This window comes from Brachyistius frenatus, unplaced genomic scaffold (assembly GCF_029030835.1).
Source record: "Brachyistius frenatus isolate BFR_SWC_R1_liver_20210118 unplaced genomic scaffold, ASM2903083v1 Contig_14, whole genome shotgun sequence".
Taxonomy (NCBI): Eukaryota; Metazoa; Chordata; class Actinopteri; family Embiotocidae; genus Brachyistius; species Brachyistius frenatus.
The window spans coordinates 2107444-2222957 of NW_027210613.1; the positions used below are offsets into that span (position 1 = coordinate 2107444).

Below are 115514 nucleotides of genomic sequence, written 5' to 3' on the forward strand. Positions count from 1 at the left end.
ATATGTCCCACATTGTCCCACGCAAACATACTCTTTGCCCCACATTTGCTTTGTTGGGATCTGGTCACCCTATGTTCATGATCCCCACATGGTGAACTTCTCAGGTCTCTCATCTAAATCTTAATTCATTCCAATACTCAGAGACCAAATACCTGCAAAACTAAAGGCATGTCTTTGAGCGTTAACTGTGTTATATATTAGCACGTAAACACTCTGATTTAGCCTGGTAAGCATTATACAGCACATGCTTAACATGCTATCAGTCTGTAAGCATGCAGATGTCAGTGTTTCACACTAGGTTACGGTGCCTATAAGTAAAACCTCACAGGGCGCATGCTCAGAAGTTTAAAACATTTTGTTTATATTCGATGGAAGTTGTCTGGATAACTGCTCTTGGCTCAGTATAGAACAGTTAGTTTGTGTATCCAGTTAAACATACCATTTTGTCATGCTGTAAATTACACTTCATTTGAAACTGAATCAACTCAACGCACACTGGAAATGGGCAGCACTGCTTATGTTTCAAAAGTGCACCAAGTGCATTTGGGACACGAAAGGCATCACTCCAATGATTTAATGTTTGGAACATCTGAGAAGCTATTTGTTGACTGTTAAAACCACACTGTCTCAACAGTTCCTGAAATCAACAACGCAACATTAGCCACTGGTAACTCGGGCCCAACAGATGTGTCCAACACTGAGCTTCGCTGGAGGAGGGAAAGAATCCTAATTTTTTTCACTGGATGGAAAAATGTCGGAATTAATTTGTTTTGTAAAAAGGCAAATTCCCTTTGCAGTGTGGTTCGCCGGGTTGGTTCTGCCTGTGTGAGAAACGAAGGGGTAAATTATACTTTCACACATGTTTTAATTCAGGCTCTTTCCATTAGGACCTCTTAGATTGAGAGGAAATTGTTCACTAGAAAAATAAAGCTCTGGCCATCTGCCTTCTTTCAACTTTCTGCATCGAGTAATCTTGAAGTTTCTTGAGGGCCGTTCCTGGACCATGTGTTCTGTAAAAAGTCAACTAAAGTGATTTCCAGTATTTACATGATAAAGTCGATTTTCCAGAGAGATGCTGCATTGCAAGCTTTCCATAATGATTACAGTGTTCTGCATCTCTCACACACACCCACACCTTTCCTCCCACACAGGCTCTCTTTGAGGGGGATGCCTGACACGGGTCCCTGCAGAGCTGAAAGATCACAGGACAAAAGTTGAGGGCAGCCTGCGAGAAAGAATGAGCAGAAAGGATTTTATCAGGGAGAAAAAGAAAAGACTCCCCATGCAGATTAATAAAATAACCCCAAGGTTCTTCTATGCACACCATGATCTGCACACCATCCAACTCCCTCACCAGAAATACCACAATAGCACACACACACAAAATACCTGAGGTTTGCCCCACCTGTTGCCGGGCAACAACTGATGGGAAAATAAGCTGGTGTTGCTCCAATGATTAAAATTTCCAGGGTAACTGTTTGATCCCCACTACGCTGTCATTGTCTCTCCACAGCTTCATAAGAAACCCAACACTGGGGTAACGAGAGAGGGAAGAGAATATATAAACTTTCTCACTCTTGTCAAGAGGTTGCTGGCTTTGCTCACTGACTTTTCCTCTAATTTTTGTTTCACTCAAGTGAACTCAGGACTTGTTTTTACTCCCACCAACCCTCCTGTCATGCAAGTCACTTTGACAATTCACTGGGTAGTCACGATTTTCAAAGGGAAGCTAAAGAGAAGCGGAAATTCATCAATTGAGGTACCGACACTCAAACACAGAAAGCTGTGGCCTTTTTTAAAAGCCCCATGCTCAGTTTATTTAAAGTGTAAGCTGTCAAAGTGGAGAGGGAAGCGGAGACACCATCTCGGAAGGAATGTGTAGTTAATGCCACGCTCACGGTCAAATTAGTCAGGCCTGTTGTGGGGGAATCCTCCTGGGGTCAGTAGCATGGTAAAGCACAACACACACGTACAAAATCAGCACACCACATGAAGAGGGCATTTACACAAATACACATTCATAAAGAGAAAAGAGAGGACACACACACGTCCTGGGAATGCTGTACTAATAGAACACCACGATGAACAGCATGGTTAGCGCAGTCGGCATCCACAAAGACTGCTTCAGGAAACACACTTTAAAGGAATAGGTCAACCTTTGACTATTCACTTTTTTGCTGATACTTAAAAGACCCTCATGTACAATAAAAAATTAAGCTACAGTGAGCATTAGCACAGTTTAAATTAAAGCCTGGAAACAGGAAAATAATGAGCCTGGCTCTGTCAGAAAGGTAACAATACACATTTAAAAACAGCACTGCCTGGCAACCTCACAATGATGACAACACCCTAGGAAGTAACTTTTCAGAGCCAAGAAATAGTCAGGCACATAATCTTCCTTTAACTCTTTGTTTTTGTACCTCAATTTTCGTACAGATTTATGACCCCAAACACAATGTCGTAGGTGTATTTTATTACCTTTGGACCGAGCCATGGTAGCTTTTAGTCATTATTCAAAGTTAAACTAATCATCTCCTGGCTCCCGCTTCAAATTGTACCAATATGTGAATGGTGTCAAACTTCTCATCTAACTCTAACAAAGCAGAACACAAGAGATTGTGTTGTTTGAAGGGTGTTTTGCTTTTTTTCCTTATCTGAGGGAAATACGGTTCAGGATGAGGAATCAATGCTAATTTGTCTCTTTTCACATCACACACACACACACACACACACACACACACACACACACACACACACACACACACACACACACACACACACACACACACAGTCCCCTTCTCTTTTAACCTTCTCTATACAAAACTCTGACCTGCTTTCCCTCTGTGTGTACAGCTGACAGCCCTTGCTCACAGTGATTATCTGTCCTTGACTATCTTCTCAATCCCTCTTACTATGAAATGATCCCCTCAATCAGCCCGACACACACACACACACACACACACTAATGCAGCCACACACACATTTACGATATGGTTCCTCCACCTTCCGCCCACCAACACACGCACCTGTCTTATCGTTGTTTATATTCATCTAATCCTCCTTGTCTGTGTGTATAATAGAATTTCAAGAATCTATACTTATTTTATTCGAACTTCTAGATCCTGTACGTGTGTGTGTGTGTGTGTGTGTGTGTGTGTGTGTGTGTGTGTGTGTGTGTGTGTGTGTGTGTGTGTGTGTGTGTGTGTGTGTGTGTGTGTGTGTGTGTGTGTGTGTGTGTGTGTGTGTGTGTGTGTGTGTGTGTGTGTGATCATGCATGTCTATTTTCATAACATTGTCCACCCTGTGTCACTGTCTCTCTCTGCTCGCTTCATGCTGAGAGAATGCACGGCATAGCCGCTGGGATATTTGCAGCTTTAATAGATGCAACGTCAGAAAAACCTTCTTATAACACCACAGTCTGAGCCACTATGTTTTCACTGACCCGGGTGAGCCGCGTGCTATCAATTGCTGTCCACACTGAGCCCAGCCTAATTCATAAGCTGATGACAGGACAGTGGATCAACATTGTCACTGTCATCTGGGAATTTTATGAGTCATAGGCCGGGGGAATGAACAGTTTGGAGATCATAGGCATGAGCTTTGCGGTGTCACTGCTCTGATGCGGCTGAGGATTAGGAGCATGATTGTCTTGATGAGGTGGAGGTAAAGAGATTTGTGCAATGTCATCTGGGTATAACAAAGCAGATATCTGGTTAACTGACGGATAGGTCTATTTGTAGCTAAAATTTGAGAATGATCGGTGCAATTAGCTTCTGATTCACTTTAAAGTCAAGCTTCTGAGGGCCCGGCAATCCCCTGACAGGTGTGTAATCAAAATTTGTACACTAAAATGGGTGAAACAACAACAAAACTTAGGTCAAATTTATTGGTAAACCAACTGTATGATGGCTTCACTTCAACAAAAGAAACAAAGTTCACAAGGATTCAAGGAAACAGATATTTCCCTGAGGAGGAGGAACCATGACAAAGCTAAAACACAAGTGGTTTATGGACATATATTTGCCTTGTGGGCAAGCTAATCGAAATGGATGGTAGTTAGTCTTGTTGTTTAATGGATGTGTAAATAAATAACTACTCTTGCTCCAACGTCCCCAAAAAACAGTAACACAAGAACCTTTTATGTCTTTTCAAAACTTTAAATGAAGCTTAACATGCAGCATGCAATTTTGTGTGGTTTTTTTTTTTTCCTGAAATTTTTTACTTTATTTGGCGCTGACAGGAAATGGGATGAGAGACAAAAGGGAAGACGGGCAACAAAGATCCCCAGACTGACTCAGCATGGACCACTGGGACACCTTTTAATTTGCATTTTTAACAATTGACCCACCCATTTCATGGCATGTAAAATTTGTACATTTAACATACTGAAATCAAATAAGAATGTCAGGTCAAAAAAAAAATTAATTATTGTATAAGACTGTACTCAACCCCTTTTGACTGAGGCAGCAGTTCCACCCAGTGTCAGTATATTGTGTTCAGGCTTGTGTCCATATTATGAAACAACTTTCAAAAAATAGTAGTTGAGTATTCAAAAACTCTTTTAACAGACTGACAGCATGTTAACATTCATTTGTGTCAGAAAGTATGATGGCTCTCATTCTCCCTGAGAACATGGCCTAAATTAGATAAGCTAAAATAGGACTTGATGTGGCATTAAAAAAAATAATAAAAAACTTGTAGTGCGCATCCATCCTTGGTCAGGAGGGTTTATGCACCTGCCCGACTTCATTTACAGGTGTCGACTGATTCTCTCACTGGACGGTCACAGGGACTGACCAAGTGACCTTAACCTTCCGCACCCCAGTGCCACATACACTCCCACACACACACCCAAACACGCACATGCTCCTACCCCCAGGGGACGGCGGGTCCGGTTCAGACTGGGACACAAAGACAAGCATTATTCCTCTATATCCCTTACACCAAGCCACCAGGAGTGAGGAGAGGGAGAAGAGAGATTTCATCATTTTTTTACAACATTTTATCACAATATTTTCCATTTTTCTTTCCAATTTTTTACAGATACACACGGGGTTACATGTGATATTACATTTCATAATCTGACACACTTTACAGAGGTATTCCAGGGCAGATTTTTCAGCTACAAATCTATTATAAATTTTATGTTTGTGTTTTAGAGTCACTGTAGTGCATCAAAATGCATAAATATTCGTGGCAAAGTTTGTATTCAGGAGTCTGCCCCAGCGGAGGTGAAAGGGTTTAAAACAATGCATCAATCTCTGTTATGTCTCACTGTCTTGCTGCTGAGTTAGTACAGGGCAAACAGGGAAGTATTCCAATAAAGAAAGAGCCCACACTTTGTTTGCATTGCTCTCCTCGGCACAGTGACTGATGGAAGACCAGAAGCCACAAGGAGGAAAAGCATTGGACTTGTGCATACTGTTCCCCCTAAACATCAACATACTAGTTAGACAAATGAGCCCCCCCCCCCTCCTTCCTATGCTCTGCTCTGGTCTGCTCTCCACAGGCTACAGTTCACAAAACCTGGAGGGACATTTACAAGAATTTTATCACCAGAATGTCTAAACCTGTTTTAACTGCATCTGTATTGTAAGGATCCGCTGACAGATGTAGCAATGACTGAATTTATATTTTCTTGATGTGAAATACTTTCAGTGCAAAATAGGTCCTGAATGTTTCCATGTGATTTTTAAGATATCTGTTTTCACATTTTTACTGGCTATTTTTTGTCTTGAATGATCATCTACATTAAAAATATATCACATTTGGACTCATGAGAGAAAAGGTCAAATGCTCCAGTTCCCATAACTTACTGATACCCAAGCTTGTCCTCATGAAAATATGTGCCTCAAGCTTTTATGGAACTAACTCCCTCTAGAGGTAACATGAGGAAGTGCTGCTGCTTCTTCTGGGCATTTTTCTCCCCTAGCACACACCACAAACCACCTTTGCCAGACAATTAATGAAAACAATGATCACACAGGAATTGATTAGACCACTGTGTAGCAATCCCCTCATCTGATATAAGATGGGCTACCTGGTGCATGAAATCTTACTTTCTGGTACAGTCGTGCATCTGTAGGTGCATTTTTGCAGATCAGACTCAAATTCCTAGTTTAAAACAAATATAACACACTGCAGACTTGTTGGACTGGACTGGCTTTAGAAAGTCACATCTGTGTGGAGGAAAATAGTCAAAGGATATATGAAGGTAAAAAATGACATCGTGAAGCTCTTTTTTTCCTTTCAGCACTGATGCAATTTGGCTAATTTGAATTGTGTCCAGATAGCCTATATCCAAAATCATCTTTAATAACTAATGTGGAGAGGGGACACTTCTGTCAGCTTCAGAGATTTATTTACAAATAACAATAATTCTACTTCAATTTTAAATGGAAAAATAAATGGTCTTAGTTTGAAAAGAAATGTTGGGTGGAAATAGTCCATTAATTTCGACCTCTTACATACATGACGAGCATTCAAAGCGCCATTCGTGCAGTCCAAACAGGAATGATAGAGAAGCTACAGTAGACATTTTTAAACCCTTGTTGAAACAACTTCAGTATGTCTTTCTCTCTGACGCGGGGGGCATGCCCTCTAAATAAACTTTGGAGCTCATAGACAGAGAGAGAGAGAGAGAGAGAGAGAGAGAGAGAGAGAGAGAGAGAGAGAGAGAGAGAGAGAGAGAGAGAGAGAGAGAGAGAGCTGAAGTCATCAGCGGGCCGGCAGGAGGGGAGTGAATGGGTCCTGCACGCAAAGCAGAAAAGCGCTGAAACTGCGGAGATTTACTTTGGTTTAGTTGCAGCTCAGTTCCAGCAAGCAGGAGGAGGTGTGCGTTTGACAACACGACCTACGAAGCACTCAACTTAGAAACTGATTTGTGATTACTGGCGTTGATCCTGTGGTGACTTTTACTTTTTTTTGCTTCAGCTGATGCTGAGATGAAGCCGAGACCTTCAGCGCGCCTGGCACATTAGCGTATCCACACACACCGGGACGCACGGCGCATCTCCACTCAGAGACGGTGAGAGGGAGGGGAAGGTCTTTTTGGAGTTCTACAACATGGATTTAATATCCCAAAGTTGTTGAGAGGCACGTTCATCCTCAATCAATTATTCTATTCATCTTTTTGAGCCACACTAATGTTTGATTCTGCTTTCCTCCTGCGCGCAACGGATGAGAGTCAAGCTTTTTGGTGTTTGTTTGTGTTTTGGAGGGAATGTTCATTACCACAGCAAGGATAACGGATCCCTGACTCAGTCCGGTTTTCTTGGCACATATGTGGACCCTATCCAGGATGTTAAAGTGTAAGCGGCCCAGGCATCATTGGGCCACTGTGCACAACCATCACCACATATCACCACATAGCTGGGGGTCCCGTTGTGTCTAGGAATAATCCACTCCAGCCTCTGCCTCCGTCTGGAGGAAGAAAACGGAATCTTATCCAAGAAGTGTTTTGGTGAACATTGACATTGGCTTTACGAGTCTCATCTCTGGGCTACTATGCAATTACAACTGATCTCCTTTGTTTTGATCATCTTGCACTGCATGGATTACACTGGTTGTCAGCAGCACGGCAGCTCCAGGCACCGGCAACATAAACGTGAGTAATTACGCTCTTAGCAGAGCTTTTATCTAATTTTATCTTCGTTCAATTTAATTTATTTTATTTAACATCTATTGACCTGTTTTACTCACAAAGGCGTGAGGTCACAAAGGACTTCAGCCAATAACTTTCTAATATTCATTATTCTTTTTTACATTGTCTAAATTAATGAGTGGTGACCGGCACATTATTTGGGCTATGTAGTAAACTGGTTGACTTGTAGGTCACCAAACAATCTTAAACATGCGGGCATCAATGTTCCACTGATGTAAATCTGTTTGGATATGACCAAATAAATTGCAGGTTATGTTTGATGTGTCTTTTTCTGATTTATGATTTAAAACGAGAGCAACACTACACGAATGAGGTTATAAAGTCACTGTAGTGACAGATTGAAAAGAAAATAGGCCAAATTAAGATATAGATTATTATTAACAACTTCCACAAGCACAAATCTACTTTTTTGCTTTTGTGGGATTATGAATTTTAGTTATTTCATTTGCTTAATTAATGTGACAAAGGGGGGATTTGTTCTTGGATTTATTTTTGCAGATTCCAACGTTTGCTTTGACTGTATGGCCCACTCAAATATGCACCCATTTCAACGTTAATATTGCACTTTTGATGCGTTTTCTTTTAACCTTAATTGGATGAACTAATTGTAGTCACACCTGAAGCCTGCAGCCGCAGTTCTGCGCGCTGAGTCTCCTGGTTCCCGTCGCTCTCTAGCGTCAGCGCAGCAGACTTCAGGCTCATAGTGCGCTGCGCAGCTACCAGCGCTGATCAGTATTCAAATGAATATTCACGCTTCAGTGTCCATATTTGGTGATGTAACGGGCCTGTTGAATTTATTTCCTTATATTGCAACATTTTGTAATTTATGGGGGAACGGTTCTGGAGATATTGGCCCGCATCGCATATAAAGGTGGGTTATGATGTGCCAGTCACAAATTGAACTCAGATTTATAATTGCAAATCATGTTTAGCATATAACTGTTTAAAATCTAAGTAAATGCAGAATTGACAGCTGGCTCCATCAAACTCCAGAGACCTTCCATTCTGAGTGTGCTGGTATTTCATCTCCCATATATCTCCCTGAGCTCCAACATTATGTCTCATCTCCTGGGCTATGAGCAGCCTTTTTCCATGACACAATGAAATAAGTATCAATAAAGTATATTTTTCTGCTCTTCCTACCCACACTTTATCACTGAGGGTCTCCAGATGTGCTCTGTAACTAACTCTGTCAGAGAAGACCAGTGATAACTGGAATATTCTATCTATTACTTGCCAGCGTGGCCGAAAAATGTCTGTGATCTACAATAATAGACCTTCAGAATGATGTTTTTATCCCTGCCACCTGGGAGTGAAGCTTCTCACGTCCTTTTTATGTTTAATTGCAGAGCTCAGATGTTCTCTGGACAGTTTTGCTGTCAAATTTACCTCCTGCATCCAATGAGTTGATTCTTTTTACTTGAATATGTTTGTAGTTGTATAATATTTTCATCAAGATGCACAGATTCTCTCTTTCAATGTTTATTTCCCCATAAACATTATTAAGGAGCCCCTCAACACAGTCAGAGAGGTGAAAGCAGGAAGGTCTACTGAGAATGTTCTTGTACTTGGTTACTTAAATTTTGCCCCAAGACTGAAAATGGCATATAGATGCTGCTTTTTGTGAATTTAGATATACGTTTTAAAGTCAGTATTAGTTTGCTCTTGTGCAGGATGATATTCTAAAATGTGTATTTGAGACTGAAAAAGCCTCTAAACTATATCCACATGCTGAAACTTGATGTGCTTCAGTTGCACAGATGGGATGGCAGCAGTAAAGCATTATTTCATGTCTGTGTACGGTGAGGAGTAGCCTAACCATTAATTGATGGGTTCTTCTAAGAATCCAAACTTCCGCCAAGGAAGCAGATATCTAACACTTCCTGAGATATCAGGGAGGATGGAGGGATTAGTTGGTGAGGGGGTGAAAGAGTACAGACTTGAGAGGGAAACAAGGGGGAAAGAGTGAGAGGGGAGTCAATGACCATTCGGTTAAAAGGCCAAAATTACCGTGCAGAGACAGAAGCCAAGCTCCGGGCTTCCTGCCTGATGATGCATCCAAATATGAAGGCCTGGTGTTAACAGTGGCAATTACATATACATATTATATACCATTGTATATGTATGAACACATTTCAGCTTTATGAAAGATGACGATGGGTGGATTTAGCCTTTGATATATATATACAATATATATAAGATATATATATAATAGTATATATATATATATATATATAATATAATATATAATATATAATACAATATATATAAGATACAATACATAGGGCATGTGCATTGTAATGGCAGGGAAGTCAGGTGATGGAACCTTAAAGAGGACTGTGTTTGACACTTTAGGTATTTTTTATTTCCATTTTACTAATACTTTGTCCTGTTTTCCATGAACCCTCCTTGATTTGTGTGTGTGTAATTGTGTTTATTTCATATGTGACTTTGTTGGTATGTTATGCAAGATACCACTGTCCAACTGAGGTTTTGTTTGTGCCAAATTCCTGCGTTTTAAGGTTTCTGTGAATCAGGGCAGCTTGGCAGGAACACATGTGGGCAAATGGACAACAGTTGTGAAGATTTCAAACAAAGTATCCATGATCTATGTAAACTGGCAGCTAAACGCTGAGCTGATAAAGGTGGCCAACGTAAACCACTGGCATGAAATGCCAAAGCTGGAGAGGATTCTTTGGATGCTTACGGGGCTTACTTTTAATTTACCTTCCGTGGGACTATACTGCAACATTTTCAAAACAACACCTTTTGGAACATTGCACCAATGCAGAATGGGAAAATATAATCAATATGGGATGCCTCACATGGTTATTAACTTTATACCAACTATGTCATGGGTGTCACTCCTTCTATGGATGAATATGTGGCTGTCACATGCCTATCCCTAAGGTTATTTTCTTCAACATCACAGCCTTATACCACTTTCAAGTTTAAACTAAAGCATCGAAATTTTCAACACAAGTGTGTTAAACCAATTTCTTCATAAAGACCGTAATTCTGTAGCAATGCATTAAGACGATAAATTAAAAACACCCTCTCTGAACCACTCAACACCACAAAACTCGTTCCTATCCCTATTTGTTACTCCTCTTTGTGCACAAACAGCAATCAGATACCAAAAAGGTATATGATATGCAAACTTTTCCAAGAAGCCATATTTCTACAAGATGTTAATAGCACTCTGTTTATCTATCTGTGTATGTATCTATCGTGTCATTAAGTTAAACAGGCTATCATGTTCATACAAACTCTCTGTAACTTGGGGGACATTAAAATTGTCTGTGACAAAGCTCTCAACAACTGAACAATTAAAATGATTATAACCTACAACCTGGGCTTTCATCCTTGGAAGACAAAGTCTGGTGAATCAAGCCTACAAATTGGTGTAGAGTCGGTGATGAAATCCGTACTGGTAAATATATCAGCATTAATTAAGCACTGCAGTACCTATGCACATGAACAGGGTTATAAACATGGAAGAAATTGCTGTCATTGGCACGGAGCTATCAGTTAAAACACTTTGACTGTAAGTGGCTTACCTTACATGATTTTCTAATGTGGCACTTATGCATGTGATTAATTCATAATACAGACTTGGACCTCATGCTTTAACATGCTGTTCTGAACTTTACTTTGTTAACTATTTCTATACTTATAACATTCTCTCCAGCTACAGTAAGCCTCATAAACAAGGTCCGGGGCATTTACTTGTTTACCCTCATTGACAGTACACGTCAAATTAACATTAAATCTATAATCCTATTCATGTCAACCCATCACATCTCACACAGCACCTTGCAATAACACAATTATTAGTGTTCTTTGTATTATTACACTTACACATTATAATCCTTATACTGTACATTTGCACTCGTGCACATTTTTTGCATTATTTCTGTATCGTACTACTTTATATACCCCGTATGGTTTTGTGTTAAACTAATATATACATCCTGCAGTACATCAAAAGTGGGATATAATGCTAAAGTTCTGATGTTGGTACTGTAGACAGAAGACACAATAGTACCAGAGAACAAAGATGAAATAGTATACATCCACTACCCTGACAGATGCTCTCAAGTTCCACTGTCTGAAATGTCTAAACCCTGATGGCCTCTATATTCTGTGTTTAATGTGGACGATAGCTATCAGCCCGGTCCTGTTTTGTGATCCTCATTCAAATCAACAAAAATCATATCTGATGAAATTAGATAGAATATACCAATGCACTCTGCACAATGCACAAAAAAGATTCATGCTATTGGACAAATTCTAAAAACAGGTTTCAAAATTTTGACGTCAGGTTTTGAATGCTGGTTGTGAGTTTGACCAATACAAGACTAATCAGAAATGGTCATAACCTAGAAAGGCTGAGACTGTGTATGACAGGCTTTTAATTTGAAACGAGTGCTTTTAAATTGAAACAGTTACTGGAAGTCACGCAGCATCCAGCCGATCAGTGGTGTAATTCTGATCTCTTGCTCAGTCAGTGACACTCATTTGTTTGCATGGCTGTCCCTGTTGTTGCTGGGAGTTGTGTAATGAAAACATTAGAAGTTTTAGCATGATATATTGGATCATCTTTAGGCAGCAAAATAAAGTGGAACCTTCAATGAATAAACGATAGACATGTTGCTATGGATAGGAAGAGACTTTTTTTTTTTTTTTTTAAGTGAGAGAAGCAAATGATTTAAAGAATGTTTGGATTCTTTCCAAGGTGTCCAACCCTGAACTGATCAAATGCCGGGATCTCTTCAAAATACCTGGACAAATTATGCATTGAGATAAACACAACCTATATAATATAATATTTTTATATCATACCTCATGTGAAACACTTCCCACTGCTCCTGTCAACAGAGAACTCTGGTGTGAGCTCAGGGTGCCAGCAGGGTGGCTGTCTGACCTGCTCGGACTACAATGGCTGTCTGTCCTGCAAGCCGCGCTTCTTCATGCATCTGGAGAGGATTGGGATGAAGCAGATCGGGGTGTGCATGACTTCCTGTCCTCCAGGCTTCTATGGCACCCGCTCCCCAGAACGAAACACCTGTACAAGTGAGTCATAATGAGTTACAAACTGGATTTGAATTGAAGAATGATAACAGAATATTCATGAAAATATTTTATCCATTGCATGTTTCCAATGAAAACAACACATCACAATTTAAAGCAATAAAAGTCAGTAGGAGTGACATAAGCAACCAGACCTCTATGTAGTTAATTGAAAGGATGGGCAAAAGATTCAGCGCGATGCTGTCTGATTGCAAACACTGTGTTAACACTGTGTTTTACTCACACGTGACAAGCATAAGCACACAGAGTCTAGCTGGCTCAAGACACTGTCCAAATAGGTCCACCCTCCATCACCTTTACAAGCAGCAGTTTCAAAACCAGCCTATGAATTTTGGCAGTACATGTGTCAAAGGAGACACTGAAACACTCAAATAATTGAAAAACGTACTACTAGTTGTTACCCTGTACATTTCCTTTCGCTGGCATTAAATTACATCAAATGTTGCTTTACTTAAATTAATTTATCACAAGTCACCCTGGAAAACATCAATGTGCCTGCAGTTGTCTATATCGTATTCCCAGTCAGACATGCACACATGAACACACACACACACTGACACGCTGTATATTTAATGCGCGGGAAACACACGATAACTTGTACAGTTTAAATAAACGCTGGCGGTGGGTCTGTAATTCTCTGTCAGAGTGCAGGTCGGAGTGCGACTCCTGCTTCAACAAGAACTTCTGCACGCGCTGCCGAACAGGATTCTACCTTCACCTGGGCAAGTGCCAGGAGAACTGCCCCGAGGGCCTGGTCCGCAGCGATGCACAGAGGGAGTGTGTTCCCAGTGAGTGCTCTCAGTTCACACTAATCACAGACAGGGAGAAAAAATGGTGTTCGCCCTTTATTTAACTCTATCAACCTTGCATTATTGGTGTAAAAAAATTGATAAACTCATATGCAAAACTGTGTTTTTGTGTCTGCAGATTGCCCTGCAGAGTGTGAGTCATGTGTGAACAGTGAAACATGTACACGGTGCCGGCCAGGCCTTTACCAGCTCAGTGGGGGGTGCCACCATGTCTGTCCAGAGGACTATGAGCCCAATGACAAACTCATGGAGTGCACACCGCAAGGTCAGTCCATGTGTCATAAAAGATAACTGCTAAAGATGCATGTCCTGTTGGTAGGGGGGTGGTTTTGGCCTTGGATACAGAATGGCTGCAACTGGCAAACCAGCTTGAAGTCAAGAGTAATCCCATTTCAAACTTTAGAAAATATTTCAATTCAATTTTATTTATGTAGTGCCAAAACCATAGACCTTTAAGGGCACTGAAAATAATAAGGCTAAGATCTTACAATATTATAGCGAGAAACCCAACAATTCAGCAATTCCCACATGAGCAGCATTTTGCACCATTGAGGAGGAAAAACTCACTTTTAACACAAAGAAACCTCTAGCCAACAGGTCTCAGAAGTGGGCGGACATTTACCTTGATTAGTAGTGAGGGGGGAGCGGAGAGAGAAAAAAACAGAATAGCAAAACAAAAAAACAATAGACACTGGATGTGTTGGTGGGGCCAGTAACTGTAGATCAGAAATATTTAACTGTGGAGCCAGAGATACCTGCAGAAAGGTACAGGAAGAGATAGAATAGAAAGAGAGAAGACACAATACACAGTCCTTTCAATGCCGCGTTTTGGATCAGGTAGAGGCTTTTCAGGGAGTTATTGTGAGATCTTGAAAACAGGGAACTACAAATTTGAACTAACAAATGCATGGACTAGTTTATGAGCATCAGTCTAAGACAGGGTGTTCCTAGTTTTGACAACGTTGCGCAAGTGAAAGAGGGCAGTCCAAGAGACTGGCTTCATGAATGTCTTTAAGACATGCTTAAATTGACCTCTCCTGTTTCATCTTGCTTTATAGATAAATATAGCTGGGTGTCATTTGCATAGCAATGGACATTCATGCAGTGCTTCCAAATAATACTGCCAAAGAGAGGCATGTACAACCTGAAAAGGATTGGTCCTAGTACATAACCCTGTGGAACTACATGCCCTATTTGTGTGTGTGTGTGTGTGTGTGTGTGTGTGTGTGTGTGTGTGTGTGTGTGTGTGTGTGTGTGTGTGTGTGTGTGTGTGTGTGTGTGTGTGTGTGTGTGTGTGTGTGTGTGTGTGTGTGTGTGTGTGTGTGTGTGTGTGTGTGTGTGTGTGTGTGGAAGAGTCATCAATGACATGAAGAAATTGGAATCTGATGAACATGATCCAAACCATCCTAATGCAGTTTCTTTAACCCCACTGACATGTTCCAGTCCTTGTAGTGAAATGTTGTGATCTGTCACATCAAATGCAGCACTAAGATCTACCAGGACAGGTAAAGGTGCAAGTCCATTGTCTGAGGCAATGAGAATCTTCACTTCTGCCTCTCCATATTTCCCCTGTCAGTGCACTGCGAGGTGGGGGAGTGGAGCGAGTGGAGTCCCTGCTCTAGGTCCGGGAGAACCTGTGGTTTCAAGCGGGGCCAGGAGACCCGCACAAGACTAGTCCTGCAGTACCCATCGCCCTTTGGCAAACCCTGCCCTGAGATCTCCGAGATCAAAGAGTGCCTTGTCAAAAGGAGAAAATGTCCAGGTAAAGAAATCCAAAGAGTGTCAGTTTTTCTGTGTCCCAAGCATGTGTCAGATCCAGACTTAAGATTCCTTTGATTTAGTATATGAGCGTAAAATGTAAAAAGCAGAACTATCAAAATGAGTGAATACTATACGTTGTAGTTGTAATCGCTACAGGCCCATCATGCTCACTACCAACATTGTAATTGTGACACATGGCAGGATTTCAGCTCTCTATTAATTCCAGCCCGTGCTGCTCCAGTTTGTACAACCAGATTTAGTCATTCTTCCGTTCATGACTACGGCTGTTTACTCAGAGGACTGTCATTGTGGCTAGAGTGAAGACAGAGGGGGGAGCACACATGTATGATGTTGCAATGGGTATGTTGTGTGTTTTCCCACGAGACCTCTTTGGATTTTAAACAGTAAAACTGCTTTCTCTTCCTAGTAAACAGGGAATAATGTGATCATTTCTAATGAATAGAGTGAAAACTGCTTTCAGACGGGCTTGCTGTGGTGCATTTACAATTGTCTTGTGTTATGTGTGTACTGCATATGTGTGGTTACTGAGGTGGATGGCGGCTACAGCTGGTTGTTTTTTTCGCCTAGGCTCTGTAGTGTTAAATGACAGATTGCAGACAGGGTAGAAGGCTGAGATCCAGCCCCTTGGGGCCTCACACTTACAGAACAAACACTGTGTGTGTGTGTGTGTGTGTGTGTGTGTGTGTGTGTGTGTGTGTGTGTGTGTGTGTGTGTGTGTGTGTGTGTGTGTGTGTGTGTGTGTGTGTGTGTGTGTGTGTGTGTGTGTGTGTGTGTGTGTGTGTGTGTGTGTGTGTGTGTGTGATGCAGCAAAAAAGCAGTTGACTCTGGAGCAGAAACAGCCAGCTCAACATCAACATCCTCCCCCTGGGAGGCACGCGGCGACCAGGGGATCAGTATTGGTTTATCCCCACAGCTGCCAATACACACACAAAAACTCTCTCACACACACACACACACACACACACACACACACACACACACACACACACACACACACACACACACACACACACACACACACACACACACACACACAAATCAACACATGCACACACAATTCCAGATACAGATACACCCTCTCCCTTTCAAACAAGTCACGAATGCACAAATTCACACTTGCACACCAAACAGACATGTATGCATGTAGATCTACACACACATACCAACTTTGACTCACTAAAATAACTACACAGCCGCTGCTCGTGGTGGTAATTTGTGAAGAGAGTCAACTGGGTTGACGTGATCTGTAAGGCAGACTGTGAAATGTGCCCTCTGTCACCCTGGCTATCTCTCTCTCTCTCACCCACTTTTTATCTGTATCTCTCTACTGATCCATTCTCCCATCCTCATCGCCTCACACACACACACACACACACACACACACACACACACACACACACACACACACACACACACACACACACACACTAAAGAAAACATAGACCCCCATATAAGCTCCCTGTGGCGCTCCCCGTCAGTCGGGTCGGGGCTGAGACTTTAGTGTAGAGTCGACAGCTCTGTTGATCTAGCCAGAGCCTGCTGAAAGGGTACAGAGAGAAGGGAAGTGAAAGAAAGAAAGAAAGAAAGAAAGAAAGAAAGAAAGAAAGAAAGAAAGAAAGAAAGAAAGAAAGAAAGAAAGAAAGAAAGAAAGAAAGAAAGAAAGAAAGAAAGAAAGAAAGAAAGAAAGAAAGAAAGGAAGGAAGAAAAGATGTGTGTAGACACAGTACAGACTCTTCTTATCGACTTTACCCCTTTGTGTGATTACCCAGTTGCCCCAGCTCCAAGAGAATCCCCGGTGAATGGGAGCTAATTATCTGCATCGGCGCATCCTCTCCTCACTGTTTACGTTCTGCACACGCTAGGGGGTCAGTGGTCCGACCTCAGAGAGCCCCCAGTAATCCTCCAACAGCCCTCCGACACTGATACATCCTTCTCCTTGTCCTCTTCCTCACCTCCTCTTTTGCACTTTCTCCTTTTGCCTTGTACTCCCCATCCGTCCTGCCTCTCCTCTTCCTGTTCCTCTGTTTAGTACACTGCTTTACTCTTCCGCATAAGCACAATGAGTTTCTGACTCCATTCTTTTTCACCTGCCTGTGTTTTGGTTCAGTTTTATACTTTTGTACTTTGCAAGCTAAATATGTATGTATGTGACTGCAGATATGCCTGTCCTAATGCATTCATAACTATTTTATTTTTAAAGGAGGAGTACATTTTAGGAAATACATTTTTACTAACATGCCTGTTAATTAAATATAAAGCGTTATCCAGGAGGTAAATTACCTTAAACACTGGAAGCTGAGAGAAAAGTATGTCTTCTGTCTGTCAGAACATTTAAGGATCTGAAATTAACCTTTTATTAGTCCGATGTTCTGTACAAAAACATGAACATTTCAAGTTGTAGTTCTGGGAAGCTACGTGATACAAGACACTTTTTGTTGCTGGTAGCTAATAATTGCCTTTCATAAGCTACATATTTAATGTGCAAGCAATAGATTGGTACTGATCATCTCATCATCAAGAAAGACAATCCCAAACTGTCAACACATCTTTTAATGGCAGTGTCCAGTTCTACAGAACCATTTCAACATCACCAATTCCAGTTGGTCCTGACTAACGTCTGAACAATGTTTTTAATTAAACATATCGCATCTGCAAAGTTGTAAAACTAAAGGAAACAGACATATTTTGTCTTAGCATCTGCTCTGTTCTTCTGTTATCAACAGCTAGATTGTGAATGTTTACATACACATCCACATTCACTGCCTTCTCTCTCAAGTTAATGCCGGCTAATTTGTCCTTCCATCGACCTGCCGTTCACCTCTCTATCTCTGAAGCCGGATATACCATGTGCCCTCTGCAAGTCTTAGCCGCCTTTAATTCCCACACACACACACACACACACACACACACACACACACACACACACACACACACACACACACACACACACACACACACACACACACACACACACACACACACACACACACACACCTATCACACACAGAGAAACATGCAGTTAAGAAACTAGCAGCAACCAGTCACTGAGGGTGGATTGTTACACACACACCCACAGCCCCCCTCATGACATCCTGGCAGCCATGCGGCAGGCATTCCACTTTTGGGACAGCCCATAGCCTTTAATCCCGGCCTGGCTCCCGCCAAAAGCTCCCCGGACGACAGAACGCCTGCCACAGAGGATGTGCCACCATAAAACACACACCCTCACTGCCCTCCTGCTCTCTCATTTTGTCGCTGTCTGTCTGCTATTCTCACCTTGTTCTTCAGTTCATTTCATACTCTCTCTGGATTGTGTTTCACCCTCTTTCTCTTTCCATGTCTCTTTCACTATGCTTGCTCGCTCATTGTGCCAGCACACACACACACACACACACACACACACACACACACACACACACACACACACACACACACACACACACACACACACACACACACACACACACACACGAACAGTGAGTGTGGTGTCCCATTCAGTAAAGCCCCTCTCTGTGCTCTCGGTACGGTCCTTTGTGAATGTGCTGTAACAGATTTCTAGAAGTTACATTACAGCTACGGACAATTCAATTCAGCAGCTCGACACTGGTGGCTGAGTTTACACACTGCACATGCAGGGATTTCAGGGGAATAACATGGGATGAGAGGGATAACACATTTCTGCACACATCCCTGCTCACTAAACAGAGATTATAAGAAATTTGTACAGACGACAAACATTTGTCATCTGTGTACCAAATGTGTCAATAATTGTACAATTCGAGAGCAGTTACAGACGAGGCTTGTATTCAATCAAGATTTACTATAATTTGACACAAATGTCTATTTTTTTTTAGTTGTGTTGGTCATAATAAATCTTTTACAGCACATGCAGCCTTGGAACAAATGCTGAACTCTGGAGTGGAACGTGAAGTGTTGGCTATAGTCTGCAACTGCGAAGAACAGACGCACATCATGTAACAGGACTGACAGGTTGAAGAGTGACCTCAGAGATTTACAGTTGCTCTCTTACAGTACACCTTTCTCTTTTATTTTTGTTCTCACTTTCATGAGAAATACAGAGTGCTCATGGACACCGTGTTTAATAAATGTTTCTGTTGCTGCACAGCTGTGGCAGTTACATCAACTGAAAAAGAAATAGGGATGTTCGGTGCTATTTTGCTGAGAATTAGATGAAAAAAGTGAAGTCACATCTGTTAATTAGTTAGCTTAGCTTAGCATAAAAACTGGAAATGGTTGGAATCAGGAAGCCTGGCTGAGCTGACTGTCGCTCACAGCTTCAGTTTTCTTTGCTGTGAATACAGTCTAGGAACTCGGCTCTGATTAGTGTTTGCACAGCCACTCTGAAGCGGGCCAATCAGCGACCCATGTCAGGGGTTAACTGCGTTTGTCCCGCCCCTCTTTCACTATGATTGGACGGCTGGTGACAGTGAGGAGCGCAACCTTAATATTTTTCAACATTCAATGACCAGAAAAAAACGCTGAACGTTCAGCGCTCAGTGCAGAATAAACGCTCACCACCTCGTCAAGCTGCTTGTGTTCATTAAAACAATTTAATAAATATGCTGTGCTCAGTGTCGGGAGGTTTCGGCGTATGCTGTGCCCAGTAGGATGGAAAAACTGCAAACAATTCCCTGTGGAGGGTGAGCAGACTCATATTCACGCAGTGAAATATAGTCTGGTTCCCACCGGGTTATTAAACCTCACTAAATTTACTTAAAACAAACACTAACGACAATTATAGTTCTACATACAGTAGAGACCCCAGTAAATCACTTCATCCAGCAGCCGATTGCTGCAGCAATCAGAAATAGAAACAGAAACAGTTACAGCATCCAAACTATGGTAATAGCCAGACTAGCTGTATTTTTGCTTATCAGACAGACATGGTACCATCTTTTCATCTAAGTGAAGAAAGCTATTCCCCCCATGGACTCAGGTTCCTCTTTATGACATCACAGGATGATTTTCATGTGTTGTACCTGAAGGCAACCGCTCGCTCTCTGTAAGTCTTGATGATATTCGTCATGAAAACCTGACTTTTGGGAATGTGCTAAATGTCTGCTGAAAATGTTCCAAAACCTCGAAAGATGTCTCGTTCGAGGAACATTACGCACATGTCAACACATAGTTTACAAAAAGCCCATCAGAAACTGTTCCATCTAACAAAAGTCAGGTTGGTTTGATAAACACTCTGCTAATCATCTCAACACTGGCATGGATTAGGTTTCTCCTGTGGCTTGACAAAAGCACCGGGGCTACAGTATGACTAATCCACTGAACTTGTAAATAGTTATGGTGTCAGGACAGAGAAAACAATGAGAGCGAAGGGGACTTCCTGTGTTTATAGAGGACGGGGGGCATACCCCGAATGAGTCAGTGCACCAGATTATTCCAGCCAGCCATCCATCCATGAAACCACATCTCTCCACTATCATTGACTCGATTCTTTTTTTAACTTGCTTTTCATTATCTTTTTTTTTTCATTATAAGTAAACCATGTAAACACTGCGATGTCCACATTGTGCATGTCTTGTCCTTCTATTCTTTCTAGCAGATTAAACACAGCAGGCAGGGAGAGCTGCATATCACTCGGCTAAAATGTGTGGGTCAGACTTGGTCCCTGGTCCAAACTGGGACCTGCCTTGATTGATGACCAGAGGGGGAGACGAAGAGCGTAGGGGGGCTAACATGAAGCGGACAGGACAGAGACAGAGATCTCTCTCTCTCCCTGTGTCTGTGCCTACTGCCTACTTCAGCAGTTTCACAATCCCCAGCCGGCCAGCCAACAGCCAAGCAGGCCGTGCTGCTCCGTTCCACTCACACATGAGCAGCGGCAGTGCAACAACAGGAAAGGGCCTCCTCTGCTCTCACTTGCAGGTCCTGTCTCCAACCTCCCTGAGGGTGGATCTTGTTATTATCATTAATAACTGCGGCTCGAACAGAGATAAGCCTTCAGCATTCCGAAACTCTCGGTTTTGTTTATGAGATGGTGTTGCAAGAACAGATAAATTGGGGGTTTATTTAAAGGCTTTCTATTTTGGACAAAGGTCTCCTCGTCACAGGGAGAGGATTGCAACAGCTGATAGGCTGACCGCTGCTGTCTGTGATCAAAGACTGACACCTAGTGGTGAACGTTGCGTATTGCGGGCGAAAATTGCACCCTGCGGGCTACTTTAGTTTCTGAAATTTAATTCAACAAACTTTAAGACTGACCACCATACTGTATATCATGTTGTTAGACTGACATTTTCAGTGGCACACAACACAAAGCCATTGGTCGTTTTTGACATGCAGACTGACCTTTTGGGCACTTTTTTGTGGCTACATTAATTGAATTTTGACCAAAATTGTTATTTTATTCAACCTTCAGCTTTCTTTATTGAAAATACTGATTTGCAGTGTAAATAGTGAAAACAAGTTGTAACATTCATGCAATAATGATATTAATAAATTGGTTTTAATTTTCTTGATTTCCAGGAGGACGGAGGAAGAGTGAGCGCATAGAGCGGAGGAATCGCAACAACCGCAAAGACAAGGAGAACCAGGAGGGCCGACGGGAGAGGAAGAGGGACAGAGTGCGAGAGAGGGAGAGAGACACAGGAGAACGAGAGGACTCTGATAACAGGAACAAAACCGAGCACAGGCACCGCCGAGGCCACGACACGGAGCCCGTCTCCCCTGAGGACAGCCTTGTACAGTAGTACTCGGGACAGACAAAGTCCAACAGCTCCCCACCTTCCTCCTCTTATCTTCCCATCCTTCCTCCTCCAAAACCCTCACCCACTGTTCTCCTCCCCCACAACCCCTCTGTGCAGGGGTGTTGCTGCTACCTGTATGATTTGAATATACTGTTTATGCACAAGCAGGATGGGGCACATTCAGCCACAAGGCTTGGGCCACTATTGACTTTAAAAAGTCTTCTTTTCTACCCTGTAGTCTCCTTCACTTCCACCGCTGAGAGAGTGTCTCCTCTGAAAAGTGCCGGAGACACTGCTGAGACTGCTGATGGGACTGAGGAACAGTGAGAACTGTCTGTGACTGTGTGGAGGACTGTCAGACGGACGGACAGAGAGGCATTATGTGCTTGTTGATATGGTTATTTAATGGGGCTCTGGTACAAACATTGCGCATCTTGGTTTTTGAATGTAGATTTTGCAGCATTATGTAGAACAATTGTTTCTTATTGTTGTTCCTGTTCTTTTAGATCTCTTTGTTTGCTGCAGAATTTGTCGAGAAAAATTAATAGTTTTTGCTTTTACCATCTTGTGACATCTTGAGAATCAGTTGACAGATGTGGGGGGGGGACCTGTAGGCTGTGAATTAAAGCAGTATGGTGGAAAACTGAAAACATGTTCTGTACGTCTCAGACAAAAGCTAATTTTATCCAGAAAAGTGATCGATCTAATCTACCACTGGCTTTATATTGTGTAAATGGATTCTGTGCTCTCAATAAAGCGCCTTGACAAGGAACCAAAACCACCTGTATGTCAAATAAAACTATAATGGGTTTGTACCTGCGTCTGATGATTTGTTATCTGACTTCGATCTTGTGCAATCAAAGGTGAACTAAGTGCATTGTGCAGCTATCGACTGCAGCTTCAAAGGTCGCCGTGCTTTCACAAGGTTGAATAATGGTAATAGAAAGTTACATCCACCTGAACACTTGTTTTAGATACTGACAGTCCACCTCAGTATCACTCAAGTTACTTTGACAATAGCTGAGCATATACTTGTGTGTTGTCAATAGCAGGAACGTTTGTCTATTACTTTTTCTATAACTACTCTCCATCTGCAGCTTGTTCCTGTGCACATCGTGAATCATTAAACATGTGGATTATATAAATCTAACTACCTGCAGTCATTATTATTCAAGTCAAGTGGATTCGTTTTTGCAGAGAAGTTCCCTTTAACGTTAAAAAGCAGCAGTGACAGCTAGTATCATGTAGCTCAAACTTCAAAGCGAGATATTTTCATGTTGAATCTATTCGAGTATCTAATTGTCAAATATTAGGTTGAGCACATTTTTGAACAAACCATGAACTATTTTGCTGCTTAGAAACAACCGTTAGGATTGTGAAGACCATGAACATTTTAGTTAACGACTGTCACGCACTGCAATTATTTGTCTTTTCCTGGTCATTTAATGCCGCTATTATAGGATAAGCCTAATCATAGTTTAATACATGCGCCTTGTAAAGAGCCATGTATTGCCAGAGGTGTTTGGCTTTGAAACGTTATCTTTAATGTTCCTATCACCAGGTGCTGATTAAAACGTGGTCGGTTGAATTTTAGAAGTTAAGCTCCACAAGATAAAGAGCTGTTGGCACAAATTCTCCACTCATTTGCTATTAAACCTTATCAGAAGAAGGTGGCACATTAAGATGACCTCATCAAAAGAGCACCGGTCAAATCTCAAATTGCAGAAACTGATGTGAAAATAGTGACGGAAATATGACATTTCTGTTAGTTTCTTCCAGCTGTTTTTATAGACACGAATGACTGCGAGAACTTTTAACAATTATGCTCAAATAAGGTGATTACGTAATAATTGTGACAGGCCTACGATCCATATTCGGCATGAGGAATGAAGGATGATCAAATTCATCTGGATACACCAGTATAATTTCATGAGAATCGTCTAAACAGGTGGTCAACCTTTCAGTACACCTCTAAGCCCTTTTTTTTTTTTTTTGTACCACAAAAACAAGGAATAAAGAAACATTTTAAAGCTAAATTGTTTATTGTTGGAGTGAAGATTTTACTTATCAGTAACATTGAGTTTCAGCATCAACAGGCATGATGACAGTATTTCCTCTTTGATCATTCAGCAGAGAAATCCCCACATATACAGACTGTACATGAAAATATGAAATTCTGAATAAATTTAACATTTGCTAAATATAGATAAATCACAGTACAATATGTACACAAATCATAAGTGCGAGATAAAAAGCCATGTCTGTAAAGAATAAAGGAAATTTGTCCAGGTCTAAATCAGGATTTCTCAGTCAAGATGACCCGACTGCTAAAACAGAAATGAAAGAGGAAACACCGTGACAGATCTCGAGATACACCCGGACGCCTTTTAGTTAAGTTAAGACGAGAACAAATGATCAATCACAGCTGCTGTTTGTTTTGGACTAACTTAAAGCTTTCTGTTCACTTCATCTTGGCCACAAAATCTTCACCATTCTTGATAGAAGACTTCAGCTCGTCCATAGCACCAGCGACCAGCTTCTCCTCGAAGGCGGACAGCTTGCCCAGCCCCAGGTTCTTCTCGATGCCGGTCTTCCCCAGGAGCAGAGGTGTGGAGAAGTACTTGCACTCCGTCTCCTCGGACCTGACGTAGGCGCACTCCACCACGCCTTCCTTCCCATTCATGGCGTCCAGGACGGAGAAGGCGAAGCGGGCTCCGGCGTAGGCCATGGAGAGGGTCGCAGATCCGGCTCCAGCCTTGGCCTTCACCACCTCTGTGCCAGCCTCCTGGATCCGACCGGTCAGGGCGGCCAGCTGGTCAGCGGGGAACTCAACTTTAGGTGTGCACTGGGAGATGAGCGGGATGATGGTCTTCCCAGCGTGACCTCCGATGACCGGCACGTTGACACGAGCTGGGTCGAGACCTTTGAGCTCCGCCACGAAGGTGTTTGCTCTGACAATGTCCAAGGTGGTGACGCCAAACACTCTGTTGGGGTTGTACACGCCGTGCTTCTTCATGACCTCTGACGTAATAGGGATGGTGGAGTTGACGGGGTTAGCGATGATGCAGATCATCGCCTCGGGGCAGTTGCGGGCGCAGGCGTCGGCCAAGATGGCTACGATGGTAGCGTTGGTGTTGAAAAGGTCATCGCGGGTCATGCCGGGTTTTCTGGGCACACCGGCGGGGATAACCACGACGTCGCAGCCCTGCAGACAGGCGTCGAGCTGGTCGGGGCCCATGTGGCCGGTCACTTGGGCCCTCGTCTCGATGTGGCTGAGGTCCGCGGCCACCCCGGGTGTGTGGTTGATATCATACAGGGAGAGGTGGCTCACCAGGGGGCTGTTCTTCAGGAGCAGGGACAGCGGCTGGCCTATGCCGCCTGAAGCTCCGAGCACCGCCACCTTGGAGTTGCTCTGCGACGAGGTGGACAGTCTCCGGGCGAGACTGACGGTAGGTCTCACTGCGCGGGTCAACATGTTTCCTTTCTGTTCCTTCTTTTCTATATTTAGTGAAAACAGAAGAATCCTACGAGCCCGTCTTCCTCCGTGACACCAACGTCCTTTAGCCACGAGCGAACAGGAAGACTCCGCAACTGTCATGCGCAAAAAAAAAAAAAAAAGTCGTGCGATCTGACGTCGGATGACGTCAGCACGCACGTTACGTCGTTTTTTTCATTTTCTTTTTTTTTTATTTTTATCTCGGCTTCTCTTTTTTTTCTCGGAGGAAAACAAAGCCAGTTAACGGTGGAAGTCGGGAAATTAGCATCGGGAACGGACTCCTGTCACCGGATCTGTAACAGTAAACCGGGTCCGCACCGCCAGCTCTAACGGTACGGCACGTGACGCGGGCGTCGCGTTGTTGTTGTTTAATCGAGATAAAATGTCTCTCCGTAACTGTTTGTGTCGCCCTGCTAAAACGAGCTAGCGCCGTCAAATGAACTCCGTCTACTTGCTGGAGTCGGACTGCTGCTCTCAGCTCAGCTCACCACAACAGGCTTCATTGTTGTGAAGGTTATGAAATCGCTCTGCGTTAACGGTTTTGACTTTTCTTCCTGCCCGCCGGCTGCTGCGTATTCACCGTTAAAGCTGAACGAGTCCGCCTGTCAAACCGTTTCAGTGTTAACGTCACGTTTTACTTTTTGTTAAAACGTCAGATGTGTTCACGAATCAATCCCACCGTGAAGACGGCTCGGTTGAACGAGCAGACTGACCGTCGTCGGACTAACAGTGCAGCTCTTTGTTCAACACAAGTCACCTCTTACATTTCACCCATAACTAATACATCTGATCCGTAATGACGTCACACCTCGTTGGACGTCTTACGTCACAATTGCGCTTCCTGTCAGGATCGTCTGAGACGAAACACATTTTCACCAACTGCTCTCTCTCTCTCTCTGTTGTTGTTGTTGTTGTTGTTTGTTTCTTTCTTTCGGCAGTGGCAAGTTTGAAGGTCCGACAGCTCTCCTCATGATACATCAGCTTTAAGGCTACTTCGAGTAAGTATCAGGTGGTTCCTGTGTGAGGGGACAGTTTTATTTCACCTAATGTGACAAAAAAAACAACGTGTATTGAGTGTGAAGTGTCATCACTCCAGCTGTGAATTTTTTTTTGTTCTATTCAGCTGTAAGGAACAATAATAATGTTCAAAATGGATCCAGTGCATGTTTAACTATACAAAAAAAACGTTAGTTTTTGCCCACTTGATATCATTTTATTTGTGTCGTGTAATTGAGTTTTCACCGTTCTCAGATCCATTTACTGGTGAAAATTCATTTGGTTTCAATTAAAGAGTCATATTCATGCAGGTTTCTTTATTTAGCATGAGCAAAAACTAGACATTAAATACATTTGTTTTATTTATCTGTAATCTGTTTTTTTTTGTTTTTTTTTTTTAGGCCTCTATTTGGGGGAAAACAATATTTTTGATCATTTTATCATCTGTAGCCTCCAGACGGGTCAAAGTGACCTGAACAGTATGTCTGTAATACAAACGTAGGGTTGTTGAACATATTAAACACTTAGTCGTTTACCTTTTGCGTGTTCATTACTCGAATTAATCCCAGCAGAAAACATGTCACGCACCAAACATTATTACAAATATTTCCTGTATTTTTAAACTTTGAACATTTTACCACAACATAACAGGAGGCTTAATTTATTAAGTTTGTGTCTGGTTGAAAGTTGTGTTCATTTACCGAGAAGTAGCAGCCACAAACTGGACACATCAATGTAAATGTAAAATGTTCTCCTTACTGTTGTCCCTTTTCTTCAATGCTTTTAAGGATGGCTAGTTGCGGAGAGGTAGACCACTCTGTGAACTCGCTTCCATCCAGTAAGAAAGGCAGCAACGCTGGTGGTGGAAGCGGGAACAGTGCAGAATCATCATGCTCCGGCTCCAGCAACTCGTCCCCGGGCCTGTCTGTACCAGAGTGCGCCATCTGTCTGCAGACCTGCGTCCACCCGGTCCAACTGCCCTGCCACCACGTCTTCTGTTTCCTGTGTGTGAAGGGAGCATCCTGGCAGAGCAAGAGATGTGCTCTCTGCAGACAGGAAGTACCGGATGACTTCCTGGAGAGGCCCACACTTCTGTCACCGGAGGAGCTGAAAGCGTCGGCGGGAGGTCGGGGCGGGGCAGCGAGCGACCACGCTTGGTATTATGAGGGCCGTAACGGTTGGTGGCAGTACGACGAGCGAACGAGCCGCGAGCTGGAGGACGCTTTTTCCAAAGGCAAGAAGACGGCGGAAATGCTGATTGCCGGGTTTTTGTATGTAGCCGACTTGGAGAACATGGTGCAGTACAGGCGCAACGAGCACGGGCGCAGACGCAAGATGAAGAGGGACGTTTTGGATATTCCCAAGAAAGGAGTGGCGGGACTGCGTTTGGACGCTGAGGGTGTGACGGGGGCCGTTGGGGCAGCAAGCAGAGAAAACTCTGCTGACGGGGCTGATACCACAGTAGCAGGTGCACAGCAGCAACCGGCAACCGGTATCTCTTCCACTGTTACAGCCCCCTTGGCTACCGCCAGGCCTCCCACTTCCCTCGGGGGTCAGCCCCGCCCCAGTACTAGCCCCTCTGTGGAGGACGCGCTCTCCCAGCTGCAAATCAGCCCCAGGCCCACACCTTCCCACGAGCGGTCCGAGGCTGGCGAAGGAGAGGAAGAAGACGAGGAGGAGGAGGAGGCCTCACCTTCCAGGTCCTCTGACCCTCACACCTCCGTGGACGAGTCTGGCTCCGGAGACTGGAGCGATGACGAGGAGGATGAAGAAGAGGAAGGGGGAGACGGAGAGCGCGTGGAGCCCTGGGAGGACAGGCCACGGAGGCAAAGACTGAACCCAGAGGACAGAGTCCCTCCTCGTGCAGAGTCCGCCTCTCCCTCGTCCAGTAGCAGTGGGAGGTCCAGAATGCCCGATGGCCAGTGTACAGTGACTGAGGTGTGACTTGATCACGAATACCATCATCACCAAATGGCTCGGTTCCATTTCATTAATTCATTCCTCACTTTATGCTGTTGTTCACTCGATTACAGATCAGATGTGGGTGGATTGCTTGATGAGGGAGAAACGAGGCACTACACATTCAACAAACATATTTTCCTCCATGTTCGCTGCCTCTTTTTTGGTTCACAATGATCTGGATGTATCCGTTAGATTTGTTTGTCCGTCTCATCCTACATGTACTCGGTCGGCAGAAGTTTGTTTTGATGTTCTGTAACTGAGCGTTCTCGTACTGAGAGAGGAGGCACGGCTCGGCAAACAGTCAGATGGATAATCAATGTTGTTGTGAGCCACAAAATCTCACCGCCTTTTATTCGGAACATCATGTGAGGGAGGCGCAGCAGATTTATTGCGTTCGGCCGTCATCAGTCTGCTCACTTTCAGTTGCGGGCGTATCGAGTCTGTTCTTTTTAAATTCCAATTAAGTGGGAAAAAGCAACTTATTAACCTGCTTCCGATTAACCAAGCTAATCTTGTGTTTACATGTATTATCTAGTACCCAGAGGGCTTCTGGGAGTCCCGGTCAGATTTGCGACTCGCAGTGAAAGGAGGCATAAATGGGGATGTTGCTCCTGGAAATGGATCGGAGTCATTACTGTGAACGGCTGCATTCTAATCGTCTTCACTTTAACTCTCTCAGCTAACATAGCGCGCAGAAATCGACTTATTAGAGCTCCAGTCGTGTGACTACTCTCACAGAGAACTTAATCCTTGAGAACTTGTTCCCGACCTCCTCCCTACTTAAATGATTACCTTCAGATTGAACTGATTATGAAGCCTTTCCTTCAAATTTCTCAAACTGTAGAGTCAGGAAGTCTTTCATTTCAGAGCCGGTTGTGGTTTGAAGAAAATCGTCAAGTTGTTTATCCAGATGAAGAAAGGAAACCGACGACGACCTTGAGATGTTTGGGTGTTTACATTTCACACTTAATAATTAACTACATAGTAACTTAATTCAGGAGCCCACGGGATATCTGGCTACCTACTTAGATTTGTCTTTGACTTGATTTCAATTAACCTGCAGTTTTCTGAAACTCTGAATTCTGTCGAGATTTAAAAAAAAAAAAAAAATCCTGTTTGAATGTGCGTAATAGAAATACATATCAGATATATTTTAACTTTTCCCAGCCTTTAAGCATTGGCATTTTAATGTGAAATATCAGTGTTTTCCCTTTAAAGGTGTTGAGGCCCCTGTAGCCTGACTAAACTATTCTCAATTGGTGTGTTTCTAAAGTTTAGTGGTTTGTGCATGTTTGAAGAGAGAGTTATTTAAACACTACTAGCTGGCAGGAAGCAGAGAATTGATGTTTTTTGGGTTAAGTTTAAGTAAATGTTTTTATTTTGTGTTTGTTTGTGTGTTTCTTACGGTTGTAAATCCTCTTATGTGATGTCTGAGGGAGTAAGAGAACAAGAACATGCCATTGATATTGGCCATCCTGCAGAAATTTCAACTTGTGTTATTTTTGTATTTCTTACATGCCGACATCATGAGCCCAGTTTTAGATTTTCCATTCTGAAGAATAAAGTTTGTGTAACAGCTTTTGCTTGGCAACTTTGTTTGTCATATGGTTTGTAATTTAAGAATAAACTGTCATTTCATCATCCTACAGGGATATTTTTGTGCTTTTCTTTCAATAGTTTGGTGATTTTTGGCTTCTTGTTTTACTGGTACGACGCATGTCAGCTTGGTTTTCTATCTTGAGTGTCACATTATGCAGCACAATCAATGGGCCCCATTTTAAGAAAGCTTTTACCTCCTTTCTCCACCAAGTGTTTACGACTTTCCTTCATTCACCTGGTAGGTGTTCGGTATTCCGACGACAGCAGGTATTAACACTCCAGCTGGGTGTCGAGCCAGGAAACATGACCTCTGGACGGGGAACCGGAGATAAAGGTCTGGCGTCCTCCAGGGATCCGTCCCGTTCTCGCCAGCTCAGTCTGTGCACATTTGTGCTTCAGTAATGCTTCATTTGCCGTTTGGAGTAATATGCAACGCAATATTCAGGATGTTTATTTCAACTGTTATTAACTGTAATTTAACCAGTGCCTCGGCACCTTTCAAGCTTACTGATGCAGAGATTAGCACTATTGAGCCAAGTAGTTCAAATCAGTTAGATAATGCTCACGCTTACAACCGAGAATCTCCCAGTACAACAGAAACGAAGAGAGGGCTGATAAAGGCCATGATGACATCATGAGCACTGATGAGCTGAACTAACCTACAGAGGCAGGTAACAGAGGAAAGCAGCGTTTCCGTCAGTCCAGCAGACAGATGCTGATGCCTCATCATGCTCGTTATATATCATCAGTTTCTGTCTTCCTCAGCTCGGCTCAGCCTGCAATGATCTCCTCATTACTATAAATCACATTGTCAAGGGAACCGGAAGAAAGACTGTGTTCGTTTGTTTGATGGGGACAGAAGGGATTTAGAAGAATATAAAACCAGAATACTGAGCTCCTACATCATTTTCACTGTTATAATTGTATTAAGGAGGTAAATCGAAAAGAGAAGAGATACAGAGAGAGGGAGAGGGCAGCGAAGAAAGCCCCGCCCCCTTTACCTGGTGGAGTTTCTACATTGTGTTTCTGCTATGATTACACAGTACAAATGTGATCACAGATCATTTCCCCGTATACATACGTATCGCGTCAAAAATAGGCGTCGGGTTTATTTTATAAATGAGGCGACGCACACGCAAGGCGTCAGACGCAGCAGAGTAGTGCGTCTCAACGGGCAGTGTGGATGCCTCCCCTCATTTATAAAATAGACCCGACGCCTATTTCGGGGATTTCTTTGCTGCACTCTCTCCTCCTTCTCTGTGTCGGTGTGAGTACTTGTGTGTGTGTGTCTGTGTCTCACCTCAGAGCGAGGGTAGATATAAACCACCTGCCTGCTGTTTGGTTACAACTCGTCACTTGCTGGGCCTCAAAACTTCTATATTAATGGTCATTATCAAAGAGAAACTCACTGATTCAATGGGCGGACCTGCAGCCGCACAAAACAAAACAAACCAAGCCGCAGCTGACGCGTGCGTCCGAGATAACGAACGCGTGTTCCCGGCCTTGCTAGGTTATTTATGTTTGGAGTTACTGGCCAGGGCCTGCAGGTTAGCCGGTCCGCCCCACACCGTGCCAAACACATCCTTCTCAGTCCTCAGAGCCTCCGACAGAGGGAGTTCTCTTCCTGACAGCACGACCTTCTTCACAGCCTGGATCACCGGGGAAGGTCCTTTTGTGTAGCGGTTCAGCCAGTTTTCAGCCTGCTGTAGGAAAGCGTCCGCACCTTCTGCTTCCTGGTTGGCCTCCAGGACTCCATCTGCCAGTCCAATGTGAAGGCCGACTTCGGGGTCCACCTTCACAGCACCGCCGAGCAGCTTCAGTGCATTCTGGCTTCCAACAACGCGGACAAGTCGTGCGGCGCCGCCCCATCCAGGGACCAGACCCATGTGTTTATGGACAAACTGGATCACACTGCCTGAGGCCATCAGCCTATGGGAGGATGACGGACACATGCTCGATTACTTTTAGATCAAATGCAGTGATATAAAAGAGATCCTCTGGAGTTTTCCGTCTTTTATTCACTAATGTAAAAACATCACCTGAAATCACAGGCGGTGGTGAGCTCTGCGCCTCCTCCCAATGCTCTCCCCTCCACCAGAGCAACAGAGATGAGAGGCAGCCTGCATTGAGAAAACTGCTCTGTCAGCATACTGTGGTGTACATTACATAACGCCTTAACTCCTTCAAGATCATTATCGCTACTGCTGCCTCTGTAGTTTGCAAAAATACCAAGTGTAGAGGAAACCGAGAGCCCTCACTTACCTGAGCAGCCTGGTCAGAGCGTTCTGCATGAACATACACATTTTCATCCCATCCTACAAGACAAGAGAGGCATCATTTAGATGTCTTTGGTAAACCCACACTGAGAATAAAGAAAGGTTGAGGGGTGCAAGCAGACTCATACATACAGTTCATCCGGAAAGTATTGACAGCGCTTCACTTTTTCCATATTTTGTTATGTTACAGCTTTATTCCAAAATGTTTTAAATTAATTTTTTCCCTCAACATTCTACACACAATACCTCATAATGATAACGTAAAAAAAGTTTGTTTAAAACTTTTGCAAATCTATTAAAAATAAAGAACGAAAATATAACACGTACATAAGTATTCACAGCCTTTGCTCAATACTTTGTTGAAGCACTTTTGACAGCAATTACAGCCTCAAGTCTTTTTGAGTATGATGCTACAAGCTTGGCACCTATTTCTGGGCAGTTTCTCCCATTCTTCTTTGCAGGACCTCTCAAGCTCCATCAGGTTGGATGGGGAGAGTCAGTGCACAGCCATTTTCAGATCTCTCCAGAGATGTTCAATGGGGTTCAAGTCTGGGCTCTGGCTGGGACACTCAAGGACATTCACAGAGTTGTCCTGAAGCCATTCCTTTGTTATCTTGGCTGTGTGCTTCGGGTCGTTGTCCTGTTGGAAGATGAACCTTCACCCCAGTCTGAGGTCCAGAGTGCTCTGGAGCAGGTTTTCATCAACGATGTCTCTGTACATTGCTGCATTCATCTTTCCCTCCATCCTGACTAGTCTCCCAGTTACTGCTGCTGAAAAACATCCCCACAGCATGATGCTGCCACCACCATGCTTCACTGTAGGGATGGTATTGGCCAGGTGATGAGCGGTGCCTGGTTTCCTCCAGACATGACGCTTGGCATTCAGGCCAAAGAGTTCAATCTTTGTTTCATCAGACCAGAGAATTTAGTTTCTCATGATCTGAGAGTCCTTCAGGTGCCTTTTAGTAAACTCCAGGTGGGCTGTCATGTTCCTTTTACTGAGGAGTGGCTTCCGTCTGGCCACTCTACCATACAGGCCTGCTTCGTGGAATGCTGCAGAGATGGTTGTCCTTCTGGAAGGTTCTCCTCTCTTCACAGAACAACACTGGAGCTCTGTCAGAGTGACCATCGGGTTCTTGGTCACCTCCCTGACTAAGGCCCTTCTCCCCCGATTGCTCAGATTGGCCGGGCGGCCGACTCTAGGAAGAGTCCTGGTGGTTCCAAACTTCTTCCATTTACGGATGATGGAGGCCACTGTGCTCATTGGGACCTTCAATGCTGCGGACATTTGTCTGTACCCTTCCCCAGATCTGTGCCTCAATACGATCCTGTCTCAGAGGTCTACAGACAATTCTTTGGACTTCATGGCTTAGTTTGTGCTCTGACATGCACCGTCAACTGTGGACCCCTATATGGACGGTGTGTGTCTTTCCAAATCATGTCCAATCAACTGAATTTACCACAGTGGACTCCAATCAAGTTGTAGAAACATCTCAAGGATGATCAGTGGAAACAGGATGAACCTGAGCTCAATTTTGAGTGTCATGGCAAAGACTGTGAATACTTATGTACGTGATTTTTTTTGTTTTTTATTTTTAATAGATTTGCAAAAAATTCAAAAAAGCTTTTTTCACATTATCATTATGGGGTATTGTGTGTAGAATTTTGAGGGGAAAAAAATGAATTAATCCATTTTGGAATAAGGCTGTAACATAACAAAATGTGGAAAAAGTGAAGCGCTGTGAATACTTTCCGGATGCACTGCGTGTACTGTCGATACACACAGTAAAAGATAAACCGTAAAGAATTTCTCTACTTTCCTACCTGTGGGTTCGATATTGCCCGCACAGCGTTCAGGTCTGATCCAGAGCAGAACGTTTCAGCAGCACCCTGAACGATGAGGCCTTTGCCATCTGTCCAGTCCTCCAGCTGAGACACTCTCTCCTCCAGATCCACCATCATACTCCCTGGCAGGAAGGACAAACCCCAAAAAATGTTGCTGAGTTGCAATATAATTTATGCTGTGCAAAATCTGAAGTAGTCAGCCTTGAAATATTCAGTGCTAAACCTACAGTCACTTTACCAGAGAAAGCATTCATGCGAGAGGGGTTGTTGATTGTCAGCACAGCTACACCAGAGTCCTGTTTCAGGAGATCAACAGAGCCTCCAGGAAAGGCCTGCAGCTTCTCTCTGATCTCCTCCTGGTTGAAGCCATGGATGCTGGAGTAAACACAGCCGCTGCTCTGTCTCTGCAGCAGCCTAGGAGGAACAACATTTACACAACATGTGGATGTCTTTTGTCTTTAAACTCTGTTGGCGTTTACTGATCAAACATGTGCTTTAAAGCTAAATGACACTTAAATTAGGCTGAACGTGCACTCAATATTATTAATACCTGATGAGTATGCAAGTGTCATTCCATTTTAAGTCATAATTATTAAACCTTTGTCCAACATTGCTGATTGTTAATCTCTTACTCATATGTAAGGCTACCAAAATTTACCAACCAGACAGAAGGAATTATTTAATTTCATATTTACAAGACACTTCCAGTTCCAAAAGACACAGTTGGCAGCATCAGCCATTCATCTATCCATTACTAATACCCGCTTATCCTTTAGAGGGTCCCTGAGGAGAATAGTAATCTCTGTCTGAATTTGAACTCCATAGAGAATCTTTCTATTTAAATAGATTTACAGAAATCAGTGGCAGCACAGAAACCAAAAAATATCCCTGAGCTGGACTTTCAGAACATGAAGAAAAGGCTGAAGCTCCTGTAAAAAACAGAATAATTTACTGGAGGTCATAAAGGTGTTGAGGGTTGAATAATTCAGATTTGTTAATTTTGCTTATGTTTAGTACAATAAGTCACTTAACATCATGCTTTCAAAAATCATTTAAATGTCTTTTATTATAAACTTTAATGCGAGTTTACCATCGTTAAGTTGATACAATTTCATTACATTTCATTCCCATCACTACAAAGTCTTTCAGGTTAAGTGGTCTGAATAACATTGATAACAATTCTATGTGTAATTGCAGTACGAAGAAATGGTATATATAACCGTCTGTTGTGCAAACCTGTGTCTGGAAACTAATGCCTGCCGTCACAAACAGGAGGATGAATGCTTTTAATACACACTTTCACCTCTCTGTAAATCAGCCTGAGGGATGTCTCATACGGAGCCAAACAAACAAACAAACAAACAAACGGGCAACATAAAAATCTACCATCACCAACCTTGACTCACTGTTGTCATGATACAGAATCAGGAGTTATTATTTTAAAGGCCGATCATTTTCCCAAGTGTCTGCGGCACCCCGACTAAATGCATTCGTTTGTGATTTGTGAACAAATAACGTGCGTTTAACTTCTTAGACTGGATGTTCCTTTATTTACTGTCTCCAGCAGGGTGATAAATAACTGGCTGGACTCCATTACCTGGCCCAGGTTCCACAGCGGCTGCTGCTCCTCACGAGCTGTCGCCTCAGTGCACAGAGGACCATCCTGCTGCTGCGGGGAGATGGAGATGGAGATGGAGAAGGAGATGGAGATGGAGAAGAAGAAGGAGAAGGAGATGGAGAAGGAGAAGGAGATGGAGATGGCGATGGAGATGGAGAAGGAGATGGAGAAGGAGAAGGAGATGGAGATGGAGAAGGAGAAGGAGATGGAGATGGAGAAGGAGAAGGAGATGGAGAAGGAGATGGAGATGGAGAAGGAGATGGAGAAGGAGATGGAGATGGAGAAGGAGATGGAGATGGAGAAGGAGATGGAGATGGAGAAGGAGAAGGAGAAGGAGATGGAGATGGAGAAGGAGATGGAGATGGAGAAGGAGATGGAGATGGAGGGAGGAAATATTGAGTTTTACCGCGACTTAATACAATTACCACAGAAACATCACGGAGGGATGTTAACATTTGCCCAGATGCTCTGCTGAAAAGAACAGAAGCTATTGTTTCTTTAGCATGTTGAGCAAGTTCCTTTCATTTTTATTCACGCAGCAAAAGGTCCTGAAGTGTTTAGTCAGTTATGTGACAGGTCACAGGTGTAATTGATAACATTCAAAACAGGTGCGCTCCAATTAGCTGAGCTCATCCCAGGTATTAGTATCATTGATGGAACTGAACCATCATTCATTAAATGTGTTTCACCTTTCTGACTTCAACTTGTCTACTTTGAGTAATTAAAAACAGCTGTGTGGCTCTCAACAGCCTCTGGTGAAGAAGGGCTTTTAAAGGGGCTTTAAAGGAAGCTCTGTGAAAATAGGAGAGCAGCACCTCAACATATCATTTCATTACTACCACAGGGACATTAAACCGCAGAGTTTAGTTGTATTAGCTCTAAACATAAAAGGATGTTATTTTGGATGCTGCCATTTAATTAACAAAAATAACAGCACCGCAAAAGACTGTTAAAGGCCTGACAAATTATATCAGATACTTCTTTCCAATTTAGCCAGTCTACTGTGCTGCTATAAATTCACTTTAATGTAAAACAGTCATCATTTATATCTGTATCCTTCCTAGTTGAAACCATTGCAATATATATATACACACACACACACACACACACACACACATAAACCGTTAACATTTCTGAATTAAAAATGCCGCAATGATTTTACAACCTTTTATTTTCAAGTAAACAACTAAAAATGTGGAAGCTGAATGTGATGAATACAAAGTCTAAGCGTCCCTTTCCAGCTTTAACACGTACGCATCCCACCAGCAGTGGAGGGAAGTCATATATTTCGTGAAACATTTTAATATTCCACCGTAATAATCGCCAACCATTTAATAATAAAAAAAAAAAATGAAGGCACCAACCTTGCTTAAAGACAGTCGGGTGGTGTTACTGTGAAATGTGCCCCCCTGGAAACCAGAGCTCGGCGGAAATAGTTAGTAAAATGTCTTTTGGCAGCTGCACAAATGTAGTTCTTCAACCCCCCCACAGGGGGGCGGTATAACACTGCTACGCCAAGCAAATATAATTTGGCATTCACTTGTAAACTATCACCGAGATATCCAAAAGATTTTTTTTTAAATACCCATACGCTGTGCGATACAGGGCTGATACGGGGTGAGATTCCTGTTGTGCAACCTACAAGGAGTAATTTATTGACCAACATGAACTGTAATATCATTCATTATAGGCCTATGTTGTGCACTGCACAGAGATCTGCTCTTTGTCAGTCTGTAAACACAGCATACTGAGGAACTGGCTCTGCAGACATGTCCTTATTCAGTAGTATTGACAGAGGGCTTTAAATATCATCTTCGAGTTACATTACAGTGTAGCCACAGCCAGTTGGCAGTTATCTTACCATAACCTATTGTCAGCTGAAGTTATCAAAACTGGAGTGTTTTTTTGGTGGTAAAACACCATAATAACATGTTGTGTTAGATTCGAGCCCCTAAAAAAAAAAACTACCTTTGCTTGACACTTATGAGCTGCCTGAATTTAATGTTAATATGTCAACATCTTGTCAAACTACTCATCTGAGGTTTGGTTTTATATATGGCCAAGACATTGAAGCAAAACCATAAACACTTTCAAATGACAGTGATAAACATAATATAAAAACATACTAAATATGGAGTTTGGAATAATAACAGGGTTGAGGTTAAGATTAGGCTTCCTGTCTCCTTAGCTTGAATACAATGTGGTACAGAGCCACCAGTACAAGACCAAGGCAAAATAAAGTAACTTGTGTTATTGGGTAGTGGGTGTGTTCTTGTTTTGCACCTTTGAGGATCCGTCCACTCCAGCTCCTCACAGAAACATGAAATATCATACAAAGAGGTGACACCTTTCTGAGGGGTGTAAAAAGTGTGAAATGCTCTGGGATCACAGTACTATGCAAACACAGATGTAAACTGCAGTTGACCTACAGGCACGTCTTTAAGACAATTCAGCACACTAACTTGAGCTGGGTAAAACTCAAGCCTATAAAAAGTGGGGTTTGTAACGCTTTGTACAGCGGTAGCTGAATATAAAAGAGACAAAGAGTTCAGACAGGGGAGTTAGAAACGAGGGCCTTTACACCGTGAAACAAACAGACGTAAACAAGCAAGAATGAGAGGATGATATAAATACCAAGAGATGGCTCAGGAAAAGAAGGGAAAATGTGTCAGGAACAGAGTGAGGTTGAGACACTTCCTGTCCCGTGGTCTGATCTATGGCTACTGGGAGCATAAATCCTTCACTTCTATCCACACATTCTCCACCGCTATTCACAGGCCCAAGCATCTCTGTGAGAAAAAAAACAGAAGAGGAGCCAAAATTGTCTTTCTATTTCTCCTGGATTACTGAGACTGAATCAAAGGCTTGCAACAAATTGTAGTCACATAATTGAACAATGATGTCCTTCATGACTGCAGTGCAAACAAACATAAAAGGTCATCAACAAGGATACACTGCACTGTGTCCAAGACTGCAACCGAGTCAACTCTGTTTAAAAGTGCACACCTCTACGGTCTATTTAAAAGTGGGGAAGGAATTCAGAAAGGTTGACGGGGAGGAACTCTTCCCAGGCCGGCATTCCAGACACGCTGACTCTCTGTCTTGCTCTGTACAGTACACTGAGCTCGGGCAGCTACAGCCTGTCCATAAATATCATTCTGTGAAGTGCAGCACCTGGAGGACACTGTGGCTTTGTGGAATCTGCATGCACAGTAGTCTCATATAAGTTAATGTAAGCAGTTGTTAGGTGTGAGATGGACTCCTCCTTCATGCACTGAAATTTTGAAACCATTTTTCTGACTGTCTGTCCACTTCCATACATCATCTGCACAGCACCTTTCAGCCTGCTTTATTATCCATCCAGATATCAATGACGCAGCCGCAGACTGATAATGGAGGCCTGTCTGAAATTACAGCCTGGCTAATGGGAGTCAGAGAGAGATAGATACACATTTCACACGTTGTCTATAGGCATGCACAAGTGCTGTTGCACGTATGCCTGTGTGTGTTTCAGTATGTGAGTGTGTGCGTGTGCTGTATGTGGCCTCTAAACTGATGCATCAGTGCTGATCGATATGCAGCTGTCCGGGGCACCACAGGATGTCAGGGAATGCACTGGAGCCAGCATGGCTTTATAACAAACGCACCGAGATAAGAAAACACACACCGATGACTGCGCTAACACACACACACACACACACACACACACACACACACACACACACACACACACACACACACACACACACACACACACACACACACACACACACACACACACACACACACACACACACACACACACACACACACACACACACACAGATCAGATCAGATCAGATCAGATCAGTGCCAGGAAGGGTCCATTTCAAAGCTAGAATAATGGCATGTTGGCAGGTGCCAGAGGCTCTCAGGGGGCCCGGAGGTTTCCTGTGAGGAGTTCAGTGGGGCTGCAGGGCAGAGAGCCAGGAGACACTGCAGGGCCAGTCGACACTTTTCAATGGAGGCACAAATGGGGATGTGGCAACTTAAAATGCTACTGAAACCACGGGCAGACATAATGCAGCCATTTACTGTAATATGGATCGTACATTTGAAACCAGCTCTCAACTGTGAAAACATACCGAAAGCAGTATGTATTCAAACTACTTTCTTAATAACTCATATATCTTGTAACCCTAATCTCTAATGGTAAAAGAGGGAAATATTTTTGCAGAGACAATGTTCCATGCATTGCAGTGGACTTGAGGCATGATGACCAAGAACCTCATTGCGGGTCAATCCGGCTTTACCATGCATACTGCCGTGCTTCTCTCTTTCAAAAGTTACAGCTGTGGACACACAGAGACCTGCTTGCCAAAATGTATCTTGTACACTGCTGACAACTAAATTGTAACTTGTTTTTGACCTACAAACTGAAGTAAGTGTACCCTTATAGTAATTTCTTCTCTGTGTATGTACAAACTTACCTCTTAAATGTACAAATGAATAATTTTGGCTTGTATTTGGCCTCAGGGACATCCCTCTTTAGAGTCCAATTTATAGGTTGCCACCATAGAGGAGAACTAGTTTCATTGGTACCGCTTTTTCAGGTCCAGGTGAGTATTCTGGAACAAAAAAGAAAACGGTATGTCATTGAGAAATTCTGGGAACATATTTGATTTCAGTGTACATAAATTACCTGTATTTATTTGCATGTGAAAAACTCTTATTGAACCAGAATTATTAGGATTCCTATGCAGCACAGTGAGTGAACTGTACCGATGCTTGTGCAGCAATCTGATTAGTTCCTTGTCTCTAGCAAGACTCAAACCCTCTGCATACACATAGTTTTCAAACAGAGTTCAGTTTTCCAGGAAAGCTCATACTACGTAACTTAAAATCTTAAGTCATAATACAGAAAACATTTTCTGCAACAAGTCGGAGGTGATATTAAATTGTTCCGACACAGTTGACATCACAAATAAACACAATAATAGCCCAAGTCTTTTCCCAGTAACAATTGGCACACTAATTAATAGACTGTAGCCGCTGTCTACACTTGGTGACAATCATTTTATGTATCTGCAGTCACCCTGTGCTGTTTGCATGACAGAATACAGATTATTCCCTAAATTCTTTCCAGTGTTGTGATTTTAAGCAGCATTGCAGATGAAGACGGTCAGCACTGCTAATATAATGGTTTCAGCATCTGGAGGCCTCCAGACTTGAGCAGAGGCCAGTCCTGGGAATCTACGCTCCTGCCCAGCCTTGAAACAGGAAAACAGGGTGACACAGCCAACACAGCGCTCCAGCAGGCTGGGCATCATCAGGAGAGAATGACAATATTTATATTTATATCATCGCAGGGATAGGATTTCTGGCACCACAACATTGTTGCACCTGTTATTTCAGTCAGCCTATGGGTGCCAGGTTTCAGGGTGAGGGGTTAGGTGTCCGTCCTTCTCAGGGCCGCGTGTGTGCTTGGCGGTGTGTCCCTTCACATGCTCATGTAAGTGAATGAGCGTATATGAGTGAGTGTGAAGCTACAAATCTGATTCATTTGCCAGACAGTGCAGTAAAATTCAGAAATGATACAAGTGTTTTTTTTATGTTTAAGATCAAGTAAAAAAAATAAATAAAATGATGCTCATTACCTCATCTGATGTAAACAAAATCATATTCAGGAAAAGAAAAGTATAAAACATTTACAGCAGAATTCAAACATACGTTACAAAAACCTACAAAAGCACAGACACACACATACTATCCCAGAGACAGACGATTCCTCTGCTGCCGTCACGCAGCTCTGCAGCCATCACTCAGAAGAAGAGATCACGGTGTCACCGAAGATGACAGCCAGCAAGATTGAACCGAGACGAGCCAGACAGTCATTTAGTTCGGGTGCTTCATCTCGGAGTTCAACGGTCACATAAATATTTATGTGCAAAGTTTCATTGATGTTCACAACTTATGATATTATTGCTTTACTGTAAGGCTAAGGATCGAGGATGTCCGGCAACAAGGCTTGGCAACTGAACAGTGGAAAGGTCGGCTTAGCTTGTAGTCTGGGGGCTAAATTACTGACAAGTATAATCACAAAGCCCCACTCAACTTCTGATATTCTACTTTATAACAACACTATCTTAATAATGTCTATTGCTGCTTTCACAAATTGGTTTAAGCTTCCCAGAACCAGTTTTAGTGTAATCCAAATGTAGGTACTCTGGCACGTGATGTGAAAAGAGAAGAGAAAGCATTAAGTCCTTATATTTATTACACAAAATTAACAGCAAAGGCATCACCTTCATTATGATTCACCACTTTGACCCGAAAAAAAAAAAAAAACATAAAAGTAATGTCCTGATATGTGTCTAATCAGATTTAGTAAAAGTACAAAAAGGGCTTTTCTATATCTTTCATAAGCATCATTGAGTATGTTATGCAAAAAGAAGGCTCTCATAGATGAGGTTAAATGTACATTTTGTTTGGAAAACATCCACAGTGGGTGGACAGAGAAAATTAATGTCATTACAAACAAATGAATGTATATTTCAAATCAGGAAACCGCATAAGCCTTTGGTACAAAGTTATTTAAAAAAAGAAAAAAAAGGAACTCGCATTTTAATCTGTTGATATCAAGTAAATGTTGTTTCTGCTTGATGAAAAAACGTAAAGCCAAACATGAGTTTAAAACAAAATGTTTGTCACAGGCAAGGTACAGTCCAGGCGTGTAGGTCATATTCAAGAAGGCAGGAAAGCGACGCTGCGTCATTCAGCACACAGAGTGATGCTGCAGGACTCTTTGCTTCGCTGTCTTTGTCTCTGTATTCGACATGATGCTGCAAATTGTGCATGGAACATCATACTTTGTGCAAGAAGCATTTAAACATGTTGCACAAAATAATACCAAATAAAGTACATCATCATTCTGCATATCACTTGTTCTGAAAGTCTGAAATGCAGTGAATAGATCAGAGGGAGCAGTGAGGGGTCTGTTGTTGGTAGATCTGCAAGGCTACACTAGTCAAAGCTAGAATCCAGACCTGAGCGTAGGATATGTTTTCAGGCGGTTGGCATGAACGAATGACACGTTGGCTGTGCTCATTCCTCGGAGAGTGATGCTTTCACTGTCCTCGGATGCTATGCATGATGCCTGGCCAGGTCATCAGTGAACTGCTGAATAAGTGAAGCTTCAGATCCTTTACTTGCCTTTCTTGGTCAGTGAAGCTCCACTGGATGCCACATACATTCTAACAGTGAGTCGATGAACTCACAACTAAAGCACTTCAGAGTCTCTAGTGGTGGAGAAGCAGTCTGGGTTTGGTATATACAACAGTAAAAAGAGGGAAAAGAAAAAGGAAGTTTGAGAGTTCGGAGGTTTTCACTGAAGGCATCTGGTTGGCTCAAACGCACGGTGAGATGGAGATCAAATGATGACTGTCTCTATGTGAAAGGCGTGTGAGTAGGTTAAGGAGGAACTGTGTTTCTGAAGGGGAAAGGCTGGAGGCACAACGGGCGTGGTACAGGGAGAGGAGGATGTGGAGGATGACGAGGTGGAGGAGCGGCTCGCCCATCGGGAGGGAAGGCGGCGGTTGGCTGGACGGGCAGGCCTCGAAAAGTTCTTGTGGACGGAGGACGAGGAGACAGAAGGCTCTTCATTTTCCTGTGGAGAAACAAATAGATTAACATTTTAGGATTTTCACACCGTCCTGTCTACAATCAAATTCACACACTCAGATACTTTACATTTTGTCACGTGTTCCATCTGTTGTCTTCTTGACCCTAGGAAAAACAACAGGCATATTTCAAATGGGAACACTTAAAAAAGCAGCACGCTCATGTGAAGAGGTCACAAGACGGTGCCTTTGCTTTTGGTCCGGAGGGAAGTCCATAAAGTCCCACCACCTACCCGCTCTTCAGAATCATCTTTTTATCTTGGACAGTGCTCCTCAGTTTGACTTTAACTAAACCGGTGCCTCTGATTACATTCTTTTCATGAGGTCAAATAAAATCAGCTTGATAATTGCTGCCATGACTTCTTTGACATTTGCATGACTTTAAAGCAGTGTAATCACTTCAGCTTTCTCATGCCTGTGGTCTGTCAAGGGCATTTAGTCAGCTGGCTTCTTGCAGATAGTTCTGTAATTACAACACAAAGGCCAGAAAAACACTTCCACTACGAGGCCCCATGGAAGGACTGAAAGATGAAAGACAAGCTGGTGCGGCCGATAGACCTCCTGCCTGGTTTAAACTTGATGTGCCACACTGCCAATTCCTTCTGTTGGGAGCCTTTAAGCAAAGGAATGGCCCAGATGCCCAGATTATAATGGAGGCTTTGGCCTGCTTCTGTCTCTTAGCACATACCAGAAATAAACAACGTTCCCACCGGAGCTGTCCTCAGTCAAGGGCAATTGCTTCATGTTTCACAATGTAATGGAACAAAATGAAATGTACAAGTTCATCCAGGTCCACTGGCACGACTGACCTTGAAAGAAATAGTTTAATTATATTTTAGACCAAACATAGTGCAGCCTTGCATGTTTTATTCCAAAAGAAATCCTCTGAATGTTAACACCTGCAGTGAACAGCACACCTGCTGAAAGGCAACATATCTGCATGTATGTAGTGTAGTGGATACTTCTGTCAGAGTCTACCCACCTGCACTATAAGCTGCATCTCTTTCACACCCATGGTACAGTGGCTGCTGAACTGTGCACGTGTGGTGTGTGTCTGAGAGGTGTGTGAAGTCTGTGTGTATCTCAGAGCAGGAGGTAGAGGGAGAGGGTCCATGTCCAGCATGTCCAATTGGAGGACGTCCTCCTCCTGCCTAACACTGAAGCTAGGGCTTGAAGGCATCTCGTTCTGTTGGCTCTGGTTCTGTTGCGCCCGAGCTGCACTCTCATAATTTTTCAGAATCCTTTCCAGTGCTCCGTAGTTGGACCTGGACCCCTCAGGCCGTGGATACGCAGCAAGAGTGAGGGGCTTCCAGGGATGGTCATTCATCATGCGAGGCCCAGGTCTGGAGGAGTCGGACTGGTAAGGAGAAACAGAACCATGTCTTGGCTGTGTCATCTGTCTTTGTTTGTTCTCGGCAGACGACTGCTGGAGTGAGACACCAGCTCTGGCTGGCTGAGGCTTCGCTCCATGGGGATTCTCCTTCTTCGAGCTGGAATCCTCCACAGGCTGACTTGGCTGGGTATTTGCAGGCAGGACAGGCTCAGGAAAAAGAGCCCCTGTGGCCGCTCTGGGTTGCGTTTTCCTGGAAGTACTGCTTGCTGTTTGAACTTTGTGCTTGACTTCACACTGATGAACAGAACTCTGAGAGGTTATTGTGGCTTCCCTGAGTCCGGCCTGTGTTTGTTCATGTGAAAGGACGGAAGGAGTTTCTTCCTTTATTCTGACCTCATGGGCTTCAGTAGCACATCTCATTCGCCTTGGTTGGACCTCTGAGTTCTGTATTGTGGACTCTGAGATGGAGAGGGATAACGTCCCATCAGGATGCGCACCCATGACGCTAGTGGTGACATCAGTGCAATGTAGCTGAATTTCAGGTTCTTTAGGAAGTAGAATCTCATCTAATGCAGTAATGACCGGTTGGCAACCCACAGAGTCGGCATCTGTTACAGTACAACTGTCTGGTTCCTCTACCCCGCGGCCCATCTCAGCCTGAAACAAAGTCCTGTTGAACTCAGCTGTTTTTTGTTCCAGCATTATGTTTCTTCTGGAGCCCTGGAGGTTGGTGCTGACAGGTGGTATTTCCAGAGAGGACAGGAGTAAATCTACAGGTAACTCTCTGACAACTGGAGGCATTTGTAGCTCACGGCTTGTTAAGCTCCCAACACCAGCGTGGTAATCTGAGCGCAAGTCTTTTGCAGCGCTCAGTATGTTGACTTCAGAGAAGCTTTTCTGGACTGTTCCATATGCAGACAACTTGCTGCTCGTACACTTGCCTGCATCACAGGACCAGCGGTTGTGGCAGCAGCCCATGTTACAGTTGGAGTTAGTAGGTACAGAGCATGATGCCATCACACCATCCATAAAAACTTTTCCTTCATTTTCTTGCAGCATAGCCTCAAACTTCCTGACAATGGATGGGCTGCTACATTTTCTGTCCCCTAAAACACAGGGGCTATGGCACTTCCCCACTGTCGTTACGGGGGATTCTGGGATGTGGAGTTCTGTGTCTGGATGGGTGGGAGCGCTCAGATTCCAGGAGGAGGAGCGGGGAGGGATGGGTGGGGCTGCTGTATCTATTTCAGGGTGTACTCCAGGGCTTGTCTGTGAGCCTCTGTAGCTGTCTGGGTCAGCGGTGTTTGTTGTCCGGGATTCGCTCAGCACGTCATCGGCCTTCCAGGTGTTATCCGGTGACAAGGTGATCCAATTTTCCCTCTCCAGGGCCCGAAGATCATCGTAGATCTGGTTGAGGTCACAAGGATATTCATCGACCTCCAGGCGGGTTTTATCATGGCCAAAGAGCATCTCACTTTCCTCGGGTGGACAAAGGGATTCAGATCGATTCCTGAAAGGAGTTAGAGTAAATTTACCCGAATCACATAACGAGTCCATGTAATTTACATCTCAGATATAGCTTCATTTTTCACTGGTTTTCAAGAGAGACATGTTAAAATACACTTTATTATTCCCTCGCAGCACTAAAACAAACACAACATTGACAGTATGTGCGTGATAAACCTCGGCAGATATTGTACCTCTTATCTCCGCTCTTCTTTCTGATTTCATCCTGGTAACTGCAAAGCTCCTCACTTACACGGGCTATCTCCTTCAGAGCCTGAGACAGAGAGAGAAAGACAAAGAGAAGTTGAATATTGTGGCTTATACAAATAAAACGTAGCGCTTTAAATTGGTGGTGAGGCAGATAAAGAAGATTGATTACACAAATCAACCAAAGACTGTTTGAAACGGGGGTACAGGAGAGAGAGTACAGAAACACTGCTTACACTGGTAATTAAACAAGTTTATGACTGTATCGCAAAGACAAGGCCAGAGATAGGAAATATACTGTCTATAAATATAGTTTTATTAGTCAACAGTTTGAGACACTCACAGCATTGAGAGCAGTGGTGTTCTTCTTTTTCTCGCTGTCGTAACTCATTGGGGACCAAAGATGACTTTGTTGTGGACCAACATGGATACTATTTTCATTCCCTTTAGGATCATATTCCTGTGGTACTCCACATCCAGGAGCTCCATGAAAAATAGCATCCAGCTCTGTTGTATCCACAGCTTCCTTACAATCAGTGGCTGAGTCTTGCTGCCAAATGCCTCCGGGTCTCAATTCATCCACAAGCTGAGGTTGTGAACGTTCATGCTGAGTGAACTGAGCGCCAACATTAAACCCACAGAGGCCGTCTGCCTGGAAACAGGTGCTGTGGTGACTGTTTCTGCCACCACAACCACCATCACCACTGCTGATTCTGCTGTGACCAAAGCCAGGTAAAGCTGGATGTCTGTTTGGTTCTGACTGACTGCTGCTGCTGCTGCTGCTGCTGAGCGGCTCGGAGCGGGAGTTGTCAGTGAGCAGACTGGAGCCTGTGCTGGTCGAACATATGCTGAGCCTATTCACGACCTCATCCACATCCCGCCTCCCGGTGTGCAGTGCGGCCCCCCCTCGCTTGGCTCTCACCTCACAGTACAGCTAGAAATGGTAAGAAGAAATAGGAATTAAGATTGATTCACCTATATTAACACACTTTGACAACAACAGGTTTTTAAGTAATGAAGGAAAAGAAACATTGCCAATAATTGAAGAAACTATCTAAATATGAAAACTCAAAGTATAAATACATTTTTGTGGTCACATTTTATCTAAAGACATTATCAAGTAAACCACTATACAACTATTATCAGACTAATGTGTTGCAGCCTACATTACAGTAGTACTTTCTGCAACTATTCACGGGATGGTTGGGATGAGATAAAAGACAGGAAATGAGTCAATCATGAAAGGCTCCGACAGTGTAAAGAATCTAAATGGAACAATATGATTATTCAGTACTATTCTGTATTCATTCACTGCTTACGCCTGACTTCTCATCATCCTAACTAATGCTGGATGATGAAAAGTCAGGCAAGACATTTTTAGATCACAGAAGATTAAAAAAAAAAACATTCAAAGAATTCCTTCAAATAAAATTGGATAACCTCTGGCCTCCTACCATGGCAATCTCAAAATAGTAACTATTTCATGTTGACTGGGCTCCCTTCCCATCACGCAATGTCTAGATGGGACTACTGCCTCTTAGCCTGCTTTAGTCCTCTGTTGTTTTCCTCTCTCATTTTCTGGTCTCACAGGGGCAAATGAGAGCCACATGTTCTTTTCATAGCAAATTGTTCCAGTGCTTTCGCTCTCTGTCCAACTACTTGGGTATGGCTTAAAAAAACAAAAGAAAAACACACTAATCTGCTCTTCTAGGCATGTCAGATTTTAATCCGCCGGTAGACTTGGGATTTGTCATCTCCCATGATAAACTGTCTCTTTCATTGGCTTTGTCGCTCATTTCTAGGCCCATTAATCCATTTTGAACTTCTTCCCTATCTGCCCTGTCCTATCTTGTTATATTTTCCTGTCTATTCATTTTAATCCAATCCCTCTGTTTTTCTCCCTCACAACTTGTTAAAGAAGTTACACTTTCTTATTCGTTTTCAGAATAAATACATCTGCTAAACTTTGCTGATGAATGGATACAATTTTTTTTGACCAGAAACAAGTTCCTCGTGGTGAATGTGACTTCTTCAGATTGCTAAAATCCAAAGATTTTTACTGTCACATAAGATCAAAAGGCTCTACTGTTATGTTGCAGCAAATTATCACTTTTGAAAAACTGGAACCAGCTAACTTATTGCGTTTTAGTTTGAAAAATAATAATAAATTAATTATCTCAATTATTGCCAATTCCTTTGAGTCATCCAGCTCTCACCGACACAATCGGGCACATTTCTAAGCATGAAGTTGTGCTGACTCATTCAGCTTTCTCTTCAGAAATGCGTGAATTTTAAACAAGGGTGGAACGAGGGGCATCTTGTCAATGCACTCTCTACTGGCCAAAAATGAGGCAAAATGAAACCAATGACTGTCTATGAGTAAGCATTTCTGTTTGGATCTTCAGACTAACACCAATATTGTCCACCTATGGAGGAGTATATTTTTTTTTATCTCTTTTAAGAAGTGATTCTATTGTATGTCAGCTTCCCTGTCGACTCCACTCTAAGTCAAAGACTGATTCATTCACTACCTTTGTCTCAGTACACAGAGACCAGAGAACGAGCAGAACTCTCACCCTCCTCCTTCGCCTCCTTCCTTTCCTTAAACTTGACGTTTGCACTGATCAGGGATGTTGTTTTGACGGTGTTGATGGTGAACAGGATGTGTAGGAGGGGAGTGTTACACACTGCGGGCAGCTCAGCACATAACAAGCCATATACCACACAATTTAGGTCAAACATTCTCAGAATAATGGGCAATTAAAAAACGCATGAATACAAAAACAAATGTTTGGAAACTGTATTTCATGTTTTTGAGAGTGTTCTGATATCTACAGTCTTGCCTTACTTTGATCTAAATCCAGCATCAACCACAACCCAAAATCTTTTAAACCTTGAAAAAATGTGGCTATATTCTCATTTAGACACACTCAGAGCATCTTACCTGTTCTATTTTCCTCTGCATGTCCTTCAGCTGGCTGTCCCACTCTCTTCTCTCCGAGTCGAACCTTTCCAGCAGCTCAGCCTTCTCCCTCAGCCAATCCCTCTCATTGTGCTCCAGGCGACAGCGCAGGTCCATGGCCGTTGACTGTGTGTTTACCAGGATCCTCCGCTGCTCTTCCCTCTCCCTGCGGAGCATTGAGGTCTCGCCTTGTTGTTCTCGAGGACTCCGTGACGGCACACAGCCAGGACCTCCTGCTGACTGGACCCCTCCGCTCAACCCAGTAGTTTCTCTGTCCTCCAACTGAGAGAAGACAGACAGGGAGTGCAGAGGGCACAGAGGAGGAGAGAAAAGTGAACGGCGAGATGGAAAAGAAACAGTGGGAGAGAAGTGGAGAAAAAGGAAAAAAATTGCAGTTGGACAACCAGAGGACGAGAGACAGATGACAAGACACCCAAGTCGGGGGTGGGAGAAAATGTTAAAAGTGGAATTAAGAGAATGAAGGAGTGGCAGGAAGAGAAGGTGGAGGAAGTGGGGGAATAATGCACCGTGGGGATGAGTGTGAGTGGGTTCATAGGAGGGAAGAGGGAGAAAAGACAACAGATTGAACAGTGAAAATATCCTGCAAGAACTAACACACTGGGTTCCTGGGTTCAGGGTTCATTTTTCTTTTCTATGGTACTTCACTAACACAGGATACAGTGCAGGATATGGCAGATTCTGGCCTGGCAAAATATGTCTGTAGATGTGGCCTTTGTCAGACGATACTCTGGTGATCCGGTTTTTAAGAGAAACACAGTTTCATATGCAGATAATCTCTCAACACAAATAAGAACAAACTTTTGATTCATTTTAACTCTAACTTTAGAAAAAATGCCAATCTTATTGGGTCCCTTTTCAATGCCCTTTTCAAGTAAAATACCATGGGCATTTCCCACGGGATTTCCCCTGTGTTAGGACCAAAGCCTTCAGATGAAACAATGTTATCACTTCACTAAGAATGAAAAGAAACCTTGCAAAACTGAACTGAATCAGACTGCTCCAAAGTCAGACTCCTGAATTCACTTAAAAGACTTCTTTTTTTTTTTTTTAAACAAAGTGAATTTGATAAAGTATGTGTGACCTCTCATTATATGGTAATCATGTTGGGAAAAAGTCCATCTGAAATGTCATGTTGACAGAAAATTATCTGATCTAGTAAATGCTCTTTTCAAGAAATGGGAATAAGGGTGTGTTTTAGTGCATATATCTGTACATTCTGTGGTAAATGTGCCTTTTTGTTGCTAGTAAAAAAGCAGAAAGAAATGTTGGCTTTGTTACTGGAAGGAGCCCAAGACAACGCCTGTGCATGTGCATATATTCACGTGCCTCTGTTTTTGCGAGTGTGTATGTAGTTTGTGCATATGAGCAAACCTGAATGTGTTATTTCAGTGTTCCGCCACAGACATCAACCAAATCCTTCTTACAAGCCTCAGTCATGGTGCTATTTCTGCCTGTGGCCTGGGGTCAAGAAATTATGGAGTAGAAAAACAAGTCAAACCATTCTGTCTGCCTGTGGCTCTTAAAGTTCTCCACAATTAGAGATGGATGATGATGATGGGTGCTGTCCACAATCTATTTAAACATACAAATGTAAACAAATAGTGAAAATGCAAAAAAAAAAAAAAAAAAAGATGCTTGGATTTATAATAAAGAGCCAAACTCCACACTGATTGATTGAGACAGGAAATTGTCCTTATATTCTGCAGGAACTGCACTTGTAAACAAAGGACTCAGATCACCAGTATCACACCTAGCTCAGGGAAACACACTCGCAAAAATACACATTAAATTCAGTCTTGAAGAGCCACCTCCAGCTGTTCTTGGCCACCCTGACGGTCACTGTATGGCACAGGGTATATAAAGGTAACTGTGTCACCAGGGTGACCCACTATAAATAGTGGACACACAGCCTTGTACAATGTCACATTCCGCAGGGAGGCGGGGAGCGAGGTAGATGGAGGAGGGGGAGTTGGCTGCTAAGTCAGAGTGAGATGTCTCCTAGCTGCCAGCAGCATTCATAAATCAGTGGCATGCGGAAAAATATGCCTGGAAATATCCAGCCTAAGACCTTGGACGCTTTCTTGGTATTTAGTGGTAGAGGTGCCCAAAAAGGATGTGGAAACAATGTACAGTAGTGACATACAGCCATAGCCCACAGGGCAGAAAGGTGTGAAATAAATCTCAACAGAACATACAACTGGTTGATAAGCTGCCACACTGTTTATGCTTAACTGACTTGCATGGGATTAGAGCCCATAATATAGGGCAATGCTATTTTATGACATACAGTATCAGCTAATCCAAATTCAAACCGATACACTGATATGGCTGTTTGAAGCTTCCTTCAGTTTCTTGTCCACTCAAATGACAAACATAATAAATCAAAAATGTGTAAGATTTGTTTATATCGCAGTTCAGTCAATCTTTCCTGCTTCGGCACCGATAAGGATTTCTTCACCATGACAATGTCCAGATGCCATTTCACTTACAGGTTCCCTAAAAACTACCTCAAAAATCAAACTGAGTGGACCTGGGTTCTTAACTACCCACTACCTCTTTAATTCATAAACTTCCTCTCTGCGGTGGGGTGTTACTACTCTTTACTTTCTTCAAAGTGCAGTAATAAATGAGCTAGCTGTGCAGATAGCAGTTAAATACAAAAAAAGTTCATTATAAAATTTTTTTAAAAACTGTTGAGAGAGCTGAACCAAATTTGACTGTATGACTCAGTTGATTGCATTTAAGGGCTCCTGTTCTATAATTCATTTTCAACTCGGTACTAATCTGGATGGCCATCAGGGTAATCCGTACTAACATTTAAACTGCCCTAATGATTACCTTCTAGCTCATTAACTCCCTCTGCTTTCACTCTGTCTGAGCTAAAAATGGGCCGTCGTGTCTCCTGGTACAGTGAAACAAAAGTGTGGAAAATGAACGAGGACTTTCTCACCTATGTTGAAACTGTTCACAGTTCACTTCGAAGTGAAATGAAGGAACACCCATTTTACTAGACTGACCTCCTTGCATTGATTTGCATACAGTCTAAAATCACAAGCCACATTTGATTTGTTGGGCAGTTTGTATATTAATCAAAGAATTGAAACTAAACGGCAATTCGGTCCAATCCAACACTATCTTTTCTATTCTGTCAAAATGTTGCATTTAACAGTGGATTATAAGGAGAATGATTTCAACAATCAAGTAGAAAATCAACAGCCAAATTGCATATAATCTTACTTTGCTGTACTAGAAGAAGACAAACATTTGTTTATGGACAATTTTTGAACTTGCCCCATGTGAGAGACAAGTTAGTAACAAGTGTGTAAATTAGTGGTTTGATTACTCAGCTGAAAATGATTTCAGAAAACCTGGCTTGTGTTTTGAACCTTATGTGCAGTAGCACTTGGTAAATATGTACCCAAAAGTATAAACTGTGGCAGGATGTGGCATCAAGACAAAACCACTTTTACAATGGAGCTAAGCCTGCTCTGCATGGCTTCACTTCAAGTCACATTTCTCTTGGTCTGTTTCAGCATAAGAAACTGTATGTGAGTGTCCGCATGTGTGTTTTCATGTTAAATTACTGTACATTTGAAATATTCACACACACAATCAAGAGCACTTTGCAAATAAATAAAAAGGACCGTGAGACACTGATGCGTCCTGCCCTAAATAAAGCTCTCCGAAGTGACAGGTAAACTAACTAAATGATTTACAAACACAACGCAAAACAGTAACTGTCTGTTTTTAAATGTCTCTTTGGCAGCCACACTGAGAGAAGGCTGGTGAGACAAAGATAACAGCTGAAGTGACTTTTCACATAAAGGAAATAACATTGTGGTAGTTAAACCATCTCTGTGTGTGAGAGATCTGTGATCTGGTAAAGCCAAGTTACTGTTTAATTCCTCTGCTATCAGTGATTTCTCCCTTTTGCTCTGCAGCATCATTGCACCACCTTGCTAATGTCCAGCACCATATCATTGAATTTCTGAGCTTCGTCACTGCAATGAGACAACAAAAAGAGAGCTGTGAGAGAGGGGTGAATGCATAAACGTTCACTGTTAAGTCTGTGATAGGGATCATATGGGCTTCAACTGGCAGATAAAGATGGGGTGTAATAACATCACAAAGAAACTAGAGATAAAACAAGCACAGAGACGTGCAAAGACAGTCAGCACACAGAGCTGAAACCTAAATCTGAGCAGATTTCACGGAAACAAAAGTTTTCAATTTTTTGATCTACAAAGACTGAACAAGTCTCATCCGGTTTAGACGTCTACTTTAGGGCAGCCAAAGAAATTCTCATAGAACCAGAAAAAAAAAAAAAAGAAGGTAAATCCTTAAAGCCACATTGCTTTGAAGAAAAGCTATGCATGGTTGTTCAAGTGATCCGTACACTGCCTGACACAGCATGGCACTGGTATGCAAACTTAACTATTTTCTGCCCATTTCATTGCCAAAGTAGGCCAATATTTCATCTACTGAGAGCTGGCTGTTAAAAGCCAAGTTGGGTGTCATTGTCTGGCTGAGCGGGGATAACTAATTTCGTCTCCTCTGTGCAAATCTTTTGTCTCAACTGAGGCTCGAGTTGGATGCATGCCATGGTGACTTATCACCCTGCCATATGGGTGGTGAGTCCAAGTTGCACCACACTGAATGCCAGACATGCACAGACATGGGAAAGTGGTAAAGATAATATACACAAGAATCTAAATTACTGAAACAAAGCCGTCTGCCCTGCATGGGCAGTGTTGCACTTAAGGACTGCTGCAAAACATGATAAATGTGACTGCTTTTGGATAACTGCCCTCCCAACTTGTGCACGCACCTGCACACACACACACACACACACACACACACACACACACACACACACACACACACACACACACACACACACACACACCACTATCTAATGCACCAAAGTTATTTGTTTGCTTTTTACAGCCCAAGACTCAAAATCCCACCCGTCCAACAGCATCATCCCTCACCTACCTGCGCAATCCTGCATTTGAGTTCAGCTTTCTCCAGCTCCCAAGCACATCTGTCTCTGGTATACTGCAGCTGGAGCTCACTCCTCTTCTCCTCCTCTCTCTTCACCTCCGCCTGCACTTCCTCTAAAACCGTCTTCAGGTCCAGCAGAATCCTCCTGTTCTCCCCTCCCTGCATGGAGACACAGTTGGCAGCAAGCCTGTCAATCAAACATGCCAGATGAGCTGTCTGCAGCGACAGCACTGCTGTTCAAATCACGATCACGGAGGAACCAAGAATGAAATCATTTATTTGTAAATTACAGCGTTTACACTGATATATCAAATAAGGAAGTTTTGAATTGGAAGGAACGCTGTGGGAAAACTAGACTTTTAACTTATAGACTGGCACAGAAAAAAAAATGCATCATTTCAGGAGACTGCTGATGCCAAATGCACACACAACTATATTTAGCTTTCACAGGGGTGGTCAGAAATTCCCAATTACTTGTATGTCAGCCACTTCTCTCAACAACGTCTCCTTCTCGCGCATCCATTCTTCTTTGTCCTGTACGTGTCGCTTTTTCAAAACCTCAAATTTCATTTTTAGCCGTGTGTGTTGTGTTTGCTGCTGCTGCTGCTGCGGGGGCTCGGGACCCGGCCACATTTGTCCCCGGAGGATCTCAAACTGGGTTCCTGCTCCACCCTCTCCTCCGCCTGGTGAAGCGCCAAACTGGGGCTCGTAGATCTGACTGAAGACGGTGGGTGGAGAAGAGATCCTCCTCAGCGGGCTGCGGCTTTTGCCACTTCCTCTGTCTGCCCTCTCCATCCTGGCGCATGGGACAAACTCCCATCCCTGAGACGGGACGTACCCCCCGCCAGCACCGCCCCCACCGTGTAGCCCCGAGCCGTTCATAAACGCAGTCCACATATCTCCAGTACATTAAAATAAAAATTAAAAAAATTAAAAAAAAACAACTTAATCGAGTAAATTATCAGTAGCCGATCACCAAGCTATTCTGTAAATATCCATTTCTGCTCTGTAAAGTGTAGATTGGTTCAGTTCAGCACACTTTCCCATCAAGTTTTTCAATTATCCAAACCCGGCCAGATCCCCCGTCGGCCACACAGCAGCACTCAGGGCAGCAGTCGCTGCGACGGGACCGGACGCGTCGGTCCCCTCCATATCTTCACCGGGACAAAAGTCCAGCCGTCATTCGGTCGCCAGTTCCCGCGTGGTTTTCTCTAAATATCTTCCAAAGGTCTCCTCGCTGCTCCACAACGGCGCTGTTTGCTTTTCACACGTTTTGTGGTGATCTCGGGCCGCTCTCCGTGTCGCGCCTCTTGGCCCCGCTCACAGGCGGCGACAGACACCCGGTAACCACCCGGTAACCACTCCGCGGCGAACGGGAGAAGATCCCCAAAATATCAGTGAGTGCTCTGATGCAAGAGCAGCGGAGTATTTTTACCCCCCCTGTAACCACGAGTTTATTTTCCTGTAGCCAGATAGCTGAGCGGCGCCTGGACGAGGCCGCGCGGGAACGTCCGTTCATCAACACCGGACTGCTCTAATTACGTCGCCACCTTGCGCTGTACCCATGGCAACGGACCAAGTCACGCGTCGCGACGCGGGAGACTGAAACACAGCTGAGAGCAAACCGTCACTGACAACAAACGACTTCTCACGACCCAGGAAGAAGAAACCGGTCAACTCAATATCAGCTGCTGTCGCAAATAAACCCGGGGTGTCTTACCTCGCCCGTAAACAGAGCCAAGTTTGTCTTCCTGTCCTCTTTTTGTGGGAGTCCTTCCTCCCGCCGTGTCTCATCGAGCACGAAGGGGGACGACTACCACGAGGGGAGCGACGGCGGGTCGGAGTGTGTTGATCCGGACCGAGAGATAGCACAAAGGTGGCTAGCAACTACAGGTCCACTGGTTGTAACGCAGGGCCTGAGAAAGTAACTCGTCCCGTCGTTACTGCAGCGGAGTAACGAGCAGGGTAAGTAGAAGTAACGCGAGTTAGAGGTAACGTTGACCTCTTTTTTTAAACGTCTGTCTGTCAAATGTTCCGCTCAAGCGCACACACAAAAAAAACAACCAACAACAACAACTGCGCAGCACGTGTCATTTGACTGAACACCGGACCCTTACCTGCTCTTATAATATTGTAATGAATGTCCTCATTCATCAGCAGCTTCGGGAGGATGCATTTCAGCTGAAATACTGTCTGAAGAGGACTGCAGAGGTTAGTCAAAAACAACTGGAGAGCGAGAGCCTGCAGCTGAAACGATGCTTTCATTAACTGGAATAAAATGTCCCTTTCTCTCTCTTTCTCCCCCCCTCCTCCCCCTCCCTCTCTCTCTCTCTCTCTCTCTCTCTCCCTCCACAGCTGGCCCTAATATGTGACGTAAAACATCCCACCGGTGGGATGAAAGAAGTGGACGGGCCGGTCCCCCCCACCCCCACCCCGGTCCTGCACGGTGGTCATGTCCGCTGGTTTAAACAGATCCTTCATAGGAAAAACCTTTGGCTTGATTTTTCTGACCCACCTCAGGACCTTTTTTTTTTTTTTTACACAACCCTGAAAGTCACATAAGCACAATCTAAATGTGGGTACGATGCCCACATCATGTCGCCCACGGCTGTCTGGATGATTTGTTACAGTTGACATTTTGTCATGATTCAGTACAGTTACCCAAGATCCATAAACATCATGTTTGTTTGTCAGACAGTTTGAGTGTCAATGTTATTGTGGGAGTGTGTGTGTGTGTGGTCTGTGTGTACACAAACTTCAGTATTTACAAAGTACTCCTCATGGATTTGATTATTGCTGTGGTCACATGAAAAATGTACACATACAAAGTAAAAGTTGGATTGGTCAAGAAAATCATATAAACTTTTGAATTTACAGACATTTCAAACTGTAGGCAATAATAAATTGGTGCAAAAGCAACAGAAAAGGGTTTTTTTTTTTTAGCACCTCGACATTATCGGTTCTTTGCACTTACCAACATCGGCGAAAGCGTTTCCACAGCATTTTTAAAGCTAAATTAATTGTCCTACCCTAATTAACAGGAAAGTGAGACATGTCAATCAAACACAGCCTATACCTGCCCACACAGTCCTGAGAAGAAATTTACCTTCGGCAGAGCAACTGAAAACACAGAGAATTTAATGACATACTCACCTAACTCGCTCCAAGGTGTGTAGTCTCCAATAAAGGTTGAAAGCATCTGAGTGGCTTGAGTCATACTTGGAATATGATAATGTCCTGTACCTTGAGTGACCTTAATGTGATGTGTTCAACATAACAAAATTGAAATGAATGAATAAGTAGAAAAAAAAAGGAAACAATGAAAAATATATATAATATGATACTGAACATGTGCTTCACAGAACAAAGAACAGGGTGAAAAGAAATACCAATTTAAAAATGGTGGCGTAAGAGAGTGAAGAGAACAGAACAAGAATGAGGATCAGCAAAATAATGGGCTGAAACATCTGGATGGATGACAGTTAAATGAAAAGGGGGGTGGTGGAAGGGAAGAGCAGAATAACAAGCGGTCAGAAGAAGAAAAGTGCATGTTAAGACAACATGAAATGGACCGTCACTTGTGCGATTGCACAGCTTACAGACAGTGGCTCCTCTGTTTGTTTGTCGTCCTGTTTGGGGACCTCCAGCCGGTCTATGAAGCTCTGCAACTCCTTCCTGAAGGCCTTCATCTGGGCGTTGATACGATACAGCAGCTCATGCTCTCTGATCCTATTTGAAAAATCATGCAAATTAGAATGCAAGGTTTGCACAATACAATAACAGCGGAGAGATCATTTATAATACTTCTTTGTGTATTAATTACCTGCCACCCTCCTCATCCTCATCCAGTCTTGCAAACAGCTCCCCAGTGTTGACGTATACTCGGGCCTCAGCGATGATAGTGCTGGTGTCAGTGATGAGCCTATCGATGGTCCGACCCAGCCTCTCCGCCTCGATGCGGATGTCTATCATCTGTTGTCGGTCCTTCAGGCTTCTGGATAAAAAACGGCTATCTACTGGTGAGTAAAGGGAGCGCGTCGGGGTGAGGCAGCGGATGTTCCTCACCTCGTCCGAGTCACTCTCCCCTCCAATGGGGCCCTCGCGCTTGCGGTGGGGCGGGAGGAGGCGAGGGGAGGAAGCAGAGGCCGAGGGCGTGTCGTCGTCCCGCCCTCCGTCGCTCTCCGCGTCACTGTCCCGGGGGCTGCTGCGGATGCCCAAGTGGGAGGCCAGGTCATAGCGCTGCATGTTGGAGAGCAACACGCGGTTCTCGTACTGGAGCTGCATGACTTTGCCGCTCAGTTCATTGATCTGCAGACGTGCTGCTTTCAGCTCCTCCTGGAGGGCCTCCAGTTTAGCAGGGTCAGCTCCTCCTTGGGTTGAAATGAGGCAACAAGGAAAAGTGGAACACCTCCACAAATTAGACTTTAATGCGCATATCCTGGAGGTTTTATGAAACACATTTTTAAGCTGTAAAAGGAGAGATATCCTTCCCTTTCTCTGCAGTGCTGTTCTATTACGTGCAACAACAACTTATTGAGAGATTAAAAACAAACAAACCTCCTCCATGTCTTGATCCAGGTTCATGGGATCCAGCCTTGTATTTAAGTTTATTGAGCTCATTTGTCACCTGAAGATGAAACTGAGTCTTATTCCCATGTTTGTTTAGTATGAATTCAGATAGCAGACAGCTTCAATGCTTCAAAGTCACTGATGATACCAGAAATAGCAACAAATAGGAAAGAGGAGACACGTAACATCTCACATTGCTAAAATTAAAGCAGTGTTGTGTAGCAGAGATAAAACTGGGCGCATAAACTATCAGTCTGCTGCATTTGCGATGGAAATTATTTAAAGTTTTTCAGACAGAAAAACTGTATGGGGCATTTTATACATTTTATAACTTGTACTTTTAAAGCAGTGACTTTGCGTAGTCAAAACTAGTTTCTTCTTGACTCAAAAGAAAGAACTCTTAGGTGATTTTTTTATTTTTTATAGAAAGTCTACACCACCCACCTTTTTGTTCTCTTCCTCTACATCTGCTAAATTCCTGCGGAGAAGTTCAGCCTCATCCTCCACCAGCTGAAGCTGCTGCCTCAGCTCCGACAGCGCCTCGCCCTGCTCTCGGCTCTGTTGACCTCCACTGCTCGAGCCATCCAGTCCTGATGCCGCCAGACTAGGAAAACAGAGAAAAGAAGCACTGATAACTATGACATGTGGTTTGCTGACCCAAATCTTTTCTAGTTCTTCAAAAAACAAAGGTTTCAGTTACTTTCTGTGTCACAAATTGCAGATTTCATTCTCCACAGTGTGGGAATATGATGTTTTTCACTCCATAAAAGCTATCACATTTCTGCCAGCTTGGTACTAGTTTATTCCTCAAGATTTGAATGAATAAGTGCAAAGTACCTTTCCTCCCTCATGTCGTCCAGCTCCGCCTTCAGCCCCCTGTTCTCCACCTCCAACTCTACAATCTTCCTCCCCAAGATGTTAGCCTCCTCCTCCACCAGGCGTAAGCGGAGCTTCAGCTCAGACTCTCGGGTGGTGGGAGGCCCTCCGGCCTCACCTTTAGACAGAGGGCTGTCCACGTCCCCGTAGAAGGATCGGTACTTCTGCAGCTCCTGCTCGAGTCGATCCTTCTCTTTGTCAATCTTTGCCATCTTTTTCCTCATCAAGATGGCTTCCTCCTTGATGAAGGCTAACTGGCATTTTAGATCCTCATTGTCCTCCTGTGAAGAGTGAACATTTTTTATTTTTTTTTTGTACAGTGGTTTCAGTGTTTTGAGTGCAAACTGTATTTTCAGACAAACTTTTCTTGTGTAATCAATTGGTAACTTGTTTAAAAAGCTTACATTCCTGGAAATAATTAATTGCCTCAGCATACATTGTAGTGGAGTAATGTGGTGATGCTCATGTTTTTCCATCTTACTTTCGCCTGCTTTAAATTATGACTCTCTGATGCCCAGTTCTGCATATTACATTTTGTTTTCATTTGGAAATTGCATTGGAAAATAACCTCATTATTAAGCCTATACCTTCATAATTTAATAATGTAAATGCTGACTCACCTCGATTGGGGTCTGTGGAGTCTTTCTTTCAGCTTTCTGCCCATCCTTGCTTCCTTTTCTTTTTAGTGAGAGCTGCAGGAAACAGTGGTTACATCATCATCATCATCATCATCACTCGCTTGCTGTTTTCTTACTAAAGGCAGTGATATCATCCAGATTTATGGAACACCGAAGGCTCACTAATGGAAAAACAGGACTGCTTAAACTCACCCTCAAGAACACTTCTGGTAAAATATTCAAATGCAAATCAGAGGTGCTCTCAGTGAAAGTGTTATTTTAGAGCCTTTAAGTGAAATACAACCCCAGAAAAGAATCACATTTGTGTATCTCACAAAATGTAAAAGGACGTTAAGACACAAATCTGTGATGTTACTGCAGGGCAGTGGGGGCTGCTCCATTGGCAGTGAACAGGACACTGGTTTTCTGATGTTGTGCTTAACCAGACTTATCTACAACTTGAGGTTTGTTTTACATTTACTTTTTCCATCTGTATTATGGAAATTATTTCCAATTTGAGTCCATAGTCAAACCATCACCGCAAATATCGGCTGTTAAGTATGTCTTCAGCCTGTATGTTGTTGTTTTTTAAAACAATAACTTTTTTACAGCTATTTGCAGAAACACAGTTTAGAAAGTCTGATATAGAATTATGTAGTATATTGTAAACATTGACAGTTGTATTTGTCAGAGACTGACCACCATTACTGTCTTACAAACACTGCACTGTTCACCCACCTTTCAGTAATAGTAGATCTCAAATGGCATTTCATATTATCAACCTAACTTCTAGGCTTCAGACAACAATTTGCATTGGATAAGTGTCACAGAAGGTGCCTCTCACCTCTTTGGCTTTCTCGAGTTCATTTTGCAGGGCCTGTTTGGTGATCTCCACCTCTATCAGCTGCTGCCTCAGCTTCTCATTCTCCTCCTCCGTCTTTGTCCTCTTCTCCTCCACATTTTCCAGCTCATGGTGCAAGCGCACAGACACATCCTTCGCTACCTGGAACAGGAGCCAAAACAAAATAAACAGAGAAAGAAGGAAAGAAGGGAGTTACACTGATGGTTATTGATCCTGAATATACAGGGGGATGATGGTCGACTCTCCACAGGCGCACCTTAAGGTCTTGCTCCAGACTTCTAAGCAGCTCTCCATCCACTTGGCCGGTTTCTGTGAACCTAAGCCTCTTTCTCTCAGCCTTCTTTAGCCGATACTGGAGGATCCGACAGTTCTTGTTGGCTCTCTCCAGCTCTCTGCGCATGTCATGCAGCTGGCAGGCATCTTCTTCGTAGAAGGTGTCCCGCATCTCATCCATCTCTGCCCGCATCTCCTCGATTTCATTCTAGCAAAATAAAATGCATCCCAAAATTGTTAAACCCTGCATCTGTCCACAAAATTATCAGGCCCTCTCAAAAATATATTCTTCACTAGCACTATAACTAGGCTACCATACACCCTGCAGGCAAATACAACAGGTACAACTACACTGAAATTACCTTTTAAATGAACTGTCAAGCTTGAATCATATCCGAATCAGTTTACCTTGAGGTCATCGTTTTCATCCTCCAGCCTCTCGATCTCATCTTGCAGTCTCTGGTCTGGCTGCAGAGCCGGTTGTTGAGGTTCGGGGGACAGCTCCGGCTCTGACGCCGGTGGAGATGCTGATTTCGTCTGCATCTTTGTCCCTTTCTTTCCCAAGCTCTTATTCAAGTGAAACTGTATTAGCTCGGACTGCAAACATCCCTCCTTCCAGAAACCGGGTCCGCAGCCGACCGTGCTTTTGGAGCTCTTCTTGCTGCTACTTGTAGCCGCGGCGGCCTCTCCTCCTCTTGGGTTTTTGCTCCGCAGTTTGGGGGATTTGGATGCGCAGGGCTGGTCGGAGACAACCCGGTTCGGATCTGCTCTCGAGGGCGAAGGAGCATCAGCGACGAGGCGGGGGGAGTCCTCGGCGCCTCTGTCTGCCGCCGCCGCCGCGGGCCTGCTCAGCGTCGGGCTTTCAGCACCAGCAGCCTGGACAGCAGCCGCGCCTCTGACGGCAGGAGCGCCTCCGGCCTGCCGCTCCCTGCCTGTGGAAACGGGGGAATGACCTCGGCTACTTCTCCCTCCCCCTCCTGCTTGCTTTGACGTGATGGGCTTTGACGAGTTGCTGCCCTTCTGAGTACTTTTAGATCCAGTGTCTTTCAGCCCGGCCGGAGACGACGATCGCTGCTGCTGCTGCTGCTTCCGGCTGCTATTGTCTGGCTGCCGCGGCGAGTCGGCAGATGATGGGTTCATCATGGTGTCAGAGGCTCAGCTCATCTTCGACAACATCCATCCCCTTCACCAATATCCCTGCAGCTGGAAAACAATTAGCTTTTCAGGTATAAACGCTGCAAAACGTGGAGAGGGTGACACTGCTCTACAGGTCGATCAAATATAATCCAAGTTTCTGTCACTGATTAAAGCTTAAAGTAAAAAGAAATGGGAAAACAAGCAATTTTACAAAGCCTAATTAGGTACAATGTCAGTGCAGAGATATCCACCAGAGATTGTGCAGTCGGCCGTCAGCCCTTGTGTAATGAGATGTGTGTGAGATCAGCAGCAGCTCGGGTAATTAGACAATCCACATTCGCGTCATATGCGCCCAAAGGGTGGGCAGTGGGCGAGAAAGAGAGCAAGCAAAAGACAAGGTAATGTCATTGGCTATCAAACTTCAAGCAGCAGCCAGCCAATTAAACAGTGCTGCCTGTTAACAGCTGAAAACACCGGTTCTGTGGCTCCTGATATGAACCCCGACCGGACCCATCCAACAGAAACAAAGGATGAACCAGACACTTGATACTAAAAGAGAGGCATCCAGACTTACAGCCGTTTCCTGTCAGCCATCATCTTACATCCAACATGCCCGATGACTCAAATGGATGAAACAAAAGTGTCTAAAGCAACAAACAAAACGTCTTTTTATCCAGCTGCCCACGTGTTGGCAGTTTCTGCATTTTTATTTTGTTGCTTTGGTTTTAAAAGCACCAAGAATCAACTGTCGGTCATTGAGCTTAACTAACTGAATAACATTAACAAAGAAAAAAGCGCAATTCAATGTAGACGAATTTATTATCTTGTACAAATTAACATGTGGGAGCAGCGAAAGTAAATCCCACCTTAGAGGCCTGACAGATGGCTAGAGAACATAATGTGGATCATAATCAGACATTCGCCCTTCATACAGGTTACTGCTGTCACATTCATCTAAAACACGCCTGTGTGCTCCAAGAGAAGTCATTACCACGTGGAAATAAATAACCCCCAAATGCATTTCTTACCGTTTTCTGTGTTTTTGTCGGATGCTGAAAGGGTAGTGGTGATGGGGAGGCAGAATAGATGCTGACTCGAGCGCCTCCCGACCACCAAGCAACCTGTTTCAATATTCATGACATTACATCATCGCTGGGAGGGCCGGGGCTGCACGGAAATGAGCGCTGCACGCAGCAGGCTGCTCTCATTGGAAGAAAACAGGTTGCACAGACCGGACTGCCCTCTCTTTCTGTACGCGTCTCTCTGAACAATGATTGGACGCAGGCACTCGCAACGTTAAACACACCTTGTGTTCAGTCGTTTGAATTGCCCTTGGATATGGACTTCAATTAAACCCTGAAACTTTATAATACCCCCCCCCCTTTCCAAAATGCTCAGTAGTATGCATGGCCCTGCATTATACGTACTTCCATTAGTAAGCTCCATAACTATGTGTACTATGGTAAATTGCTTGTATTGTGTGAATTTCAACAGGGTAGTGTTGTCTCAAGTCGCACGGGCCGCTCTGCGCTTACCGGAACACACGACTGCAATACTTTAATGCATCACCAGCCAAAATATCTGCAAGCCTTTGTCTGCTCACTTTCCGAAAAATGAACGAGTTTTTGTGCCTCCCTCTTTCACGAACACAATGACCACACTTATGGCTTCCATCCATGCAACAGTGAAGGGGTGCTTGGTGAAGAAGTAACACTTTTGTATGGACCTGTACAGCTGACATTTGCACATTCCCTATGTTGATGGTAATTTCCTTAACCGCCAATTTTCGCAGTTTGAAAATAGGTAGGTGGCCCCTGGAGTCACACAATGACACAGTAGAGTGTTGGAAGTGAATTCCTACCCCCAACCAGCATTAAATAAAGACATGGAGCATCGAGCTAAGAGTTGGGTCACTACCACTAGTAACAGAGCGAAAACATCTGTGGCTTCAATTCAGTCTAACAGCAGAACATATTGGTGTCATTTCTGTAGGTATGTTAACATCGTATTTGTTATGAATATGCTATTTGTTTTCCCGTGAATGTTTAGTGCTGCTGAATTTAAACTACCATCAAATATTCAATCAGATGATACTTCCCATTTGTCAACCGGCTTCCTGTTTTCATTTCAAATTAATAACCCTTTGGCAGTTTGTGCACAATTCAGCCAAATCAGATTTCACTTTGTCTTGTTACTCTTTAACTGAAATTGTTGTTGTGAACATCAGCAATTATCTCCTACTATCTTCTATTCACTGAAAACATTTAAATGTAGTGGGCTACTTAATAGTTTTCTGATATGGTCCTATGCACACGTAAGAATTAGGGATGTACATGCACTTAACTTTTCCACTTCAAGCAAGAGGTGCACCTACAGCAATTCACTTTATGCCAGAAATTATAACTGAAAACTCAATGGACAATATGTGACAGCTGGCATTGAGCAAGAGCAAGTACAGCATGTTTATATAGAATTGAAGGTTTTCTGTCAGCATTTAAATTTGACCATAATGCATGATCTTTCTGTGTATGTCCTGCTTGTCCTTGTCATAACATATAGTTAGATAGTATAGTTTGAAAAAGTTTTACCAAGCGTACATGAAAAGATTGAAACATATTCTGTTGTTTGCTTATATTTAGACTTAAATTATTAGACTTTGGGTCGGTGATCACAAGTCCGACATCCATGTCATTCAGTCATGGACGCTGAGGTTGTATTTACAAACATTAAAAACTTTGGTAGCTCCTTGGGATTCATGGCTGTTGCTGTGTTATCCTCTCATGTTTATTTATTTTTTTCAAAATCACAAAAATGTTTCCATACCGAGTAGGAAAAACATTTAGTCTTTACAGAGGGGAGACTGTAGGCCTTACTTAATATTGTCAGGGGATACATAAGAAATTTAATTTGGATTTGTGTATGCCATTCATTTCTCTCCGCATTTCTCTGAATCTGTGATGTCATTATATGAAAACAGGAAATTAGAAAGATTTGATTTGAAAACAGGTTAGTGTGAGTTTTTTTTTCCAGTGGAAATGGTTACTTAGGACCATTTATTCTGCTTGGAAACAGGACAGACTCCCTCGGGCTCCTCGTGAACTCAAGGCATCTCCAATATGATCGAGTTATATTGTACTGTATTGGACCATGCAGGGCCTGACTCATCCGACCAGTCATTTGAAGATTTTAATTCTTGGCCTTGTGCCAACAGCTCCCTTATATGTAATGATAAAAAGCACACACATCAGAAGTAGTATAAGATTGTTTACAGATACACAGCAAAGGAGCAGGACTGGTGTTGTTTGCATCACCTCTATGTGCATAAAATAACAAGCACAGGAAGTGCCAGGGATTGACTTGGATTGAAAGCTTGGCTTTGCTCTGCTCTGAAAGTTTTATGGCATGAGTTTTAGCTTCAGTCAAGGCTTCAGTAACCACAGCTCTTGGCCTCCTTTACCTCTGTGCAATCCATTTGCTTCTGTCACTGCTGGCTTTTACAGCACTATACCTCAATCTGCTCAAAAGCAAGACGGCTCTCTATTGTAATCACAGTTTGATTATCAGACAAAATGCTGCAGCAGCCAATCAGCCAGCTTTGGGCAAGAACAAAGATCTATTTCCTCTGAATAGGATAACAGATGTTTGGGGTCTTACACTCCCTTTCACGTGACATATACATGCATTCACCACTTCCCCCACCTCGACCGCCCTTATTGTGCCCCAGGACTATTCAATCATTTGCTTGCATTAAAGTGACAGATGTCTGCATCATGGAGGCTCATAGTCTGAGTCAAGATGACTGGACTCTGCCTTGTCTAAAGTAAAACAAAAGAAGGTGATAGTTGGTTAAGAAGGAATCATATCATGATCTGAGAAGATTTCAGTTTATTTAATCCCCATAAAATGTTGAATCCTTCCACACTTTGATAGCTTCCATATTTTACATTGAATCTTTAGATGAAAACATATTTATTGTGAATCAATTTGTGTCATAAACAAGTCCTGCTACCAGCAGAAATATTAACTTGTTAAACACGTTATACATGATTGGATGACTAATTAAAATTGACCTTTTCTGTAGTGATAACAGGACATTTAAATTACAACCAATACTGTCACTGGTTTGCTCTTTTTTTATGTGTCCATATTCTTAAGTCTTTCGCTACTAGCTCTTGTGGGAGCACAAGAGTTGCTATCAGGACAGGCTATGAGAGGACTGAGAGGGAGAGTGAGGGAGAGAGAGGCCCTGATGAACATCCATCTAAAAATAACACCCTCATTCATCTCACATATCCAAGTCTCGCTCTGATCCTGACTTCCTCTATTATTCACAGCCACCCTTACCCCAGATCATCACAGAAACACTGTGTGTAGACAGACATCCCAGGCGGTGCACTCATCACTGTTTGACATTATCAGCAGTAATCTGCAGTCTCATGTTGTAGTTTCAGTTAATCCTGCCCACATTTGAAACATTATCATAATGACCATAATTAATTTTGACTGTGAATAAGAGAAATGGGATCCACACAAAATTTTCCATGCCATTAATTGGATTATATTTGGCCTTAAAATACAGTGTAAACAAAAACATTTTTTGCAACAAAAAAAAAGAGACAGTTTGTACATAAGAAAAGACATATAAATATACATTTTGCATTGCTTCATTAATTTCTTAATTATAATTCTTTTAAAATATAATGCTTTTTTAAACCCTTTTTTTCTGACAGGTAAGCAGCTGAGAGGTTTTGGAAGTTTGGGCCTCATACGTCATGGGTGCAATCCATTTCTCCAGCAAGGCATAAAAAGCATGCCTGTCTCCGGTCTCAGTTGGTGTGTTCCAGATATCAACTGAGCTTCTGACAGGGAGGGAAAGTGTTACTTTGCTATGAAATCCACAGGGGACCTCACTGAATGGAGTGGCAAGCCTGCACGGATACAGTCACACTGACACATACATTATACATGCTGATGCACTCATATGCTGTGAGTAGTGTATTGTGTGTTTTACACACTGATGTTCTGCACACAGTATCTAGCTGTGGCTTTGTATTTATTATTATGTTTCCATGTTCTGTGTGGAGACAGAGGAAGGAGTAGGGTCATTTTGTTTTCCTTCCAGACCAACATTTGAATGAAAGCATTAGATTGACATGAAATTGAAAAGTCACACATTAATAAGGTTATGCTAATGCCAGTTAAAACCATCACATGACACATTAACAGACATAGAGGGCCAAGATTGCTGAGCAGGCTAAATGTGCAATTGCATCCATTTAAAAAGATGTGTTTTGGCTTGCTATTTAGGAACCCATGCAAGGCATTTAAGAATCTGCTAAAAGAATCCTTAGTATAATAGATATTCAGATAATATCAGACAAAATAAACTGTATTAATCTGCAGGTATTTGAAAGATATTTCACAGCCTGTAATTCATTCAAGTAGCTATAAAGCATTTGTTCTTAGAAACCTCTTCTTCACACTCTTAATGCCACAGAGATGTGTTTGTCCAGCACAACACACTGTTAGGAAAAGGTTGAAAGACACTGTCAGGACATGGAGCCACCATCCAAGAACAAGCCTGTTGATGTGGTTATGGGTTTCTGTTACTGAGTTGTGAAATTATTGCTCTGGATTTGAGGAATAACACAAACATCATCCATTTAATACCCCTCTGCTGGTGGAGGCCTCCCACTCATAAACTCTGCATGGGTGCGGGGGGCGTGCACTCGCATAGAAACTTACACATAAACACAAAATATCCACTCACGAATCCACAAACTCACACATGCACACACAAGCACTAAAACCCTGTTTAATAGTTTATTGCACTGGTGCTCTTTCCCACATGGACGCCGGCTGATTCACCAAGAAGAAGCTGGAGGAGTGGTTGGGGTTGGGAGGGGTTTGGGAGGATGAGTGGGTAGGGGGGTGCATCAGACAGCTGCTGTATACAGTCACCATGGAAACCTTTGTCTAAAATTGTCAAAATGGGAGGAGAATTTAACATGAATTGAGCAGTCATAAAAAATTCTAATTTTTTAGGTTTTATAGGGTTTTTTTCCCCCTTTTTTTGTCAACCAATATGATTGTATCAGTTACAGTTATTTTAAATCAGATAAGCAATACATGATATAAAAAATAAAAAAAAGCCAGATGTGACCCCACCCAGTACTGATGAACTGTTTGATTATTATTGCTGTAGCATTTAACATGCAAGCAGTGTTTTAATGTTTATGATTACGGTGTAACTCGCTTGAACAACATAATACTGTGTGTGGTGGGGAGTTAAATTTATATCATCACATCATGCAATATGTTGATCATGCATTTGTATGTAAAAGAGTAAAAAGTACATTTCTATCTTGTGTTGGGAGTAGAAATATACAGTGGCAGACAGGAGATACTCTAGTACAATGCAAGTACTTAAGTTTCTTAGTTGAGTAAATATACTTAGTTACTTTCCAGCACTGGGTTTTAGCCCATTTTACAGATAATAGAGCTAAGAAACATTGTATTGCAAAATGGGGTTTTATAATGCACCCATACAAAGTGATAACTGGGAATTGAAGTTTAATATTCACCAATGTCTATTAAAAAGTTAAGAGTGATAATATTGTTCTCCTCTTATCATAAAACTTGATAGAGGTCTTTTATCTGGAGAAGTTACTTCCATAATTACAGAAGTTGGTCTGAAACGTGGGGAACATAGTGATAGTACTGTTTAATACCTGATGCTCATATACTCTGATGTGACCATGGTGCCCCCTACCGTTGGAAATCTTGAAATTCACTATTGCTGAGGAGCCAAGTCATTAGCAGTCTTGTAGTAGAGAGTGTTGTAAAAAAGTATGGATATCCTTGTTAAAAACACACAATGACATTTACAACATCACAAAGTAGACAGTTAATAGGAAGTCAGCATTTGTACAGGCATTCAGTTTAATTTGAGTTGAAGAGAGTTCAAAGTTATGATACTGAAAAAGAAAACAAAAGAAAAGAAAACACAGAAGCAATGTGGACATATAAATGTCCAAGCTAACAAGCTGGGAACATTTCCAAATGCGCAGTGTACAAAATATCACAATGTAATATGTACAACACAAAAAGAAGACAAATACACAAACAAGCAGTTTCAGCTAGATGGAAACCTGTATTTACATAACAATAAATAAAACCAATAAATAACATCAAAATGCATTGGAAGATGGATGATATGAAACAGGATTTGCTGATATAGAGCCGATCATTGATTTATACTCCATATACTACAGGCAGAGCGAAGGTATTCTTCATAGTGGTATAACATACACAGTCACTATAGGTTCACCAGCTCTTCTTGTATAGAAATCATAACCTTTGTCTTTTCTAATCCAAATCTGTCCCCTGATAAATTTACATTCAAGCTGGCTCAGGACATAAATTAGGCCTGAAAGCTTGGATGCAAAAAGCTATTTGATTGACTATGTAGATATTTCACTTAAAGAAAACAGTGCTAAAAGAAGGTTTACTTAACATGATAATATAAAGTGGCTGTAAGCTGTAATTTCCCATGAATATAAAAAGGGAGCCCAGAACAAAACCGCGTCTTTGTTCGGCACACAACGTTTTCACCAGCGTCTAAGACAAACGACAACGTCAGAGAGGATATAATATAAAAAGACAGGTAAACATCTGCAAAGACAAATTTCCACGAGCCTCGCTGTCAGAGGGAAACACTGAGCTAATGATCATTTCCATCATTTCTCTGGATTATACTGTCACATTTCATCACGTTACATACAAGTATAATATACAAAATGGGTTGTGGCTGTGTACAGAAATAAAAAAACAATCTAAATTTCACCCCTGTGAGCTAAAGTTGATGATTATTCCATCTTAAAACAGCGATGGAGCGACACCATCCACGTCTCAAAGGGCTGGAAATTTATTTCTCTATTTCTATGTACACTTTACCTCTGGATATGGATCTGTTTTCCTTCTTTAGATAATAACTGCACTAATGGATCACAGCTTTAAAGTGAGAGTCCACGTCTCAAAATAAACAGGAATAAAGCAGAGAATTTCATCTGCACAAATGGGTTGATAACTACAGAGGTGTTGGTATCAGTAGACAGGAATTGTAAACGTAAAGTCGCTCATGTAACAGCAACAAAATGACATGATAGAGTTCATTATCGCCAGTTTTATATCTGTACAGCTGAACAACAAAAACGAATATATAAATTGAGATGTTTGTGCGCGTGTTATAATGTGTATTCCTGTCTCAATACAGCAGTGTTTGCTGATATCAACGGTACATCATCTTTTTAAAGCAGCTCAGGTGTATTTGATGTAGCTTTCCCAGCATGCCAAATGAACCTTTTCAGGTCCAGTTTTTAGTGGCTGTAAGTCACTTTTTGAAGCAGATCTACTGTACTTGGCACCACAATAAAGAGAAGGAATACAAATCCCAAACTAGACATTATTGTATTTTGGGTTAGTTGTTATAATGGTCATCTTAGGTGGGACCTTTGACACCTTTTACTAACAGAACGATCCTCTCTCAACAAAAGCCTCTCATATTTTATCTACAACAACTCAGATCATGGCTTAAATAAACACATCACACCAGAACACATCCATCCCTCTAAAATATTCCTCAAATTAAGTCTTTCATGTTTTAGCACTATCAACCTAGAAGCCAAAGCAAGGCCCCACCTCACCTGAACCCCTCCGGCTTCCTTTAATCTCTTTTGGCTCGTCCTTTCCTCTTTCTCCTCCCGGAGTTCTCCTGGGGCTTCTCCTCTTTGCTCCCCACCAGCACTGCTCCGTTGGCGGCTTTGCTTAACCCGTTGAGGGTGCCGTTAGAGAGAGCCTTGCTGGCTTTGGAGGAGGAGGAGGAGGAGGCCTCGCGTCGCGCGGGCTGCTGCCGGCGGTAGGTCTGGTAGTAGAAGTTTCCGAACAGGATGATGAAGGTGATGGCGTAGCAGATGAGGGAGTAGTGCATCCAGTGGGGGAAGTCGCAGTTGACATAGAGCGACAAGGCCGTGTGGCCGATGGTGACGTGGAACTGAATCTGAGACACGGGAGAAACAAAGCCATGTTATTTCACGCATAATGGCTTCACAGCTTTTTAATGCCTTTCAGTGTGAGGTTCACGGTTTCAGTTTGATATTCAGAAAGATTAACCATCTGAACTGTTTTAAATGAACATAAATCATAAGAAATCAGCTACAGAGGGCAGTGATATATTACCATCTGGATGATGGTCAAGTACTTCTTCCACCACAGGTACTTTTGAATCTTAGGTCCACAGGAGGCCAGGCCATAATACAGATACATCAAGACATGGATCATTGCGTTCATGTGTGCACCGAAGAATGCTGCAAGTAGAAGAAAGCAGTGATATTTATTTCGTCATGCTATTTGTAGAGCAAGAATACTGTTTTGAAGCTTACACAAGTCACACGTTTCAGATCAGTACTTGATTTCTTCATCGTATTTAAAAAAACAAAAACAATAATAGAGTCTGTGAAGATTCTGAACTGACAAAGACTTTCAGATTAGAGATAAAATGTCTTAAGAAAGTCCCGTTTTCTTTGGACAACGTAAATAGAAAATAATGTTGGTTTCTTATTTGACATGCAAGCAGGTGTCACTCCAGGGAAGAAGGTGTCAGTCGGTCAGTGTCTCAAAAACTGTTGGATGGATTACAATGACATTTTGTAATGACACTCATGGTGCCCTGAGCATACTGTACATACATACTGTGTATATGCATTTGTGGTTTTCACTGTCATGTCTAAATTACTGTTTGATGGATTGTCATGATATCTGGTGCAGACAATCATCTCTGCCTCTGGCTGCCCCAACTTTTGATCTGGAATCCTCGTCAAGTCTCAATTTTGCTATGCTAATATGGAGAGCATGGTAGAGATTATACCTCAGTAAATTATTATTGTCATAATGAGCATGCTGCTCTGCTAGCGTTAGCATGCAGCTCAAAGCACTGCGGTGTAAGAGTAAAGCCTTACAGAGCTGCTTGCAGCCATGCAAGCAGCATTACTTACTTACTTACATTACATACTGCATTCAGTATGAAGAATTTCTAAGCTATATATAATATACATAGAAGGGTTAATAGTTAATTGGCTAGGAAATGGGGTAAAGAGCACAACAATTTTAAATTTAAGAGCGAATGGTTCAATATATCTCTTTAGGAAAAGGCATAAACCATGTTAACATCTGCTGTAGCACGAGCTACTCACACTGTCCTCCTGCCACCCATTTGATGCCAATCCACCAGAGCGTGAACATGGTGCAGTGGTGGTAGACGTGCAGGAAGGTAACCTGGTTGAACTTTTTCCTCAGGATGAAAAACACCGTGTCCAGATACTCAATTCCCTTCGAGATGAAATACCACCACAGAGCTCCTGCCACCTGTCTCCGACAGGACAGGGGAGATGTGGGAAGAGGTGCGCGTGAAGCAGCATAAACAGAAATGGAGAATGAGAAAAGAAAGCAGACATTGGATTCAGATTTCTCACCTTAAATATAATCAGCAGCTACAGTCATGTGTTTCCCTTCTACTTTAATCTTTGACATTTTAACCTCTAAAACTGACTTACTCGTCCTGGTTTCTGTGTCAATGGCTACGTCATGGAGCAACAGGAAGGAAGGTGAAATTGAACACCATTCGCATCCCCCCCTCCAGCTCACAGTTTTTCGGATAACAGGACGATCCAAATGAATTGAAGCTGATCATGTTTCTAAACACTAGAGACTGAAGCTTCCTGGCAGGCTGACATGGACTTTCTTTATCATTTGGTTACAGTGGAGCACTATGGCACAAAGATCTGAATCTATCTGTTAAAATAAGGTGTTTTGTTTCTTTGTGGAAACTAACTACTGCATCCACATGAACTGTATGAAAGTACGTTACATAATAGGGCAGGTGAGGTCAGTGTTTTGCAGTAAATGTTTTATGTAAGGGAGAATGTGCGTGCCTGCGTGCACGCGCGCCAGTGTAACGTCTGCATGCTGTCTCAGCTCCAAACACTCACCCTGACTTCATTGGGGTCATCTGAATAGTCCACAGGTTGACAGATGTAACTGTATCGGGCCGCTCGCGCTGCCATGAACAGCTAAAAAAACCAAAGAGTATCTTTATTGAATCACTGACATAAAAGGACAAATATTGACAGAGAGAGGAACATAGACGGAGTGCAGGAAAAAGGCGGAGTAATTAGGTTGGTTTAAACCCACAGGATGAAACCTCTGCTCATATTTGTGGCTGGGATGAGAAGACTTCCACAGATTTAACTCACTCACTTCAGGTTTTGGACTCTTGCAGGTAAACAGCTGAACATCTAAACAGTGGAGCGATCTACCTCTTTGAAGATGAAGAAGTTGAGGAAGACCATGCTGAAGTTGTAGACAATGAGGGTTTTGCGGAGCTGCAAGGGCTCTCTGTTCTTCATGTATTTGGGCCCCAGCCAGAGGAAGAGCAGGTAGGAGGTGCTGATGGCCAGCGTGGGCAGCGGGTTGTCCATCAGGGGCCATTTCTCCACTCGCTTGTCTGCGGGACAGATGTTCTCAGAGTGTTACATAACTATTCATCATGTTTGCATTACACTGACGCAGTGCGCGGTTCAGTGTCGGTTTATTTTAAGGGGAAGCACAGGTAAAACAGGTGCTGAGTGGGAGGGCAGGTAGTGGATATCGTCATGAGGTGAGCTGTCTGGAGGTCAGTGATGGATGTGATAGTAATTCAAACTTGTCTTTCGGATGATTGAAATGACAAAGATTTTCATTAATGTGACTCACAGCAACAGATGGATCTAAATTAAAGCTTTGATATTTTATTGGCTTGACTCCAGTACAAGAGGTACATTAATGCCTTTAAACAAACCAGGACACATTAAAGTAAATATACTGCGATACGTCCATTTTTCAGCATTGTTGTGCCACTTTAACTGCATGCATGGTAAATTGTGTATTTACTCACTTGTAAAATAAGTGCTCTGTTTTCAATTTCCTTGAAATAGATCTTACTCTTACACCAAGTATTCAAGAGTATTACCTGCAATAGTTAGGGTCCATTTGTAGAACTCTATGGTGTCGTTAATTAAATGTGTGACAATCTCCATGGTTGTGGCCGATGACCTGAAATTAAACAGACAGGTGTGAATGTGGAGGTCTTTTATAGTCTCAGTGTTTAGCAGCATTTAGTAAAGAGAGCGAAATAAATCTACTGAGTCAGAGTGATGTTATCTTCACCTTGTCTGTGTTTATTTCTTTAAACCTCCGAATAGTATGATTCCATTTTTAAAGATTATTCTACAATAATCAGTGTATAAAAAGTATGAAGCCATTAATAGATTGAGGCCAACAAGAGGCCAGCTATGAGCCTATAGGAGTCTGTGGCCCCATGAGGCCTTGATAGATGGGCTATAGGCTCCATTGCGCACAAAGGCAGGGAGCACCGGTCGGCAGAGCGCATGTGTCAGCAGATTTTTTTTTTTTTTTTTTTTTTTGGCTTGAAGCACGACCAACAGCCAACCTGGTGGCCCTTCTACCCAGAGCAGGGATTGCCTCGTGCCCCACTTTCACCCTGAAATGGGTCATCTATAGAGAGCCAGACTGACGCATAGACTGATAAGTAGCGGAGCGCACGTTCAGTCGCACGGTGTGATTTAATGAGCCTAAAAAGATACCCCCCCCTTCCCCTCCCTCCTCCTCCTCCTCCTCTCCCACTCCAGCCCGGAGCGGATCAAGCGCTGATGCTGCAGCATCTGTCGTACGGTCCTACACGCGCGCTCCGCATAAACTGTTCAGAGAATAAAGCATTAATCACTGTTTGAAATATCATTTAATGGCACAGTTCATACCTCTAAAATGCTGAGGATAAAATATGTGCTTTGAATAGCCTAATTGGGATGGCGAATTCGGGTTCTGCAGCATGCAGCCTATAGGCCCATAGGCTGCACGAGCGGTCACGTTATCAATCAGATTTTTCATAAATCCTCAGCTGTTTCCGATTTACAGCCATTATAAAAAATAGAAAAAACACTTTAGATATAACACAGATAACCGGTGCTCTCAAACTCAACACTGCATGCGTGATACAGCAGTCTGTACACTCGTCTCGCCTTCTACTCCGTGAGGATGCTTATTACCTTACCGTGTCGGTGCTTTAAAAAAAAAAAAAAAAAAATCCGTAAATTATGACATTCAATGCAAGGTCATGCAATGTGCGATATTCCGACTTCTAATCGACTGATCTGGTTTTATATGAACCGATCGATGTTCGGTATCCAGAGGGAAACAAGCGGGCCGCTGGATGAACGGTGATGGCACGAATTTCTCGTTAGGGGACCACACTAGCCTCCACTGCGAGTCTGCTTCAATGAATTGCTCCTCGGATCCCGACAACACAGGCGTCAAGGCAAACGCAATATATCTTACACTTCCGGCCAGACTTTCAAATTAAGACGCATCAGTTACTTGTTTCACGGGAGAATTTGAAAAAAAAAAACGTAAAAACTACAGAATGTTTACTTTTACAACCTTATAGGTAGTTTATAGTGGATGAATTAACGAAAATCAACTATGGAAATGATATTAGACATATTGAATAATTAAATGAGATAACTGAAATAATAACCAGTAGTCAATCATTTCATTATAATCCCTATGCAAAAGGCTCCCTCTTACACCTTTTCAGGCCAGATCAGGCCAAGGATCACCCCCAAGTGTAATTAAACATGTATATAAAAAAATATATATAAAAAACTTGTATTAAAAAATAATAACTTGTGTGTGATGCATTTTTTTTCCCTTTAAAAAAAAGTATTTAAAAAGACAACTGGTTAGAAATGTATATCTTTGCCTCCTCACTTATAAATAAATATGAATATGTAAATATTTTTGAACACTTGATTGTGTGTATGAAATACAGGCTTCAAGTTTCCACATCACACTTGTGTAAGTTGCTTATTGGACCAAGAGAGCCCTCCAATTTGAAACTAGTTGTGCTGTCTCATATCTTGCTCATAGAGACGCACTTTCGACTCAGAAATCAGGTGAGCCCCGAGAAAATGAATACTTAAATGAAGAAAATGAATACTTAAATGAAGAATCTCCCTCTTTTTGTCAAAACTCAGACTTCATATAAACTACGTCAATCTGTACAGTGAGAGCCAAACATCCATTAAAAAAAAAAAAAAAAAAAAAGCATTTAGAAAAAAACATGTTTTTGAGTGACTGTATACAAGAGTAACAGTAAAAAAAAAAGATTTTGCTGCAGCACTTGGCCTTATATTCTTTTGACTGTATTTTTATTTGTATTCGCACGCTTCAGTCTTTTATTTGAAAGCCTGACCACTTCACGTCCGCTCCGGTTCACGGTGAGTCTGCTCAGCTTGACGCAGCTCGGCTCCTTTTACTGCCACTTGTCGGGGAAATGATGGGAAGATGCTATGCGCATGCGCACAAACGGAGGCGGATGCAGCAGCAGCAGCAGCTCCAGCAGCTCCGTCAAGTTAGCGAGACACAACCGAGTGAGACAGGAAGCGCAAAAGCTGCCCTGTGGACAGCTGCCAGTGCGCTTAGCACAGTAAAACCGAGTCGGTATCGCTGTACTATAGATAGAGGACATAGTCTATTGCTTCATAGTGCTTTAAAGTTCTCATTATAACCATGATTATGGTTAATGATCATAATTAAGGAAATTGATTAAATGCCCAAATGTAGGTTGTTGTTTACTGGAAGAATGTGTAGTATTAAGATAAGTTTGACCTCCAGCTGTTCAAACAGACATTTTGTAAGACTGAGGATGATCTCAACCATGGCAGGGTTTTATTTTGAAAATCCTGACCAGCATCCTGTATCTCACTCTGTGCTGCTTGACACCTGGTGGCTCCGTTCATACACCGGCTTGTCTCTTGTCCTCGCTGTCGGTCCTAATCTGCCCATGACATATACCCTCTGTTGTTACTGGGATTCAGAGATCACCAGAGCGGTTTGCGCAGTCTTGTCACGAGGCTGAAATGCGAAGGAAAGCGGAGATGTGTCCCCTGGAGTCACCTCGCTGATGGTGGTGAGCGTCCATCAAAGGCCCCCTTCTCTGCTCACCGGACTCGAGCTAGTTCCTCATGTGATGATGGTCCGGTGAGATGTAGTTTTGGATCGCGCGAGGTTGTTATTTCAGCGATAAGGTCAAGACTGTCATTGGGGGGAAAATGAAGATTTGGAGCACGGAGCATGTTTTCAGGTTGGTCCGTCCGAGGTTTATTTGTTCAGAATAAAGTAGATTGAACTGGCCTGTGATTGCAGGGACAGATTAATGATGATGATGATGATGATACCTTCAGCTTGATTAAATAAGTTTAAACCGGCGCATTAAACTCTGAAGCTCCTGACTCCACGTTTCTGGTTATTAAATTCCACCTGCTCTCTATTAAAAGCCTGTTGTGAGTCCAGATGAGCATTAACAACACTGCAGATGTTTCCTATTGTTTCAGATCAAAGATGACTATTAGTAACACAGCTGTCCAGAAGCACAGAGTGGAAGGTTTTGATGGCTGTAAAGTTGTTGTAATCATGTTAAATACATGTTATTTTCTTCTGCTTTGTGTCCAGTTACCCCTGGGAGACGGTGATCAAGGCTGCCATGAGGAAGTACCCCAATCCCATGAACCCCAACGTGGTCGGAGTGGACGTGCTGGACCGCAGTCTGGACCCAGAGGGACGCCTTCACAGCCACAGACTCCTCAGCACAGAGTGGGGTCTACCCGGTATCGTACGAGCGGTCAGTCATCAACAGACACGGAGACGTACAGACACTCAGAAACATGTACACATGGAGAGGACTGAGGATTTTAAGTGGCCCCCGAGGTCCTGCAGAGGTTTCAGCAGCGTGAGTCCAAGCAATTGATGTTCAAGTATGGTTCACCTTCCATACTGTGTATATTTTCTGTGTGTAGATCCTGGGAACCAACCATACGCAGACCTACGTGAAGGAGCACTCTATAGTCGACCCGGACGAGAAGAAGATGGAGCTGTGTTCAACAAACGTAAGATTACACTGAGCCTTTCACGTTCATCAGCACGAGTTATTGCAGCATGAAAATCCACATCTGCTCCGGGACAAACTGCGACAACGAACGCATCACAGTGCTTCAAAAATGTACCGTTTTGTGTTATTAAATCTGAATCAGGGACTTCATGTACTTGATAAGGAAATCCAAATGTATTTCATCCTGCAGATTACTCTCACCAACCTCATATCAGTGGATGAGAGGCTTCTGTACAGACCTCACCCCGACAACCCTGAAGTGTAAGTACATTTTATTCCACTTCGCACTTCATTTGGGAGTATATTCATAGTCTGTTTCACATCGTGCACAGAGAGATAGGGACCAGAATGTGTTCTTGCAGGTATGTTAGAGTAATCACACCACCTCTCCCTCCTCTTCCTCCTCCTCCTCCTCCTCCTCAGTACTGTCCTGACCCAGGAAGCCATCATTACAGTGAAGGGAGTCAGTCTAAGCAGTTACCTGGAGGGGATGATGGCCATGAGGATGTCAGCTAACGCCAGGAAGGTAACGCAAAATAAAGACGTGTAGGTCTGATGACGAGCTCGGATTCAAACGATGAAAACATTGCTGATGATTTCTTTGCATGTCTGTGCTAAAAGTTCATATTTCCAGTGATGTTCACCTGTCGGTCTCTGGGTGTCCTCTCTTTAATCTTCTCTTTCTCTGTGTGAATCTGTAGGGTTGGGATGCTATTGAGTGGATTATTCAGAACTCTGAAAGAGAGAACGTACCACTGTGACATTTACTAACGCTGGTAACTCTTCTCTTTGCTTTCCTGTACAACTTCATCCTTCAGTCGTACCAACTGACCATAAGAATGCCACTTTCTCCCTGTGTTTCATCAGTGTGCACGGCTCACACAATGCTCAGTGCTTATGTGTTTGCATACACAGGACTTCCAGGTCTACAGCGGGGACTGCTTTCCTTGGCTGAGGATCCTCAGCATCTCCGCATCCTCTGCAGACGCACCGTCTGGGAGATTTTTGTGGATTTTCACCCCACTCTCACCTCCGGAGTGAGAAGAACAGACAGACACTGAAATTCTGCCAAAGCTGAATGGTTGTCAAAGTGGGTTTTAAAGGGTGTGAGGCCAAGTCTGGTAGACGTGACTCAGCTCATTCGGTTCTCATTAACCCATATTAACTCCTTAAATACGGTGCGAGTCTGTGCAAAACAGAGAGTTGCACCAGACCTCACCGCTTTGAATGTTACGTTACTACCCCACATTTACTTTGATGTCATTCAAAGCTTCCGTTTAGAAAAATACTTGATGCAGATACAAGAGTAAGGATGCACGGACTTTTTTGAAACTACAATGTTATTAATATGCAACAAACCGCATAACTTTATTTTTTTTTTAACTAATTTAATTCTTCTGTAATGTCAAACACTGCAGACTCTTATAGTAGGAGGGAGTAAAATCTGAAACATGTTACTGGTGCTTATTATGTGTTACAACAGGCACACACTGTAGATGATATGTTTGCATGGTAGCAGTAAAAAAAAAAAAAAAGGGAGGAGGAGGACTAGTAAAGAAAAAATAATATGTAGATATAAATTAAAAGATATTATATTGCATCTCAAAAAAGATGTATATAACATTAACATTGCCTTCTTTTTCCATTCACAAGGCATCAATACTCCAGCACCTTTTTAATGCAACACTGATGGGCAGTTTTTCCTTAAACCAGCAGGTTTGTGAATGGGTGAATGAGGAAGATGAGGATGACTGATAGGAAAAACAAACACTGGCTTTCAAGATAGGAAAAATTACTCTTTTATAGTCTGTGGCCTTGAAATGATGCTTGTGTATTGCTGCTTTGACCGCAGCCTTTTGCCAGTCACACACATCATGCTCCCAGATGTTGAGCTGCTCCATTGAAGAGCAGGTCTGTACTGTACGTGCAATGCTGCGATGGGAGACACACACTGCGACTTACTGTATGTGCTATATCATATTTCTGAGGAAAATTACATAACATTTGTATAAATATTTATTTAAAAACATTGTCTTAAAAGAAGTACATTATTACATTGCTCATGTTGTGTGTTGTGTAAAAAGATTTTTAATTTGCTTTTTTAAAATGTTGTTTTAACAAATTTGTTTCACTGCAACAATTAAAAAAAAAAAAAAATTACATTCAGAAAGTGAAGTGAACCCAGTGTTTGTTGTCAGAGCTCATTGTCTCAGTCAGAGTTTTTATACACTATCCTGCCAACTTCGCCCCTAGTTCATTTGTTTTAAAGATACTTAAATGATTTATTTGTACTTTTAGTTTACTGCTTGAAGTTTATGTCAGTGAGAAACAGTCGAGTGGAAACTGCAGCGAAAACTCTGGGGCAAAGCAAAGTTGTCAACGGTGCAGGTGCACTCAGTGCCAAGCACCTGCAGTACCCACCAAGATTGTTCTTTTTAAACTGCTACATTGCAGTTGGTCATTTGTCCAATAGAGGGCACACTTCTGCAACACAAACCTCTGATGCAGCTTACTGTTCACCTCCGGCAAAAAGCCCACGTGCACTTCAACTCTGAAGGAAATGTGCAACATAATGTTTGTCAGTTTGTGCTTGAAATGGGGTTAACACAGTCATATGTGCAAAATCATGGCATAGTGAGAACATATAAGTGACAGCGGAGGTATAGTTATCTTCCTTTATTCATTCAACAGAACCTTAACAGAAGCCATTGCATAGCATGTACATCGTCCCTCACTTTCTGAGCAGTGGTAGGGCAAGCCTGGGTCAGAGTGCACCTCTACACTGGTATTTAGTGTGCGAGCTGAACCACCTGCCCGAGTCTCAATAATAAATAAGTAAACACAATCAGCTGGGTGTTTAAAAAAAAAAAAAAAAAAAAATCATGCAGGAGGCTCTAGAAAAATAAGATGTTTTGAACAGTCAACTTTGGTATCAGAGCCTCAGATCTGAACTCTTCTATTATCTTTATGACAAAAAAAAAAAAAAACATTAGGATCTGAAAGCATTGCAAACAATGCATAAGTTGTACCTGTCCCGTTTCAAGTTTCATGATAAGGCACACGTCATTGTTTTACTGACTTTGATTACAATCTTTGGTAATACTGCACTCAGGTGCTGCGATAAGAGCCACAGCAGGAAAAACAAACACACAATAAAAAAAAATATCAAGTTCATATAAAAGTGAAAAAGAACAAAAGGAAAATACAAAAGATACTGTGGTGTGTCAACATGTCACAAACATCACTCAGTCCAACGATTAACTAACAACTCTTGCTCACATTAATTTCCTCGGAAGTGCTTTTTTCCCTCCTAGTACCAAATACTGTAGAACATTGTTGCAGACGCCATCTGAACTTTGAACACATTGCATCTCCCCATGCGAGCAAAATTAATTATCCCACTTCTTGTGTTAAAAAGCAAAATTTAAATCAAACCAAATTCCTCCAAGTGAGTGCACAAATTGAAGGTCAAGAGGTGTGTTTACTTTGGAGGTGCATTTTCAAAACACACATTAAACTAAGACTAAACTCCGAACAGCTGAGCATTCCCCTTTTTCCTCCGCTCCCCTCCTCCATCTACGGGATGACTGCTTCTACGTCACTTTGGCTCTCCGTCACATTCGTGCGCTCTCGACAGCGAAACCTCCTCGGAGCCTCAGCGTTCGCTCAAAAGAAAACTCGATTGCATAATTGTCCCGCTGCCTGAGCCCCCCTCCAGCTTCTTGCGTTATTATCTTCCATTCATTATACATCCAGGAATTGATTGTGATATTAAACAAAAACTCTTTCATACATTTCTATGTACAGTAACAGTATGTACAGTCTTGTATGTGGGGGAGGCAGGGATCAGAAGTTAAAAAGGTTGATAAAGTCCTGAGGGGAGAGGGCCATGGTGCAGCCGTCTGGGTTGTTGGCTGTGCAGGGATGATTCGTGTCCTGAAAGGAAGACACACAATAATCCGTTTTAAAATGTTACCGTCTCAACATTTAAGCGCTGCTTTACCAGCACCCACATTTTAGTTTCACATCCTCTTTGATGAAGTGAAAAAATATATATATAGCACCGTACCTTCCAGAAAAGGATGTGGCAGTGTGAGCAGAAGTGCAGCGTGTCACTGTACTCCTCTCGGCGAGGATAGCAGCGGCTCAGCTTAAAGTACATTTTTTTCCACTCCAGCTGACCTTTATCTGACACCATCAGGCGCTTACGGATCTGAAGAAGAGGAAAAAACAGACTTTAAAAGATATGACCCAAGGAGAGGGAAACATCCACTTTAATGATAGCTTTCTGTTGCGTTATTATCTTCCATTCACTGATGCAGAAATGTCTACATGCCTGTCTGTCTGTGAAGTGGTACTGGCAGAGTTTCTTCCACAGCAGCCGGTCTTCGGCGAGGGCCCCCAGCTCGGGACACACTTGGCCCAGGCTGACCAGGTCCCTGCCGTCGGACACACACTGCATGATGTTTAGCTGCAGGCTGGTGGGCAGGTCGATCAGCGTCATGCCTGTAGATGTGGGCTGAAGGGGGAAAAAAAATAGTCAGGACTATAACAGAAATGTGAACTTCTGAGCCCCTCTTGAATTGTGTGTTGCAGGAGCAGATGTTTACCCTGTTGATCTGGATGTTATCCAGCTGCTGCTGCCACTGCAGGATGTTCTCCATGCGGTGCACCCATATGTTGATGTTCCCCACCAGGACCGACTTGCCCATGTCCTGAACGAGACCACACAGCGAGACGTACAGAGTCTGCAGCAGCTCTTTGATGGGACGCACGTTCTGCTGGTCGTCCAGAACTGTGGAAAGTCAAGCCAGTAACCTCCATTAATCAATACAGAGATAATCCAAAGACAAGTTTTAAATCCGGAGAGATGAGCAGCTACCAGGCAAACGGCCAAGAAGCCAGTAAAAGATTTATTATGAATCATCAAAAAGCACACTATCACATTAAATGTTGTGGAGTGGCTGTTCTTTCCTCCCGGTTACGTTCATACTATTTGGCAAAAAGGCTTCGTAACGCCACCTAAACAACCTGAATCTGTTTATCAGCAGGAACATTTAGTTTACACTGTGGCTAGCAGAGAGGTCTGGTGACTGTCAGTGGTTTTCACTGAGCCTTTAAAGCACTGAAGGCCTTCTTCAGATGTCATCGAGGCTCATTTCCTCACCCACTGGTGCAAACAACAGAGCAGGGAGGCTTCACCTTTGCTACGCTCACATTATTTGTGTTTATACCTTTCAGAAAGATTAGAAGTCTCAACTACACTGTGTACTTAGAAAACCAAAAACCTTAAAACACAAAGGACAGAAACCGAGAGGCAGAGCAGCTGAGTGAGTGTAAAGAAAAGAACAAGACAAGAGCGACAGGGCTCACCTTTCTGTACCACTCGCTCCAGAATATTCATGTAGTTTTTCTGCGCCACGCCGCTGAGCGAGGGGAGCTGGGACTTGGCGATAAGCTCCAGGAGCTGCAGCAGAGAAAGAAAGAAAGAAACAACATAAATTTCATCCTGTCAGCTGCAGAGACTCTCTGTTCCACTGCCTCATTACTTAATGCTTGTTATCCTGCATTCTTACAAAAAAGGCACTACTGACATTAAATGCTGTCTAGAACAAATTTGGAGACGCCCCACCTGGTCATTTACTCTCGGCTCAAGCCGGATCCAGCGAGTGTGTAACAGCATTCTTGGCTCTGATTGCTCCTGATCGGAGTCTCTTTTGGGGGAAGAAGCTACTGGAAAGGTGCTGGACGACGGCCCGGCTTGTCAACAGCCTCAACAAACAAGCTTTTAATCATGTGACTTCTGATGTTCCCGTCATGTAAATTAGCTGAATCATTTGACGGAGAGTGTGTGTGTGTGTGTTGTTGTTGTCATTGTTGGCTGGCGGACAAACAGTGGGCTCCAGGGTGGCATGTGTGGCACGTAAATGATGCTGTAACATCATGAAGAAACTCAAGTTGCCCCTTGCTCAATTCTGACCCCGACATGGACTCATGTGACCCTTGTCATCATATCATCACATTGTGGGGCGGATGCACTCATTACAAGCAGCTTAAAAATTTGAAGTAAACTTTCCTTATTCTATATTATTAACATAATAAAACTGTTTCATGTTTTAGGCTTAAATTTACTGTGAAAGGCCGCCAATGTAGGTATGAATCCATACAAATCCACCATAAAAAGGTGACGAGTTTGGGGTCTTAATAATACCCAGTCTTGAACTCCTTCATCCTCAACCTCTCTGTCAGCTTTGCCAATTTTAATCTTCTTCACTCCCTCCTGGCTGCTTTTTTTTCCATTCTCTCCAGCTCCATTCCTAAAACCTAATCCCAAGCCCTTCTTCTTTTAGTAGCTCATCAAGTGTGCCCCTCTTTGTAGAGCAACCGGGCAGAACAATGCGCGTTTCCGTATCTACTTTTAGCCCCCACTATTCACTAAACCTGCACTTCATAGCTTGGCGGGAGGCTCATACTTTTCCACAAATGCACCAACAGAATTAAAAGCACTACTTCTTCTTGTTATTATATGATAACCCTGCTTTAAAAAAAAAAAAATCAAAAGCTCATTTTAAGGTTACTCGTGGCTTCTCCTTGAAATAACCTCCATTCGTCTGCTCTGAGACAAGAGAGGAGCACTTGTTGTCTCTCTGTGGGAGAATCCGATCTGTGTAACTGTAACTGAGACAGAGTTAAATGAACCCGCAAATGCCATCAGACACAACCGGTGAAGAGCAGTGACCTAGGACACTGTGTGCAGACCAGACGCTAGTATTACAAAGCCATTTTGTTTTTTGGGCTTACCACACTACACTGCACTCGTTAGCTGGAGCCTGCAATAAAAGGCCAATCCCAAAGTCCAACGGAGATGGGAACAAATATCTGTAACTAGATCTCTGTAAAAAGTCAGATAACTCAGATCTCCTGTGTTACCAGATGCTTCTATATTCTGATAGTCTATAGTGCGTTTATTAGTTGGTGACAGCATATATAAAACAAATCTCACTGTCCTGCCAAAATGGAAAATTGGTTTGCATCCTCCTAACGAAGCTGAAAACTCATTAGGATGCTACTTTAGCAAAGAAACATACATTCAACAATTTTTTTTTTTGCCACTGGAAGAATAAAGAGAGACAGAAACGAGAGAGAGGAGGAGACGGCACAAAAGGAGGAGGTTTAATCTGGCAGAGGCAAGTGTGTATGCGTGTTTGGGGGTCTGAATCACCTGACAACCACCGGGTCTGGTTTCATAAACCCCTGTCGCACCTCACCGAACAGCTGTCACCCCCTCCTACCCCCTCCTCAAAAACTCCCCTGCCCGACCAGCACAGGAGAACACAACATCCTGCAGCTGCTCACATGGGAGCACATGTGGGAGAGCTGGTGTTCACTCCACTGCAGTGACACTTTCATGTGGAGGGGGAGCACTCGAAATTCAGCTCGATGATTTTCAATTGACATCACATAACGCAATTACAATACTGATAATGATGCAATCGATGAGGGTAGTAAATCGCCCGGTCATTTGGTATCCCTAATGCATGTTCTATGAGCATTGAGGGAATTTCATGGTCACTACATAATGCACTGGTTTTATACTTCAAAGTCAGACATTATAATTGCAATAGATATCAAATAATAAAGGAATAAATTGAATTTAGGGATACTAAGAGTGGTTTAGCAATCATAATACCACAAACACACACCCTCCCTGGGTCAGTGTCATCGCCACTGATAGACCCCTGCCTGCAGAACATTGATAAGAGCAAAGTGGAGGCCTTACACACCCTCCTAACTTTAACCCCTTATCTTCCACTAAAAGACCATTATTAAAAAAACAAAGAGGAAGACAAACAAAAAGGGACAGTAGAAACTAGGAGGAAAGAAAGAGATGAAACTCACTCTGACAACGTAATTAAATCTCCTTGTGTCCTTGATGGCGCTGCAGAAATCTAAGCGGTTGAAGGCCTCTCCCAGTGTACAATATCCGTGTCGCTGGGGGAATTTAATTATCAGGGTATTAGATTGCAATCCTCGGCAGGAGTATAGGGTTTTCTCTGCATGTTTACATTAGCAATGATGATATGAAAAGTTGATGTTAAATGAGTTGCTTCGTTACCTCCTTGGTGCTTCCTTTATGAACATAAATCCACTTTTCCCTGTGGAAATCTGCAAGAAAGCACAGTGTTCATGTTAGTGACCTAACCTCATTAAGCAGCTTAGAATCACAGAGCACACAATCACAAATAAGATACACTTTCACAGTCGGTATTGTTATTGAAATGGAGTTTATGAAAAGGTGGGGAATATCACTGGGAGGTTTTTTTTCTCTTGAATGTTACATAACATCCTTGCAAGTTCCTCCTGCTCTTGATGTCGTACTTAACTTTGGTATATTATTACTCGATTTCTAAACCCACACAGAAAATAGCTAAATGTTACCCTTTGCATGTCTGTGTAATAAGTCAAGAGTGTGTGCCTCTTTTCCTTGTGACTCACAGGGAGCCTTGGTGTTGTTATTCATGAGGTCTTTTTTCCTCTTCTTGGCAGCCATGTCATAGCTGAGAGAGAGCAGCAGGTTCTCCTTGTTGAAACACTCCTCTTCCTCCTCCAATTTGCAGAAGCTGGAGAAAGAAAAGAAAAAAAAAGGACACATTTATTTACAGGAGTTTCGCCACTTGTTTATGCTTATATGCAAAGTTGTTGATGCTTTTTCAGCTGAGTGGACTGTTTGGAATGAAGTATATTTCTGACTGCCTTTCTCTACCCTCATGTTTTAATGCAAGCATTTCCTGTTAAGAGTGAGTGTAATCAGAGTCGACAGACAGTTTGTTAATCCCCTCACTTGTTTTGAGGTTATTAATAGCTCAGTGATTAGCCTGGAAAAGAAACATGGCAGCTAGAAAAAAAAAACAAAGACACGCAGGTTCACGAGAAGGAAACAACACAAAGGTGTGGGCCAGCTCGTCGTCACCCTTGCCTTTGTTCATTATGCTGTTTGTGCTTTCTTCAAAACCAAATTTCCCCATCTGTCCTTCTATTTTCCTCTCATTTTAAAAGCAACAATTAGGGGTTGCGCATTTGCCAAAGTGTTGTGAGACGGCTAAAGCTCTCGGGAGTCGTTTGAGGACCAACCTCTCCACGGAGATATTGTTGTTTTTCTCGTCTGCTGTTGTCCTTTTCCATCCTTCTTCGGTTTTAACCCAACTCTGACCCGGTGACCTCCAGTCCTGTCCGAGAAAAGGCATCCTCACTCGATGACTTTTATAAAACTTTAAAAAAAAATAATAATAATGTCAGGAAATAGTCCCTGCTTGAGTTAAGTATGTGTCCCTTCTTCTGTTTCCTCAATGTGTTTCTGGTCTACTGTTGTCATTGCGCAGCTCTTATACCCTCCAAGTCAGAACCCGGAAACACTTTAGCCCCGCCCCCTCTGGAAACTTTCCTGCAACACGTGGCTTTGTTTATCAACTTGAGCGTTGCAAAATCTCTTGGAAGACCAGCAGAGGAACCACAACTATACATGACATGGAAAGATAGACAGAGGACACAAAGGAAACTCATATTGAACATATTGAACTATTTTAACAGGATATACAGGCATTTCTAAAAACTTGAAACGGCTTAGAAGACGATTACATAACTGTCACCAGGAGTGGAAAGTACATTTACTCGAGTACTTTGGCATCTCTCACTCCTTTTGTGTATCTTTCTGGTTGTTTCATCGACTTCCCACAAACAAATGGTCGAAAACATTCGACAAACTTTGAAAAATTTGGTGCATTATTATAGATTAAGATCCCTTGTGAGGTAATGGTGAAATCCTGCATTTTACTTCTGACTTTGCCTTATGCAATTCAGGATCTCTATAACAATAGCCTGCAGTCACTACAATTATGAATGCCTAATGCATTGATGTTGAGGAAAAACAATGACTGTTCTGGAAGTGTTTTTGACCAGGATTATCAGTACTGACTTTATGGAATTGTAAATACACGGGGGAAAACATTCAGGCCTCCTGGCAATATGTCTATAAAGTCCCCTGATTCTTAGTCACTCCTGCTATTATAAATAGATTGAGTTGTCCTTTAGATTCCTCCAGAGTATCAGGTTGCACTGTGGATTGTGTAGGAGTGTGTGTATGTGTGTGTCTGCAGGGTGACTGTGTGTCTGTGTGGAGGGGGGTTTACCACCATCGTTCAGCTTTCCCAAAACAGCACCAATTGATCCATGAAGACTGGATGAGGGTGTTTGTTGATTTTGGACTGAGCCATTGGAGATAAAGTGTAACAAATCCTGTCCAGGCCAGTGGATCAGATCCTATCAGCTTAATTCAACACATGACATATTTACACACTCAGCAGGGAGGCTTCTGGGAAGCAAATTTAAAGATTATATATGTTTGTTCATTGCTTTAATAGCCTTTCTCATGCCATTTAGCCTGTTGCTTTCATAGGCAAGGACCAGGAAGCTCACTGAAAAAGTGAATCTCTATTTTACTGGCAGACTGAAAGATTTGTCATCATCATTTAGTGAAAATAATAAAAGTGATCATCAAGGAAGTGCTTTTAGTATCTCACCTAAAGCAGTGGACACTGATCATTGATGTCATGCATGTAAAGGGCTACTTCCTAAAAATCCTCTCACACAACAAACACTTTTTCTCTGTGTTCAATCTCAGTAAAAGGCAGCATGTGTATCTGTATCCATGTGGATGAGTGTTTAGACGTCTGTCGGCACTGAGGCAGCGAGAAAGAACGAGGGGGGAATTTCTCTGTAGTCATAATTCATGACACACTATACAATGCAAAACAGGTCAGCAGCGGCACATGGCGCACAACAAGTGTGCCCGTCTTCCAAGAAAGCAGCAAGACAACTTTTCAGCTCATCGAAGTGTTTGGGTTGGGACATATCCAGTCCTGTGAAGCAGGACCAGTCATGCAGATATGGCTTTTGTGCAGCAGACTCATCAATGATGGTCACAAACTACCCTGCAGTGCTAGAAAGTTGCGTTAATACTCTTCCTCTGTGCATTTAGTTGCTTTTTTTGTAACACTAATGATGAATGAACAAGTAGGAAAAGTAGCTCTCATTCAGCAAGAACCTCATTTCAGTCTCAGATTCATCTGTATTATTGAATCCACTCACACATTACTGCACTGCTTGTTACAGCTTCATTGCAGAAGCTTTTGAAACATGTGTATCTGCGGCTTCATGAGGCTTCAGTGTAAAATATATGCAAAAGGTCAAAGAGCTCTGTTACCTGTGAAAATCTGTCAATGCAACATCACATGAGAATATTTAAAAGCACATTGGGCAGATAGTGTCCGGTTGGATGAAAAGATCAGGACATATAGTTTCAGTTACCACAGAAGTGTCCTAATAATACTAGTCAACAGTTCCCCATATGGGTAACCATGCAGTGTATGTAAGCTTTGTGTGTAAAAAGTGGAACTTCCATACTTTAAAAAAAATTATTACTGTGTGAACTGCAGGGGTATGCAGTTGTGTTTGTGATCTTTTGAGTCCCTGCAGTCTAATTAAGTCTATTTCTAGAGTAGACTAAACTGCAGGATGACACGGAAAGTCCCAACAAGTGCCCGGTCAGTTGATGACTGACTGACCGAGAAGGCAGCTCTGACCTATGACTCCAGAGAGTTTGGGTTTAGTTTATTCAGCAAATAATTAACAATGTTGAATCAGAGATCTGCTCTGTTTACTGTTAAACCAATCATTAGTAAGGTAAGGTAGTTGACACTGCTGCTACGCTGACAAGAAGGGATAAGAAATCATAACTTTTAGACTTCCTGGTGGCTGTGGATGGCTGTGTTGATACCACCACCATCAACCTGAAATATCTCCACAACTACTGGATGGATTGCCCAAAAATTGTGCACAGACCTTCACGGTCCTGACGACTCTGGTGATTCCGTGACTTTATACTCTGCACCACCAGCAGCTCAATGTTTTCCTTATCTTTTAAAATATAAAAATCTTGCATATACAGTACATGTATTAATGATTTTGGCACAACCTTGCATGGCTCAAGGTTCTGAGTCTTGTTTAGATTGTTCAGTATGTAATATGTTTGTATGTTTAACCTTTTGTCCATCAGAAATGCACTCTTACTCACTTACTTCCCTCCCATATGTATGTCAATATTTTTGAGACTCATGGACACGAGACTTGAAATCATAAAAAGTTTTGAAAGGTTATCAGTGAATGATCTCTCTTCCTCTCTCTCTTCTGTCCATCCTCCCTGTTTTTGTTGTGATGTTGCAACCAGACGTGACAGCTGGTCAGTCCTGCTCTACCCTCCAGAAACCTCAATCACAAACTCACACACACACACACACACACACACACACACACACACACACACACACACACACACACACACACACACACACACACACACACACACACACACACACACACACACACACACACAGTTACAGAAATACACACCTGTTGCTGCTCCTCCTGGATGTGTTTCATCACTCGCTCAGATTTTCTGTTGTGAAATCCCACTCATCAGTTTCCCCCTCTCTCTCTCTCTCTCTCTCTCTCTCTCTGGTCTTCTCTCAGGGCAACTGACAGCCACATACCTCACGTGGTGTAGCATTTGCCCTCTTGTTCGTTTCTCAAAATAACATCAGATCACCTGTAGTTTTTCCAGCCCACCCCCCACCATCTTTTTCTTCCGCTCCACCCTCTGTCCCCTGGACTCTATTCGCTGGCATCACACGACTGAAACATCTGACCCAGTGACTTCTGGTTTCAAAGAAATGTCTTCCCATGCAACACCATGGTCACGTTATGTTTACCTCATATGAAAGGCTGACATTTGTCTGTAGAAGTCATTGATGAATGAAATTATACAATAATTACAGCTGGTGCTGATTCTGACTCTGTGGGATTGTTTTGAAGGAGTTGGTATAATTATTCACAGAAATCTGAACATGCAGCTTTTCATATTTACATCAAATGTTATTTTTGAAAAATAAAATATCTGAATATTGGATTTGATGTTCTTGGTGTCTCACATTTTCCTGTCCATCCCTGTGTGATTTCTGCAACTAAAAACCAGCAGAGACTTCTTGGGGGCTTTTAATTTCACCTGTCACAGCTGGAGCAAATTATTTTGAACATGTTCCTACTGGATAATATTTTATGCTGTTCTTTGTTAAATGATACCATTTCTCTAATATCTTCTGTGTCCTTCTGTGTGCAGAGTACAGGAACCTGTCTGGACATGTTGAGGTCCTGCGTGGACAGGAGTGAGACATGCAGGACACGTGCTGCTCAGATTACATTCGCTGTTACTGACAAAGCAGTGCGACGACATGACTGTACCAAAAGTCAGAGACATGGAGACAGGCCACATGTATGGATTTCATTTTAATATCGATGTTAAAAAAAAAAAGACAGTTGTTAAAACCAGAAACAGCAGTACAAAAACATTCGTAAACAATTATTTGGAAGTTATTCTTGAATATGACACAGAAATATGCTGAGCATTATATCACAATTGGGTAATACAGAAGGTCCAAAACAGTGGGAAAACAGGCAAAAATAGAACCATTGCCAGTGATTGTCTAATTTTAACCTAAATCCAAATATTGAATTATCGTGCTTTTATTTTGACGTAAACCTCATATCTTATCACAATAATTTCATAATCATTTTCCATTGAAGCGACAGACATTGATCCTGAAGTTAACTAGACACTTCAGTAGGCTCAGACCTGAGAGCTGAACACATATTCGACTTTGACCAAATAGTACACAGCCCCCGGGATTTAAACATGACAAGTGAAATCTTGTGATTTAGAGCAGGCTGAAAATAGCACTTTCACCCTTTGTGAAGTCAGACGGGTTAAGAACAGGCTAAGAAACAGTGCAGGTTGGTTTCATAGGTTTGGGTGTTGAATAAAAACATGTGAAAGCCATGGAATACGCAAAAAAATACACTTTCGGTTATGTACACACATGGTATGTTGACTTTATGAATCAAGTACTTTTTAAATCACTTAAGAAAGTAGAAAACCAAATCAAACTTTGGGCTATTTACTATTGACAGTCCACTGAAATAAACTAATCTCAAATTAATATCATAAAAATTTGAATCAGACCTTTAATTGATAAAAGACTGAATTAAAAATAAATCACAGCATTAAATCCTGCTCTCTCTGCCTCAGGATTTTGCCCACGTCTGTGAGACACATGTCATAGTCAGGGAACCGTGGTCAAACAGTTTATATGGCAGACTCCCTTTAGATGTCCATGCATCTGTCTTTGGGTCAAAGCACTCAAAAGTGTCCAAGTCCTCGATGACGTCATGGCCACTGATGTAACGTCCGCCGGTGACATAGAGTTTGCCGTTGAGGACGGTGGCCGAATGGTGCATCCTCCTTTCCTTCAGGTTGGCACACTTGATGAACCGGTTGGCTTTAATGTCGTATGCAATCATCCTCCGGGTGTATCCTGTGACACAGAGAACATTAATATGAGAGAGGCAGCATGTGGGGCTCCAGCACAATGTGCTGATGTAGAGCTATAATGTGATTCATCCTGAAATAAATCGATACTGATGAATTTAGGCAAAAATAATGCCGAGCTTTTAAGACTACTTACCTCTATGTATTAAAACCAAATTTCACGAGGACCACCTCCCAGATACCAGCAAATAAACTTCACTGATTTAACCATGCAATAGCACCAAAATGGCACAAAAAAACCAATAAAATAAGGCTACTGTTTAAAAATTCAAACACTATATTTGCATCTCTTGTTAAAAAAGACACCACTTGGTGGTTTAACTGCAGACTCCGACTCCTCTTGAGCTTTCAAATGTTCTTCTGACCTGTGAGGTCCAACACAGTCGCTTAATGTTTTTTAGGACCTTGTAGCCATTTCAAAAGTTCATATCCGACTGCGTCAGGCTAGCGTTATGTGACATAATGTCATCTGACATTGCTCAGAATAGGCAAACTTTATTTCTAAAGTATTTATTATATGTCATATTTATATATAAATGATTAACAACTAATATTAACATCACTGTCATGTAACAACAATTGTCTGTAATAAAATAAAATAAATTAAATTTTCTTTGGATCTGTGCCAGTTGAGGTTCAATTGTAAGGCCCTACAGCAAGGCTCTTTTGTACCACCAGTGGTACACGTGCCACAATTTGGGAATCTTTGCTCTATATTAATCTCTCCTTTTCTTTTCTAAATTGACTTAAAAAAATAATTTATCATAGTCTAAAAAAATATGTGCTACCTTTAAATCACTTAATCCCCAGTACAATAATGCAGTTATCAATGTTGCTTGGACATTGCATTGTTCGCCCTTAAAAGTGCTGCCGCCTACCTCCAATGACGTAGATTTTTTCATCCATAACGACAGCAGGGGCAGACACATTCTTCACTGTTCTGTTCTCCATCTTAGACCACATGTTCCTGGCAATGTGATACACCTACAGCAGAGGTGCATAAGTGAAGGGAAATGAACGGAGTCAATGGATAAATGGGTTAGAATAAACAGATAAATATACATGATCTGTGTAATACAGGGATAACACTGTGTTTTACCTGTATTATTCTGACAGCGTTCTGCATGGTGTCCTCTCCTCCAATCATATAGATCCTCTGGTTAGTAGCAGCCACTGCAGGGTGCAGCACAGCCTCAGGCATGGGCGCCATCGACTCCCACTGGTTGAACATACTGTTGTACCTGATAACAACATTGAGAGATGTGTTTAATTTTGTCTGTGGCACGCTGTCATTACCAAGAGCATTTCTGGATTCAGGGTGGACCTTCTCACCTCTCCACACTGTCTGTCAGTCGTCTATCAGGTCCGAGGCCTCCCAGGACGAAGATGAAGTGGAGGTAGGAGACACTCTGATGGGCGAAGCGCGGCTCCAGCATGGGCTCTGTCGTCCTCCACTGGTTGGTCTTGAGGGAGAGAGTGTAGACGGTCGCACTGACGTCGTCGTACTTTGTTGTTGTGGTCAGGCCTCCGATAACATAGAGGATGCTGTGAAGGGCGACATAGGAGGCTTTGTAAAGTCTAACGGGCAGCTTGGCTAGCAACTGCCATTTCTGGTTCTTCTCATCAAAGACTAGGGCCTCCCTCGAGGTCTGCTCATTGTCCTTCCTCCCTCCTACTACCACCAGCATGTCACGACAGGTGTAGCGCCTTGGTGCAACCCAGAGAGGTTTGAAGTCTACGACAGTATCTGTGATGCATTTAGAGCTGGCAGAAAACATGAGGCGTCTGACAGATTCAATGAGCTCGGTGCAGAGGTTGGAGGACTGGATCAGGGGGTCGTTGGCTATGAACTGGAAGAGGTAGGTGGGGTGGATATGTCGAAGGCGAACTTTCTTGAAAAGGTCACTGATGGCACCACGCCTGGATAAAGGATCATGATGAATCCAAGCAACAAGTGTCTCAAAAACCTGCTCCTCCTCTGCACAAAGACTATCATCCTCCAGGTATCCCATGAGCTCCGGTAAAGAGAGCTCACACAGATCCTCAGACGCTGACACATCGGAGAAGCTCCTCATGGCCATCTCTTTAGCTTTGTCTCTTAAACTGTTACAGTTCATGATGTCAGAAAGTCGTATCATGCTCAAACAGTTATCTGGCCTCAGCTGCCCCTGAAGGAAACTCGAGCAGGCATCAAAAAGGCGGTCAAATTGGAACATGGATGCCGCCTGCATGAGTGGGAGCACAACATCCATGCTCATACTAATGAGTCCGGTGTAAACATAGTCAATGATGCTGCTCAGGATGGCTGACGTGACGCCCTTTAAGCTGATCTTAGTCTGCTGTTTCTCCATGAAGTTGTTGCAGAACATGGCTCTGAAGTATGGGCTGCTGGAGACCAGGACGTTGCGGTGGCAGGGGATCTCTGTGTTACCTGAACACAGCATCACATCGGTCAGGACGTTCTCGTGTCTCAGTCTGTTGAGCTGCAGGAGCAGGTGGGACGAGTGCTCTTTGTCTTTGTAGTGGACGACCTCAACTGCTGGTCGATCCATGCTGAGAGGAGACCAAGTGGTTACAGTCAAATCATTCGATTTTCAGGCTTTGTTTTAATGTATTCTCAATTTATATAAATGGTTGCATATTTTACACATTTTTTTTAATTTAAAACCATTTAATGATATGATTTCTGGGCTTGCTGTGAAATCACCTATCAGCCGAGAAAATAGTAGCTCTATTTTAATGAGGAATCCAGTTTACCAAAACTGGATTTGATTTTAGACGTTCTTACACGAGTGAATAAAAATAGTAAAGAAAGAGAAACTCTTTTTTAGCAAATTGACTTTGATGTTAATACAAGGCCATTGTCATTTTAGAATTAATAATTACCAATACAGTAAACTATCAAGGGGCATAAGCTACGCAAGTCGAAATTCAAACATATTACCATACACTCAACACAGTCCTGTGGCGTGTCTGAAATTTATCCTCTAAATATTAACGGTAAACCTCTCCTACAATCACAGTGCAAATGTCTAATTAATAGATTTACAAACTGTTCAACTCATAACTGTAACATTAACTTTGTTTTTATATAGATTTAGGTCATTGCCTTTAACAAATGGGTCACATTCAGCACCGCAGTACGCTGATATTTCATGAATGGGGCCTCCAGTAAGCCTGTCTGATCATTTTGAAGACTAACAGTCTGCAGATTTACAGATTTCTGTAAATATTTGTATTGCTGGTGTGCCATCGTTGGGGGACCAGTGATGGTTTTGTTATTTTGTTGTGAATCAATGTTTTATGAGCTGCTCCAAAATATAATTTATGTGCAGCTTCAATGTATATATTATTGGCTTTTAAATTCAATGGACGTGGCTGCATCCTTTTCTCCCTCCATTTAATGCATTAGATTTGAGTGCAAAAAATGTATGACTGTACATTTAAAGCAACGTAATAAAAAACGCCTACTTAACAGATGATTGTACACATTATGCAAGCTAAGTATAAAACAAGGCACAGCTCATTATGGATTAATACTCGCATTAAATTAATTTAGAAATTGCTAACATCAGACAAATTCAATGCTCCTTGCAGCAGGAGGCTTCATGGAAATGCAGCTCTTACCTGTTCCTTTACTATTTATTTGCTGAAAGTCTGGGGCTCCTGCTGTATCCAAAAGCAAGTTAACAGCAGAAATTGTGACGCCTTGACATTTTCGTGTTCTTTCTTCCTCTTTGCTCTGGTGTTGGTGTCGTGTGACTGTACCTCTCTCTTTGTAGGAGAGCTTAGCGCTCTGTTTGTTGTTATGGTCTCGCCCCACGAGGCCCATGTGTACATTCCACCCCTAAAAATAGAGCCTCTCTTTGGCAACACTGCTGCACACTCACATGTGACGTGTCGGAAAGCTTTCTCAGTATTGGTCTGACTCCATCACTTAATCTCTATCTCTCCTGCTGTGTTTTTCTTTCTTTCCCTTTTCCTCTGATATCATATTCTTCCTCCCTTTCTTGCAACCCACACAAGACTTCTCTTTTCTTGCATTCCTGTGCTCTCCATCATCTCTATCGCTGTCTAGCACATGATTGTAGCCGTAAAAACAGCACTGATACTTGATACCACTCATTTTGTTGGCTGCTCACACTGCGGGCTGGCTGGTGGAACACAGATATAAAAACAGGATTATGTTTCTTCAGAAGCCACACAAACAGAGATATGAGGAGGTCGGCAGTCAAGGAATAGGAACAGCCACATGTAAAATGGTCCGGGCCACAAATAATATTAACATTACAAGCAAGTCACAACAAGTTCAGTGATAATATTTCAGATTTAGATTTAGATTTCACATCAGCAAGAGTCTTAATGAAGAAAAATGAGAGAGGCCATGTGACGCGCTGCTGGTTGCACTGTTTGGTTCACTTTTACAGATGGTATTCATCCTTTAAGCATAAAGGAAGAGCCTAATTTAACTGTACATCAACAACAGATGCTTGCACTGCCTATCTTTGTATAGATTAAGCTCATTTCCATCTCCTTTGTTTCATGCTCCCTGACACAGAAAAAGCATATATTCCCTGCGGTACCAGCTTTGGTGGAGAGCTGCCCACAAGGTGGCAATAGGATTGTTAAAGCTGGAGAAGAACCAAAGCTTCCTGGGTTGTTTCTTAAATGTGGGCACATATAAAACAACTAAAATAAAAATGCGTTTTCAGTCGCCACGGATACAGATCTGGTAGGTTTTTATTGTGCTCAGGCAAAAAGAAATAAAGAAAAGAGGCACAAATCTATCTTAAGTGTAAGTAAGTAAGCACAACAAAAGTCACCATCTTAGACTGTAAAGCAGTTGTGCTTACTGGTCATCTATGTGAACAGTTTGTCATTTTGTTGTTTGTGCGCTGCACTGCAATAGAACACAAGGAGAGACAGCTCTGACATCAATGAATAACATGCATCAGGTGCAAAAAAAGAACCTGAAGGTAGACTGAAATCACAAGTGTGATATTAAAAACTAAGTACACAATAATTCCACGTGTGACACCACAACCTTTCACATTGCAAGCAGTCACAATTAAATAGCACCATCTAGTGGTTAGGCCAATAAAAGTTATTATATGGAAAATCGAATTATATGGAAAATAGTTCTACCTTCTAATTACATCCTCCTCTATCTGTCTTTTTGTGTGCGGCCAGGGCTTTATTCCAAAGTACACAATTAAAGATATCAGCTATATTGTGATGTAAATTCATACCTGCAGGACAAAGTCATACAACAAAATGTCAGCCATGAATATCTGCCCATTTTTGCGTGGCGCTGACATTAAAATTGTCTCATCGATCTGTATAATCAAGGGCAGAGGCTTAACTTGTTTGCCCAGAAGTCTGCAGTGTCATTTTATTACCCCCCCTCTCTCCCACCTCCACACACACACACACACACACACACACACGCACACACACACACACACACACTCTCATATTCAGCGCGGTGATTGCATCCTTTAAAGTTAAGCGCATTGTCAACTATCTCTGTTCCTTCACCTTGACAAAAAGGATTCATTAATGTCTGCCTGTAGGCAACAAGTTATATTAAAAGTTAAGGCTCTCCTGCACACACTTTGCAGCAGAGCATTTCCATGCAGCAGCGTAATTGTCGCCACCCACCGCCTGCCGCTGTGTCTTCATATCACCAAATGATTATCTTCTCATAAACACATGGTCTAATAGAGCCCATACCCAGGGGATTTAGATCTCACTGATTGTGTTTGAGGTGGTGTGAGTGTGCACGGCCGTGTGTGTGTGTGTGTGTGTGTGTGTGTGTGTGTGTGTGTGTGTGTGTGTGTGTGTGTGTGTGTGTGTGTGTGTGTGTGTGTGTGTGTGTGTGTGTGAGAGAGAGAGAGAGAGAGAGAGTGTGAAGGGCAGACAGCTCTCCTTGGTGAAATAAAAGCCTATTTGAACATGGACGGTGAGTTCAGCCTGTTTTCTGTTCTCCACTTGACTTCATTTGACAGTACTCTATTCAGTGCAGGAATGTAATATTTTGCTTTGCATAAGAAATCCCCTATTTATTTTACTTTATCATTCTTGACCCTAAAATGTGAGGAGCATTGAAATTATGTAAAAGGTTCCTGTGCTTCATGAGCTAAAGAAAACACAGACCATTGGCTATAAATGAGGGAAAAGGGGAGCACTCATCCTTATACAAGCCCACAAAATGATTCTCTTTCACGTCTGTTTGCTCAGTTAACGCCTTTTTTATTAAATCAATGTGAATGAGGTCCTTTGCAGGAGTGCTAGTCTTTGCAATAAAAAAAAAAAATAAACAACCAGAAGGTATCCTGTAGAAAAATCATGTTCTTTTGAGATTACAGTGCTCACCAGCACTTTCAAGCACAAAAACCACACAAAAGCAGCTGTCTGTTCAGCCTGACCCAAAATCACTCTTATTGCTCTGTTATGAATTTCAGGTTTGGTCTGAAGTACGCGGGATTGTCACACTGTCATGTCTGTTTAGGTAGCTCGCCCTGGTGCTGGGACACCGATTCTGCACTGAGCACGCTGACATGTACGGTCCAAACAAGCTCTGCTCACGCTGCAGAGTCAAAGAAAACTAGCTCAGTTGGCAAGCTGTGATTTGTGCCACTCTCTTTTAAGTGACATGATTCATGGCTGTTATATTGCCCGGAGTGTGAGAGATGTACAATGCTGAAAGCTTCAATAACACTTAATTATGAACCATAAATTGCCATTTGGCTCTTTTTTTATAGGCTTTTATACAGTTCTGCCTGATGAGGCGACACCTGGTGGCCATGTTAAGAACTTCATAATCATACAAATGTTCACTTCAATGTAATAATAACTGGGACTGTGATCCATGTTTTAAACAGCTACTCTGTCAGACATTGACAGAAGAAGACGTGCAACAGTTTGCGAACATTTGTACTTGCTATATAGAGAGCATAAGATTGTTCACACCTGGTTAAAGGACACCTTTCAGCCTCGACGGTCGCCATCTTGGTGATGTAGGGGATGGGCGGGGCCAACAGCCTTCTTTCAAACTGCTAATTGGCGGCAGAGGAAGCGGCAGGTGTGGCTCCAAAGACCCACTGTGCACCTGTTGTACACAAAAGTAAGTAGCCTGACACTTTATTGTGTGTTTGAAAGTTTAGTTGTTGTTTTTGTTTTTTTTGTAAAATAACCAAACACAGCCAGCAGATATTTTGGCAGGTGATGCATGTTGGGAAAGTTTGCAACAATAGAGTATACACATGTTAAACAAAAGAAATATTGTGCAACGTGCAAATGTGTTGGCTCTTATGGGTGACGTAATACACACAAAGTGCCATAATAATAAAACCATAATAGTGACTGACTCAATATTACTACTTTCCCTTTACCTACCGAACGCGTCACTAAGTCACAGGGTGCTATGCTGACCCTGTGAATGCTCTGCTCATACACCCAAATGATACACTACCTAATACGAAGCCTTCGTAACGAGGTTACCGTTGTCCGGTTAGGCTACGGGTTCAGATACAGTCTATTTTTGTCTCTCATCTTACAAACTTCATCTCGTAGATGCATGAATAATCAGTGTTGGAAAGGTTACTTTTGAAATGTAATAGGTTACAGATAGTAGGGTAACTACTGGTCATGTCTTAAAACTATAAAAAGTAACGTAAGTATTTTGATTAGTTTTCCAATGTAACTTATTACATTTATAATAATAATAATAATATTATGGTCAGACCATAATGGTCAGAAATAAGGTGATAATTAAATATTTTTATTTAAAAAATGTTCATGAAGTCGAACCCTCAAACCTCCCACCGACAACGTGTTCCCAAATCTCCCACCATCTCAGGGAAAATTATAATTTATTTCCAGTTTGCACACTTAAATTCAGCTAATGACTTGTTTGTAGGCGCAGAGTGGACGACAGCCACTGTGAAATGTAAACTCTGATATTCATGTTGTAGCTGAATAGGATCGTTGTTTCAAGAGCTTCAGTGGACTGATGGCTGATACCTCTTTCAGACTTATTACACCATGATTGCATCCACTAGGTGTCAGGCCAACATTATGCTAATTTCAGTGGTAAAAAGCTGACTTTGCCCCCTGTGACTTCTAAGAGGGTAAAATAACAGTCAGTAAGTCAACATAACAGCTGCATACAGTGCACGCTACAAGTGATTTCCATATAATCATTTGTATTGTTATTTTTGCTGTTTATAGACCAGCGGGACAGACAATTTTCTATAAATACAAAGAAAGAAATGAGGCTATTAATCCTCTGAGATATCTTGTAACAGGTTTTTACAGTCGCGAGCATGCATTTACGGCGTGAAATTTAAAATGCCCATTCACTCCGACACAGATTGCCAAAACAATTGAAGCCGACAGTGAGAATCACGCGATAACCTCTTGAGTCAATCTGCCGTGGGGTATAACTCCCTGTGCAAGGAGATCCACGCCGAGCAACACTGACAGCAGTAATCTAGCTTTGATGGAGAGACGTCCACACATAAATCAACGGAGAACGAGAGGGAGGTTTTGAGCCTACAGAGACAAAGAGAGAGAGGAGGGAGGGGGGGGGGGTGAAAGTGAGTGTCTTTGTACATACACACATACTGGAGCAGCAGTTAGCTGCTTAAAATTCTTCTGATGTAACCAACACATGCAGGACATGTTATTTGGGAAGAAAGTGCATTGTAGCAACAACAACAACAACAACAACAACAACAACAACAACAAAAGATGGAAGGTGGAGGGGCAAACGCTTCGTGTTTACTCATTGTGCCCTCCACCGTGGCTCTCCCAAGGTTCCTCTCTTGTTGGTGTGGCGGTCACTCAGTCGTTGCCACCGTGCAACATGACAAACACAAGCTCTCTCCATGTCTGCTCTGACAGAGTCGGCTGCATGGTGTGTTTAAGTGGGTGGAGGGCTCTTTGTGGATTTGTGTGTGTCTTCATGTGGGCTATATGTCGCTACATACGTGTGGGAGGGAGGGTTGCGAATGTGTGTGCGTGTGCGTGCAGCCGATATTGATATTCCACAAGCAGCAGAAGCTGAAGCCAATGTCTTTAAAGTGTCAGCCCTCAGCAGCCAGCCAGGTGTACCTGAGGTACAGAAGAGAGAGGGCGAGCGAGGAAAGGGGAGCAAAGGGAGTGAGACAAAAATATGGAGGGAAAGAGAGACGCCATGAAAGACAGCAGAAATACAAAGTCAGAGGAGATGAAGAGACAGATGGAGACATAGGAGAGCGCCACAGAGAGAGAAAGAATGAGAGAGAAAATACAGTCGGAGGAGAGAGGATCACAACACTGGTGGGTTTTCTGGAGGTGAAATTACTCGGATGTCTTTGAAGGCCTCTGTGACTGTCTCCCTCTGTATTCTGGGCGACTTGCAGACAGACAGGGAAACAGATGGACACAGAGGGAGAGGTGGCTGCTGGGACAGGCAGTGGAAATGTCAGGTTTCAAAACAGAGCAAATGAGTGGGTTTAAGAAGCAGCAAGGGTCAGTGAGTCCACAACAACACAAGGAAATAATACACACAAAGACACATAAAAAGCAAAGTCCACTCTTCTACAATCCACAATTAAATGTTGCCACATTCCTATTGAGACTTCATTGTTATCTTATCACTCCTCCCTCTGCGGGACGTTTGTGTTCCTTCACACACGCTGATTCAAACAGCAGGTAAACACTATTTCCAGACAGGTCCTTCTCTAATACACAGTTTTGAAAGGTAAACAGAAGAAGAGATCTCTACAGAGGTGATAGTAAGTTTCACATGGAAGAAGGAATCCCCTTCCTGGTTTAATAACCTGTAGCTCTTTTACAACCCTCAACTTTACTGTATTGATTGCTCTCACTATGCTTCTTTTTTTTATCCGAAGCTATTTGCCAAGCATCAAATAGTTGACAAGATAAGGAACTAGCTAGTGAACACAGAGCAGCTTCTCCATTTATCTGGGTAATGAGTCCGCTGTCTTCCTAATCAACCAGATAATCGGATCATGGATATTGGGCTTACATTTGTCAGAAGTCAGGAACACGACTCCCAATAAAAGAGAAATGTTTGCCCTCCATATCAGCTTTATAATGCGAGTGTTGCAGCTCGTCCTCATGCCAAAAACGACAACGCTAGTTGATTGTTGACGAGCGTTAAAATAACATCTACGATTACGGCGACCTTTGTTTGTAATAACTATGACCGGAACATTGAAAGAAACGGGGATGGTGGGACGGACCCAACACAGGACTTTCACTCAGGATGCTGCTGTTCGGGTTCCCTTCGTGGCCAAAAGTTAACATTGACATCTCCTAACTTATGTGACATATGTGAAGGACGTTAGGTAATAAACTTAGTTATTTCAACTCAAAACATGACCTTTTCCGAAACGGCGAAGGTTTTGGTGCCTTAACCAAATCTAACTGCAACCATTTCACTACGGTAACCACATGTTTAATGTTATATGATGACGAAGGTCTGGAACTCTTTAACAGTATTTTGTTGTTTAGGTGTGAGAACATGTTGGTCTAATAGATTGCTCTTGAAACACTTACGTAAATGTCCTTTAGGGAGTGACCAAAGATCAACTAACGCAGGTTTTAATGGCTATTTCTGAGGAAGTTTCACTAAGACCAGTTGTTTCTTTTGCAGCAGATCACTTTCACACTTTCACACCTGGATGTGGTCAAGTGCAACCACAGTCTGATCTGTTGCTGGCCGCTCAGCAGCGTAGGGATCAAGGTCTTGCTCAAGGGCCCTTCAGTCGTGGTAAGCAGTTGAAACCATACTTTTTAATGTAGAAGTTTACTTTTGTTGGCAAGCTCTCACCTCAATCCTGCCAGTCCCGAGCTCACTGAGCTTCTCATTGTGCTGAACTCCTTCCTCTCTTCCTCATTGTCCTCATATCATCCTTCACTCCCTTCAGATTCTTCTTGGTTCCACTCGGTCCCATCACTCTTGCTCTCCTGACATCCTGCCTGTTCCTTCCTGGAAACCTGTTACACCTCTCCTCTCCTCCCTCATTCCTCTTGCACTCCTCACTCCTTCCTCCCCCTCATTGTCCTCGCTCACTTTTCTAAACTCAGGTCCAAATTAGTGGAATGTCCTTTTCGTGTGATGCCGCCTGGGGATGATGACTGTCCCGACCTTGTCTAATATCGGAAGTGTTTAGTCAAAACAGACTCATTTGTTGCCTGTGTACAGATTCACTTTTAAGGAACATCAGCTGCTAATCTTCTAAACAGCAATATAAGACTATCTAGAACAAACATTCCAGTGAATGAAGCACGCCTCCGACTTGTGGATGTACTGTTTAGCCCTGAATCTGCTTCTTGGATAAATGTATCTCTTTCCCGGAAAGGCTGCATATTGATACAGCTAATGCTGTGGCTCTTTTCAGCACCCAAACAGCATTTGTACATGAGATAAGCGGTAAATCAGCATTTGTTAGAATGAAATAAAAAAGAAGAACGATAATGGCCATCACTAAAACCTTGTATTATGTTGTGTTCAACATCAGCCTCCTTTGCCTCAGGAGTTGTCCTCAAGTTTGTGTCATGGCATACACTCAAGTCAGTGAACTACATCAGTGGACCTGCGATTGCAGTTTAAGTTTTGTTTCATCTGCACTCTGGTTTAGTTTCACCTGACCTCCATGTATGTAAGGACTGAGAAACTGGTACAGAAAATGACCATTTATCTACCTATATTTAAAATAATATTTAAGTTGCAGCATTCGTGCTCAGCCCTATGACAGCTTTCAAAAACACTAAATGATACTTTGTCCTTGTTTTTCATCAGTATGTTGAGTTAACCTCAACCTTGACCCGCTGTGGGACAGGTGCCCTTTATGTACAAAGGAGCTTTACACAACTAACATGTGAGCATTTCTGTGTTCAATTCCCCTCGTCCTCTAACATATTATGCAAGATTCTTACATTTCCAACAGAAAGGATGTGGTTAAAATGTGTTGTTTAGCATCCACCTAACCTTAGATAAACTCCTACACAGTAGTGGACTTGCGCTCTATTATAATAAACCAATATTTGTATGGCATTTTCCAAAATGAGAGTTTACATACTGCTTAAAAAATAAGCAAAAAATCCCAGATTGGTATGAAAAATTAAGAGAATGAAAAAAATTGAGAAGAACGTATTTGGGCGGACAGTAGGAAGATGTTAGTGAGATGGTTAAATACACAGTGAAAAGTAAACTTTTAAAAGTTTAATGTTTTTTCTCCATGAATGCATCATATACCTTCAAGGTATTTGAAATATAAAAACAAATTCAAACAAGAACCCAGACGCTGTGTAATGAGGCTGAATCTCTACCGAAGCAAGCAGAGTGTTTGGTCTTCGCAAGAAGTCTGGCAGCAGAGTTTTGAACAAGCTGGAGGTGATTTATTGAAAACTGACACACTGAATTTAAATGAAGAGTTTATCACAATAATCTCACCAGGTTCTCGCGAAGGCACCAATGAAGTCAGAAGTGTCATGACCTGTCTCAGTACATCTAATTTAAACAAATTTCGTGAGATTAATGAATAATGACTGGGTCAATTTTAAGATTTTTTTTTTTTTTTTTTTAGCTCGGCAGGATTTACTGGATGAAAAGTGATGCAAAACCACAACTTTAATAACTAAATCTGGATCAAAACTTATATACCTTATTATTTAAAAAGGACATCATCTGTCAACTATGGGACTTGTAATAATAATGTCTTTTCTGTTCACATCCATCTCTTTAAGGTTTTGGGTCATCAACCCAACGCTGTCATGCAAAAATTCATTAAATTGGCCGTGATCATTTGGATTAAAACCACAGACTATATCAAAATCAAGTGTCCTTGGGTTCTTAGTCAGATCGAGTCAGATCCTCCCCCAGCTCATCCAAATATGGTAATTACTGCATTGGTCTCATTTTTCAGTCCATTTTTATATGCAGTCTGTGGTATTAATGAGCAATGCAGTAACTTTAAAAGGGCAAACGGGAGCGGATCAAAACGAGGCTTTAAGTTTTGCGAAGCATTCGATACACCTTAAATATCAATATGCAACAACTTTGACCCTTCAATTTATTTTATTGTTTCTCTTGCATGACATACGCTTTAAACACTTACTTTTTTTTTTTTTTAATGAATTACAACCGCATCAAGAGAACTAGGAACATTTCATTTTTGTTCACTCTGTGCGCTCCGGCAGCTATAAACCTATAAGTAAAGAGAATGTGTTGTGTAGTCTGTAAGACTGTAGATACATAGACTCTTCTGGACAAATTACCTGCTCTGTTGTCCAGGTGTGAGGTCGTGTTGGTCCTATAGAGGGCGCCTAACCGCTCACATGTCGTTTTGGGTGTCAGTAGAAATCGACTTGATGTGTTGTTCTGGAATGAGGATATGTTGTGAACAAAATTATGTATTAAAGGGTTGAAGCGCTGACACTGATCTACTGCTGGAGTCCATAGTTAGTGGTCAACAATGTCAAATGTAGCCTTTACGATATAGTTTTAAATGCACAGTGCCTGATTGAATTTTTGTTTTAACATAGGACTTCCAGAAGCTGCTTTGAAACATCTTTTTCTTGTACCTAAAAAAAGACAAGTAAAATTTAGACAATTGGGTCTAAAATTGTTGTGAAGCTGTTGGTTGAGGTTTTGGTGTCTTTAAAAATAGATGAAAACATGCGTGCTTAAAATGCTTATACACTGAACCAGAGGATAGAGAGCTATCAATAATAAGATGGAGGATTTGAACCACTGCTGGTTTTAAAAAAAACAAGGGCCAAACATCCACAGGGCTAGAGGAGATTTTCATATGTTTAACCATGTCAAAAAGATGCAGGAGACAGGTGGCTGAATCTGGACGAGAGTAGGGCATGTTAATGCACGGCTCACAGAAATGGATAAAGGTCATTTTTTTTTCCATAAAGAATAAGGCGAGCTTTTCTCATTCTTTTGAGGAGGCAGATGGACCTAAAATCTGTGCAAATACTTCACATGCTTTAAAACCAGTAAAGCCAAGTGAGATCTCTGGGGAGGGAGACAAACCTAACCATGGAGTCTTCACTCTGGTGTGGTGGTCCATACACAGTATGAATGCCTTTACTTAGATGAAGTTCAGCAGCCCTAAATAACAAATTGTTTGACCACACATGCCTCTGGGTTTACCCTGCACAGATGGGTTGCCAGAGGTGGGGAGGTGGAGCATGCGTTAACTCATGGATTGCTGATCGATCACCTTTTGACACCACGGGAGGCTTGCTTGTAAGGCAGGGAACCCAAATCCCAATGGTGAGTCAAGTAGAGGTAACATTACCTGTCCTAGTTTTAAACCCAGCACCTAACAACGTCAGCGGTAGTAAAGCATACGGGAGTACACAATGCAGATTGACATGAGGCAGATTGTTTGTAGTGCCACTTATTCTAGATACACGTCAAAAAGTGTGTGTTTATGAATATTATAGATGGTGAGACAGTAAGTATTTGGTAGAGGAAATAGTGCATCCTCTGTTTGGTTCTCCCTCCTGCACAGGGGAGCATGAATGACCCAGGCTTGGTATCTGGTATCTGAGTTTATTTAGGTAGTAAAAGAAGAAAGCCTCCTGCTTGTTGCTACAAATAATGACCATCGTCTTTATTTCAGGTTAATAGAAAAACAGATCAACACGGGTCTAGTTTAACATCTCCCTGGTTAAATATGGGAGGGGGGGGATGGATGGGTTTGAGCATTATTAAAAACGATCAGTCAGTCAGATAGCAACTCACACTCTCACTGCGCTTCTGCCAGCCTAAAGCTGTGTGCGTCTCTGTGGAGCCCCAGATATTGAATAAAGACATGCCACACTCCCAGAAAATAGCTGGGCCTTAATATGCAGAAGCAGTAGAAACTTTTCTTTTCCCTGGAGGCATTAGATATGAGTGTGCCACATCCTGGAGTTCGATGGTCTGGTCTACATGGAAACAGAGTCAAATAGAGATGAGAAGAGGCTTCTTGATGGATTCGAGAGAAAGTTATGCAGGGTGAGGCAGACCAGGATACCTTTACAGTCAATGTCTATTTTAGTACTTCTGCTTTCACTGTATTTTTAACAGGTTTGAATGCACATTTGGCCAGCTGTGTCCCAGATTCCAACCAAACTCCAAACTGATTTCACTAAAATGGCAAAAACTCAAATCAGAGAGCCACTAAGCTCAGTGTCGCCAGACACAAAATAGACCTATCAGAACCTTGAACAAGACATAAAAGCCGCCCAATTTGTTTTTTCATTTTAAAAACAGCTATGGTCCAAAGACACATTTCTTGTTTACTGTTACATAAGTTTACTTGAAACCAAAAATAGAGTTTCAGCAATAAAACATCTTTTGGATGTGAACAGATGCAAGCTTTTCAAGTCTTTTAGCATAGAGCTGTGTTTTTCTCATTGGGAGAAACCGTTTCCATCTTCCAGTAATCAACTGAAATTAATATTTGGTTTTGTTAGTCATCAGCCATTGTGTCAACCCTACTAAAGTCATTGCCCTGTCAATGTCTTGACTTCATGCCCCTGTATGTGATTACCAACTGCCGCCCTGATTGTTTCCACCTGTGTCCATTGCCTTCTCACTCTCTTGTGTATCTAGTCTGCATGTTTCTGTGCCAGTTCGTTGTTGTCTGTCGTGCTCATCAGTCCAGGTGTTATTCATAGTGTTCCCAGTGTTTTTGTAAGTTTTCCAAATTTCTAATACTGATCTTTCACTCTGAATCTCTCTTCTCACCCTCTTTTGCACCTTTTCCTGATTTTTTACAGACTGTAACATAAAACAAAAACAAGATTTAATCTGTGAGCAATAGTCCGGTAGATCCAGCCACATATCCAAACTATCACGAGCCGGAATAAACGTATTTCAAGTGTTCACTGAAATTAAAAAAAAAAAAAAAAAGGCCAGCTGGAAATATTAAAGAATACTAAAGAAACCAACCAATGAACTCGCATTAGGACTAGTTTTACAGTGAAAGGCTCAAAACATCAGACCAGCCTCAACTTTTTCTATATGATACAATGTAGTGTTTAGTAATAAGTGTTTCAGACTGGATGAAACAAACAAGGTTGCATGTGTGCCCAGCAAGAAAACATCCTCCCTGACAGCCTATTGAAACCATTGATTTAGTAATTTTAGCCCACCGTCCTCGGAGCCCAGATGGGTTTTTATTTCCAACCAGCCAGTTAATTGCATTCAACTTGTGTCCCAGGCCTAAAGCAGTCCTTCGTTAGTTGGCCAAAATGAAAAACTAGCAGGATCAGGATTGAAGACCACTGATCCAAACACTTACTGACTCTCTCCCTCAGTGCCTCTCCCTCTTTCTCTCTCTTCCTCTCCTTCCTCACAACCTGTAATCCAGCGATCTGTTGTCCAGGCAACAGCACCGGCTACTGTTCCGCCACGTGCACCGTGCTGGCAGGTCAGGATGAAAGTGCCTGGAGGGGGCAATGCAAATCATCCTTTGCACCCCATTGGAGATTCCCATTGAAATCCCAGGCATAAGCCTGCCCCCGGGGTTTTCTCCCAGCAATGGTGCAACACCTCTGTGTGTTATTAGTGCTCCGGTGTGAAAGATCTCTGTCACTCACATAAATAAATTAAAGCAATTCCAGAGCTGATGTTTCTTACGCCTAAAACTGGTTTTAAAGGTGTCTTTACGAGCTTAATGTGTGCATTTTGTGCTTATTTACTGCTCAAATGTAATATTTACCAATACAACAATCTATTTTTTTCAGAGCAGAAACCCCAAATAATCTCTTTAGTTACATATTAACTTTTTCGAAGGTCAACATATTCATGCTGTTCAGACTTTCACAATGTTGCTGTGTATCAACTGCTGAAACATGGAGAGTGCAGGAGAAGGATACTACCTAGTTGGAATGTGGAAAGTTGAGTGTGTGAGAAAGCACATAGCGGGGAATAAACACATACGTGTACATGTTCACATACCTATACCGGGACAATCATCTGCTGCAGGAAAGTGAGCACACACTGTCCAGTTTCTTACATGGCACCAGCTACGATCATCAGGCTCACTGTTGTTGAGGAATTAGCTCATAACCTTGTGCACCGCACCTCTCAGGCTCTTCTATAAGCTCTCCAGCAAACTTTGTGTGAACTCCAGTGCACATAATACCTTCATTCAGTCAACTGCTTGTGGAGCAACAGCACAAAGCAGCAGAATGTTTTGTGGCACAAACTGCAAAATAAACACTCAGTGTTCAGAGGAAATTGTTCCCATGATTTCCCACTGCTATGCTACACTTTACATTGTGACAGGCTCTCTGGTGTGGGCCTTCTTAAGTTTATCATATTAATGTTGCAAATGTACAACTTATTTGCACAAAATTAAACAAATCAAGACAACATATAGCTTAGTCACTCACACATAATAGCGACATTAGCGAACTTGGAGAACAAGTGCAGAAACACCAACATCAACATGTTATGTTAGTTACCCACATTTTTATGTCCACTGCTACCTGCGCATTTGGGATTTCACCATTCACCTGATACTTGAGCAGTTCAGGTTCAGTTTTTAGTTGTTATGGCCGCAGTCTTTTCCAACTCAAAACAAAATGCTGACATCCTATGATCAAAAGTGTACAATTTTCAGACCCTTAGCTATATTTGTAATTAACAAGACTAAACATAGAGAAATTATAATTACACATACACTATTTTCCCATTTTTAATTATAGGTTCAGTTTTGAATCAAAATAATCAGTAGTTATGGTCAGTCTGGCTGCAGCACCAACCTTCTACTGCGAAAGACATTCATTGTGAAATCAAAGTGTTCTTTTGGGTTTCTACTTTCTCCTGTCAGGTTCTCTCCCAGTCATTTCCCCCTCATTTTTACTGTGTCCTCTCCTCATACGGTCTCTCTCTGTTCAAAGCATTCGGTTTCTCTATCTGGATCCTCTCCGGCTGTGATTGTAACGACCGCTGCGTTCGGTTGTCAAACAAAAACAGATTCGGGGTGCCTGATAGAAATTACAAACTCTTGTCAACAAACACTGAGTACTTTCCATTTTCCACTTGCGGGTGGTTAGAGTATATTTCTCCACCAAAGTGACAGGAAAGAAAAGAAAAAAATCGGTCACATAGCAATGGCTGAAATTACAATCTTGCAGTTCAATGTGAAGTGGAGACATAATTTGGCAATTTACTCTTCTATGAAGCCGAGTTCGCAGATGACCACCATGAGTGGTTTTATCTGGTAATGTACAGGAATACATTGTGGAGCTTGTGTATTGCTTGCACAAGTGAAAATTGAGTTTTATGGTGTGTCTGTAAAACCCACACTACACAAATTAATAAAACCCTCCGGCACTGCACGATTGCAAATGCGGTCACTTTGAAATGAATCTGATGTGTTCAACTCCCTCTGTGTCTCCTCGCTAGCAACGGTCTTTTCAGCAGAATGGGATCTGACACCTTTACCAGGGTTCACACTCATTGAAAACTCGACTCGCATAGATTTGATTTGTTTCACTTTGTGAATACTTTTTCTCCACACATTTCCATCTCTGTGAACCGGACCTGCAAATATTCGCTCCGACCTCGGTTAACCCGACAGCCCTTCCCCGAGATAATCCTGCCGCTGCATAGGAGAGTGAAGAAACCGTGTAGAAAAATCCTCTGGGAGAGAGTGACTGTTGGAAAATTCTCACTGACTTCTTTTTCTTATTTATCTTTATGACAGTGAGTCCAGAGAAGGGGATGAGAGAGAGCGAGCGGTGTGGTGTGTTGGCCCTGCGTGTCAGAGTGGCGCTGTGATCATGACTGGCAGTGGAGCGACGACAATGAAGGGAAGGGACGGCGGGGCCAGAGACAAGAGCTGCGATGGTAATGCATGTCACATCGATGAGGCCACGCCAAGAGAAGTTGGGAATGGGGTCAGCTCCACTTCATGTCTTAGCTTGGGGCTCTATCTCCAATTTTCAGTTATCATTCGTTTGGTCTCTCCGTCTCTTTATTTGTCTTTTCAACCTCTCTAATCTGCTTCTGTATAACTACTCTTTCCTCTACTTCTTTACTCTTACACTACAATGGGCACTATTCATGTCGCTCCTGTTTTAATCTCTTCTCTCATTCTCTCCAAACTCTTTATGATTCCCAACTATGTTCAAAGTTTTTCTTGCAAGGGGAATGAAGGTAGAACTAATGCTGCCTTCGAATGGAAGTCGTGGTTATGACAGGGGAAGAACGTGTGCACGGTATGCTTGGCGGTCAAGTGGTGAAGTTGTGAGAACAGCATTGCTCAGCAATGGAAACATGGACGGCATCTAGAGGCCACAGAAACAAACAAATTAGCAAAGCTGGCAGGCGGGTAGCGTAATATACGAAATACAAAAGCATAAAGACGAGGCTGCTGGGAACATGAACATCTTCCACAAACATATCATTAATTTACACAGATAAACTCTATACAACTACAATTACAATATATCACCCTATCGACCAATTAAAAATGAACTTCTGAAAATGTCAGCAGATGTTTGTCAAAAAAATCTGAGCTTTCAGAAAGGTCTGATGTAGTGAATGTTAATGGCAGTCTTTGTCTGTGTTAAAATACAACTGCTACTCAAGTGAGGCAGCGGAGGCACCGTGAAGGAACAGGATATTATTAAATATAAAAGAACATGTTGGACTAAGTTGGTCTGGTTGATATAAATTGACAGCCCCAATATGCTGCAACCAGTTGCTACTTGGATTAGTTTGGTATAACTGAAGCAAACAGCTGACATAATTTATTCTACAGTGCATAAATCCCTAATGATGTCCTAACCAGATAGATGAAAAAAGACAACTTGTGCATCCCCTGTGTAAATGCTAATTGCCTCCCAGCTGCAGCTGCAGCTTTGAATGTACATGTGAGTGCAAGTGAGTGGCCAATATCTTTTTTAGTTCAACTTCTTCTCACTGAAGGATCTGAATACTTCTTTCATACCGCTCGGTGGTCTTGTTCATCTGTGCAGTTTCTCTGTGTCTGCACTCCCTCACAACAACAGAGCAGCAGGCAGGTGGCAGCCTGGGTGGGCGACACCAAGGTGTCCAAAATCTCTGTGCAGCCCACTGCTTCACTGAGCTGCACAGAGGAGCTTAGGAAGAAAGAAAACGGTGCTAATCATTACGCACACCCTCGCCCTCCACCCTTCCCTTTCCTCTGTGCTCCTTCCTCTCATTACAATAAGTCTGAGAGAGCTCGCCTGCATACTGATGCATTGTTAAGCGTTCTTAATTGAACTTGAGGATTCTTAATGTGCCATCACTCAAATGCTTAGTCTGTGTGCTCTCAGCTGCTTAGTCCGAATTGCCCGCTGCGCTGCATTTATCTCAGCATCCTCTGCTGCACGTCCATTCAGCTTTTGGTGGAAGTGGAGGAAGGGCTCTGTGGCAGATTTGTAATGTGCAGGCAAGGAGGAAAGGGACATCGACTCTTAATACAACAGAACGAACAAAAGCTTTCATTTGGTGCCAGCTGGGAGTTTCATCATCAGCCAGGGGAGAGAGAGAGAGGGCAAAGTGACAAAGCAAGAGAGAAAGGAAGCAGTGGGAAAGAGTGAAAAAAAAGTTATTGGACTAGCCGGGGCCGGGTGACATCAATAGCATCCCAAGCAGGGCCACAAATTAGCCGGGCAAGAAGCAGCACAGCATGGGATCCGACAGATGGGGCCCTGTGCGCAGTGCCACCAAGGGATTAGCGGGGCTTCAGGATCTGACACAGAGGGGATGAGCGTCATGGGCAGAATAAAGAGCAACGCGGGGATTAGAGAGCTTCCAGACACTCCACCAACACTCATGAAGGGCTTAAAGGGTTATAGATATCATTAATGAATGGACGGAGAGAGAGAGGCTGAGGGAAAGGGAGAGCGACAGGCCGGAGGTTGTCTTTCTGCTTTTATTCAGGCTGACCCCCCCTGCGATGCCACTCAGATTTTTAATGATCAGACATTCCACGTACATACATTAAAAGTCAATGAGAGGCGGACCGAAGAGGCAAACTGCTCTCATGTTGATCACTCAACACAATACACGGCTCACCAGACAGACATAGCCGGCGTCTGACTGTATGTTCAATTCATGCCACCCTCTGAAGATTAGGCCTGAATTATTCATCGGAAAGTCATGGCGAAAATGCCAAACGTACATTTTAATGTTTGCATGCTTTTGTATGAGTGTCCTGGAAAAAAAACAATATAGTATTAATTGTGGTGTGGGTGTGGTGCTGGGATACGTGGAGGTATCAAATTCTGCATTCAGATGCGTGGTCTGGTGGGATTTGACAGGCCATGAGGCTGTGTCTTGTTTTACAAAAAAGAAATAGCTGCGTTTTCGCTCATGAAGCGGCCGTGCCTTCAGAGCTCCACCGGCGTGTTTGCACAACAACTACAGGGATTTGACACCGAGATAACCTTTTTTCTAGTAACTCACAACACGCCGAAGATGAGGCAAACCCATTGAGCTAATGTGATTTGGGAAAATGCCACGCAGAACTCAAAGCTTGTGGAATATCAGCTCAATCTGTGAACTCAATAGAAATACTCAATTGCTGCTTTTTTCCATGGTAATGACATTCCCTCTGAGCCAAATGGGATATCATGGACAGGAAGTCATCGGGAGATAAGTCCACCTGTTGTTTAGGAACACGGAGTTATCATCTTCCCCCTCCTCTTCCTCAGAGCTCTGTGTGTGTATAGCACTAATGGAGTCTTTATCATGAAAGAGTTAACTACTTATCGCTGGTTTTTGCTTCTACCGCTCAAGAGCACAACTTGATTTGCTGAGAGGGCAAAATGCTCTTTGATGAACTTCAGTCAAAGTTTAATGCATAGCATATTAGCGTCCGCGGTTAGGCCTCAGCTCACTTCGTTAGTGTTATCTTCATCTATGGGTGCAGGATGGGTGCTTTGGGGGTAAGAAGGTGCTGTATAAGATGGAGCTCTGTTTGAAATAGCTGTATAGGGTCATCGATTTTTGTCACGTCTGAGGATAAAAAAAGAATTGCTTGTTTCCTTCCTCACAGCATGGACATCCC

At 42.6% G+C, this 115514-nt stretch overlaps 10 protein-coding genes and 1 long non-coding RNA gene across 18 annotated transcripts; 4 read left to right on the forward strand and 7 right to left on the reverse strand.

Moving 5' to 3' along the window:
* Positions 1-6784: 6784 nt before the first annotated feature.
* rspo3 (R-spondin 3) lies at positions 6785-23217 on the forward strand. Its single transcript, XM_069693130.1, has 6 exons — positions 6785-7606; positions 12545-12739; positions 13402-13545; positions 13685-13831; positions 15143-15328; positions 21847-23217. Exons 1-6 carry the CDS (start codon positions 7507-7509, stop codon positions 22068-22070), a joined length of 996 nt encoding a protein of 331 aa, XP_069549231.1. The 5' UTR covers positions 6785-7506; the 3' UTR covers positions 22071-23217.
* An 873-nt stretch (positions 23218-24090) lies between these two features.
* On the reverse strand, positions 24091-25655 carry mdh2 (malate dehydrogenase 2, NAD (mitochondrial)). The gene has a single exon (XM_069693132.1). It carries the CDS (start codon positions 25540-25542, stop codon positions 24529-24531), a length of 1014 nt encoding a protein of 337 aa, XP_069549233.1. The 5' UTR covers positions 25543-25655; the 3' UTR covers positions 24091-24528.
* Positions 25656-25771: 116 nt separating this feature from the next.
* On the forward strand, positions 25772-30167 carry LOC138617824 (E3 ubiquitin-protein ligase rnf146-like). Its single transcript, XM_069693131.1, has 3 exons — positions 25772-25895; positions 26502-26561; positions 27348-30167. Exon 3 carries the CDS (start codon positions 27349-27351, stop codon positions 28501-28503), a length of 1155 nt encoding a protein of 384 aa, XP_069549232.1. The 5' UTR covers positions 25772-25895; positions 26502-26561; position 27348; the 3' UTR covers positions 28504-30167.
* On the reverse strand, positions 26862-37282 carry echdc1 (enoyl CoA hydratase domain containing 1). Of its 2 annotated transcripts, XM_069693133.1 has the most exons (7): positions 37224-37282; positions 35839-35910; positions 34480-34655; positions 34221-34363; positions 32383-32435; positions 32160-32240; positions 26862-32049 (listed from the first exon to the last, which is right to left on the reverse strand). In XM_069693133.1, the coding sequence occupies exons 2-7, from the start codon at positions 35901-35903 to the stop codon at positions 31632-31634; spliced, it is 936 nt and encodes a 311-aa protein (XP_069549234.1). In that variant the 5' UTR covers positions 35904-35910; positions 37224-37282; the 3' UTR covers positions 26862-31631. The 2 variants fall into 2 exon arrangements, with proteins under 2 accessions (XP_069549234.1, XP_069549235.1); XM_069693134.1 differs by lacking the exons at positions 35839-35910; positions 37224-37282 and having other exon boundaries at positions 34469-34554.
* Positions 37283-42097: 4815 nt separating this feature from the next.
* Positions 42098-55117, reverse strand: mtcl3a (MTCL family member 3a). Its single transcript, XM_069693136.1, has 6 exons — positions 54542-55117; positions 49508-49807; positions 46907-47497; positions 46551-46630; positions 44500-46360; positions 42098-43504 (listed from the first exon to the last, which is right to left on the reverse strand). Exons 1-6 carry the CDS (start codon positions 54713-54715, stop codon positions 43268-43270), a joined length of 3243 nt encoding a protein of 1080 aa, XP_069549237.1. The 5' UTR covers positions 54716-55117; the 3' UTR covers positions 42098-43267.
* On the reverse strand, positions 54621-64019 carry LOC138617831 (microtubule cross-linking factor 3). Of its 3 annotated transcripts, XM_069693139.1 has the most exons (13): positions 63913-64019; positions 62156-62950; positions 61731-61955; positions 61457-61615; positions 60616-60687; positions 59957-60276; positions 59564-59723; positions 59108-59177; positions 58374-58920; positions 58150-58279; positions 57704-58017; positions 56668-56743; positions 54632-54709 (listed from the first exon to the last, which is right to left on the reverse strand). In XM_069693139.1, exons 2-11 carry the CDS (start codon positions 62888-62890, stop codon positions 57907-57909), a joined length of 2529 nt encoding a protein of 842 aa, XP_069549240.1. In that variant the 5' UTR covers positions 62891-62950; positions 63913-64019; the 3' UTR covers positions 54632-54709; positions 56668-56743; positions 57704-57906. The 3 variants fall into 3 exon arrangements, with proteins under 3 accessions (XP_069549238.1, XP_069549239.1, XP_069549240.1); XM_069693137.1 differs by lacking the exon at positions 56668-56743 and having other exon boundaries at positions 54621-54709; XM_069693138.1 differs by lacking the exons at positions 56668-56743; positions 63913-64019 and having other exon boundaries at positions 54621-54709; positions 62156-63159.
* Positions 55695-56985, forward strand: LOC138617832 (uncharacterized). The gene is made up of 3 exons (XR_011310684.1): positions 55695-56515; positions 56708-56761; positions 56906-56985. It is a non-coding gene; the product is annotated as an uncharacterized lncRNA (long non-coding RNA).
* A 5789-nt stretch (positions 64020-69808) lies between the features above and the next one.
* elovl4a (ELOVL fatty acid elongase 4a) lies at positions 69809-76303 on the reverse strand. 2 transcript variants are annotated; one of them, XM_069693143.1, is made up of 7 exons: positions 76050-76303; positions 74949-75031; positions 74257-74444; positions 73930-74010; positions 73135-73306; positions 72122-72249; positions 69809-71942 (listed from the first exon to the last, which is right to left on the reverse strand). In XM_069693143.1, the coding sequence occupies exons 2-7, from the start codon at positions 75013-75015 to the stop codon at positions 71610-71612; spliced, it is 969 nt and encodes a 322-aa protein (XP_069549244.1). In that variant the 5' UTR covers positions 75016-75031; positions 76050-76303; the 3' UTR covers positions 69809-71609. The 2 variants fall into 2 exon arrangements, with proteins under 2 accessions (XP_069549244.1, XP_069549245.1); XM_069693144.1 differs by having other exon boundaries at positions 76254-76275.
* Positions 76304-77774: 1471 nt separating this feature from the next.
* On the forward strand, positions 77775-81130 carry prelid3a (PRELI domain containing 3A). Of its 3 annotated transcripts, XM_069693147.1 has the most exons (7): positions 77775-78140; positions 78509-78677; positions 78853-78942; positions 79135-79205; positions 79368-79470; positions 79646-79720; positions 79860-79945. In XM_069693147.1, exons 1-6 carry the CDS (start codon positions 78109-78111, stop codon positions 79703-79705), a joined length of 525 nt encoding a protein of 174 aa, XP_069549248.1. In that variant the 5' UTR covers positions 77775-78108; the 3' UTR covers positions 79706-79720; positions 79860-79945. The 3 variants fall into 3 exon arrangements, with proteins under 3 accessions (XP_069549248.1, XP_069549246.1, XP_069549247.1); XM_069693145.1 differs by lacking the exon at positions 79646-79720 and having other exon boundaries at positions 79860-81130; XM_069693146.1 differs by lacking the exon at positions 79646-79720 and having other exon boundaries at positions 77775-77966; positions 79860-81130.
* Positions 81131-81605: 475 nt separating this feature from the next.
* fbxo32 (F-box protein 32) lies at positions 81606-88300 on the reverse strand. Of its 2 annotated transcripts, XM_069693141.1 has the most exons (9): positions 88077-88300; positions 87441-87565; positions 87061-87110; positions 86844-86936; positions 84318-84411; positions 83555-83739; positions 83281-83463; positions 83014-83157; positions 81606-82880 (listed from the first exon to the last, which is right to left on the reverse strand). In XM_069693141.1, exons 1-9 carry the CDS (start codon positions 88187-88189, stop codon positions 82791-82793), a joined length of 1077 nt encoding a protein of 358 aa, XP_069549242.1. In that variant the 5' UTR covers positions 88190-88300; the 3' UTR covers positions 81606-82790. The 2 variants fall into 2 exon arrangements, with proteins under 2 accessions (XP_069549242.1, XP_069549243.1); XM_069693142.1 differs by lacking the exon at positions 86844-86936.
* Positions 88301-92323: 4023 nt separating this feature from the next.
* Positions 92324-97236, reverse strand: klhl38b (kelch-like family member 38b). Its single transcript, XM_069693148.1, has 5 exons — positions 97069-97236; positions 94774-95994; positions 94541-94682; positions 94320-94425; positions 92324-93427 (listed from the first exon to the last, which is right to left on the reverse strand). The coding sequence occupies exons 2-5, from the start codon at positions 95991-95993 to the stop codon at positions 93138-93140; spliced, it is 1758 nt and encodes a 585-aa protein (XP_069549249.1). The 5' UTR covers position 95994; positions 97069-97236; the 3' UTR covers positions 92324-93137.
* Positions 97237-115514: the final 18278 nt, after the last annotated feature.

Coding starts and splice junctions, on each gene's coding strand:
- rspo3 (XM_069693130.1), top strand. CDS start 7,507: ATGCAATTACAACTGATCTCCTTTGTTTTGATCATCTTGCACTGCATG. Junction 7,607..12,544: donor CAGGCACCGGCAACATAAAC/GTGAGTAATTAC, acceptor TCCTGTCAACAG/AGAACTCTGGTGTGAGCTCA. Junction 15,329..21,846: donor CAAAAGGAGAAAATGTCCAG/GTAAAGAAATCC, acceptor CTTGATTTCCAG/GAGGACGGAGGAAGAGTGAG.
- mdh2 (XM_069693132.1), bottom strand. CDS start 25,542: ATGTTGACCCGCGCAGTGAGACCTACCGTCAGTCTCGCCCGGAGACTG.
- LOC138617824 (XM_069693131.1), top strand. CDS start 27,349: ATGGCTAGTTGCGGAGAGGTAGACCACTCTGTGAACTCGCTTCCATCC.
- echdc1 (XM_069693133.1), bottom strand. CDS start 35,903: ATGGTCCTCTGTGCACTGAGGCGACAGCTCGTGAGGAGCAGCAGCCGC. Junction 34,364..34,479: donor TCGCATGAATGCTTTCTCTG/GTAAAGTGACTG, acceptor CCTTCCTGCCAG/GGAGTATGATGGTGGATCTG. Junction 32,050..32,159: donor ACCACCGCCTGTGATTTCAG/GTGATGTTTTTA, acceptor ATCCTCCCATAG/GCTGATGGCCTCAGGCAGTG.
- mtcl3a (XM_069693136.1), bottom strand. CDS start 54,715: ATGCAGGGAGGGGAGAACAGGAGGATTCTGCTGGACCTGAAGACGGTT. Junction 46,361..46,550: donor AAGAAGAGCGGAGATAAGAG/GTACAATATCTG, acceptor AACTCCTTTCAG/GAATCGATCTGAATCCCTTT. Junction 43,505..44,499: donor AGATGCAGCTTATAGTGCAG/GTGGGTAGACTC, acceptor GTTTCTCCACAG/GAAAATGAAGAGCCTTCTGT.
- LOC138617831 (XM_069693137.1), bottom strand. CDS start 62,890: ATGATGAACCCATCATCTGCCGACTCGCCGCGGCAGCCAGACAATAGC. Junction 61,616..61,730: donor GTCTGGAGCAAGACCTTAAG/GTGCGCCTGTGG, acceptor CTCCTGTTCCAG/GTAGCGAAGGATGTGTCTGT. Junction 60,688..61,456: donor AACTCGAGAAAGCCAAAGAG/GTGAGAGGCACC, acceptor TGTTTCCTGCAG/CTCTCACTAAAAAGAAAAGG.
- elovl4a (XM_069693143.1), bottom strand. CDS start 75,015: ATGGAGATTGTCACACATTTAATTAACGACACCATAGAGTTCTACAAA. Junction 74,445..74,948: donor ATGGACCCTAACTATTGCAG/GTAATACTCTTG, acceptor TCTGTCCCGCAG/ACAAGCGAGTGGAGAAATGG. Junction 73,307..73,929: donor ATGACCCCAATGAAGTCAGG/GTGAGTGTTTGG, acceptor TGTCGGAGACAG/GTGGCAGGAGCTCTGTGGTG.
- prelid3a (XM_069693145.1), top strand. CDS start 78,109: ATGAAGATTTGGAGCACGGAGCATGTTTTCAG. Junction 78,141..78,508: donor AGCACGGAGCATGTTTTCAG/GTTGGTCCGTCC, acceptor CTTTGTGTCCAG/TTACCCCTGGGAGACGGTGA. Junction 78,943..79,134: donor TGGAGCTGTGTTCAACAAAC/GTAAGATTACAC, acceptor TTCATCCTGCAG/ATTACTCTCACCAACCTCAT.
- fbxo32 (XM_069693141.1), bottom strand. CDS start 88,189: ATGCCTTTTCTCGGACAGGACTGGAGGTCACCGGGTCAGAGTTGGGTT. Junction 87,111..87,440: donor TAACAACACCAAGGCTCCCT/GTGAGTCACAAG, acceptor GCTTTCTTGCAG/ATTTCCACAGGGAAAAGTGG. Junction 83,464..83,554: donor ATAACATCCAGATCAACAGG/GTAAACATCTGC, acceptor TTCCCCCTTCAG/CCCACATCTACAGGCATGAC.
- klhl38b (XM_069693148.1), bottom strand. CDS start 95,993: ATGGATCGACCAGCAGTTGAGGTCGTCCACTACAAAGACAAAGAGCAC. Junction 94,683..94,773: donor CTGACAGACAGTGTGGAGAG/GTGAGAAGGTCC, acceptor TGTTGTTATCAG/GTACAACAGTATGTTCAACC. Junction 94,426..94,540: donor ACGCTGTCAGAATAATACAG/GTAAAACACAGT, acceptor CCTCTGCTGTAG/GTGTATCACATTGCCAGGAA.